The sequence below is a fragment of the Lygodium microphyllum genome, chromosome 21 (assembly GCF_053477565.2).
Source record: "Lygodium microphyllum isolate KBCC chromosome 21, Lygodium_microphyllum_v1.1.10, whole genome shotgun sequence".
NCBI lineage: Eukaryota > Viridiplantae > Streptophyta > Polypodiopsida > Schizaeales > Lygodiaceae > Lygodium > Lygodium microphyllum.
In genome coordinates, this window is record NC_141155.1 from 25,543,863 (window position 1) to 25,688,041 (window position 144,179).

Here is a 144,179-nt window from a genome sequence, read left to right on the forward strand (position 1 = left end):
ATATCTATTGTGATGTTTAATCTTATATAGTATCAAAGTCCAAGGGGCTCCAAGGATCAAAGATTACAGGAGAGACAAGGGCTTCAATAGCAAAAGATGAGTGATGTATACACCAAGAAGTAGGAAGTTGTTCTAATGGATCAAGAATTGTATATGGTCATACTTGTAATTCAAACATTCAAGATTCATCCAATATTTATGGAACACAAGATATATGGTATGAACTACATATATTGAGGTTTAAAGTTACTACTTTCTTGATTCTTATGAGCTTCTAGAGATGGTGCTTAGGACTACCACATAATCACAACCTACCCTCAGCCCATCAAACAAATCCATGTGTAATGCTTTCTCCAAATGTTGATCTACTATGAGCCTAGAGACATAGGAACGCAAATGCTCTATGTGCCTTAATCAAGTGATTTTTATGATTTTTTAATCTCAACTATAACATACAATCAAGGCATTAGAGGCTTGGAATGTATTGAGAAGTCAATATAAGACTCAAAACTAACAAGGATCCACAACCTAGAACCTCAACTAGTAATAGATAAGACTCAACAGAGATATTTCCAACCAGAACCAAGATTTTGTATGACCAAATGGCTGGCACTAGGATAGAGAAGGCTAGCAATGAGCTTTTTAAGATGATTAATGATGTGGATGTCTCCACCATGGACAAAAATGCTTGAAAGGACTTTCAAATGCTTGAATTACTCACCTTTTTTTATTTAAGCAAAGCCTTGAAAGGACTTTGAAATGCTTGAATTACTCACCTTTTTTTCTTTAAGCAAAGCCTTGAAGCAAACCTATGTATGGATGTACAAGCTTCTCAATAATTCTACACACACCATCCAATATACATATGTGAGCATTACAAAGGAAAAATAAGTATACTTTTGAAGTTGAAATGCACGTTGTTCCAAATGGTCCCTCTTTTTCACCATTTGGGATCAAGGACTGATGCAAGCCCTTTGTAGTATAGGTAAGGGGAATGTGAAACTCTAAGAGAAGGCCATATAGAATAGCTTTGTTCTTACAATGTAGAATACATTTACAAGGTTGGATAAACTAGTAGCTTTACATTTGGTCAACAAATGTATTCTCAATCAACTTTAGTGCCAACTATAGGTTGGTAGAATAGTATGCACCATTGATTGTGGATTAGCACAAAACAAAACAAAAACACATTTTGGATGGCCATGCACACAAAATTTGTTGTTGATATAGAAGCAAAAATATTGCCCTTTGTGATCCACCTTGTTCTCTTTCTTTATTTTAGCTTTATGCAAGCCATGGTACTCATGTCACTCTTTGTTTTTCATAGCACTAGATGGTTTTGGGGGGGGGGGGGGGGGGGGGGGGGGGGTGGGGGGGGGGTGGGAGAGGGATATGCATGCCTTGAGGTGTCCTTCCTAGTCAAGGAATGTGAGATCTCATGCTCCTTGATGCTCCATCAAGATAGTTGGTGGAGGGGTAAACATTTTCAGGAATGAGGGAAGGAGCAAACATGTTTGGCAACAAGAGAATGATTCTTAAGGATAATCAAGGAACCTAATAAAGGTCTTATACTTTGCAAAAAACTAACCAAAAGGTATATTAGAATTGATTTATGCATTCCCATTGGTAGCATGATAACTAAAACACCTCGCTTGGGAGAGTATTCTTAGATGTGGAAAGGTTAAAGATATGGAGGGAAAACAATCAAGAGATGCCTCTTATGTGTCACCATGAGAGTTATATTTTGTATCTTGATGTTTTCTCCCACAAAGGATCAATTAAAGCTCAAGAAGGGTTGTATCGACACAAACAAAATACATAATCTGAATCTCACTCTTGTTTTCCACAATCTACCATTTTCTTGATCCCAAGTTATAAGAATTACATCTCAAAATCCTTGAATTCGAAGGGATTTTCAAGGGTCCTACACCATCCTAGGATAGTTTGTAGTCGCTTTGCTAGCCATATATAAACACTTCACCTTGCTGCTCCCATCTACAATCTCACACATGTGGAGGACTCTATCTTCCTGGAAACATCTAATAATGTGGTAACCTTTCAAAATGTAATGTATAGGCCAATAGTGGGTCTAGGTATGTATGAGATATGAGATGAGAGTGACAACTAGTCATAATGAACGATAATCTAAAGGTCACAAACTTGTTACTTCTTTCATAGCTAGCCAATGTGCTACTTTACAACTTTTAGACACTTATGTTCTCCTTTGTGTTTTCACAACTCTATCGTACTCTTACTCTTCTATTGTGCCTAGACTAAATAATATATTTGTGTTTTTTCATCCTCTTCTTAAGCATTTCGCTCAACGTCAATGTCTACAAATGTATTTGTGAATCGAAGGGATGTAGGCAATATGTGGCACTCCTTTACACCATTACCAAATTCCTACAAATCCGACTCTCACCACCAAGGTTTGCAAAGCCCAATCTTGTATTCATTGGTGAATCATGGATAGCTTTGCTACAAACATAGGATGTTGACTATAATGAATGTGTGCAACATGTGGTACTCCTTTACATCATTGCCAAATTCCTACCAATGAATCATGGGAGCAATGATCTTTTACATCAATCAACGATTATAATGTCCTTGTCTTTGACAATGATAGTTCCTCAACAGACAAGAATTAGGGAGCTGGCCAAGCTAGCAAAAGGATTTCAATTCACAATTTTGGAGAGTTTTTAATCTTGCTAATTGAAAGAAGGTTACATCATGGCAAAAAGTGAAAGCTTGCTCATATTGGAAAGCAACACACCATGTACTCAAGGCAAGACTTCAATCCATCAAGAAGAGGGCTCTTCAAGAATTTATTTATGGTATTGGTATGGAGGCAACAATGAGCAAGTCTCCCTTATTAAACAAGTTCCCAAGGTCTACTAGAGCACTCCGACTTGATCATAAGTATGATAGCACCACGTTTTCCAATTTAGTTTTGTAGCATTGATCTATTGGAAACATGAGCATGCTATGGTTAGAGAAGAACTAATAACTAGAGAGGTGGAAATAAAAGCAAGGTTGGGAGAACACAGTGACAAGGTACCTAGAAAGAGAGGCACTAATGTGTCACATGTAGAGTAATACAAAAGGTCGTCCGCTGTGTTGAGAAACGACCACCATTTTCCCTTGAGAGGAGTGAAACATTTACTTGTTGAAGCACATGGGGGTTTTTTTAACTTGCACCCCGCCAAATCACATTCTCATGGGTATTTTAAAATTATTGGCTTTGCAATTTCTTTTAAATTTAAAATGTCTATTCAGACCGTGTGAAAACGGGACCCCGTTGTGGACGTCGGCCTAGAGGCTCATACTCGGGCAAGGCCAGAAAAACAAGGAAAGAAATATGCCGAAGCCAAAGCACAAACAAGCAAAAGCGAGTGGAAGCTATGGCGAAACAGAGATGGCCAGCAGAGGACTAAACCGACAGACAAGAAGGAGAGATGGGGGAGAGAGACACACCCACACAGAAAGTATAACAAAAACACAAAAGGTTGATTCAGCTATTATAGCGGCCTTCTGATGGGTCTCGAATGCTTGGTCGATGGCACTTGACATAAATGGGTGAATGATGGATTTGCTCCAAGGCTAGAGCCATTACGCCTACGGCATATGCTTGGGCAGGACACAGATCAAGCAAACCGCATGTTGTACTCATTGTATTTGCAGAATATGATATAACTCGAAATGCAGAAGCAAGAACAAACTGGCAATAGCAAGATACGCTGTCACTTCTGTACCTTCAACTGACAAGTATCGCCCATGGAGTAGTAATTAGACCTTTCACAATTTCTTTTTGCAGTCATATGAGCTTTAGGCCAACAAAACGGAGAGTGTACTTACAGATCATCAGTATAGCTAAACGCTGCTTATTACAACTATATCCACCTTCAAGGTGAATGTAACAAATGTATGTACAAATTAAGAGGCCCTCCAAATTAATGCAAGTAAGAAGCCCGAAAGTGTGCAGAACATCACACAAAGGAGAATCCCTCCCTGTCTAGCTTCGTAGGATTCTAACAGACTGTATTTACACGCTTTACTCCTGTACAATTACAACTGTTGGTTCAACTTGAAAGATACTCTTGAGAGCTGAATTTGAGAGTGCCGCATGCAGTGACTTACTATTCGACAGGAGGGGCAGGTAGCCAAACCTCTAGTCGTGTGCCACCTATGCCACTTGGTGCCTTTGGCAAATAAGGAGATGTGATTCGTAGTACACCGCCGTACTGCTCAAGAATATCTTGTGCAACTGTTAACTCTGCACCAAAATTAAGAATCATTCCTGGATCTCTTCTCTCCTCTGCACCAACTTGCAATCCTGAACCCAACGGAGCAAGAGCTTGTGCCTGCGACTGCATAAATGAATACCGGCCTCAAAACACGGACATGCAGCATCAACAACCAGCATGTGAAGTGCATGCTATGCTTGCAAGGCCAACATTAACTACACCTCACCATCAATATGCAAAACAATGATAACAAAGCTTGCCGGTTAAGATTCATTTGCTACATGCCCATCATAATGTTGCCTGACAAGTATATTCCCACATATAAAGCAAGGTAGATTGGTTTTGACAACTTTACATTATCAGATCACCATAAGGGCAACAAACTACAGGACTGCTGCATCTTGTGCAAATACCAGCTGCTCTTGCTTCGGGACAACCTTATATTTAATTCCTTTTCTCTTTGTTATAGCAGCTGTGTCATGAGTGGATAAAAAAGGTGTGTGCCCTTCAAGCAGACAAAAATAACTTTAAAGTCTTAAGTGAAAGAAACAGTGTCACAGAAAGACTTACCATCAAGGTCAGGTCTGGTCCATTATCATCAATCACTACAAGTACACCACCTCCAGGTGCTTGCATCACCCCCACCTTCACCCATCCACCTGGTAAGGTATGCTGCAAAGAACTATCAAGCAAGTTGCTGAATGCTTGGCGCAGAGAAGCCTCGTCAATTGCAGCTAAAAATGGAGCACCACGAGGACTCTCCTTAAGCTCCAAAGCCTGTCCCCTTCTATGAGCTAGGATTGCACCGGTACCAACCAAGTCAATGAGAAGCTTTGATACATCACATGATCTGCCAAAACAAAATCATGGTGACTCAACCTATCTTTACACTTCAAAGAGACCAAAGCAAGCACAACCATGAATGTTTCTTACACAGTCTTTGAATGCATCAAAGGTGCAAGTGCAACTGGAGGCATAGGTGCCTCTTTATCCCCATTGCTTGAATGGCCTACTGATATCATTGAATTCAACTGAATTTGCTCAGCATGCAGAGGTGTACTGCCACTCACAACCAAATCCAGTTCTTGCTGTACATTTGCTTCTGCAGTTTTCGACGAATCAATTCCCCTATCATTTACCTCATTGTCCCTGTATTTCAAAATATTGGAGGGGGCCTGCTAAACACAACATCCTGAAATAAGGACAATGGCAATAAGAAAGCTCACTTGCTTAGTGATGATGATGAGGATTAGCATGAAGATAATAGAGCAAAGGTGTCTGCAGAGCATTGTGATACAAAATAAATGTTTTAGCACCATACATGTATGAAAACTGAATAATTCACAGTGACAGACAAGTTATGACGGCCAAAGTTGATACTAAATTTACCAGTATAATTCCTCCATGTGCCACCTAAGCATGCCTTTAATATGCATTTCTATCCAAATCCATACGAGCCTGTTATATCATAAACATTGCTGAGTACATCAATCAGGGCCAAAGCCAATTGGACTGTTGGAAAATGACAGCCAGCTATGGAGGAGAGAGAGAGACAATGAGAGTGTGCTGAAGCAAAAGAGTAGAGTGTACTTCCTAAACTGAAAGAATGAGAATGAAAGGTACAAGATAGGTCTAAGATAGACCTAGCTCTAACTCAACTAGAGTTAACTGACTCTTAACTCTAATTGTGGTGACACAACTTATAACTTTAGTTGTGTTCACACTAAGAACTGAAAAAGAGCTAACGACTAAAACCTTGGGCACTGCCCATAGAATTGGCAAATTCTAACACCCCCTTGTAGTGCCAATGTGGTAAAGTACAAGAATGATCAATCACCAAAGGGTAGCAAGTTTATGGACTTGTGAAAAGCCTCAAACTTCTCATGAAGTAGTGCCTTGGTGAGAATGTCTACAGCATTTTCCTGAGTAGGAACATACATCAAGCTGATCTCTCCTGCAAAGCATCTCTCTCCGATATGATGGTAATGCACCTCAATATTTTTCGTGTGAGTATGAAACACATGATTTTGTGCCACTACAATAGCACTCTGACTGTCAGAAAGAATGGGTGTAGGACCCTCCAATGGTAAACGTAGATCAGCCAACAATCTACACAACCATACACATTCCACTGTTGCCGTAAAGGCTGCCCTGTACTCAGCCTCAGAGGACGAGGTAGCCATTGTAGGTTGTTTCTTGCTTAGCCATGAAATACATGAACGGCCCAAAAAGAGACATTGTCCACTAGTAGACCGCCTAGTGTCTGCATCACCAACCCAATTCAAATCCATGTAAGCTTGTAATTGCAAGTCTCCCCCCCAGGAAATAATAATGCATGTGATTGAGTACCTTGCAAGTATCTGAAGATCCACTTAACAGCTTGCCAATGTGTAGTCCATGAGCTATACATATACCTACTCACTTGAGATATTGCATACTAAATGTTAGGGCATGTGTTGCAAAGATAAATAAGACAGCCAATAGCATGGCTGTAAATTGCAACATCAGGCATCTCTTCACCATCATGCATAGAGAGCTTTAAGCTTGGCTCCATAGAAGTGCACATAGGTTTGCAATCTTGCATATTAAACCTACGTAACAGCTTATCCACATACTGTGACTGTGACATGATGATACTGTTAGCCTGTCTTGGCCAGTCGATCAGCTCCTAGGTGTAGGCAGTCGGCCCATTTTATGGGCAGGTTGGCCAGTTTTAGGCCAGGCCAGCCAGTTTTGAGGTTGGGGGGCTATATATAGCAGCCCCCCATTAATCCCACACATTCTGTCTTGCAGATTTCAGCACACTCTCCCTCCCTTCCCACTCCCGCATTGGTACTGCCACTGTTTCCAGCCTGATCTATTGCCCTCACTAATGCTCCAGGCTGCGTACAAGGACCTAGTCCACAGTTTTGTATTCAGCATTCATTTCAGTCAGTGCAGATTTTCTTCCTTCATTTCTGCTTTCTCTCTCTCTCTCCCTCTGTGTTCGTGTTTCTTCTTCCGTTGCGCACTCTCACATGGTATCATCGCCTAACTAAGAGCACGGAGGAGAGCTTCCATAGAGAGACACCCTACCCTTCTTCTGCTGCTGCCATACCCTCACCATCAGCAAGGCGGCCATTCCTAAAGGTCTCCCACATTGCGTTTGCTGCAAGCGACCCCTTCTGTGGCTGCCACGTCACCATCCTCTCCTTCCTGTTTGCGTTTCCAGCAAGGCGGTCTCCTCTATAGCTGGGCGACACTCCTACTGGCGTTTTGCTATTCTGGCGGTGTTCTCGACCACTGGCAGCCCTTTTCTTGCTGCCGACTGCGTCTCAGCCTGCATTTTGGTGTCTGGCAACTGCTCCTCAGGCGTTCGCATCATCAACAGTTGCGTTTACAGCTTCTGGTGCTGGGCGACCTCAGTTTGTTGTGTTCGGCGGTTTGATTGGTGACTGGTGACCCGTTTCGATAGTTATCTCTCGGCATCAGCAACCTTTGTTTTGTGTTTGCAAATTTGGAAAATGTCTTACCAATTTTCAGGCTTTGATGACTTAGAGGATGAGCTCCTTTCTCATCATTCCTCTGAGCGGAGATGGGATTATCAGGAGTTTCGTGATCGACGGCAGGAGGAGTCTCCTTGTACCCATCCTTCTTCAGTCCACGCATCTCAGAGGGTTCCATCTACCGTGAAGGTTCCATCGGCAAAGACTACTTCAGATGTCCATATACCTTCCTTGATTTCCTCGATTCAAGTGCCCATACCCCATTCCTTTCCGAAGGAAGATAAGTTGGATGGTTCCAACTTCTCCCTCTGGTCGTGCAAAGTGGAGTGCATCCTCGACACATTCGACCTATGGGAGCTTGTTTCTTCACCCATCGATCGTCCCCCAATGGATTCTTCCGATGGGGCCTCTATGGACCATGCAGCCTTGTGGGATCGGCTCAACTCTCGAGCCCATTTCTTTCTCTTTATGAGTCTTCACAATTCTGTTCTTGTTCATGTTCACAGGTTGAAGACCGCGACGGAAGTGTGGAAGAAGCTTGCGTCTTTGTACCAGCATAAGACATTCGCCCACAAGATCTCTCTGGAGAAGAAATTGCAGATACTCAGTCTTGATGATTCTTCTTCCATGAAGGAGCACATCAAGAAGTTGGAGGATATGCGAGACGAGCTCGCCTCTCTTAGTCGGATGATCTCTTCCGAGGATATGGCAATGATTCTCTTGACTCAGCTGCCATCACCCCATTTTGATGTTTTCTATACTAGCCTCATCACCTCGAGGACCCACGAGAAACTCCTATGGGAGGAACCTTCCCCGCTTGTCTTGGAGCATGACGAGCATCTCAAAGAGGTGGGTGCCAATGGCTCCACCAAGGCTTTTACTGCAAGTACCGGCGGAGGCAAGAAGATGCAGCAACAGAAGGAGAAGGCCAAGGACAAGAAAGAGGAGGACACGAAGGATGCGAAGGAGAAGAAGCCCAAGTGCCCACATTGTGGGAAGAGCACTCATCCCGAGGAGAAGTGTTGGCAAAAGTACCCCCATTCGAAGCCCAAGGAGAAGGACTCAAAGGCGGCCCCAGCCACGACAGAGTCTGCTTTTGTGCATGTCTTTGTTGAGGAGGATACAACCCTAGCTTCTACCACTCAGGAGAAGCCTTGGCTCGTGGACAGCGGAGCTCTTCTCATATGACCTTCAGGAAGAATTGGCTTCAGGACATTCGTTCGAGAGGGTGCAGTGTCACCATTGGTGATAACTCTACAGTTCCTATTCGAGGCGTGGGAACTTTGCCTGTGTTTTCAGACAGGTAGTCTTCTTCTACCAAAGTACTTTATGTACCTAATTTGGGCTTTAACCTATTATTTGTGCACGGTCTTACTCAGCCAGGTACCCAAGTCACTTTTACCCAGGATGCATTCACAGTGGAGGATGCTTCTATCGGTGATGCTCTTTGGACAGGTGCATAGGAGGGTGGGCTCTACAAGCTCACAACCTTGGCTCCGAGGGCTTCCCATGAGCTTGGGCTACTTTGGCATACTCGTTACGGGCATTTGAACATTGATGCGATTCGGCAAGCTTCCAGGAGGAAGATGGTGGAGGGACTTCCAGATTTTCCTCTTCACACTTTTTGCCCCAGCTACTTGAGGGGCAAGCAACATAGGTAGCCTCATCCATATGTTGCCTCCCGGAGGGGTTCTTCACCGCTCGAGTTGGTTTACACCGACCTTTGCGGATCTATGGGCACGGCCTCCCTTGGGAAGGCCAAGTATCTGATGTTGATTGTGGACGACTTTAGTCGTTGTGTGTGGCCTTATTTCTTGGAGTACAAGAGCAAGGCGTACTCCCGATTCTGCGAATGGACAGTGTTTGTGGAGACACTGACTCCTTCCAAAGTTCATGGCGTTCGAGTTGATCACGGTGGTGAGTTCACTTCTCACATTTTCTCTCAGTTTTGCCGCGAACATGGCATTCGGGTGGAGTATTCCCATCCGAACACACCATCGGAGAATGGTGTGGTGGACCGTGCGAATCGGACCATGGTGGAAATGGCCCGATCCATGCTGGAGCATAGGAGTCTTTCTCATTCCCTTTGGGGTGAGGCGGTGGCTACGGCGGTGCATATTCACAATCGCTCTCTGACTTCGGCATTGCAGGACATGATTCCCTTTAAGGCTTTCTTTGGGAGGAAGCCTTCCGTGTCTCACTTTCGCATCTTTGGATGTGATGCATTTGTCCACGTGGACAAGAAGAAGAGGAAGACGGAAGCTTGACTCTAAGTCAATACAGCTTCTCTTCGTGGGCTATAGCATGACCACAAAGGGATATCGGCTCTACGACTTGACGGCACGGAAGATTGAGGTGAGCAAGGATGTGATCTTCGATGAGGCTTCAACCTCCGAGAATCTCATTGATGGTTCTCTTACAGGTACTTCTTCATCATTGACGAACCCTTCCCGACCTTCTCTCCCTTCTCTTCCTTCCAGGATGCCTCTTCACACCCCTCCTTCTACTTTGGCTTTCCCTCCCCGTGTGGCGGATGTTACTCCTTCTTCATCGAGTCCACCCCTTCCACCTCCCTTCAGGAGAGTTGTAGGATTCAGGTGTTACTCACTTTCCTGCTTCTTCTACAGGTCCACGCAGATCCGCCCGATTACAAGTGCAGCGGAATAGTTCACTCTGTGAGAACTATGCTCTTATGTCACAGATTCTTCAGGCTTTCGAGTCTTTCACAGTTGAGGAGGCTCTTGCACAAGATGTTTGGAGACAGGCTATGCAAGCAGAGCTCGATTCCATCAAGCGAAATCAAACTTGGGAGCTTGTACCGTGTCCCACGAAACGGAAGGTGATAGGTGTGAAATGGGTCTTTAAGACCAAGTATCTTGCTGATGGTTCCTTGGACAAGTATAAAGCTAGGCTTGTTGCCTAGGGTTTTGCACAACGGGTCGGTTTGGATTACTTTGAGGCCTTTGCTCCTACAACTTGGATGTCCACCATTCGAGTTATTTTGGCTCTTGTAGCTCACCACCGTTGCCCTATTTACTACATGGACGTCAAGTAAGCCTTCCTGAATGGCGTCCTTGAGGACGAGATCTATGTTTCACAACCTCCAGGTTTTCTTGTGCAAGGGAAGGATGATTATGTCTATAGGTTGCGGAAGGCCCTTTATGGCCTGAAACACGCTCCTCGTGCTTGGTACAAGAGGATTGACCGCTTCTTTCTACAGAGTGGTTTTCAGGGCTCCGATCATGACCCCAACCTCTACTTTCGGATTGTGGGTGACCTTTGTGTTTTGCTAATCTTGTATATGGATGATCTTATTCTTACAGGGAGCAACACTCAACAGGTGGAGCACACTTGGTCTATTCTATGGCAAGAGTTTGACATGACGGATCTAGGGATCCTTCACTTCTTTCTTGGATTGGAGATCTATTAGATGGCACAGGGTATCTTTGTCTGGCAGCATAGGTACATCTCCGAGCTTCTTTCGGAGTTTGGTATGGCCGAGTGTCGGCCTATTTCATGTCCCATGGACCCAGAGTCCAAGATTTTGGCAAATGGAGTTTCCCTTACATATCCCACCCGTTACAGGTGCCTTGTTGGCTCACTTATTTAGCTTCTTCACACTCGGCCGGATATCTCTTTTGTGGTGGCTCTGTTGTCTTCTTTCATGAAGACTCCTACACAAGATCACTGGCAGGCAGCTTTGCATGTCTCTCGGTATTTGCAAGGGACTCGATCCTACGGGATCATGTATGAAGATGGGACCACTCTTTCTAGATGGAGTGATTCTGATTGGGCAAGTGATGTGGATTCGAGACGATCCACTACAGGTTATGCTTTCACCCTTGGATCCGGTGCTGTCTCTTGGAGCAGGAAGAAGCAGCCTACTATGGCACTTTCTTCTACAGAGGCTGAGTATCGGGCCTTATGTTCGGCCACTATGGAGGCCATTTGGCTCCGTCATATGATTGCAGAGATTGGCTTTCCACAGCCAGGACCTACGGAGCTACGCATGGACAACCAGAGTGCTCTTGCTTTGGCGAACAACCCGGTGTTTCATGCTCGCATAAAGCACATTGAGGTTGAGTACCACTATGTTTGAGAGCAGATCGTGGCTTCGGAGCTAGCAGTGGCCTATTGTCCCACGGCGGACAATGCAGTTGATCTCAGGCTTTGCCTCAGGCTTCTTTGCTTCATCACATGCCGATGTTAGGTCTTCAGACTCTCCCAGGATCTGAGAGGGGGTGTTAGCCTATCTTGGCAAGTCGGTCAGCTCCTGGTGTAGGCAGTCGGCCCATTTTATGGGCAAGTTGGCCAGTTTTAGGCCAATCGGCCAGTTTTAGACCACGTCGGCCAGTTTTGAGGCTGGGGGGCTATATATAGCAGTCCCACACATTCTGTCTTGCAAATTTCAGCACACTCTCCCTCCGTTCCCACTCCCGCATTGGTGCTGCCACTGTTTCCAGCCTGATCTAGTGCCCTCACTGATGCTCCAGGCTGCATGCAGGGACTGATCAGTCCACAGTTTTGTATTCAGCATTCATTTCAGTCAGTGCAGATTTTCTTCCTTCATTTTCTACTTTCTCTCTCTCTCCCCCTCTGTGTTCGTGTTTCTTCTTCTGTTGCGCACTCTCACAAATACCATGCTGATTTTGAGTGAACTGAATCCCTAAATAATAGTGTAGACAACCCATATTTGACATAGCACAAGCAGGTCTTAATTCAGCTTGAAATCTGTAATTTTTGCTTCTGAAGTCCACTGAGCAACATGTCATCTACATAAAGAATGATCATCAACAAGTCCCCCCCTTCATTCTTAATGTATAGTGTAGGATGAGTTGGACTGTTTTTGAATCCTTTGTTGGTCAAATATGCATCAAATATAGAGTATCATGCATGAGGAGCTTGTTTTGAGACCATAAAGAGCTTCATTTAGCTTGCATATCATGTGCTCTTTTCCCTTAACCACAAACCCTAGAGGTTGTGACACAAACATTCTCATGTAAATCCCCATTCAAAAATGTTGTCTTGATGTCCAACTCATGTACCTTCCAACCATAATTGCCAGCCATAGTAATTACACATCTCACCGTACTTACATGGGATGTAGGAGCAAAAGTCTCTTCATAATCTATGCCCTTCTTCTGTGCATAGCCTTTCGCTACCAACTGTGCTTTGTACCTATCAATGGTTCCATCAGCCTTGCATTTGAGTTTGAAAACCCATTTTGTGCCGATGGCCTTCTTGCCAAGTGGTAAATCCACAAGACCCCATGTAGAGTTAGTGGCAATAGAGTCTAGCTTATCTTGCATAGCCTGCATCCAATGTACATCTTGCTGAGCTTTGTCCAAGGAAGTAGACTCATCATTATCCAACAGTGAGCTCGTAAATACATGCTCATCGCAATCAACCACTTCTATAAAATCAGCCAAATGGGCTCCCCTTACATCATCTGCTACATCTCTAGATGAGCATCCATTGTACTCTCTTGGAGAGTTTGTAACAGCCATCTCAAGACTATTTTTGCTACATTTATAACAGCACTTTCATGCTGTACTGCATCTTCCACTACATGTGGCAAACCATCATCAATACCCTACAGTTCAGGCGCATATGGTGCAACAATAGCTTGTTGTATTATGTCTGTCCAGCCATTTACAGCAGGTACAGACTCTAAAGATAGTGCAAGAGACCCTCAAAGACATCACCAATGTCATGGGTGGCTGGCATTTGAAACTGATCGTGTGAAAATGCAGCATTTTCAGCAAATATAGCATCCTTACTGACAAAAACTTTGTTTGTATGTGGATCATACAAGTGATAACCCTTGCTTTCCCAACTATAGCCAATAAATATGCATTTTACAGCCTTGGCATCAAGCTTTCTACAAAGCTCTTTCAGAACATGTGCATATGCTATGCTATGCAACTAAATATCCGAAAGTAGTCAACCTTGGGTTTCTTGCCATACCAAGCTTCAAACGGGTGATCGTCTTTAGTACCTTAGTGGGTGCATGATTTAACACATGATTTGCACACTAAAGGCCTTCTAACCAAAATTTATGAGGCAGCCCCTTGCTTTTGAGCATACAATGAGTCATATCCATTAAAGTGTGATTCTTCCTTTCAACAACACCATTCTGCTGAGGAGTCATTCTAACAGTGGCTTGATGCGTAATGCCATGATCAAGCAAATATGTCTTAAAAGCACAAGACATATACTCTTCCCCCCCCCCCCCCCCCCAAAATCCGTGTGAAGTGTCTGTACTTTCAAGTCAGTTTTAGCTTAAGCTTTGCAACAAGATGTTTAAAATGCATAAACACATCAGATTTTTATTTTAGTCCATACACCCATGTATACCAAGAGTTGTCACCAATAAATGTGACAAAGTAAATATGACCTCCAAGTGCACCTGTCCTCATGGGACCACAAACATTAGAGTGAATAAACTACAATTTCCCGATAGCACGCACTGCACCATCCTTTTTTAAGGAAAATCTATGCATCTTGCCCAAAATAAAACCCTCACATGCATGAGGAGATGGAGTCTCCACTAGAAGCAATGCATCTACCACATGACACCCCTAAAGGGTCATCATGCTCCCAAAACTCATATGTCCATAGCGGCCATGCCATAGCTCCACATTCTGCATAGAGAGCGATGAGTAGTGACTGCCAGAGCATCACAAAAAAGTACAAGCTTACCCAACTAGTCGAGAATGTTGATGACGAGGGAAAGATAAAGAAGTAACATGGGAAGAAGGATGATGGTGTAATCCGTCAATGCAAACAGCTTAAAATCCCTCTAGTGGTGCTCTACACAATGGGATGCATAGTATGCTCTTGCTGAACCTCGAATTCAAAATCTTGTTGAATATTCAAATCAGCTATAGGCTGAGTTTCTGTATTTCTCAATGGAGTAGCTGGCTAAACATGTGTTCATTTACTGAAACTCTAGCTATAACACCAAAAGAAATGGGTAGCAGCCCTTCAAACACATCAGTATCAAAACCAGCAAGGGATAATTCTAATTTTTCATAAAAAACCACATCCCTACTACTGACAAAGACTTTCTTGGAAACGGGATCATGTAGTCTATACCCTATAAAAATGCATTTGACAACCTTTTTGTCCATTCTTTCTTAGTACATTGGAAATATGAGTATATGTAAGATATCCAAAAGTACGAAAATGACCGAATGGAGGTTTCCGACTGTTTCAAGCCTCAAAAGACGTAACATTTTTTAATGCCTTAGTAGGACACCTATTAAAAACATGACAAAAACACATAACTACTTCCATCCAAAAGCCATGTGTTAGACTCTTAGCTTTCAGCATACATCTGGCCATCTCCATGAGTGACCGATTCTTTAGTTCTGCAACCCCATTCTGCTGTGGAGTATATGCAGTCATATACTGATGGACAATGCCTTTTTGCTTCAAAATTTTATTTAGCAAGGAAGACATGTATTCCCCACCTAAGTCCAAATGGAGAGTCTTAATGTTGCAACCAGATTGATTTTCAACAAGTGCAACAAAAGCCAAAAATGCATCATACACCTCTAACTTTTTCACTAATGAGTACATCCAACAAAAAGGAGTAAAGTCATCAATAAAGGTAGCAAAATAATAACATCCACCCAATGACTTTGTCTGCATAGGTCCACATACATCCGAATGCACAATCTGTCTATAATCTAGCAGTTGCCTTAAAAGAAACATCACGAGGAAATGAGAATCAATGCATTTTCCCCAAAATGCATCCCTCACCAATATGCTCAGGAGGTCTCTCCAAGAGAGGTAAGCCATCTAGTATCTAAGTACACTGCATAAGCATCAAACTACCATAGTTGACATGGCCCATGCGAGCATGGCATAACTCTACCTATGACATTGCAGAAGTGTTGGAAAATGGTAGCCAGGTAAGGAGAGAGAGAGGAGAGACAATGACAACAAGAGAGTGAGCTCAAGCAAAAAGAGAAGAGTGTACTTTCTAGAATGAAAGATAGAGTGAAAGTACAACTTATGTTTAGGTCAAGGGTTGACCTAACTAGTCTTCCACCAACTAACTAGAGTTAGGTTTATTTCACACCTTCTTGCCAGGTGGTAAATCCACAAGATCCCATGTAGAGTTTGTAGCAATAGAGTCTAACTCATCCTGCATGGCCTACATCCAATGTACATCTTCCAAGGAAGTAGGCTCATCATCATCCAATAGTGAGCTCATAAATACATGCTCATCACAATCATCTACTTCCGTAATATCAATCAAATGTGTCTCCCCTTGCATCATTTACTGCATTTCTGGCAGCCCTTCTAGTGTGTTGAGGTATAGGAGCATCCATTTTACTCTCCTAGAGAGTCTGTAACAGCCATCTTGGGACTGTTTTGGCTGCATTTACAACAGCCCTTTTATGCTGTACTACTTCTTCCATTGCATGTGGCAAACCATCATCGATACCTTGCTGTTCAGGAGCATATGGTGCAGCAACAGCTTGCTCTATTAAGTCTGTCCTACCATTTACAGCAGGCATAGACTCCAAAGTAAGTGGCAAAAGACCCTCAAAGACATCACCAATGTCCAAGGTGTCTAGCATTTGAAAGTGATCGTGTGAAAATGCAGCATTTTAGGCAAATAGGATATCCCTATTGACAAAGACTTTCTTCGTGCGTGGGTCATACAAGCGATAGCCCTTGCTCTCCAAACTGCAGCCAATAAATATGCATTTTACAGCCTTGTCATCAAGCTTCCCACAAAGCTCTTTCGGAAATGTGCATAGGCTATGCAACCAAACACCCAAAAGTAGTCTACTTTGGGTTTCTTGCCATGCCATTGAATGGTGTGATTGTCTTCAGTGCCTTAGTGGATGCATGATTCAACACATGATTTGCACACTGAAGGCCTTCTAGCCAAAATTTATGAGGTAGCCCCTTGCTTTTTAGCATACAACGAGTCATCTCCATAAGAGTCTAATCCTTCCTTTCAACAACACCATTTTGCTGAGTCATTCTAGCAGTGGCTTGATGTGTAATGCCATGATCAAGCAAATATATCTCAAAAGCACGAGGTTTGTACTCCCCCCCTCTATCTCTGCGAAGTGTCTGCACTTTTAAGTTAGTTTCAGCTACCATCCTTTTGAAGGCAAACCTATGCATCTTGCCCAAAATACATCCCTCACAAGCATGAGGAGGTGGAGTCTCCACTGGAGGCAATGCATCTACCATATGACACCTCTGAAGGGTCATCAAACTCCCAACGCTCATGTGCCCATAGCGGGCATACCATAGCTCTGCATTTTGCATAGCGGATGAAAGAGTAGTGACTGCTAAAGCATCATGAGATTGTCTATTATATGCACCCAACAAAAATAGACCCTTATGCAGGGTGCTGGATAGCCTAAGTACATAATCCATCTCTCTGTCTCTAACAATGCATTTGTCATCCTCAAAGATGACCTAAAAGCCATGCTTATTAAAAGCAGAGATAGACAACAAGTTCTTTATAATGCCAAGTACAAACAAGACATCTAGAAGCATGAAATCGCAACCATCTGCAGCAGTAATAGTGACTGTCCATGTGAGAAATGCATAGTCCTCCTCTACAAAGTTGACTGAAGTATCATCATTAGTAGATTTGTTGGCTGATGTTTCTTGGACAGCCAAACCGGAGTTCTTTTTCTTCTCTTTGGCCAATCTCTTTCTGTATTCATTGATATAGTGACCGGGCTTCTTACAATAATGGCATTTCCCCTTCTTTTTAGTCTTTTCTATGTCTTGGACAACCTTATTTGATGGTTGTCCAGCATCACCCTTTTGCTTATTTTTTACATTTTGCTTGACTTTTCCTTTGCCTTTGAACTTGGAAAGCATAGACACATCACCTGAACACAATGCCACGTTCTTCCGAGTCTGTTCCTCTTGCAGCAAGAGACCTTCCAACTCCATAAATGTAAAGGGCTGCTGCCTCCCCCTCAAAGACTACATCAAAGAGGTGTGGAAACCAAGCTATGACTCTGGAAGAGAGTTTAATGTGATGTTTACCAATTCAGCATCCTGAATGACCTCATCAACATTGAGTAGCTGCTCACGTAAATCCTGTATGTGAGTAAGATGCTCTGTCATGCTATCACCTTTATCCATGGTCAGATTGGCCAACTCTCTGCAGAGATAGGATATCCTGGCCTCATTGCGTGCTGCAAGCATACGCTCAAGTACATCCCATGCTGATTTTGAGGTCTTAAAAGACTGAATGTGCGAAATAATTGCCATTTTCACTGACAAGGCAATCAAAGAGAGTGCCTCTACATCTTTTAAGTCCCATTTCCTCTGATTCTCGGTAGGAGGGAGAAGAGAGGCAACAGCACTAGCAATACCAATACCACCACCACCAGCACTAGCAACTTGTTCTCGAGCGTTACGCTGAGGTGCAAGACCTCCTGGTCGCTGCAAATCACCTGTAACATAGTCCCACAAGTCCTTCACCACAAGAAGGTTACGGACCATAAAACTCCACAGTGGGTAGTTTGAGCCATCAAGTTTGTCCTCCTAAGTGAGGACACCAAGGATGTTGCTCTGATCATTATTCCCCTGACGTGCCATGCTATCAATGATAGACGAAAATTTGTAGCCAAATACTTCAATGTTGAAGTATAGAGTATACTCCTCAAAGTACCAAAATCCCTCACGGGATTAAGAAACAAGTATCAAACTGTCACTCAAATGCCAAAGTGTGCACATTGCCACCCAAATCAGCACTCAACTAGTAAATTACAACACTATACTGACGTACCATACCCACCTCGAAATGTGTGTCTACAAAAGTACAAAATATAGCAACTTAATGCTGATTCTTATCAAAATTTACTGAATTTTCTCAAAATTCTCTACCCAATCTGACTATAACAGCAATTAAATGATGTTGCACTGCTTGTTGCTTGCCTTGGAGTGTGTGTCAAACAAAAGCCCCAAATTTGTTTCTAAATTTTCAAAGAAATTGAAAAATTTTGTACCACTATCCAAGAGGCAGATAGCCTAACTTTTGAAGAGGAACCCCTTTGGCTCTATCGATGCCTAACGATTCAAAGCCAGCCGCTCAAAGGATCAACATCAACCCAAGAAGAATTCCTATACCAGTAGGACCTATAGAGACCCATCCACCAAGCAATACTCTAGTGCACTTTGTAGAGAAACCACTGTAGGGAGAATCATACATGAACCCTTATGTCTCTTATGACAAGGAGGGTAATCCCATACTAATCGAGTTTAGGCATGTGCTAGTCATGGCTTTAGGTAGAGGGAGTGTTAGAGGCCTAGGAGGAGGTCATAACCATAAGCCCATAACATGTTGTATGTGTGGCCATCCAAGGTATATCTCATCCCGCTATCCTAAAAATGAGCAAGCAAATGGAGAGAAGGCTGACTTAAGGTGTCCCAAATGTAGATTCACACACCTATTTTCCGATTGCCCTAGGTTACAGCTAGAATTTCTGCAGAAATGTCGCCTCGGGATGCGTGTCAGCAGTGAACAGCAACTGAAATCTTCCTCATGATGCGTGCCAGATCCAAAAAACTGAAAAGCCCCAAATTTTTTTGAGCCAATGTGGAAGAAATTGCACAATGTCTATGAGTTTGGTAGCAATTTGCACAAAGGGCCTCCAATCAGAGAAAAGCCCCAAATTTTTGGTGGGAATGTCCAAGAAATTGAGAAAATTCTTCGACTTGGTTGTCAATTTGAACTCCAAGAGCAAAAATTAGCAAAAGCCCCAAATTTTTGGGCAGCGCAAGCTGAGATTCGAGAAGAGATGGCTGAAATAGATTAGAAATTTCTAGAAAACCCCAAATCTTAAAATTAGGATTTCTGCACTTTTTAGGGTTTGCAGAAATTGACGGGCAGGACTGAGAAAATTGCAAGTAGAGCTGAGAAAATGGCAGGCAGAGCTGAAAACAGCAGCAGCTCTTCCAAAACAGTAGCTCCTCGGGCTGCGTGCAAGGCTGCATGTGGGGCTGCGCATTGGACTGCGTGCAGGGCTGCGTGCAAGCTGAAAACAATAGATCTAGAGCAGATGACTGAGCTGGACAGATCTGGAGCAAATGGACAGATTTGGAGCTGATGGCTGACCTGGACAGATCTAGAGTAGACAAGAGACGGCTCGGTTACAGCTCCTCCTCCACTTCAGTAGCACCTCACAGTAGGTGAAAACTCTTTCTTGAGTTGAGAACCAAGCTGGCAGCAGTAGGACCTTGGGCGGGATGGCACCGGTTGACAGTGGCTGAACGGAATCCGCGCATACATACCAAATGTTGGAAAATGGCAGCCAGCTATGGAGAGAGAGAGAGAGAGAGAGAGAGAGAGAGAGACTTTTACGGGGGGGAAAAAAAAGAGAGAGAGGAGAGACAATGTCAGCAAGAGAGTGAGCTAAAGCAAAAAGAGAAGAGTGTACTTGCTAGAATGAAAGATAGAGTGAAAGTACAACTTATGTTTAGGTCAAGGGTTGAACTAACCAACCTTCCACCGACTAACTAGAGTTAGGTTTATTTTACTCTAGAGCCTAGTGTCACTACTTTAAGTTTCTAATACACTAGGTGTACACACCTTACATTGACACTTTAATAAGTGTCCACACCACACAAATTACATTGGGCGCTGTCCATGGAATCGGCAAATTCTAACGAGTCAAGTAGATTAAAAAAAACTGACTGATCAATCGAATAGACATGTAACTCATAGAGTCCATGACATAATGTGCCAATTAAAACCAAGAAAAGAATTCTTTATGCCTTACCATGCATTTGTCATCATCGAATGTGACATGCATACCACACTTTGCTAAAGAAGAAATGGACAACAAATTATTCTTTATCCCTAGGACATAAAAAGCATCCTATAAACGGAGAGTAGAGCCATCAATGGCTTTCAAGACAATCTCCCCCACACCTCTAACAAGGTAAGATGCATTGTTCACACATTGTACAGACTTGCCAACAGCAGCTACAATAACAGAGAAAAACAAATCCCTATGGGATGTAATGTACTTAGAAGCATCACTATCAAAGAACCAAGTGCTAGCATCCTCAATAGAGCTAAATGCTCTATCAGCCCAAAAGGAGTCATAACCACAAGTGTAAAAACAGTACTCACGGTCCACAACAAAAGACGTGGCTTTTGTAGCAATAGAAGATATATCAGAAATAGACATCCTTGATGACTCCTTGGCAATGTACTTCTTACATTCTGTGATATGATGACTTGGCTTCTTGCGATAGCAGCACTTGCCTCTCTTGGCTTGCGTGCTGCCTGTTTCTTGTTGCTCTCTGAAGTACCTAAACTTCCAGAACTCTACGGAGCATTTTTTGATTGGCTATCCTTGCCCTTCTGCCTCGCCATAAAAGCCTGTTCAAAGGCTATTACATCCACCCCACTGTTCTTTCTTATTTACTCTTCTTCTAGAAGTAAACTAACCAACTGAAGAAAGATAAGTGGTTGCGAAGAAATTCCCATGGTCAAATTTAGGACCATATGAAAGGCCAAATAAGAGGGCGGCAAAGAATTCATAGTAGAGATTAACTGTGCATCCGAATAATACTCATCTACATTCATTAAATTCTCATGCAAATCCTGAATTTTGTTAAGATGATCCTACATGGAATCACCTTCATCCATCTTCACATTCTCAAGTTGCGTGTCTCATTTTTTCCAGCAAACATCTACTCAAGTGTGAGCCATGCTTCTCATGAATCTCAAGCTCTCTCTTTAAGAAAGAGATGCGTGTCTCATTTTTTCCAGCAAACATCTACTCAAGTGTGAGCCATGCTTCTCACGAAGAAGTTGCAAACCGTATATGCAGGATTATAGATCGTTGAACCGCAAATGCAATCAATGACAATGCTTGAGCATTCTATGTGTCCCAAGCCTTTTGTGCTGTTGACCTTTAGGGAAGTGGTTGAGCTAGAGTGGACCTTTGACAATGTCCTCCTAGAGGAGGTATTGCATGAGCCACAATTCCAAGACGAACTTCTTCACCACTTACATAATCCCAATGATTTTTTGCAATTAGCACATTCTTCATCATGAAAGACCATAGAGAATAATTATTGCCATCCAATCTATCCTCCTTGGATACATATGTGAATGCATCACTCTGTCCCTGATTGGCCATAGTAAATGTCACTGCTTCAAAGAGCACAAGAGCAAGAGCTAAAGCGGGAACAACCTGAAAATCTGGAAATTTCCAAAAATTACAACATGCACCACATTTTAATCGCCAAATCTATGTCACACTTTGTCAAAACTATCCAATGGACACACTGTCCAATGCACAAACAGTGCTCAGCAAAACAACCAATGCAAAAGCCCCAAAATTTTGTTGTCCAAAATGCACAATTTCAGTTTATTTCAGACTAAACCTGTAGTACATGTGCCAATGTCTGCATTAAAACCAAAAGCCACAAGTTTTCCTGGCCCACTTCCCAAGAAATCTCTACAATAAGTGTGTCCAAGACACAAAACTGCCGAGGCAAAAAAAAAAGCCCTTTGCTGAAATTCAAAATTTTGAATTTAAAAAAAGGTTTCTCTATTACCTTCTATGTGAACCAAGGTTGAGACAGGAGGATGTTAGCGGCCTGGTGGAGCTGTGTAGAGCTCAGAAGATGGCACGCAGGGACAACCTTACGGAGGTGGTGGCAAGCCTGGACACTAACGGCACATCTATCAGGTGAAGGCACTGGCTGTGCACTGGACCAGGCAAAGCTGGTGCAGGCTGGCAGCCAGGGGGCAGTGGTCCAGACAAAGGGACAGTTGTGCAAGTGGGCAAGCGCAAGTGGTACATGCGAGCTTGCTGCAGGTACTAGCCACCTTTGCAATCGAGTTGGAGTAGGTGGCGTCAGTGCTGGCACTCGACAAACAAAGGCAGGAGTGCTGGTGATGCTGGCTACTGGCAGACCTGGCGAGCCTTCAGTTAGCAATTGGAGTTGGCAACAGCAAGAGAGCTGACGAGCTTGGAGAGACTAGCTGGACCGGGCTGAATCTGAGCTAAAACCCAATTCTGATACCAAATTGAGGTATGGAGGATCGAAGCTCAGCTGAGAGTACATAGTTGATAGTGAAGAGAGAGAGTGAAGACACAGCACGACTCCCAATACAATTACCAAAGAATGCAATGCAAGTAAAAAGTACAACCCGTAAACCTTACGGTTGTTAATATGTGTTCACACCCGAAAGATGTAAAACACAATAAGTGTCTAAACTATGTAATATAAAAACATAAAATAGAAGATAATATAGCTGGGGGGGAACCTCTCGTAAGGAGAGTAAAAAGTGCCCCAGTGTCCTACCGCAAATCATTGATACTCCTTTGTGAGCGTAGGCATGAGTCAAACCCAACAAATTTGGGGTTTCTTCATTAAAACAGTCCGTGCACAACCTTGGCACTAAACATTGGCAAGCAATCAAATGTGTTGCTCAGTATGTCAAAGGCATTCAATCATTGGGCCTCTTCTAACCTCAAGGCACTTTTTCCTCATTACATGCATTTACAAATAGTGATTGGGTTGGTGGTTTTGGCACCTTGTGTCCACTAGTAGCAATCATTTCATGTTTGGTGATTCATGCATCTCTTGGCCACGCAAGAAGCAACCTACAAGTGCCACCTCCAATTGTGAGACTGAATACATAGCAACATTTACAGCTACATTAGAATGTGTATGATTGAGATGCCCTTTTTCAAATCTCAATGTGGGACCACAATCACCCACTCCTACTTATATTTAGACAATCAAAGTACCATAGCAATTGTGAGGAACCCACCATTTCATGCTTGCACTAAGCACATTGGAGTGCATTATCATGATGTCAAAGAGAAGCTCCATGCAGGGGGGGATTGACTTGGTATATATCTCTACACAAGACAACTTGGCAAACGTATTACTCAAGCTTTTACAAGAGAAAAGTTTCAAGCCTTTTGCAAGGCTTTAGGCTCACTGCCATTTGGGGACTAGTCTGGCATTTCCTATATATGTTCACAGCATTCACTCCAAGGGGGATTGTTGCACTTATTGCCTTCCTTCGGTTAATCTAGTATGAATACTCCATATGTATAGGCACTTTTTACCTTCACATTGAACAATGGTGTTTTCCCCATGCAAACAACCGTTAGGATATGGTACTATAATAGCTCAAGGTTGTACTTTCATTCTATCATTCTCATATAATGGATGTGGCATTCCAACTCTCTCTCTCTCTCTCTCTCTCTCTCTCTCTCTCTCTCTCTCTCTCCACGATTGATGTCTGACGCAAATGTACTTATCTCAACGACTCATGTCTGACGATTGATGTACTTGTCTCTAACAACTAATGTCTGACGTGAACGTACCTGATGTGATTGTACGAAAGTGTGAATACAGATGTGAATGTACCTAATGTGATTGATGCATCGACGCGTGAATGCTAACATGGATGTACAGATACGACAGTGATGGCTCTAACTAACGAGGGAGTACTCATAGTGACAGCTCTGATTGACAATGATGCGTCGGATTGACGTGGAGGCTCTAACTGACATGAATGTGCTGATGTGACAGTGATTGCTCTGGGGATATTGACACAAATACCTATCATGATCAATACATAGACTGATAGATAGTGAGTCTGGTCCTAGCACAATAGTGAGATTGTTCCCAACAAGGGATTGTTCATCAGTCAAACAAGTAGAAGAGCCTACTTTCTTGGCATTGAGTGGATGTCTTAGATTGTTAGATGGCAAAGACTACTAAAAGAGAAACCATTGGGCATGAAATTGAACTTGACACACAACCAATTGGGTTGAGCACAAGAGGCACTGCATCAGAGGGGCGGTACAAGACTCCAACTGAAGATGAAAAGTTCTACTATAGACAAAACAGAAGGAGAGCTCGTGAAAATGCCACTCCCACAAGTGCCAAGCGATGGACAAAGATGAAAAGGCTGATTGCAACAAATGGTTTGGATGACGTGAAAGCCCGCATAAGAGCTAACATTGCAGTAATATATATACCAATGATTGACAAGGTAACAAGTGACATGAATACAATGCAAGAAACATGGGGAAAGGAATTAAATGCTAAAATGGATGCAAACTTGAAAGCATGTATGAAGGTGTGGGGCAGCATGCAACAAAAAGTGATGAATGGCATGGATACAAAGCAAAAAGACATATATGACAAATTGCAGGAGACATTCAAAAGGAAGCTAAGTGCTGCTATAGATGCAAATAGGAAATCATGCATTAATGACTGGGATGATGCAAAATACAAAGAAATCAAGGCTGGCTTGCAGGTTGATATGACAGATAACTTGAACAAAGTAAGTGATGCATGGAAAGTAGATATGGATGCATTGAAATCTGATACAAATGCACGCATAGCTTCCAAGGATATGGATATTGCTGAATTGAAAAGGCGGTTAGAGGCATCTAAGAAAGAATTAGCAGCAAACAAGTCAATGACGGATGCACAAACAGCAATGCCAGCTGCATCGAAATTAAAGAAAGAGGTGGAAGGTTTAAAAAAGGACATGCACACATGGGTAAAAAGGTTGTTAGAGGCATGTAAGAAAGAATTAGCAACACACAAGTCAATGATGGATGCTCAAATAACAATGCCAGTTGCATCAGAATTAAAGAAAGAGGTGGAAAGTTTAAAAAAGGACATGCACACATGGGTGAATGTGGTAGAGGGAGCTTAGAAGAAAGTAGAAAATGTCAAGCATACAATGAAAGAAAATGCACAGTGGATTGAGGTAGTCAAAAGAAACAAAGGGATGCCTTAGAACAAAGTAGAAATGATGAATGCAACACTAGAAGAGGAAGCAAAAAGGAAACTTTATGCATTATGTGTTCGTGTGGTGGAATGGGCTGAAAAAGAAACCCCTCTAGAGGATGCTAAAACACTTTGTGCTAAAATGGGTGTGAATGAGACATGCATTATGGATGCATGGAGGGTAGGTGATCCAAGTGACAAAAGAGGTCGGATCCTCATGCTGAAATTTGAGGATGTGGATAATAAGAGGGCCTTCCTTTCAAAAAGAAAGACTTTGGAAGGCGAAAAGGTTTATCTCGATGAGGATCTCACACCCGCACAGTTAGAGGATAGAAGGGCTAGCATGCCAACAGTGTTGGAGGCACGAAAGAAGGCAAGTATGTTGTTTATAGAGATGGCATAGTAATCATAGCAGAGCGAAGGTCACAATGATAGTACACGGCCTATGAGACATTAAGGATGTCCCTTTGGAATTGTAATGGTTCTATGAGACTTGATGCATGTTATTTTGAGGATACTTTTTGTGGGACTGATATAGCTATGTAGACAGAAACACATCAATATATAAGTTCTAGATTACCAAATGTTCTAGGATACAAATGGGAGTGTTTACAGACCTCATCCTCATAGGCCAAGAGGAAATAGAGGGTAAGGCGGGGTTGCTATTCTTTATCGTGAGAACCTCCAATACATGATTCATGTGGTGTCATGAGATGTGCAAGCTAGATATATGTGGGTAAGACTAAGGATAGGACCCCCAAGGGATCTATATGTTGCAGTATGTTACTTCCCACTTGCCAATTCAACATTTGCCCTTGGGGAGGGATCACCATTTGAAGTACTACACAAGGACATTATGAGGTATACAAGCATTGGGGACATACTACTAATGGGAGACTTTAATGCTCGAACAGGAAGTGAGTAGTTAGCCTTTTATGATACTGAACATGAGATGTTTAAGGAATTGGCATTGGACAAACTTGACAAGACATCTCAAGATAAGAAGATGACATCATATGGATCCCATTTGCTAACATTAGGAAGTGCTCATGGATTAGCTATATTCAATGGCTTATCAAGATGGTCGGGAGCGGATGCTTTCACTTGTTGGAACAGCAAGAAGGGAGCTAGCATTGTGGACTATGTAATGGGGTCACCAGCATTAATTCCAGAAATTAAGCATTTTAAGATATCTGACAAGCCGATCGTATAGTAGCCAACCATGCAATCCTAAAATTCACCCTAGCATGTGGTCAAATACAAGAAACATGCATACACGTACACACATTTCCGCACTATGAGTTTCTAGAGCAAATTTCACATATCTATAGTGATGCAGTACGAGATGGCTTAAGCCAGCTAGACCAACATGAACCACTGGAGGATGTCACTAAATCTCTAGGGAAGATTTTACACAGAGTAGCTATAGAGGCATTCCCATGTAAGATGGGCTCTACTGCACCACACAGATGCACTGCTCCTCAAAATACTTCATATGATGATGAGTGTAGACAGACTAGGACTCGCCTACAGAGGGATATTACACTAGAGACATGCACACACATTACCTATGGTATGGTATGAACATGCTAGTGCACTGTAAGATGTTCCATCACAAGAGCAAATTCCCTATCCATCAAACTCTAAGCCAACACAATGTGGATTCTTTATGGAATAAAATGGTGAGATATGCCATTTGGAGGTTAAAGAATGGGAGAGCACATGATCAAGATGGCCTTGTAGCAAAACATTTTGCACATGCATATTATGCACTAGCCCCTATCTTGTCAAATATCTTCAATAGAGCTATATGTGAGGGGTTTCCAACTAGTTGGTGTGACCACACAATAGTGCCGATTTTTAAGAGCAAAGATCTATTGGTCGCTAACAATTACCGCACTATTATGATTGGCCATATGCTAGCGAACATACATGCCTCTATTGTGGAGCATGAGTTGAGTTGGTGGGCTGAAACAAAGGGGATATGGTTGGCAGGACAAGCTGGCTTCTGCCGAGGATACAATACATTAGACCATATATTCATGCTGAGGGTCTTGATTGAGGATAGATGATCATGAAGGCAAAAAATTTGTTGGTGTTTCATGCTAAGGGTCTTGATTGAGGATAGATGATCATGAAGACAAAAAATCTGTTGGTGTTTCATGAATTTCCGCAAAGCTTTTGATACGATACCATGTGCAAGACTCATGCAGAGGTTGCAAACCATTGGGGTCCAAGTGAATATGCAGTGGTGTATTTATACATTATATGAGGCAGTGACAGGTAGAGTATGAGTGCCTGGAGGCACAACAGACTCAGTGTCTAGCATAGTAGGTGTAAAGCAAGATTTTCCACTCTCTCCTTTGCTGTTTGGATTGTACATTGACAAGATTTCAGATTACATACAGAGATGGGGTGGTATGGTGGAATCCAGTTTGGTAGGGGTGTTGATACCAATTTTGCTATATGCATACGATATTGTGCTCATCTCAAATTCACTTGAGAGGCTTCAGCAACATCTAGATGCATTGCATGTGTTTTGTGAAGAGAAAGGCCTCAAGATTAATCTTGGAAACACTAAAATTATGGTCTTTATCACCTCAACAACTTGGGTGACATGCTCATAGCATCACTTTATGTATGATGGTCAGCCTACGGAAATGGTTAGACAATATGTATACCTTGGGGTCACTTTCAAAGGGCCACAGTTTTCATGGAAGGAGACTTCAAAGGCTAGCCTTGCATGGGCATACATAGCTTTGGGCACTCTAGAGCGACAATGTGCACACATACAGTTCCAGGAGCCCCGTACCAAATTGTAGCTCTTTGACACTTTAGTTATGCCCACACTACTCTATGGAGCAACCATTTGGGACCCAAGCCTTTATCATACTAGACAGATGCCTCTCATGGAATGTAACGGACCTGAAGCACAACACTATGATGGCTGGGAATATATGGAGAGACTGTTGGTCACGATGATAGCATGTATGATAAGGGCAAAAGCCTCACTACCACAAGAGATCATCCGAGCAGAGTTGGGTGCAGCACCCATAGTGGTGGAGGCACCATTCCAAGCAATCACTTTCCTCCAAAGGATATGGCAGCTACCTAAAGACCGATACCCTAGGCTAGCTTTGAAGTCTTCAAGACAGCTTGCAGCAAAGGGAGAGAGACAGTGTTGGTACGCACATATAAACACATGGCTGAACTTGCACTGCATGAATATAGACAAATCGCCACCATTCGATTACAACCTTGATTGGCCCACTTTGAGTCTCAACCTTTCAAAGTTGAATAGAGTGATCAGAGCAGACATCACTAAAGTGGAGACACAGAGGACTTGGTCCAAGCCCCCTTTCCCATTAGGCATTGTTAACCCTCAAACGAATAAGGTGGGAAAGCCAGAAAATCTAAAGCAGAAGACAAGTCCAAGGCAAAAGTGAAAAAGAAAATGAAGGCGCGCCAAGAAGAATCTGGAAACACAAGAAGTGCGGAAAAGTCCTAAATCAAGGAGAAAGACGCACGAGAAAAAGCGCAAGTCCATACTTTTGTAAAAAAGGCGTAGGCGCACCATGATTTATTTTAAGAGTGCCGGGCTCTCACCCGGTGCAAATTGTAAAGGTAGATGGGCGGTAGGAAGGAAGCTAGGAAGATAGAAGGACAATGGGAAAAATGGCTTAGGCCACAGCCGTCCATATAAAAAAGGGGATAAGGGGATGACCGCCCAAAAGAAAATTTAGGGTTTTGTATATAAAGTTGAAAAGTGAATGAGAAGCTCATTCTTGTGTGTGGCCAAAAGTGGCTCTCCTCTTCTTCTTCTTCTTTTTCTTCTTGCTTGCTTGAGCTTGTGCTTGAGAGAGGAAGTGTGAGAGTGTGAGGGAGTGAGGGAGTGAGGGAGTGAGTGTGTGAGGGTGAGAGACCGGGGAGGAGAAGCTCTCCATCTTCTCCTCTCTTCTTTTCTTCTCTTCTCTTCTCTTGTCTTCTCTTGTCTTGCTCGCGGCAATGGAGCTTGGAGCGTGGAGCTTGAGGATGGAGCTTACTTGAAGCTTGCACTTGGATCAAGGAGCTACCGGAGTGCTCGGAAGAGAAGGTAACTTGATCAGACATGGAGGTAAGCTCACTACAGCCATAGAAATGGATGGCGCATCGACTATGTGAGAGGTAGCCATTAGTGCTCGGCTTGAAACGCTTGAAACAATAAATGGTCTGTGGGTCTTGGCGGTTGAGTGAGAGCTCCCACATTTTGGTTCCGTTACCGAGACCAATGGATTCAAGCCTTGAGCGCTTGCGCACTTCCAATCGAGCATTGCAGTAGGGTTTTTCCTAAACCGGTGCTTAAGGTAGATAGGTAGGAAGCAAGGGAGTTTGAAGAGGTATTCAATCTCCTTAGCAAGTAGGTTTTTGGTTTTTGGACTTGGAAAAGCATGTTGGAGTAGTGTAGGTATTTCCCTTATGATTTTTTCTTGCATTTAGGAAGGATAGGAGCAAAACATTGGAGCACGCAGTAGGGTTTTCTGTTGTTGTATAACAAGCTGAAACAAGGAAAAGAATGGCAAAAAATGAAATTTTGGATTAAATATTGGTGAGGAGAGCAAGACTAAGGTGAATACAGGCCTAGACACGATGATAAGGGGCCAGGAGTGGCAAGGAAGACTACATTTTGCATTGCAGGGTTTCAGGAGAGCTGGAGAGAGAGAGAGAAAGCTTCATTGCGTGGACCTACTTCGATCTTGCCATTGAGTTCTTTGCCCACCACAAGTGATTCCACACCTTCCCCTGCATAAGTAGCTTGGATCTGAAGGTGCTTGAGCAGTAGGAAGGCCTCGATTGCTTAGCGCGACAAATTCTGTGGAGTCCAGCGAAAAACACGTCGCGCTTGGCCCATTCGAGTGACAGCGATTCTGGGCCGAGTCCCAGAATCGGCTCTTGGCTCCATCCTGTATTCGGCCCTCGGCCCACTCGACTCGGACACCCACCTCTTGGCCCATCCGAATCCACCACTCGAACGAGCTTAATATTTGGCCCAACTTGGCACTCGGCCCTCAACCCACTCGGCCCTCAGAACACATCGCCCATCCAACAGACCGATCAAATTCACCCTTCAGACCGCTTGCATTCGGCCCACCTAACTCGGCCCTTGGCCCTTGGATGGGCTGAATCGGACATTCGGCCCCTACAATTCGGACGTGCTAGGCCAAATTTGAATTTTTTCAAAATTCTAATCTGTAGATTCTGAAACTGACCAGAGACCACATAGAGCCAAAAGCACATCGTAGATCTATTACTAGACCGAAATCTAGAGCAAGTAGTTCAAAACTTGGACAGAGACCCTAAAACCTCAATGGGCCAATCTAGCCAACAAGGGCACAAAAGCCATACCACAAAAACATGTATAGATTGTGTCCGGACTACATCTGGTCAAAGCGAAATGGAACAACATCAAGCTACAACTACAAGAATGACTAGACATGCTAGTCCTGACAATAGATGCATCTTGAGCAGCACTGCACAGACGATCCAAGACATCAGTGGAGAATCCACATCTGGTCATGCAGTTGGGGACTCAAAGGTATGCATCAAAAGGCTGAAATTTATAAGCCAAGACCCAGAAGATGAAGACATAGTACCACCTGCTTATCTTAGAGTCAAACTCACCGCAAAAAGAGAGCACACTGTCGATGCCCTCATTGATGAAGAAGTTGATTTTAATATCTTGATCTATGACACATGGACCCTACTAGGCCAACCAGAGCTCACACCAACTAATGCAACTCTTAGTCCTTATGGGATACACTCACAAGCACTTATAGGGAAGTGCAAAATCCTTGTAACTATTGAAACTGAAAGCTTGCCTATCCTATTCCATGTTCCTCCAAATAGTGCTAGTTGTGGAAAGGAAACCCTCCTCAAACGACCTTTCAAAAGGGCGACAAAGTGTGAGATTGATTACGTAGCACAGAGGATACACTTGACACTACCAAGTGTGAGGACAGTCACAACCTTTAGCAAGGGTAACCTCATCGAACCTCGAGGGAAAGGCAAGGAAGGTGCTGACATAACAAGCAAGCCTAGTAATGAGAGCAAGGACCCGTTGAAAGAGTTGATACACGCACAGGTTGAACAACGAGAACCAGTGAGTAAGGCCGTGCTTGAAACCACAAGGTCAGGAAACAATGCCAAGGACGGGCTTTGGACTTACAAATATCGTAGAAGACCCCAAAAGAAGTCCAAGCCTTATAGACGCAGGTATCGATGGAGAGCGAGCACAACACCGCGATGGACATCCACAGCATTGCTACGTACACAAGGGTATTATGCAGATAACCGATGGATTTGGGTACCAAAACCCCCTGCTAAACCTCCTCTGTCAGCCGAAGGCCAGGATGTATCAAGAGCGAAGAAGCGCAGGAGAAAATCTAAATGAAAGACCAAGTCTCAAGTCAAAAACATTGGAGTGACCGAGCCCCTCACGATTGAAAGCAAGAAACCAAACGAGACTATTCAAAGGGTAGATCCTCAGCCGCCTAGCGTGCTTGACAAGCAAAAATTAGATATAATCGTTGAGGGTATGCAAAAGCCACTAGTGTCCAAGGAGCCTTTGATTTCTCAAGAGGATAACACGCATCATAGGCACAACATTGCTCATGGCAAGGTTAAATGCTCAACAAAGCAAATGGCAAAATCATCTAATAGTCACGAGCAAATCTTCTAGCCAGTGCCAAAGCCACTTAGGAGTCCCAAATCTCCTACACCCTCTTTCCCTAACCGAACACAGAAAGCACAACAGCAGTCGTCAAGTGCCGTTGCTCAATCCCAATCTCTATCTCCATCTAAGCTTCCAAATGTCCAAGAGGTGGGACATGACACCATCCGTAGCTCTCAGCCCAAGGATATGCATGTGCAATCTATTGTGACTAGATCAACTGAGGCTCAATCTGCACAAGTGAATGCTCAAAGGGCAACAAAAGACACGACCACTTTTGATCTGCCTAAGGACTTGACACCACAGTCTATCAACATTAGCCAGTCCAGTAAACTAGCCATTACTACTTCCAATCAGGGATCACAGCAATCACAGCCTTTGGCACAGCAGTCACAGCCTTTGGCTGTAATGACACCCCTTGCGGAATATGTCCTTAGCAATTCACCTATGGAAGAGGTATCACAACCAACATCCTTGACACCTCCAGCACTTCCAAAGCACCTAAAGCCTAGGCTTGAGGAGAAATCTCTTAAAGAGGTGGCCGAAGAGAGGGCGCATCTGACCAATCAACCTAGCAAGGCTATTCAGCAGGCTGCAGCTATATCCCATGAGGACACACTAGAGAAAGTGAATGCTGAGGCCCAGCCAAGCACATCAACAACTGACCTAGTTCAAGGTCCCGAGTCTTCAAGGGATACACCTCGATTGCCTAAGAAAAAAAAGAGAAAAGAACGAAAACAACAACGGCAATTGCAAGTGGTTGTAAACCCCAAGAAGACTAAGACTAAGAGCACTTAAGAGCTGAGGAATAAAACATCAAGCCCATCCACCAATAAATCCATTGCCATCTCTCCTAACAGCAGTGAAACCTCAGACGCATCCATGTGTTCTGATAAGTCAGAGCAACCATTACCATCAACGGTTGCTTGCAACACTCAATCCACCGACAACAGAACTCGCATTGACCAATCAAGAGGAGTAGTCCTAGCACAGTGGTCAGGGATTAGCGGTACTACTACTCGATTTCGAAAAAGCCTATGACAGAGTCGATTGGGACTTCTTAGAGGGCACCCTGGTGAGGTTGGGCTTCCCCCAGGCATGGATCCGCGGGGTCTCTGCACTTTACAGATCGGCTACCAGCAAGGTTCTCATAGGTGGCAAGCGAGGGGAGGAGTTTCGGCTGGAAAGATCAGTTCGGTAGGGCTGTCCTCGGGCCGCATATCTATTCCCACTCTTTGCAGAGGTGATGTCTCACTTCCTCAGGTCATGTGTGAGCGGGTTACGAGGCCTTTGACTTCCGGTGAGAGAGGAGACGGAGCTGTTAGACTCGAGTATGCAGATGATACAACACTCTACATAGAAGACGCCGCCCAGGACGCACACCAAAAACTCCCCAAGCCAAGAGGACGAAGACTCAAGGGAGCACCTGAGGTGTAGCGACACCGGCCGTACAGGCCCTCACCAGACGCTCGGGCACCAGGTGCTCGAAAGAGGAGAAAGGAAGTTAGAAACAAGAGAGAATTTGATAAATTATTTAAAAGCATTCTTGAAACAGATGCGGCCAGGGATTACACCATTCGGGTCACAGCCGATATCTTCCCTGCCCGGCCTAACGGGAGCCCTTCACGGGCATAGCCCTAGTCGCCCGACCACCAAAACTCACCCCACCTCATACAAATAGAATAGCCCCTATGTTGTATAAGCTACTTAACAAAGGCCATCTAGCCATAACTTTTTGCCCTTAAGTGGTTAAAGGGGCAAGCTCTCCAACTGTACAAACCTCCCTTACCTACTACTAATACATGTCACGTCTTTAAGAAGTGCCGATGATATGCATCGCAGTCAGCACCATAGGATTTTGATAAAGTAATATCTTTTTGTGTTGCATCTGTTCATTATAATCGATGTATGTGACTTGCATATACTCTCACGAAGTGTCAAGTGGATGCAGGACGACACAGGTCGTTGTACGAAAGTGTTCAATGCCCGAGTCACCGCAAGACCAGCAACCTCACAAACAGCCATGACGAAGCCTCACCGCCAAAAGCGAAAATCACCCTTGCCGATCACCCATATCGCATGGCCCAAAGCATGATCAGTGGTGGCCACTCTCTCTTTCAGGGTCAAACTCTACACCTGGCACTCACGGCAACTGTTACTTTAATTGTACCAACATCGCATGTTACAAAGAAGTGTGCAAAATCTCCAATGTATCTCCCTATCTCAACAACTATTTCTCTAGCAACGAGGCTAGGGCACAATCATCGCTGTAATATCCATTTCCTGAGCCTTCGAATCTCGACATTTCCCAACCCATTGAAAGGCTGATAGCCTCAACATATTGCAATGGTTGTACTCAGGCAAATCTTTTTATAATTTTAAAATAAGAAGAAAAAAGAAAAGAAATAAAAGAAGCACCCACGATCACAGCACAGCACCTAGGGGTCCTCAAATTAGGTACATCCAGTGACCTTGGTCGACTCGCTCCGTCCCTAGTCCCCTAGCCCTTTAACATCACTCATAATTGTTCAGGGCACATCAACGATAGGACATACCTAGGGAGGTTGTCTCGCCTATGGTTAGACCTGTTACCCTGACCCATTTGCACATTCCTTTTTGCACTCCGCCTTAATATCATTGCAATCGATCATAGTAAGCACTGCACAAATGGCCATGATAAGTACACCGTACTAGTCGAGCAAGCCCAGTAGCTACCAGCTACCGAAAGTTCAAATCAATTTGTTCAATTATGCTATATCATGCTGTCACAACGCAAAGGATGTCTCATACACCTTCCTGTGCACTTCTCAAGCTGGACGATTTTGCTTCATCCACACATTGTTACGAGGAACCAGACCTGCGGTCTTCTAACTATGTAATATCTTAGTATGCACGAGCACTCACATAATATTTGCACCGAAATATATACACAATTTGGATCCTCAAGTGCAAGACAATACTGTCAACTTGCCTAGAGTTCAACCTGTCTCCCAAACTAATCGAACTACGTCTTGTGCACAATAAAAAGACTAGCACTACCTCGAGGAAGAGACCACATATGAGAGGTTTTCAATTGCACGTATTGAAGACTCCAACGAAAGTGTCGTTTCCTCTTCATCGACACTCAACTCTGAATTCTTATCCTTTATCATTCTACAAGCCTGCCAAGAATCGTCATATGCAGAATTCCCAAAAACCAATACTTGTGCCAGCCATCAGTGCAATCCCCAACAAAGAACAGCCCTATCACCAACTCCAACAACCCTACCACCAACCACCCAGGCCAACAACGTACCCCCAATGACCTTCCTCCGCAACACCACCACCACACCTCCACAGCAACCATAGATGTCCCAAGTCTTCAATGCATGCCAAAGCCTGCTACCTACGACGGTGAGTGCCATGGGACTGGCACTCGTCTAGGAGAGGGGTAATGTTAACCCTCAAACGAATAAGGTGGAAAAGCCGGAAAATCTAAAGCAGGAGACAAGGCCAAGGCAAAAGTGAAACAGAAGACGAAGGCGCGCCAAGAGGAATCTGAAAACACAAGAAGTGCAGAAAAGTCCTAAATCAAGAAAAAGGCGCACGAGAAAAAGCGCAAGTCAATACTTTTGTAAAAAAGACGCAGGCGCACCATGATTTATTTTAAGAGTGTCGAGCTCTCACCCGTGCAATTTGTAAAGGTAGATGGGCGGTAGGAAGGAAGCTATGTCAGAGTGCAGCGATGCAGAAACGTAGGACAAAGACTGAGAGAGAGAGAGAACACAGAGAGAAGAGAGAGAGAGAAAAGGAGACAGTGTAAACGCAGAAAATCTGCGGTGTAGTATGATGTATAAAAGTGCAGAAATACACAAGGGGGCAGAGGAAATATCTGCGTATATCTCCGACTTGATGACCTCGATCTCCGTCAGCCCGAGCACAATCTGTCTCAGCCAACAGATCTCAAGATTAGAATCTGAATAATGAATGCTGAAGTGTGCCACAAAACCGGCTATAAATAGCCGAAAAATAGGAAATAATTGCAGCTGGTCGGCTGCAGTAAATACTGTCCGACTCCAGGTGCTGACGTGGCACTGATGTCCGCACTGTCCAGGAAATGACTAGCTAACACCCCCTCTCAAATCCTGGACAGGTGAAAAGACTGAGGGATCTGGAATGCTGCCGAAAAAGAGCCTGGGGAAGCGCCTTCGTGAACAAATCTGCAAGATTATTCTCCATCTTGCAATACTCCACATCAATGGTCCCATCCAGAAGCTTCTCCTGAATGAAGTGATACTGGATCTCAATGTGCTTCGTCCGGGCATGGAATACTGGATTCCGTACCAAGGCAATGCAACTCTCATTGTCGCATCGCAGAAGAGTAGGACGAGTCTGGGGGCGGCCAAGCTCCTCCAACAATCTCCGAAGCCACACAATCTCACATGTGGTGGAAGATGTAGCTCGATACTCCGCCTCAATAGAAGAAAGGGCTACCGTGGGTGCTTCTTGCTACTCCAAGGGATAACACCTGTACCCAAGATAAAACAGTAGCCTGTAGTAGACCGTTGGTGGTCCACATCTCCAGCCCAATCCGAGTCACTCCAACCTACAAGAACCAAATCTGTAGCATCTGTACCTGCGGGATAAGAAATCCCTTAGTCAGAGGTCCCCCTCAAATACCAAAGAATCCTCAGGGCAGCCTGCCAATGCACCTGTTGGGTTCCGTCATGAACCCTACCAAAAGACCTAGAGCAAAACAAATATCAACGCGAGTGTTGAGAAGCCAAATCAAGGATCCAATCAACTGGTGGTAGCATGAAGCATCCATCAAGGGAGAATCTAAGTGTGAAGTGGCCTTCCAATTCGGATCCATAGGAGTAGTAATGGGCCGACAAGTCTCCATCTCGAAAGTCACCAAGAGCTCCTGAATGTACCTCTGCTGAGAGATGAAAAACCCCCTCTAAGACTAATAAATCTCGTGACCCAAGAAGAAATGAAGAAGCCCCAAATCCGTCATCTCGAATGCCTGATGTAAAGCTGTCCTGGTCTCTCGGACCTTCTGTGCATGATCCCCTGTCAAAATCAAATCATCAACATATAACACGAACAACAGACGACCAACTTCAGAAGTGTGCACATAAAGCTGCGGATCGGCCTTGGAGCACCGATATCCCAACTTTAACTGAAGAAACGAGTCAATCTTCTCGTTCCATGCACGCGGAGCCTGCTTAAGGCCATACAAGGCCTTCTTCAACCTATAAACTTTGCCATGCGAGGATCCAAAGCCAGGAGGCTACTCAACATAGATCTTCTCCTGCAAGTCACCATTCAGAAAGGCCAACTTCACATCCAACTGATAAACAGGCCATCTCCTATGGCCAGCCAAGGCAAGAACAGCTCCAATAGTCGCCATACGAGCAGTGGGGCCAAAAGTATCATGGAAATCAATGCTTGGGCGCTGAGCAAAACCTTTAGCAACAAGGCGAGCCTTGTGCTTGTCCAAAGAACCATCACTAAGGTACTTGGTCTTGAAGGCCCACTTGACACCAATCACCTTCTTGTGAGAGGGGCGAGGCACAAGAGACCAAGTGCCATTCCTCTCAATAGCCTCCAACTCGGCTTCCATGGCCTTCTACCAATGATCAGATAGCAAAGCCTCCTTCACTGAAGTGGGCTCTTGATCCTACATAACACGGGTCAGTAAACAATAGTTGGAGCAAACAAGCTCCGAAGAATGTACTTGGTTCCTCTGTGACCTCTGCGGTCCATCCTGCGATTCCCACTCCTTAGGGACCCCCTCGATCCTTGAATCTCGGAGGGTGTCACGGGCCCAACAAGGAGGACGAACCTCTCCCCATCGTTCTCCATCTGCTGAAGACTCAGGAACATCCACCGGCGGAAGCTCCTCGGGGGTGGCCGATGGAAGAGAAGACTCTGAATCCGAAGAAGAATCTCCATCAAGAGGCTCTGGCTCCAAAGGAACTGTCTCGGGAGCCCAACTCTCCCTTGGATCTCCAAGGATGGGGTGCTCCTCACCCCCCTCTGTGGCCGGTACTTCCACGAACCGCACATCTCGGCTCCTATAAACGGGATCAAACAAACAATAGCCTTGGGATTAGGACCTATAGCCAACAAAAACCTGTCATCGGGAAGCCGCCTCGAACTTATCACGCTACGTCTTCGGAATGTGCACATAAGCGTCACACCCAAAGATCCTAAAATAAGAGACATCAGGCTTAGTCCCGAAGTAAGCCTCAAAAGGTATCATCCTATCGACGGTCGAAGTGCGAGATCGATTAAGGATGTGAACTGCGGTAGCCACTGCCTCGGCCCACAGAAACTGAGGTGTCTTGCGGTGCTCCATCATGGTGCATGCCATCTCGATCACACTTCGGTTCTTCCGCTCCAAAATGCCATTCTCTTGAGGAGTGCTGGTGTTAGCAAACTCCTAGTGAATGCCCCTATCTGCACAAAAACGAGCAAACTCATTAGATATAAATTCTCCTCCCTTGTCTGAACGCAAGGTCTTCAGTCTCGCTAGCCAAAACGGTTCATCTCAAAGAGAAGCCAATCCTTGAAATGAGAGAAAGCCTCCGACTTCAAAGTCAAGAAATAGGCCCAAGTCATCCTGTTGTAGTCATCTACGATCAACATAAAGTACAAGCTCCCCTTCAGGGACTTGGTCCTCATCGGGCCACGAAGATCCGTAGATACAAGCTCCATAGGTGAAGTAGACCGCCTAGAAGCTTTGTTGGGAATCGCATCCCAATGTAGTTTCCCACGAATGAAGGAGACACATGGCTGATGGCTCACCACTATGTCCGGCAAGCCTCGAACAAAGGACCCTCGCCATGCCTTCCGAAGATACTCGTAGTTCAGGTGGCCAAACCGAGCATGCCATAGCTCGGACTGTATCTGAGAAGTAAGAAGAAGAGAAGTAAGAGCTGAAGAAGACTTCAATGTGTAGACTCCATTCTCCTCATACCCTGAAAGAGAACCTTCCTCGATCCACAATCAAGGACTCGAACAATATCACTGTCAAACTCCACCAAGAGGCCTAGAGCACAAATCTTATGAACCGAAAGTAAATGATACCCCAATCCTGGCACATGCAACACCTCAAAGGTGTGGGTATCACCACGTCCATCTGGAATAAGCTGCATCTCACCCTGCGCAGCAATAGACATAGAAGAGCTGTCTCCAATGAGAATCTGCCCACGCGAAGGTTGCAAATGGGCAACACCAACAGAAGGAGTCATGTACTGTGAGGCACCGCTATCCACAATCCACTCTCGAGCCTGGGGGGCTGTCATCGCAGCATTAGAAGTTGTCAGTGTAGAGTCCTCAATGACTGCTAAGTGTAAAAAAGCAGCTGATAAGGGTGCAGCCACCGCTCCAGAGTCCTTCGTGTCCTTCTTCTTGGTATCCTTCTTGTCTTTGTCGGGGCAATCCTTCTTCCAGTGACCCGTCTTGCCACAAATATGGCAAGTTGATTCCTTCTCCTTGTCCTTCTTGGATTTGTTATCCTCCTTCTTCTTCTTCTTTTAGTCCTTTCCCTTCTTCTGAGAGGCTTGACCAACCAATACCTCCGATTTGGAAGCATTCTGTCCCTTCAATTGTTCCTCCTAGTCCAAGACCATAAGAACCAACTCTTTCCACCGAAGAAGTCCACTCCTACCGTGAAGCAATAAGAGCGGAATAAAAAGTACCGAATCGTGGCGGCAACTAGGATAGTAAAGTGATCACCATGTCTTCGGAAGAAATAGGCTTCCCCGCATTTTAAACCTGCATCTAAAGCTGCCGAAGCTTGTTGATGTGTTCCCGAAGCGAAGAAGACTTATTCACAGACAAAGTCTGCATCTGCACCTCCAAAGAAACCCTCTTCATCAGGGTCATCCGGTTGTACATCTGGTCGAGCTCCAGCCATATCTCACGAGCCACTGTCAAGTGCTCAATGTGAGCTATCACGACTGTGGTGCAAGACAGAAACAGAAAAGATCAAATCCTAGCATTTGGTTTGTCCCAATGAGACTGGGCCTTGGTCAACTCCGCACGAGCATTGAAAGAGAGTTTGGACTCATCCCTCACCGAGGGCTTGTTAATCTCCTCCATCACCAGTTCCGCCAAATCATAAGACTCTAAAATGGCCAACATCATCACCCGCCAAATGCGGTAATTGTCACCATCAAGCTTTTGATCCATTGGAAGAGCCGGTAGGACATGCACCTTCCTGTCCATGATCGCCTAGAACTCCAAATCAGTCTCTGAAGACATGCTAACCTGCAATACCTGCACAAACGCAAAAGCAACCCCCTCTGACTCTGAAAACGCAGCCTTCTAGGACTGATTCCTCCTCTGCCCAAACCTTCTTCACCCGCCGGAGGCAATGAAAAGGTAAAATCTGCAATGGAAAGCCTCAAACGCAGCCTTTCTCCCCTTCGAACAACAATAACCTGTAGCAAATTCACCGATTGGAATCCTTTCCCGCACGCCCACGCTCGCTTCAGCCCTGATCTGATGCGCAGCCCTCCCATTCGCCCTCGAAACCTGGAAACGCAGCCTTGTGTCACGCTGAAATCTCCGCTTCAGATAGGTTCAGCCCTCAATCAGTCCATCTTCACCGCTCTGATACCATGTCAGAGTGCAGTGATGCGGAAGCATAGGACAAAGACCGAGAGAGAGAGAACACAGAGAGGAGAGAGAGAGAAAAGGAGACAGTGTAAACGCAGAAAATCTACGGTGTAGTATGCTGTATAAGAGTGCAGAAATATACAAGGGGGCAGAGAAAATATCTGCATATGTCTCCGACTTGATGACCTCGATCTCCGTCAGCCCCTGTCTCAGCCAACAGATCTCAAGATCAGAATCTGAATAATGAATGCTGAAGTGTGCCACAAAACCGGCTATAAATAGCCAAAAAATAGAAAATAATTACAGCGGGTCGGTTGCATTAAGTGCAGTCGACTACAGTAAATACTGTCCGACTACAGCAACCTGTCCGACTACAGGTGCTGACGTGGCACTAATGTCCGCACTGTCTAGGAAATGACTGGCTAACAAGCTAGGCTCTCCTCTTCTTCTTCTTCTTCTTTCTTGCTTGAGCTTGTGCTTGAGAGAGGAAGTATGAGAGTGTGAGGGAGTGAGGGAGTGGGTGTGTAAGGGTGAGGGACCGAGGAGGAGAAGCTCTCCATCTTCTCCTCTCTTCTTCTCTTCTCTTCTCTTCTCTTCTCTTGTCTTGCTCGTGACAATGGAGCTTGGAGCGTGGAGCTTGCTTGAAGCTTGCACTTGGATCGTGGAGCTATCGGAGTACTCGGGAGAGAAGGTAACTCGATCGGGCATGGAGGTAAGCTCACTACACCCATAGAGATGGATGGCGTGTCGGCTATGTGAGAGGTAGCCATTAGTGCTCGGCTTGGAACGCTTGAAACAATAAGCGGTCCGTGGGTTTTGGCGGTTGAGCGAGAGCTCCCACAGGCTCGAAGATGGCACAATACCAGTGTCACTTCTTGCAGCTTTCCCATGATGGTCTCATAGTGAGGGCGAGATATACGGATGTTTAACTCTCTCATGGGCTTCGAGTTGCTATTGGACACATCCGCACCTCATCACATCAGCTAATGATTGAGACAGGTTGATGGAGTCATATTGCAACAAATGAGAGGATATGCCATCTTTGCAAATGGGGGCCAAAGACAGAGGAACACTACATTTGTAGATGTATTGTATACTATGATATCCGAGGCCGCTACCATTGCCTCTTTAAGGAGGGCTTCAGACCATTGAGACAGGTGACGGACTATGAGGACCAAAGATGTCTGGTTCTTTTCTTATTGAAGCTCCAACGGTGCAGAGTAGCATTGTTACGAGATCGGAGCCAATCCCAACCACGTTCGCCCCTCCATAGAGTAGTTACAAAATTTTTCAGTATAGTTAACCCCCCGGGCCACTGCCACCTTAGACACTACATCTCCTACTGACAGGTGCCATCGAGGGACATCATCACGTGGCATCACAATAGACAAAGCTACAACGTTATACAAAGCACGACGCCCTAGAGTACCTGCTCGGCAATGTAGGCATGCTCATATGCGACACATTCGCACCACGATTGTTCGCTACAGACGAATATTTCCACGTTGACTTAGTCGAGATAGCTGGCAAAGTTTTGGTGGATTCCAGAGACTAAGAGGGAGATACTCTATACTCTTTCCTTATTTTCATTTCCCATTTCAGATTATCGTGTAGATCTGGACATAATTTTGTTTTTCTTCTCTAATGAGAGATGATGATACCAATTGTATTGGTTATGGTCTCATAGGCCATCCTGGCCTTCTAGAGACATTAATAGATCTTTCTTTCTTTCTTTCTTTCTTTCTCACATGGTTCAATGTTATTGTGTGTGTGTGTGTGTGTGTGTACGCGCGCACATGTAGCTGAGCATTGATTCAACAATAGTGAAAATTTCTCAAAGGTCAAAGGTCTCGACTATATGGGTTAATTTGGCCCATCCACCTTCAAGTCAAGGGTGAGGCTGGGAAGGATATACATCACCCTACGGGGCCATCAAAGAGAGACAAGGCATGGATGTCTCTGATGAAGATGAGGGAGAGGAAACATGAATAGGATGGGGAGAGCACCTATTGCTTAACCATGCTTATGTCCTCTGCGTGTCAAGTTCCAATCACTTGAACCAGTTAAAATCCATACACATGAATCAAACCCGCTATCAAAACCATAAGGAATGTATCCACATGCCAAAATCCAACACTATTCTCACCACCAAGGCATTGTAATGCATAAACTAAGCATAATCAGTGCCTCATTGCAATGATGTACTACATGATACTCATGCCAGCTAAACATCAACTGCAAAACACATAACTAATGCAATTATATTTCTCTTGCATCACCTACAAATGTACACTACATACCATCCATGTATCCCATACATGGCTTGCAAATGTGCATCACATCAAAATGTACATTCCATGTATTCTATGCATATCAATAACCTTGCAAATGTATAGTTTCAAAGCCTAAATGCAAACCATACACATCTACATACAAACTCACAGTGACTAGTACACTAAATAGTGATCCCAATGGCAAAAATATTGTCAGTTATAGTACCCTAGATGCAAACCAAGTACATCCAAGATCCACTACATAACCAAGCTGTCCATCACTAGGGGAGTGCAGATGTAACCTCTTCCTTCAGTATCAAGCAATACTTTAAACCTTTTATACTCTCGTGAGCCTAAAAGAGCCCAATCCGAAATTGGCTCTAACAGAAACACATCAAGGTAAAGTGCATCATTGAGAATGATTTGCAAGGGCATCCTCCTCCATCCAGTTGCGTTCTTTCATAGGTGAAACAATGTTGAAGCTTCACCAAGAAGTACATGAAAACTTTACCTCTAACATTACTTGCCTTGAAACCTCCACTAGAGTCTAAGCCTTTTTCCCTCTTAAATATTGCGATGCTTTATACTTTCACATTGCTGCAATTTCCACTTAACCAACATGAAACCTCGCACTTGGTTGACTAGCCACTCATGTGCATCTAATATGCTAGGAGCACCAAATGCATTAACAAAAACACTTTTGTTTGCATACTTTGGACCATCGCAAGGTGACTGTGCATGGAAATTTGCATACCAGTAACCATACTAAGATACATTTTAATGCCTATCAATTTTCTCTTGCTGATCATTAGCTTCAAGAGGCATAGAAGGATCCACATTTTGATCTAAACCAACATTGTTAGCTTACTTCCCATGTTGTCTGTCTTGTCCAAGTTCAAACATTGCATTTTCACCAACACTTCGTGAATTTTCAGATTGAGAGGCATCATACCTGCTTAATCTCATCTCACTATCTGAAGACATTCTTGCTATAACGCTCAACTGAATACAATTTCAGCACTAGAGGAAATCTTTTGGCCTTCAATTAGGTGCCTCGGTCCACCAATTCAAGGGAATTGATAGCATCCTGACTATGGAACCTTGAAACCAGCCTTTCTTCTTGGAGAGGGTGGTGAAACCTGATTATGCACTTAATTACAGCAATTAACAAATTCACTAAACTAAATAGCACACTTTACCATACAATATTGGACATTGAACACCCTATTGGCCCCGAAATTGACGCCTCTTTCGGTATTTTTTTATCTTATATTGCAATTGGATGGAGTACAACTGAGATTTCTTAATCTCCTCCGCTGATCCAAATGTCCCTTGCTATCACAAATGATTAGCAAGCCTTCCAACCAATTTTCCCCTTGGTTTGCTTAGAGATTGGCTTTCACCTTGCTCCTTGAAAGACAAATTAATCCCCAAATTTGATATTGGTTGGCTGGCCTCTTGAATCTCCTTGAAAGTCCTCAATTTCAGTTGTTGGAATTCAAGTCCTAAGCTCAATTCTAAGCATGCATCTTGAGATGGTTGTCAAACCTTGATTTTTTCTATAAATAAGGGTTTACAGTAGAGATTTTCAAATATCTTCACCTTTGATTACTCAAATGGTTGCATTCTACTCAGATAACTTGAGAAATAGCTAAGAGATGAAAGAGAATACTGCAGAGAAAGAAGTTTCAAAGTTTCATCATGAGAAATGCTAAAAATTTGTTGTTGCCCTACTCAAACAACCATGGAAGCTATCATCTACAGCTTAGGACCACCAGAAAGGCTATTGCCCTCTCCTGTATATTGTCACCTATACCAAAAGGAACTTGAAATGTTGTCAACTACTCCTAGAGGACTCCACACTACTCTTACTTGCTATAGGAATGGTCCTTGGTAGCTGCAAATCACATCAGCAGCATCTCCTTGCTCTCTAACAACCTCCTCTCTCACAATGGTTGGAATAGACTTCAACCACTCCCAAAAAACGTTTTTTCTACTTACATGGGCAAGTTTTGTCAAGTGGCAGCCTTCTAGTCCCATTTTCTAACATTATCTAGCTTATTGATTTAATTTTCAAAAGATTTTTAAAAGTAATTTAATAATTTTTCTAATGCTTAAAAATTTAATTTCACCAACCAATAATTAAATTGACTAGGCCAATTTGTCTTGCAAGTGTCCCTGAGCAATTATTAATCTTTATACTGACATTAATCAATCAATTAATTAATTAATGCCTAGTCTCTAATGTCACCACTGACATTAGTGGCCAATAAATTGGTCTAGGTCCAAATTTAACACTGGTTACCACTTAGTACCCATCGCGAATAACTTATTACAGCTTTTGCCCTTGGCACCAACTCATATCTCGAGGTCCTAGGTCACACACCATGAAATAATTAACTTGCACCTCATATGTGCAAGTCAAATTAGCACATTTGATTAACTTTTGATAAAATGCTAAGCAAATCAATAAAGTTTGGCGTCCTTGTGACAATCGCAATCTGCTAATACATGAGCCTGCACTCAATCTCTATACTCCTTCCTCCCTCCCTCCCTATCTTTCATATACATGGAGATAGATCTTCTACTTTTACTAGCTTGTCTCTCTTTGTTTATCATGGAGAGATAAGATGTCTTTGATTGTCATCTGACATGTCCAATAGTATGCTATATGACACTAAAAGATTACTAGCAAGAGCCAATGATGGAAGAAACAGGCGCCAGCACTGGTTCACTCTGCAGATATGTGCCCTTCTACTTCTTGGAGATGCAATCCCCTTGCAGGTGTGGGACTGTAGAAACCAATGTCCATCTTCAATGAGAAGTCAGGTATTCATCAACAAAATTTGTTTTCTAAGTCGCATTGCACTTCCTGCAACTGCTCATGTTGGCATGCAGACAAAAGTGTTCTTCTAACAGGATATCCAGCCATGCCCTTTAAGCTTTTATTTTATTGCCTCCTTTATGAAAGCAATAGGTAGAAATAATATTTTAATGTGTTCTAAAAAAATGGCATACCTGATTAAAATAGATAACCTCTTGAAACTGTTGTATAACTTCTTTCATTCTCTCACCTTGCACTATAATATCATCGAGAACATCACTTGATATCTGTATGAACATATGCACTCTTAATAAAAATTAGCAACCACACCAGATAGAACAAAAGTGAAACTTTTTTTTTTAAATTTATCTTCTATAATTGCAACAATGTCAATATTCATAAGGCAGCATGTTCGGCAACCTCGCCTCTTTTTAATTGGGGCTGCAGCATCTTGCCAAGAGTTCTAATTGCTGCAAGTGGCCCACGAACCTGCACATTTCAATCTGGATGTCAAACTTTCCACGACAATAATAAATGTAAAGCTGATATTCAACACAATACAGAGCTTTATGAAGCAAATAGAAACTCTGCTGCACTACTTGAGGACCAAGACACACTATTTCACTTATTTACCACTGTCAACAACAATCTATCTACATCCTTCCCACATAATTTTATCCAGTTTAACACCTATCCTCAGACAATGCCCCACATTCAGCAAACATAGAAACACTGCAGCATAGGTCTCGAAGTTCTGAGAACGTCTAGCACACCTGCTGCATACAGTACATACAACTGAAAATAATTCAATTACCATTGCACAAATAAAACTTTGATCCTGAAATGCAATGTTGAAAAAAAAAACAAATCAAGGAATATGCAACTGTCAAATCAGTCTTCTCTGTCAGGATAAGGCAGTACTCTAGAATCGGTTTTCTCATAGACAACCTCTTCCAAATACCTGAACGTCATAGCACAACTCTTAGTCAACGGAATTCCACACCAGCAAAATGCCCACAGGTACTTCAATTTTGTGACAAACAAAGGATGTTGTTGGCCTAGGTGTGAAGTAATTTTGTGTATGAGAGAGAGAGAGAGAGAGAGAGAGAGATGGGCCAGACTGGATAGGATCTATGTTTGTCAAAGTGATTATTTTCTCCCTGCAGTCCTTGATATGTGGATAGAGTGAAAGCATGTCTTGTCCTTTGATCTTGGAAATGACACATCGACCTGTTCATGCCTATAAGGCTCTCCTGGCTCGCTTGCCTATTCGTTTCAATCAATCCTTTCTCCTGCCAAATCAGTTTCCGGAATGTATTCAGGAATAATTGACTCCTTTCGTTCCAGGGTCCTATCAAAAGGATTGGAAGCATGGGCTGTTTTTAGGGATAATGCGCGTATGTTATCCCGACAATTTGGTATTCAGCATGCTTCCATTTTACGCGCTGAATTGCTGCATGCGCAATCTTTGTTGGCCCGTTCATTGTCTTTATGTCAGTTGGGAGATACTACAGATGACTTGCTGATAGGCATTGAAAGGTTGAAAGGCCGAGTTCAATCTTTACAGGAACAGGAATATGCTAAATTTAAATTGATGTCTAGAGCAGAGGCTTTGCATGATAACAACTGTCAATCTCACCAGTTCTTTGCTCGATTACATCAGAAATATGCCCAGGAAAATATTGTGCGTCTCAAGAATGAACAAGGTGTTATAGTGATAGAACCTGCATCCATCATTCACATGTGTGTAGATTTTTACAAATCATTGTTGGGCCCTCAAGAGATTCTGTCAGACGTAGTTCACTTTGCTCGCAGATACATTTGTGATCAAGTTAGTGATGGAATTTTCTTCTACGCCCCTTGGCTTGATGGGACCAAACCCCCCGCGCCTTGCTCACTCATGGTCCTTTCATTGGACTCCTCTTGTTTCTACTAAGCTCACGGTTGAACTCCCTTCTTTCTTGAGGCTCACTCTACCTTCTCTTTCTGTGGCTTGCTCGCTTCTTTGTTTTCCACCTTTCTTGCTTTCAGAGATGTTGATGGGCTTTGTGGGACTCGGGAGAGATGCTACTCTTGGATGGGAGATCTCTCCGGAGTCTCCCCTACTTCCTCTTCCCTTCCCATCTCTCCCATGACTTCTTGGATAATGGCGGTTAGCACCCCTCCAAACCCTATTAGGGATGCTTTTGACACATCCATTTTTTGGTTTGATTCAGCAATGGTGGCTGGTTACTCCCCACCTACAAGTCTCTAGCTCAATGGCAATGCCTTGGATGATGATTCAATCATCTTGCGGACATAGGCATTTAAGTTTACTTCATCTAGGGCCTCCTATTGCAATACTTTCAAGCATCAAATAGCCAGAATGGGTAACCTTAATGGAGGCGGATATCTCAGAAGATGAAGTGGAAGAGGTACTGTCCCATTTTCCTAAAAGAAAAAGCCCTGGTTGGGATGGCCTTCCTAATAAATTATTTTCAACCAATGTTGCGCAACTTAAGGACCCATTGACTCACCTGTGTCAGCAAGTTTGGAATTCCGGTATCATGCCTTCAAATTGGAAGATTCCAGTCATTCAGTTATTGCCCAAGGTTCCCTCTCCTACTTCTTTGAAACAATGGAGACCCATTTCTATTATGGGCTCTTTATACAAAATCTTTTCAAAAATCATTGCCAACAGATTGCAAAAAGTATTTCCGCATTTGGTTCATCCTTGCCAATACCGTTTCATTAAGGGTTGGAATATAATGCATAACATTTTGAATGTTCAGACTTTGCAAAAGCTTCAAGCCAACAGGTGGTCATGCTTCAACTTAATATAAAAAAGGCATTTGATTATGTAAGCTAATCTTTTTTGAGGCAGCTAATGTTCACCATGGGTTTTGGGCCACATATGGTTTCTCTTATGGATACTATTGGTCAGGGCACAACGGCCCGTATTGCACTTAATGGAGGCATCACTAATGAAATTACCTTATCCTCCTCTCTCCGTCAAGGCCGCCCTCTCAGTCCTTTGTTGTTTGCATTAGTTACTCACCCGATGCTTTCTTTGTTGGATAAGTTGGCCAATCAAGGTGAGATTGTGGGTTTGTCTCTTCCCAGTGGCACCCAACTTGTGGATCAATCTTTGGCAAATGATTCCTGATCGCTCCAATGTTGATCGGGCAATGGTCGCATGGAAACTTTTTGCTATGGCATCAAGGCTCCATATTAATGCTCAAAAATCCACTCTACTCTCTTCTACTATAGAAAATGATTTGCAAGCTTTGGGTTGCGATGGTATTGTGATTCCCAAGGGGAATATAACTAGACACTTGGGTTATCCTATTGGGATGGAGGTGGCTCTTCGTGCCTTGTTGGATTGGATGGCATCTTGTATTCATGATCGGTTTATGCACTCGAAGTCACAAGGTTGGCCTCTCCATGTGAGACTTAAAGTTGCACAATGCATTATGCTCAGCATGATTTCATTTTTCTTGCCTTTGGTTCCTTGGATTAAGAAGGCCCTATTGAAATTGGTCCAACCTATCCGATTCATGTTATGGAAGAAGAAAAGAAATCGCTTGGGTCAGGTGTGGATTTCATGGCAACACGTGACTACTCCTAAAAGGATTGGGGGGAGCAGATCTATTGGATGTTAATTTTCATATGGCTGCTTTGAGGTTAGCTCTTCTGCGGGCTCTTTGTGTACAAACTCATCCCTGGACAGATGTAGCAAATATTTTTATAGAAAAGAATGGCATTTCTCACGGTAGCATGGTTATTCATGCTTCTTGGTGGCATGTGCTTAACTCCCCAAGATCTATTAAGATCTCCCGGTTTTTTCTCCTTTCCCATATGATCGCATCTTGGCAGGCGATTTTACAGTTTTCGGTTTGGCGCCCCTCAGATTCTCACAAGGAGGAGAATTCTCTACCTAAGCGAAGTACTAGCCTCTTCCAGGTTGTTGGACTGGCCTGACAAAGATCTACAGAGAGACAGGTTTAACCACATGGCTCGGTTGGGGTTGCAATCTGTCTAGGATGGTGTCATTCTTGGACAGGCCCGTCTTTATTCATTTAGGCGTATTCGCCAACACTTTCGAGTGCCTAGAGGGTATTGTGTTATTTGGACGGCCATACAGGACAGAATTACAAGCTACTATCCTTTGCCTACATTACAGCTCTTGTATCCCTGGCGCAATTGGATGTTTGTGATTGCTAATGATTTCGAGAAAAGGTCGGCCAAATGAGATATATCATCAGATGGTAGAGGCCAAGAGATGGGTCACGGATAAGGCAAATAAAGTATGGTGCATTCGGGAAAGCAAAAAGAAGTGGCAGGACAAATTCATCCATCTCCAACTTTTCTGTGTTGCTCCAACTTTATTTCTTGTATTTGCAGAGCTGGAGCTCTGCTATTTGTTCATCTTTCTTGGTTACTTCTTGCTTAACATTGAAATCATGTATAATGTTGATCGTCACTAGACGTCAAAATGTGACATACTAGAAAATGGTCAATGATATACTATAAAAGAAGCCAATATGGTGTACAAGACAAAATGGTGCTCATATAGGGATGCAATGAGAGGATGAGATAGTACGTGTCTAGTTGTGTGGCTGAATGATACTCATATATCTAGTTCCACCCAGTCAAGATATGTCGGTAGAGTATGTCATACATCCCAAATGAAATAATATGAGGGTAGCATCAAGATTGGGCCCTCAACTCTATCAACTATTACTCATGCCACTAGAGGATCGCCCTCATCTCTCCCTCATGTAGCATCTATGCCTAGTACCCCCCTATTCGCGAGTGGCATGTTGCTTTGATCTCCTCGACTCTCTGGACTAGCACCCCTCTGTGTAAGTGCCATGTGTGTGGTCACTATCTGGAAGAATCAGTAAGCTATGATTGATGTGCCCCCCTCTATGTAATGCTAGCCTGTAGTAGTGATGTGAGAAGCCGCTTGATCTCCACTAGAAACTAGCCCAAGTGGCGCAAGTATGGGGACTCCATAACTAGTCTGAGTGAGGTGTCTCCAAATAGCATGGTGTATCTAGCTTGGATTGCGATGTAGGTTCTGCATCTACAAATATAGTGCTTCTCACTCTCTATCTCCTCCTAGCAGAATCCGCAAATCCGCTCAGCTCTAGGGATGTAGGCTACTCTCCTGACCTCAATCTCAAGCTTGTGAGAGGATACCCTAAGATGGCCAATGGCTACCTGCCTCTCATGCGGCATTATACATCTAGGTATCGAGGTCTCTCAATGAAGCCATCCATGGTAGTCTTCATAAAGTTCTCTCTGTAGTAAGACATCTTTGGGGGAAGTGACTGCCCGAGTGATAGCCATGTATGTTGTATGTACAACTAGCACAGAGAGAGAGAGAGAGAGAGAGAGAGAGAGAGAGAGAGAGAGATGAAATGAAAAGAAATTATATGATACGTTAACATCTACAGAAAGGCCAAAATGACCTATGAGACCATGAGTTACAATCATCTATCTGATGATGCAACAGCCTAAAAAGAACAATAAATGGAAATGTAATAAAGTGTACAAGGAGACTAAGAGCTATAAGTAAGGAGAAATCTAGCTAACAACTAAAGATCTCTAGCTTATACAATCTCACGGTGATGTAGAGAACCTGGCTCTAGTTTGGGCAATAGTCTCCCATATCTGCCTATGGAAATATCATCGATGCTTGTGTCAAGGCCTGGTTTGTCTGGATCAACTAAGCTGGACAACTTGATCGATCAATAACCCTCGTGTCTGTGCAGATGACTAAGGTTGTGACTGTGTTGAGACCTCCTAGGTCTCTCTCGCGAAGAACTCTGAAAGCTATCTCTGACTGGACCCCTATGCTATACTCTTGAGGAGCAAGTCTCAAAGTCGTCATATCTCCAAGACGAAAAGACCAAGGCATCGTTCGTCAGTGAAATCTATGGCTCTAGATAGTAACCCAAACCCATCTCTGAATAAACAATGGAAATAGCCTCGGATCTCATAGTATGATGAGCAACGGCAAATATAGTGCTCCGCAATCTCTAGCTCTAGTTGGCATAAGTGGCATATGAGCTCTTTTGGCGGTATGGATATGTATCCGCCAATCTCAATCTCTAACTGGTGTGAAGAGCTACGCAACTAACCAATAGCACATTTGATCCTATGTGAGAGGTAGGTGTCCATGTATCTCGTGCAGACAATAAATATATAATTTCTAGTATGAAGAAGATGCTCCCTATAGAAAGCCATCTTCAACCCTAGCTCATGTACTAATGCAAGCCATGTTCTCTTGATGTCTAGCTAGGTAAGATCCATCCTGATAACCCTATCAATCTTTGGGCAGCTCAAGGTAAGTGATGGTGCGTCAAGTGGGTACTAGAAGGGGTGTAGCCTATCCATATAACTCAAACCAAGCTAACATCTATGCATACCAACACAAAGTGTCACCCTCCCTAGAAAGCTATCAAGAGGACTCAAGTACCAGCCATTCAAATCTATGTTTGGGGAGATCCCATAAACTATATACATATGTGGCTTAGGTCCCATACCTATACTCCATAAAGTAATATAGACATGACCAGTGTATCAAAAAGCCACATCTTGGTGCCGAGTTCTTGAAATTGCACCTATGAATACATCCTCTCCAAGCCACCTAGTGTTGCATATCCTCGGTGCATACAGTCTCCCCTTTCTCAAGTTTGGACTAGGGATGATTTGGTTCTCTCACATGCTACCATCTCTTCAATCACTTTGTGTAATACATAGTAGTCACGTCTCTTGTACACTCTTCTTAATAAATACAATTACACACCGAGAAAGAGAGAGACAAAGAGAGAATTGTACCTTTTCGGTATTAACAGAATTACCTCTTGAGAGAGAGAGAGAGAGAGAGAGAGCGCAATGATAAACCACAATGATGAATGTACTCAATGAATGAATGGAAGTACAATGATTAAGTGTACACATCGAATAATGACCACATGTTATTCTAAAATGCACAAAATGACTTTAAATAGAAAACTTTGGAGCTAAGTACCTTAAGGCTCCTAGCAAACCCTTGCTCTAACAATGCTAGGTGTCCTAATTGTCCTAAGTGACAATTTTGACTAGCAAGGAGGCCCAAACCAAGAGACAAAGGGCATCAACGAGTAGCCCATGAGAAGCCCAACAAAACCCCTCTCCAAGGTACGGGCTGACAAATCTAGGAAAATAACAAAACCTATATTGTCATGCTTGCACAAGTTCATCCAAAGGGATGCATCAACCTATGATTGTTCAAAAAATGACAGGTCATGTTTTAAAAGGTATCGCACTCATAGCTTGCCTAAAAGCTTGGAATGTTGGTCAAGGAAAAGTCTTCATAAAAAGATTTGTCAATTTGTCTTCTAAGCAACTAGCCCAATCACGGTTCATAAATCCATGCATAGTAAGTAAAGCATTAGGCTTGTAGAAAGGCTTAAGTCTTGGGTGCCTTTGAGGTATCTAGAGACACATCTCACACCTTGCCAATGATGAACAATAGCATTGTCCATAGACCTGCTTGACTAGAAAACTGCAAACTGAGATGGCGATATGAGTTCCCCCCAATGATGGCAAATTAAAGGCCCAAAGAATTAAGAAGTACACTAAATTCTGTCATACCACACATGGCTGTTGTAAGTCATACTGAAAGGCTGCAATTTGATCAGCATTGGTCCAAATAATAAATAGATCACCAATGTAAGGAATAGAAATCTGAATGTTGATGCCATAAACGAGTGCGTCATAAGAGAATCACTCTTTGAAGAAGTATGATCAATATAACTTCCAGCAATATGCTGGTCATCAGAATCAAGATGTAAATGCCTTATAGCCAATGTACCAATCAATATGAAAGAAGAAGTCATGGCACATCAATGGCCATCAACAACTCCTTGAAAGCCCAAAGTAGCAATGGCCGAGATAGATATTTAAATTATTTTTGATATCTCACACATAGAGAACATCATACATGTTAGAACAAGGGTGGGGTCTTAAGCACACACCGTCCATAGGATAGCTCGACTATAATGCTAATAGCAAGTAATGGACCACTATGCTAAGGCATTGATGGGGTTAAGGGGTCACGAGATAGTCCACTATGGACCAAAGGATCAATGGATATGCAATTGATGTGAACGAACTTACTAAAAGTCGGTCTAAAAATAGTCCATGGATCTACCTAAAGATACTAGTGCAGTGCTAAAACAGGCTATCATCTTGAGTGGCTGGGAGGTTAACTGAGCCTTTCCTAACTTCTATTTTGCTGAAGGCAAGGCACCTATATGTGCATGACACTAGTATTAGAGTGAGGCTGCAGCAAAAGATCGAGGAGTTTGTAACACCATTCCACAACAAGGCGCAATGGCCCCGTAACCGCACAACTGTCACACCGCAAACTATGTGGCAACGTCCTCTTGCAGCTTACAACTAAGGCAACAACCAAGGTATAGACTTTGTCATACTTTGACGATGAGGCTATGAAGGCTTCGTTGGCACCATTGCCTGCATGTGAGGTGGAAGCATTCACAAACTTCTTGAGAGGTCACCCATTCCACTATTATCTACACCCAATCATGCTTGACTACAAGGCAACTAACCATCAAGTTAAGCCGTGGAGTTGCTCCAAACAACAAATAAAGTTTTCAAAATCCTCTTTGGGAGGAGATAAAGAGCTTTTCAAGGACCTTTCAATTACCTCTTGGTATTCAATGCCTCTGAAGTTCTACCACATTCCTCTTGTAGTTTTGTGAATTGTTTCACTATAAAGACATTAAGGATAAGTGGTAATTTTTCCCTCTCAATTTCAAGCATCACATCATGTCCTCATCTTCGCATCATAGCATGATAAGCCTATAGAGATGCATGACGATAAAACCCTTAATAATTTAGATGATTTAGATAAATTTGAACTAATGGACAAGGGAGACTTTGATGCTTTAGTGGCTCATGCAACAATACTAGAGAAAAATTTTACTGCTCTCAATGAAAATGTTACACAGATCTTGAAACTTTTAAAGAAATTGATACGACAACAAGCTTCAAGCGGCCTGAGTATACCTCTTGAATATGAGATTGCTTCTAGAGCTACTCCATCAATAGGGCTACCCCAAAGGCCCTAAGGCCTCTAGCTCTCTCCGTACATGTGAGGTTAATAATATATTAAAGAACATGAAACACCTATGTTTCAAGGAAAGAAACAAGATCATAACAAGAATGCAGTCAATGCTTTTTTACAAAAGTGGAGTGACTTGCATCAATTACATCGCACACCAGATTCAGTTTGAGCCCTTGAGGCAAGCCTCACACTTGAGGGCAAGGCCTACAAGTGGTGGATGAGTCTTGATGCCACTACTCATCCTACAATGTGGACCAAGTTTGAGAAAATGTTCCAAAAGGAATTTCTTCTTGAGAATGAAAAGAATCAAAATTGGACTGCCTAGGATAATACATCTCCAAATATAAAGAAATCATTGTCAAACTTGATGGCTTTAGATGATTTTCAAAAGATTAGAGGACTCATTTGAAGCTTGGACAACGAGTACAAGGCCAAGGTGAAAACTCAATATCCTAAAACATTAGAAGAACCCATCAAGAGTGCACAATTTTTTTACTATATGTAAGATAGGAAAAAATCTGCTATGCATCTGCACGTTCAAAAACTACATCAGCATTAGTAGGGAAGAGAAAGTTCAATGATGCATCCAAAGAGAATGCTAAGAAGGCCAAAGGGGCTAGAGGGCTATTCTCAAGCAAAGAGCTTGCAAGAGTACATAAGGAGAAGTTATGATTCAATTGCTTAGGCCCTCGTGAAAAAAAGGAATGAACCTAATAAGAACAAGAACAAAGAAAAAGCAGTGCACATGGTGTAAAAGCTTCTTTTGGAAGCTTATTCTAAATATTTGGTTGTACAAATTAGCCATCAAACTGATGACCATGAGTGTTGCTTGATTGTTGCACGATGGAAACCCACCTTTGGCCCCCAAAAATAGCAATCATTGGTAGCAAGAATACCATTTTAGATGGCCACATCACATGTCAGGTGTTGACCTGAATGTCCAATAGCACCAAACCTCTAAGAATGCATTTGATGATGTTGACTGTGTGCATAATATCCTTTTCCCACAGTCTATGTGATTTGAGCTCCCTGATCACAAGTGGAGGCTCTTGTCAGCCTATCAATGTTCCCTGTCTCTATCTTCCTTTGAGAAAGCACTATAGCAGCTTCAATGACTTGGCAAAACACAAAGAGCACTTCATGAAAAGGAGGACAGCTTGAGATTGGGATGGAAGCTACATGAGGGAGACTTAGGAGTGAAGAAGAAGGGTAGGTGGCTCTGATATCATGAGGAAATGCATGGTTCTGCTCAGAAGCACAAGAGCTCAAGAGGGTGGGAGGGGAAGCTATGGGTGATGAAGAAGGGTAGGTGGCTCTGATATCATGAGGAAATACATGGTTCTGTTCAGAAATACAAGCTCAAGGAGGGTGGGAGGGGAAGCTATGGGTGATGAAGGAGAAACCTCAAGGTGGAGGGAAGATATAAGGAGAGTACAGCACTTGAAGGATAGCAAAAGGTTAAGGGGTAAAATACCCAACTTTGCACAAAAGAAAATTCACACATATTCCATATAGCTAGGTGCCCCTTACATAGGCAAAGCAAGTACATCTCATGTAGAACATGGCTTATGGTTACAGCCCTCTCTCTGACATTATACACTATGTCACCATATTTCTTAATAGAAGGCACAATCACAATCATTTAACGCAAGCTGAAGAAGTAGCATGATAAATGAAATGCAACAAGTAAAAGACAAACACAAGAAGCGTTGTGATTGTGGAATGCAAGGTGAATAAGTAGAATGGTCTGCCACCTCTAACAGATAAAGCATGTGAACTAAGCAAGAACATGCAAAATTCCAATCACCCTTCAACACAGCCACATGGAAGAGAAGTAATATAAAAGATAGGCACAACTGACAACGCATGTCAGACCAAGATGTGCAGCAGGTCTAAGGTGGATCCAAACATGGCACTATCAAACTGATGTTATCTTCTTGCATACATTCTCCTTCCTGTCCTTCCTCCTTTGTGCCTCTGTTTCCATCAATTAAAAGAAATACAACATGCCCACATATTTAGCAGGGGGGACAACACATTCTTGAGTAAGTGTGTTCAACAAAGAGTCTTGTTTTGAGGTTAGAAATGGATTCCCTGGTGGCTGTTTTTCTCTATCCATTTGAGTTGGGCTTCAAAAACCATTGTTGCAGTTTTCACATAAGTAGGGTGCTTGTTTTGCAAACCCAAAAAACTTCTATGCACTAAGCAAGAAATCACTAAATGGGTAGACACTCACTAACCACTACACTCCACTGCTAGTACATAAGCTTATTGAGAGATATTACTCGGGCTCAATTTTGCACAAAATCAAGTTAGCAAAGGCATGATTATGAAGTTTGAAGCTTCCAGCAAGTGAAAAGAGACGTTTTTTCAAGCTATGTCTTCAAACTCCCAAGAAGGGAAAGAAAAATTTTTTGGATGGTGACAAGGAACCTACTTTCTCTAGAAGATCTCCTATTCGTACTCCCCGCTGCCATGAAGATTGTTGTAGCAGTAAGGTCCTCTGCATGAAAATATAAGCAAGAAGCATCAGTCGTGAAGAACTTTGGTTTTAAAAGTTTATCATCTCAATATGAAGGCTTGGCAGAATTTTATACACCCCCTAAAACATTATAATCTTTAAACTTCCAAGCTTGCACCAAAATTTCTAACAAGTAGAATAAAAACGTATTATTTTATCACATTTAGAGAGGAAGATAACTTAAAATCCAAGTTTATGCAGCTTGTTGCAACTATCTTGCCTATAATAAAAACTGTACACTAACAATTTGAGTTTGTATCTACATATCATTCCCAAGACATTTATGTAGCTTGTTCTAACTGTTTTTCCCTACATCAGACATGTTCACTAAAATTATTGAGCTTGCCTCTACCCATCATACATAAGATTATTATGTAAAAAGAACATGGCAAAACAAGAAGTCAATAAATATGAACAATTTGCAAGATAAAACCATAATGTAGCTGTAAAGATGAAAACCCAAGCAGAAGGATACAAAGGATATTGCTAGTCAACTGCGTTCCCTTACAACGGACCTGAGGTGGCACCATTAGTCAATCTTTGAGTCTTGTCCTTTGAGACTTTATACTTCTAATTTCTTTCATTCCTAGTTGATATCCTCCTAACTTTTACAATGGAAACATTTTTTCATCCTTCATATGGCTATCATAACATGTGCCAGAAATTCAAACTATTGTAGAAACAAGAAAAAAAAACCATAATTTGACTCCATGTATATCCTAGAGGATGCTGAAGCAGTGCAGCCCTTCCTTCTCCTGCAGTTTCCTGCTAATAGAGCAATTTAACACTCTTTTATTCCATGTCATCTTTGCAAGTTTATGATGCAACTATTACATTTATCGTGTTCCTCCTAAGTTTTGGTGTGAACACTCCCTTATCCACGCACACTTTTTACCTTCTAGCTGGAGAAGGGTTTTTTCCTTGTGTGAACACCCGACACTAGGTGTGGTACTTAGTACCTTAGGGATTGTACTTTCACATCATTCTCACATAGTGGATGCGACCTTCCAGCAGTCTCATTCTCTCTTGCTGTTCACTTGTTCACAGTGGGTGTGTGTGTGCACGCGCATGCTGCTGAGCCCTAACCTAACAATGGTATCACAACCATACCTTCGAACCATCGTCACCATCACCACCTAAGCCACCCTTGAACCTTGCACTGGGCTTTTCTCCCCCTTGTCGACAGTCCTTGAAACTGCCTGCATTGATCAGCTCATCCTCACACCTACTGCAGCAACTGTCCCATCCTGCACACTGGCAGCTGTGAGAGTGCGCAACGGAAGAAGAACACGAACACGGAGGAGAGGAGAGAGAAAGCAGAGAATGAAGGAAGAAAATCTGCACTGACTGAAATGAATGCTGAATACACTGAAATGGACTGATCAGTCCCTGCACGCAGCCCAAAGCGTCAGTGAGGGCACCAGATCAGGCTGATGATGACGGCAGCACCGAAGACGGAGGAAGATGACGGAGTCGGAGTGTGCACCTGCCAAAGAAGGAGGGAAGTTGATAATACAACTGACTGCCAAGTGGGAAATGGCTATAAATAGCCAAAAAACCCACAAACTAGCCGACCTGAAATTTGAGGCCATAAATATGTCCGACCAGCATTTAATGCTGGTAAAAATGCCAGGAATGCTCAGAAAAGTCCCGGAAAGGGTGGACAATGTCCGGCAGGTGAGGCAGGCTGAAGAATGCAGAAAACTGCCCCGGGAAATGCACATCTGAGTGCTCTAGAATGAGCTACCTCCTCCGTCGAAACAAGTGATAGACAAGTCAGAGCTCCTAAAGTCCTCGTCTGACTCAGACTGAGGCTCACAGGCAGGAGATGACAAGGCATGACAAACATGACTGCTAACACCCCCTCTCAGATCCTGGATGTGGCTAAAGGCCAAGGGAGAAACGGATCCTGGGGTGGCAAGAGGAATGCCAAGGTCGATGAAGTCCGTCGATGTAGACTGCTGCTGAAGGAGCTCCTCACGATCCTGGAAATCCCCCTCTAAAACACTAGGGGCCAGGGAATCCACAGCCGCATCACCGAGATCGTCCCCCTCTGAAAGGGATGGGAGGTACGAGGGAACCACCGGAGGAGAGGGTGGGGGATGGGAAGGAACCTGTGGAATAGAAGGTGCACAAGCGGGAATGGGTGTAGCAATAGACTGCCTCGGAGGACCCTGCATCAAAGAAGGGGAATGGAGCCTGTAAAGCCAGCTCTCCTGCCAACCTCTAGATAGAACAGCTCCTGTAAAAGAATCCTCAATAACAACGGCATGCTCGGTGAAGATCACTCGTGTGCCAAGCCTCGTAAGGCCATAAACTGAGAGGAGGGGAAGGCCCAAATCCGGAACATGTAGGGCCTAGGAAAAGGAGCTCGAAGGTCGGTCGGTAAACAAAGGCAGTGTGCCAACACCACTAATAGGCACCGATAAAATGTCACCAACAGTGACTGAACCCTCTGATGGACAGAGATCCTGTAACAAATCACCTCGGGGAGTCATATGACTCAAAGCACCACTGTCCACTAACCAAGTCTGCGCAGAAGACACTGCAGCCACGGAAGAAGGATCCTCCTCCAAAGCATGGATATGAAGGAACACTGACTCATGGGTAACAGCTGGTGTAGAGGTAGAAGAAGGCTCCGATGTAGATCCACCCTTCGCTCCCGGACGAAGGTGAGGGTACTTCTTCCAACATTTCTCCTCTGGATGTGTCCCTTTCCCACAGTGTGGGCACTTCGGTCTCTCTGAATCTGAGTCAGAGCCTGAAGAACTGTCCTTCTTCGTAGCCTTTGACTTCTTCTTCTTCTGTTCTCCCGAACCTACAACAAAGGCTCTAGTGGAGTCGGATCCACTAGCACTGACCTCGCTGAGTCGCTCGTCATGCTCCAAGACAAGCGGGGATAGCTCCTCCCATAGAAGCTTCTCACGGGTCCTCGATGTAAGTAGGCTGGTATAGAAGACATCAAACCGAGGCGATGGCAGCTGAGTCAACAGAATCATAGCCATGTCTTCAGAAGATATCGTCCGACCGAGGGATGCAAGCTCATCCCTCATATCCTGTAATCTGTTGATGTGGTCCTTCATGGAAGGACTATCATCAATAGCGAGCATCCGCAACTTCTTTTCAAGAGATATCTGGTGGGCAAACGTCTTCTGTTGATAGAGAGACGCGAGCTTTCTCCACACGACTGCTGCAGTCTTCAACCTGTGAACATGAACAAGGACAGAATCCTGCAAACTCAGAAAGAGGAAAGATCTGGCTCTAGAATTAAGCCGATCCCATAAGGCTGCACGATCCATAGATGTCCCATCTGCGGGATCCACCTTAGGCCGGGGAATAGGAACAGAAACAAGCTCCCAAAGATCAAAGGAGTCCAAGATACACTCCACCTTGCAGGACCATAGAGAAAAGTTGGAACCATCCAACCGGTCCTCTTTGGGCAGCTGAGGAAGTACGGGTACCTGTACAGGGGGTACCAAAGGCTGCATCGTCGGCCCACTGGAAGGGGATCGCCGAGATACATGAAAAGAAGGGGGACGGGAAAGAGGAATAGACTCCGGACGACGGTCCTCGTGATAGAAATCACGCCTCCGTTCAGATGAATGTCGAGACAAAAGCTCGTCATCTGAATCATCAGAACCTGTAGACTGATGATAAGACATCTTCTAAATCTGCAAAACACCAAACACCAATAGAAAACTGTGCTGATGCCGAAGAATGACCACCAGAAGGGTCACCAACCACCAGAAGAACCACTAAACTCCAGGAAATCAGGTCGCCTATCACCAGGAGGTGAAAACGCAGCTGTGTAGGGCACAAAATCCGGAGGGAAAATTGCCAGGCACCAAAGCGCAGCCCAAAAAAGAAGCGCCAGCTGGAGAGGAGCTGCCAGGAGGGAAAACGACCACCTGGGATGCAAAACGCAGCCTGTAGTGGAGTCGCCCAGCTGAAGAGAAGGCCGCCCAGCTGAAAACGCAGGTAGCAGGAGCTGGTTGATGACGTGGCAGCCTTTGGAAGGGGCTGATGCAGCAAACGCAAATGTATGGACCACCTGGAGGGGCCGCCTGGCTGTTGGAGAGAAGGGGGGCAGCAACAGATGATAGGTGTGGTCTCTCTCCAATCGATGAAGACCTCCGTGCTCTCAATTTGGCTCTGATACCGTGTGAGAGTGCGCAACGGAAGAAGAACACGAACACGGAGGAGAGGAGAGAGAAAGCAGAGAATGAAGGAAGAAAATCTGCACTGACTGAAATGAATGCTGAATACACTGAAATGGACTGATCAGTCCCTGCACGCAGCCCAAAGCGTCAGTGAGGGCACCAGATCAGGCTGATGATGACGGCAGCACCGAAGACGGAGGAAGATGACGGAGTCGGAGTGTGCACCTACCAAAGAAGGAGGGAAGTTGATAATACAACTGACTGCCAAGTGGGAAATGGCTATAAATAGCCAAAAAACCCACAAGCTGGCCGACCTGAAATTTGAGGCCATAAATATGTCCGACCAGCATTTAATGCTGATCTGACCAGCATTTAATGCTGGTAAAAATGCCAGGAATGCTCAGAAAAATCCCGGAAAGGGTGGACAATGTCCGGCAGGTGAGGCAGGCTGAAGAATGCAGAAACTGCCTCGGGAAATGCACATCTGAGTGCTCTAAAATGAGCTACCTCCTCCGTCAAAACAAGTGATAGACAAGTCAGAGCTCCTAAAGTCCTCGTCTGACTCAGACTGAGGCTCACAGGCAGGAGATGACAAGGCATGACAAACATGACTGCTAACAGCAGCCTGCGTAAGCTGTGTCGGGTTCAACTATGTTGAAAAAGACTAGTCGCCAGCTTTGTGTGAACCAGCAGCCACTCGACATCTACATTTGACTTCGGCACCTATCGCATCCAGCCTAACACACATGGCAACAACCCCGTCCATCATACACATCGTCTTTGCCCTGACAGCCTTGGCATTGACCTACCAAACACGACAGCCTGCGTTCTTTTCTCGCCACATCCACTTCAACTGGTGCACCCCCGACAGCTCGCACGCTCATTGCCAAGCCTGCCGCCAATTCGCTGCGCACATGGTCTCATCATCTGCCTGACAATCAACATATTTAAATATTATTTTTCTCCAGCCTTAATCAAAATTAAGTCATGTAAAACAGTTGCTGTTTGCCCATAGTGCCCCTAATAAATATAAATTTGGGGATTTTACAGCAGAATTTCCCCAAATTTCTTCAAGAATTTTGGGGCTTTTGCTAGAAAATCCCAAATCTCACCAAATTTTTGGGGATTTTGCATGCATTTGGTGCTTCAAAATTGCTCGATTTCGCGCCCAAATTTGGGGCTTTTCACATTTCAGCACAAATTTCACCAAATTTCAACAATTAAATTTGGGTCTTTTGTCAAATTTACCCAAATTCATCAACATTCAAGCCAATTACACCTTCTACATCGACATTTGCGCACACCGGATCCCTTTTAGCTACAACTTTTGTGAGAGCACACAACAGAAGAGAAACATGAACACAAAGAGAAGCACAGAGAGAGAGAGAGAGAGATAACGTCTACATAAGGCCAATGTGGCCTGTGAAACAAAATCCAGAGTACATTCATGTCTAATGTCATCTCATCAGTAAGGTAAAGATAACATTACAAATAAGTGGGTGGCCTATGAAGCAATACTGAAAATAACTAAATGCAATGGGACTATACTAGGGTTGAACCATGTGTAGTGTTGTTCCATCGATAGAAAAGAAAGAGAGAGAGAAAGAAAGAAAGATCTATTAACATCTCTAAAAGGCCATAGTGGCCTATGAGACCATAACCAATACAACTGGTATCATCATCTCTCATTAGAGAAGAAGAGATAAAAGTTATGTGTAGGTCTACATGGTAGATTGGAATGAGAAGTATGGAAACTCAAAAAGCTGGAAAAACCAAGTTTAAAAAGATTAAAAAGAGTGTAGAGTATCTCTCCCTCAGTTTATGGAATCCACCGAGCCTTCGCAAACTACCTCCGATTGAGTCAGCGCACCGATCTGCCTCTGTAATGAGCAATCATGATGCGAATGTGATGCATATGGGCATCCCTATGTTGCCGAGAAGGTACTCTGGGACATTGTGCTCTGCGTAACGATGTGGCTCTATCAACTATGATGCTGCCTGATGTTGTACCTCAATAACGCCTATTAGTAGGAGATGTATTGTCTCGGGTGGTAGCGGCTAGGGGTTCAGCTATGCTCAAGAAGTCTGTAACTGCTCTCTGGAGGGTGGATGACACTAGGGTTGCCTCCTATCCCGTAACAATAATGCTCTATGTCACTGGAGCTCCAATAAGAAAAGGCCCAAACATCTTTGGTCCTCATAGTCCATCACCCATCTTAGTGGTCCAAAGCCCTCCTTAAAGGGGCAATGATAGCGGCCTCAGATGTCATAGTATACAATACATCTACAAATGTAGTGCTCCTCCGTTTCTTGCTCCCATCTGTAATGCTGGCACATCCTCTCATTGGCTGCAATATGGCTCCATCGACCTGTCTCAATCATTAGTTGATGTGATGAGGTGTGAATCTGACCAATAGCAACTCAGAGTCCATGGGAAAGTTGAGCATCCATGTATCTCAGCCTCACTATGAAACCGTCATGAGAAAGTTGCAAAAAGTGGCATTGGTATTGTGTCATTTTTGTACCTAATTGGAAAGGGGGCTTGGACCAAGTCCTTTCTGTCTCCACTCTAATGATGTCTGCTCTAATCACACTATTCAGCTCTACATGACTGAGGCTCAAAGTAGGGCAGTTGAGGCTGTAATCGAATGGTGGCAGTCTATTTGTACTCATGCCATGTAAGTTCAACTACGTGCTCATATACGCATACCAACACTGTCTATCTCCCTCTATTGCAAGCTCTCTTGAAGACTCCACAGTCACTCTCTTTTTTTCGTGAAGATAATTGAATTAAATAGTGAATATTTACATCAAACCATCAGGTCAACATTCTCTCTGTGTCTCTTACTTTCTATTACATCAAACCATCAAGTCAACATACTCTGTCTCTCTCACTGTCTGTGTAACTAATATTTACATGAGGCCTACAGGCTCACAGAACAAGCAGAACAACCTATTACATAAACAGTACTAATAGATCACACAGAAGGAACAACTGGAGTAGAATGAACAATTGCCAGCCAGGGAGCAACAATATCCGGAAGAACCAAGTCCATTGACATCATAGAGGAGATTTGCCATAACACTATTCCACGCATGCGGGCCACATGCCCATGGATGCCCGAAGTTGAATCAAAAATAAAGACATTGCGAGTTGTTGGGAATAAAGGCCTCGTGCCTTTAAATGTGCTCGGGTGTGAACACACCCTTAGCACTTGTACTTACACATATATATCTATCTAAAAACCTAAAGATACACACTCGTCATTGTACCTACAAACGTGCACACTCTCTGCTCTGCTCTCTCTCACACTCTCTATCTCTCCGCGTGCAACGAACACCTACTGTCTCAATCTTCATGCCTGACCCGTCACTGCAAACTATATCAGAGCCCAGGTGTTCAATACTCCATAAGTTGTGCAGGAGTCAACGGCAGAGTCAAAGTTGCAGGTTGGGCTGCAGGCATTGTGGGCGATAGGACTGACGAAGTCCAAGTCAACAAACTGTTGGACGGCGTGCGATAGGTCGTGAATAGGTGACAGTCGCTATAGACATTGCGCCAATCGGACGGAGCAAGCGACGGCAACTGACGAGATGGTGGCGACGACCAACGGGGACTAACGGGCGTCTGCGTCACGCGATCAGCAATCATCTGTCCTGCACGACAAGATTGCGTGGTGTGCATGGCGAGTCGACAAGGCTAATGACGAACGCAGCAGCTGACTGGCGCAACAGGGCGTTGTCATCCCTGACTGCTATCATCCAACATTTTTTTCCTTCAAAAATTTTTTTAATTCTTCTTCCCGTTACCGAGTGTTCACACTTGCAAGCACAGAAGACAAATCTGTGTCTTGAAATTTGGGGGGTTTTCCAAATTTGTGCCTAACACACATTGCAGTGTTCTCTGGACAAGAAATTGCAGCCATTGAATGCGCAAGCCTCAGAAATATTTTGGGGATTCTCAAATACAAATGAGATTTTTCTTGGATGAGTCAATTTCACTGAAATTTGTGCAATCTTAACCAAAAAATTTGGGGCTTTTCCCAGATTTAGGGAATGTGATGCAGGACAAGAAAATTTGTCTCAGAAATTGCAGGAATTTGTGAAATCTTGCCCTCGACATTTGGGGATTTTCATGTACATCCACAAATTGGGCTGAAATTTACTCAATTTCTCGACATTGACCACATTGGACCCCGTGCAATTTGGGGCTTTTGCAATTTGGGCAAAATCTGTGCAGCATTTGGTCATTGAATGTACATGCAGCTTGAATTCCACGCAATTTGGATATCAACACTTGGTAAAATTTGGGGTTTTTGCTGAAATTGCTCTATTTTGGCAGAATTGGCTTGTTGACATCAACACTTGGTAAAATTTGGGGTTTTTGCTGAAATTGCTCTATTTTGGCAGAATTGGCTTGTTCTATGCATGACAAAGAAAATGCAGATGTGTGGTTGATGCTTTGAGCACAAAAATCTTGGGGCTTTTGACCGTTCGTGTTAAATTTCATGCCCATGGGTACATGTACAACAGAAATTGCAGCTAAAATCTAGGATTTCTCATGTAATGTGATGCATATGCCCTTGGAACAGCTGTAATCAATTGTGGAACGCTGTAGCATATGGTTTGGTGCTTCTGAAAATTTAATTACAGATCTGAAATCTGTGCTTCTAAGTGGTCATTTATTGCTAGTTGGTACTTGTTTGTACCTTGATCACTTGGGTGACAGTTTGGGCCTGCATTTGCTGATTTTTTTGTCATATTTGGGCTGAAAATCATGGTTGGCAGCAGTGACAGCAGTAATCTCATGAACATAAAGAAACCTAAACATTCTCTTTCTTTGAAATATTCTCAAAATGTATGTTAGTACATAAAAAGTCTCTTTCTTTGAAATCTTCTCCTCTAGAGTTAGTACATTCAAATGTATGTTAGATACCAAGATTATCTTTAGGGGGAAAGAAATATTTTGTCACCTTTGTCGATGATGCTACACGAAAGGTAAGGGTTTATCCTATTCGTAGCAAGGATGAAGTGCTTGACAAGTTCAAAAAATTCTTGGCATTGGTTGAAAATCTAACTGATAAGACACTTAAGTGTCTTCGCTCTGACAATGGTCGGGAATATGTGTCCAAGGCCTTTCAGGCATTTTGTGAGAGCAAAGGGATAAAGAGGGAGCTCACTGCCCCTCATAATCCACCCCAAAATAGAGTTGCAGAGCGTATGAATCAAACCATACAAGATAAGGTCCGTACGATACTATCTCATGCTGCACTACCCCATGGTTTTTGGGCAGAGGCTGTTATGACAGCCATTCACTTGATTAATAGGTCACCAAACAAGTCTTTGGGGAGGGGAGTTCCCTAAGAAGCGTGGTCAGGCAAGCCACCTTCATATGCTCATCTGAAAGTGTTTGGCTGCGAGGCTTTTGTGCACATTCGTAAAGAAAAATGCAGCAAACTTGAGCCAAAGTCTTGTAAATGCAATTTCCTAGGATATGGTGACAAGAGTGAAATGGGTTATAAATTGTGGGATCCCGAGAAAAGGAAAGTAGTACGCAGCAATGATGTTATCTTCCGGGAAGATCGCATGCATAAACAGCACGAAAAGACTGAGGAGGTCCGTAGGGTTGTATTCTGGGAAGAAATACCTTTTGGACAGCAAAATGTGCCCGCTGTACAACAGCAAATACCTACTGTAAATGAACCTGTAAATGCAAAAAATAATGCTAGAAATGATCACCCAACTATTGCCTATGATAATGAGCCACTACATGTGCAGGAACAGCCAGGACAACAAGCTGTTAATGCTGATTTGCAAGCTGAAATGCCAAGACAGCATACTGAAAATGGAAATTTGCGGGAACAGCCACAACAAACAATGATCATTGGGTTAGGAGATTGTCTAGGGCTACCAAACAACCTGACAGATTTGTTCCTGGTGCAAACAATGTGGCTGATTATGTCATGTTGACAGACTGTGGTGAACCATCTTGCTTCAAGGAAGAAATGGACAGACAGGACAGCAAGAAATGGTATAAAGCCATGTTGTCAGAGATGGAATCTCTTGAGAAAAATGGCACTTGAAACTTGGTGCAGTTGCCTAAAGGGCAAAAAACACTTCTATGCAAATGGGTTTACAAGATGAAAGTCACTTCTGGTTCCTCATCAAAGTACAAAGCAAGATTGCAAAGGAATTGACTTTAATGAGATCTTCTCTCCTGTAGTCAAGATGACTACATTGAGAACCATTTTGGACTTGGTTGCAGCTGAAGATATGAAGCTCATATAGATGGATGTAAAGATTGCATTCTTACATGGTGACCTACATAAAGACATATATATGCAGCAGCCTGGAGGGTTTGTGGAAAAAGGGAAAGAGAATATGGTATGTAAACTCAAAAGGAGTTTGTATGGGCTGAAACAAGCACCAAGAGAATGGTATCATAAGTTTGATACATTTATGCAGTCTCAAGGTTTTCATAGAAGTCAAGTGGATCACTGCTTGTACACCAAGAAGGCAGCAGATGGCAGCTTGATTATCTTGGTTCTGTATGTTGATGACATGCTAATTGCTAGCAGGGATATTCATGCCTTGGACTCACTAAAGCAAAGTCTTCATGGCAGCTTTGACATGAAGAATCTTGGTGATGCAAATCACATTCTTGGCATGCGAATACTCAGAGATAGATCAAAAGTCTTACTCTATCTATCTCAGCAGGAGTATATCTCCAAGGTTTTGCAGCGTTTCAATATGGAGGGGGGGAAAACGATTGGGGTTCCATTGCCTCCATATATAAAACTCAGTGCAAAAGGCTTACTCTATCTCAACAGGCTTACTCTATCTCAACAGGAGTATATCTCCAAGGTTTTGCAGCGTTTCAATATGGAGGGGGGGAAAACGATTGCGGTTCCATTGCCTCCATATGTGAAACTCAGTGCAAAGGACAGCCCTACATCTGATGATGAGAAGGCTGAAATGGCCAAGATACCATATACTTTAGTTGTTGGCAGTTTGATGTATGCTATGGTTGCTACACGTCCTGACATTGCCTTTGTAGTGAGAGTGGTTAGCAGATACATGGCAACCCCTGGCAAGAAGCATTGGGATGCAATGAAATGTATTATGAGATACCTCAAAGGCACAAAGGAGTTATGCATCTGCTTTGGAAAGCAGAAGGCATCTGTTGTTGGCTTTACAGATGCAGACTATGCTGGTCATGCGGACTGCAGAAAGTCCACTTCTAGGTATGTGTTTACTTTCACAAGAGGAGCAGTCCCTTGAATCTCCATGCTATAAAAGTGTGTTGCACTGTCTACTACAGAGGTAGAGTATGTGGCTACCACTGAGGCATACAAGAAAGCTTTATGGCTTTCACGACTGGTGGGAGAGCTTGGCATCACAGAGTTACTTGTTCTCCATTGTGATAGTCAGAGTGCTATCATGCTAGCACGGAATCCTATCTTTCATGCAAAGATAAAGCACATACAGGTAAAGTACCACTTCATTAGAGATGTACTTGACAGCAAGAGCATTGAGCTTGTCAAAGTGCATATAGATGATAATCCTGCAAACCTTCTCACGAAGGGTCTTCCAGCAGAGCAATTTGCTCATTGCCGACAGATAATGGAAGTTGGATACATATATGTATTTCAACTTTGTACATACCTAGACTTAGCTGATTCTTTTTTCTCCTCTTAAGACACATTGCCTTTTGGTGGGAGGTTGTTGGGAATAAAGGCCTCGTGCCTTTAAACGTGCTCGGGTGTGAACACACCCTTAGCACTTGTACTTACACATATATATCTATCTAAAAACTTAAAGGTACACACTCGTCATTGTACCTACAAACGTGCACACTCTCTGCTCTGCTCTCTCTCACACTCTCTATCTCTCCGCACGCAACGAACACCTACTGTCTCGATCTTCGTGCCTAACCCGTCACTACACGAGTACACCATATATGCCACAAGGCTGTCCATCTAAGGAAATGGAATAGGTAGGAACAATCTGAACTCAAAGAGCACATAGAGGACATATTTCCCATAATCCATGAACATACTAATAGGCAGTGTTGAGTCACCGAGGACCACACACGAGATGAAATTCCAAATCTATTGCGCAACAAGGCAAAAGACAAAGAGGTGAAGCAATGTCTCATCACACATAGTGCAGAAAACACGATGCCCAGCAAAGATCTTTCGGGCACGGAGCACTTCTTCCATTGGAAGACCCCCAATGAGCAGCCACCACATGAAAACTTTTCCCTAATACAGGACCTTAGACTTCCAAAGCTGGATAAATCTTTCCCACCACTTCTTTTTACTATCCCTACAATGCCAAGACCTATTCACTTTCCCCATGAACCATCTCTTGGCTTCCACCATCTAATGTTATATCCGATTAGTTGACCTTTTCCCAAAATCATTAGGAAGCACAAACATCCGGTCACGCCAAGGATCCAATGATTGTAACGTAAGCAAAGGAAAGAACCTCTAAAGACTGTCTTGTATGGACGACCAAATGTCCCTGTATCCACGAGGCACCCTAAAGTACTGACGAATACGCCTAAAGGAATAAAGACAGGGCTGCCCAAGAATAACACCATCACGGACTGTCTTCAACCCCAACCTAGCCATCCGATTGAACTTGTCTCGCTGCAAATCTTTTTGTGGCCAATCCAACAACCTTGAGGAAGCCAGTATTTCTCCTTGCATTGAATTTTCCTCTTTACGAATATCCAGGGGACGCCAAACTGCAAAAGCATCTCCTGCCAGGAAGCTATCAAATGAGAAAGGAGAAAAGACTAGGAGACCTTTAAAGGCCTCGTAGAATTAAGCGCATGTCACCAAGAAGCATGAATAACCGTGCTACCATGAGAGATGCCAAGCTTTTCTATGAAGAATTTGGCAATGTCTGGCCAAGGATGACACTGAATTCATAGACTCTGCAATAGGGATAGCCTCAAAGCGACCATATGCAAATTGACATCTAGCAAAGCTGCAACCCCCATCCTTTTCGGAGTGGTCACATGCTGCCAGGAGATCCATACCTGCCCCAAACGATTGCCTTTCTTTTTCCAGAGTATAAATCTGATAGGTTGAACCAAATCCAAAATCGACTTCTTAGTCCAAGGAAGCAATGGCAAAAAGAATGAGATCATACTAATCAAAATGCATTGAGCCACTTTTAGGCTAACATGTAGTGGCCAACTCTGGGATTTCCAATACATGAACCTGTCATGAATTCGGGAGGCCATCCAATCCAACAAGGCTCAAGGAGCAACCTCAATACCAATAGGATATCCCAAGTGTCTGGTTATATTACCCCTTGTAATCAAAATTCCATTCTAGCCCAAGGCCTGCAGATCATTCTCCGTACATGTAACGTGTCCACTAGAATCATCCAGGACACGTCTTAGCAGTCCATCGGAAAGGATGTCTAGAAAACTCCGCCCGGCACTCCCATGGAATGTTACGGGTTTTGCAATCTAGGTCTTCCCGTGTCTGCCACGTAGCGGAAGTATCCTGGCCGTTCCCACTTAGGATCGACCTGAATTTGGGTTTTCTTGTTTGGTCATTAGCTAGCAGCAACTAGCGTCAGACCCGAGCGAACTACTTTACGCAGAAACGCCAGGTCCGAAGCGGATTCACGCTGCACTTGGTTCAAGGAGAATAGGAACGAGAGGGATGCAAAACTCAACCTCTCTGCCATAAGGCATAGTCCCATTCCGTTCCCCTAAAACAACGTAAATTGGGTAAAACATAATTCTAGGTCATTGCTTTCGATGAACCTCCCGCTGCTCTTCGAGATTTTTGAGAAAAGTTCCCAGCTAACCGGGACCACCCAACCGTAGGACGGACCCATGGCCCATCCTCCGCACTTTCCTCAGTTTGTTTTAGTTATGTAATTATCTAACACATTAATTTGACATATAACAACCAGCTTCTTTAATTAACCCTGTTAAGCACTGGTTCCTTCACGTAATCTTATCACGTGACATAGAAAAACAATATCAAACAACTTCTTTATTATCATTTCATCATTTTATCTTTGAAATACAAGGAGTTCCGCCCGTAGGCTTGTCCATAATCCGCCCGAAGGCTTATCCAGTAATCCGCTAGGGATCACTATTCCAAGCTTTTGCCCGTAGACTAGTATGCGGGCCTCGAGATCCAATCCCGAGTCACGTTAGCCTCTTGTGCAGGACCCGGAAGGCGAGGGATTTACAGCCAGAGCCCCCCCTGGCACCCAAGCGTCGTCCTGCTCCAAGTAGAGCTCAATGGAAAGACCTCTCGCGGCGGGTTCGGTCCACATTCCCGGCGCGGTCAACAACCCCCTTGGTTAGGGTCAGGCAGGCAGTCGGGGGTAACTGAAGCTGCCTCTTCCTTCAGGCCTTCAACCTGAAGCTTTAGATATCTTTTCATCCTTTAGTTCCTTGAGCAAACAATGCAAACAGTGCTTTCTAAACTGTTACAAGCACAATCAATTCCAGGGGTCATTTATTTGGCCAACTGTTAAGGAGTGAATACTTCTCTCCGAATGCATCCAGCATTCGATCTGGGATCAATTGCGACTTGGCAAGATCCCCAAGGGTTTGTTCGTTCACCCTTTTGTCCTTGAGTTAGGGCCATACCCTGTTAACCCAACTTAACCAATACCTTAGGTTTTATTAATAGTAAATCCTGGCGACCATGTCGCTCCAATTTATTGATTGATCATTTTCTTCCAAGAAAATACCTAACTTCCTTTAACTTGGCAATTTTTCCCAATAAGGGTGATGTAACAGGATGACTACTCATCCTCTTGCAAGTTAAACTTGCGCAAAAACCTGCCAACCTCATTCCAAGGAATGGCAAAACTCTCTTGTGATCAAACCACAAGGCTATGCGACGTTGCAACTTGTTGCACAAGTGTCGCCTCTATTCCAAGGGATCATTTCACCCATTGAACGGTGTTTTCTGGTCAAGGAATTATGATTAGACAAGAAGTAGGGTTTAGGGTGTCTTCTTACCCAACCCAATCCTAACTGCACTAGGCCGACAACGTTCGGTCCTAGGGATTCCAACTCAATCCAAGTTCTAGCATTAGGTCGAATGATCCTTAGGGTAGAAACCCTAGATCATTATTTGCATGAGCATCCAATTGACTCAACATTTTGGGAATGTGGGTAGGACCATTGGGTATGAGGGTTTCGACTTAGCAACAAGTGGAAAACTTGGCCGAATCCTTAACGTGCTAAGCCCTAGTTAGTGCTTGGGGTATTTGTCGTATCGACTGAACCATGCCTATACGAATCCCTTGCGGGTTAGGTGATTTAGATAATTCAATATGCTTGTCTCGCGACAAGGACGAGCCATTCCTAGAGATGATAAACTTGATCTAAAGGAGATAACTAGTTGCAACATGTCACAATACACGTAAAAATGCGATTCATTACTTCTATATGTACCACTAGATTCGCAATAACCCTAACATTTCTTGTTAAAAACAAAGGCATGATAATTTGCAGAATAACTTTATAGAGCCTACTAGGACTTACATTCAAGAATCATGCCTATAACCTTTTTCTAAGCTTTAGGATTTCACGCTTTAATAAACCATGCAACCTTTCCCAAATGCAACTCTTGATTAATGAATTTTATGCACGATGAAAGTGCAACATGCAACCCTTTCGTAACTACAACGTAGTTAAATGAGGTTTATACAAAGTGAATATTGTAGGATTAGTGTTGGTATATTCTTTCTTGCAAGCACATGCCACATGCCAATCCATAGATTCATTTTTGATACTCTACAATTACTTTTCGGATAACCTCCTACGGGTGTTAACGACTTTTTCCCATGAACCATTACAATAAAGATTTTTCCTAAAATGCGACATATGCTTATTCTTTCCATGTCTAGTCAAAAGTGCACTTAATAACTTCAACCTTATAATGATAGGCAATAGGTGTTCTAGGCTCGTCACTTTGAAATGCATGACAAGGCAACTTGCTGGTAAGGTCCTAAAAATGCATAGACACCTTATGCTCTTTTCATTCATTCCATTGAACGTACCAATGACCAATTTTTATATCTTGAGCTAATTCAAGTAAATGTTCAAATAGCCAATTCATTTTTCAATTGCATTTAACTTGACTAGGTGAATTTGAACATGCATGGGTGCTTCCTAATCCATGAAGTTATCGTGACTAACTCAATACTTCTAGATAAATCAAAAATAGGAAGAAAACCTGGACTTGTGCTCTCGGTTAAATATCCACATGAACATTAGGAGATGATCCTCCTACAGGTGCGCCTTGCAACTTTTTAGGGCCATCATGATTTCGACCTCTGGTTTGCCTTCAGAGATTCAAATTGCTTGCCTTGGTTCGGAGCCTTATCATCTTTGGCCGTCTCCTTCGTACGCGGAGATTCCCTTTGAATTACGGCTCCTTGAGAGAAGTACTGACTTGCGGAGTTTGGTTTTTGAAGGCCGTAGGGTTCGGAGCTTGGGCCTTCTTTCTTTCGGGAAAAGAGGGATTTTGTGAAGGGATCTTATGAGGGCCTTGCGGAAACGAATGCCTATGAACTTCATCTTCCTCCCCTAAAATCAAGAGGGAAAAGGGGTAGGAATGGATTTATGTGGAATCCAGTGGGGAGGGGGTCTAAGGAAGCCCTCTTCTTTTCCACAAAGACCCGAGGGTTAAGGATGGGCTTATTGGGGAATCTAATGAGAAGGGGTTTTATAGGCTTCCACCTCTTCTTTTCAAATCTCGAACTAGGGACGATTGGTGGGAAGGAGCTTTATAGCTTCCTCTCCTTCAAAGTCCCGGGATGGGCTTATTGAGTGATTTGGTAAGAAGGACCTTATAGGCTTCTCTTCAAAGCAGGGTATGGAAATTTGGGCTTTTGGAGAATTCAATGGGAAGGGGGCTTAGGGAAGCCCTTAGAAGCTTCCTAAAGAAGCTTCTATGAAGCTTCTGAAACGCAAACGTGGAAAGAGGGAGATTAATGGCTACGTGGATTATGAGGATTTGGAAGGCCTTGATGGTGGCGACCGTTAGGTGGGATGGCGACAGCGACTTTAGCTGGCAGCTAGTGGTGTTTCGGCGATGGCAGCGGCGGCCTCTAGTCTCGCAGATGGTTGCCCTTCTTTCTCCTCCCACATAGCACTCAGCTACAACGTCTTCAGTGTGATTATGCAGCCTCTCTCTCTTCTCACACCTTCGCCACAGCTCTACGGCAGTGAACACGATGCGTTCTCCTCTCCAGCGGCAACGTTAGCAGTCCGTCTCTCCTTCTCTCTCCACGCCAACACTCCCCTTCTCAGCTGATGGTGATGTGGGCTTCTCCCAACTCAGGGCAATGCAGCGTCTTGGCCCTCCCTCTTGACGGCCAGCATCAACCCTCTTGCTCCACAGCAGCGACCAATTACGGCAGCGTCCAGAGTTCTCCATTCCTTCCCTCACTCATCAACAATAGTATCAATGTATTAGCTTCTCGACCACCCCCCTTTCCTTACCCCTTAGAGGGGGTATTTATAGGAAGGGGAGGTAAGGTCTCCCTTCCCCACGTGGTGCATGCATGGCTCTTCTTCCTCCACCTCTCCTATTTCCCAACATAGCCCCCATCCTCTTCCCTCTCGGCTGGGGAAAAGAGGGAAAAACAATTTGCACTAAATCCAAAATTATCCTCTTGACCTCCTCCCAAGAGGAGGTTCATACGAGGATATGCAGGTTTCTTTAAACCATTAGTCTCGTTTTTTCCAACATCGTATACAATTTGCACCGTCCGAGAACATAATGCTGGCATTATCATTTGCCCAAGACTTCACACGGCCTCGTAATATTTTCAACAGGAATATTACAGTACAGGAGAGAAGGGTGGATTTCTGAGTATTAATGTGAAGACCTGATGCCAAAGCAAAAAGATTCCAAGCCACCATTGCCCGATTAACACTAATACGATCCGCCTTAAGGAACATAAAAGAGTCATCTGCCAAAGATTGACCCACAAGCTGGTCACCACCGGAAAGAGTTAAGCCAGAATCTCACCTTGAGCTGCCAACTTATCCGATAATGAGAGCATGGGGTGAGTTACCAAAGCAAACAGCAAAGGGTTGAGAGGACAGCCTTGTTGAAGGGACCAAGATAATACAATTTCCTCCGTAATCCCTTCATTAAGAGCAATACGGGCCACAACACCCTGATTGATGGTATCAACTAGAGAAATCATACAGGGCCCAAAACCCATTGTAGACATTAATTGCCACAAGAAAAACCAGTTGACATGATCAAATGCCTTCTCAATATCCAACTAGAGCATAACAACCTGCGGGCTAGAAGCTTTAGTATAGTCAATTCCGAGCTGAACAATCAAAATGTTGTGCATTATATTCCGACCTTTAATAAAACCGTATTGACATGGATGAATGAGGTGCGAAAAAACTTTCTGCAATCTGTTGGCAATAATTTTGGAGAAGATTTTATATAACGATCCCATAACAAAAAGGGATCTCCATTGTTTCAAAGAGGTCGGAGAGCGAACCTTGGGCAACAACCTGATGACAGCAATCTTCCAATCCGAAGGCATCATACCAGAGTTCCACACCTACTGACACAAGTGAGTTAATGGGTCCTTAAGCAGTTGCACATGGGCTGAAAACAGCTCATTAGGAAGCCCATCCCAGACTCGACTTTTCCTTCCAGAGTCACTCACACACACACACACACACACATACACACACACACACACACACACACTCTCTCTCTCTCTCTCTCTCTCTCTCTCTCTCTCTCTCTCTCTCTCTCTCTCTCTCTACCCACATGAGATTGTACCATTTGGAGTTCATTGTTACTAGATAGAGATCTATGTTTTACACATAGCCATAGTTAGTTTCCTTTCTTATTTTGCTTTGTGCTACATATTTTGCCCAGACAATTGTACCATCATACACATGGCTGTAACTCATGGTCTCATAGGTCATTTTAGCCTTTTGTAGACGTTAATATATCATTTCATTTGTGTGTGTGTGTGTGTGTGTGTGTGTGTGTGTGTGTGTGTGTGTGTGTGTTTCCCTTCCATTGCGCACTCTCACATGGTATCATCGCCTAAGTAAGCACATAGTCTAGAGATTTCTTGCAAAAGAGCAGGTTTTCATGGTAGAGGAGCAGCCTAAATTTATCAAACGCAGATTTTCAGGCTGTGCTTGCTGCATTTACTGCCCATACAAGTGGTCCAAAGCCCAGTCAACCCTGGGGGATACTAGCAGGCAACATCATCTAGGACCATGCGACCTTGTCCAGTCATTAAGCAGCTTCAGTTCTCTGCATTTTGCAAATTGGTGTTTTGCAGGCGCTAGCCTTCTAGCTCAGGCAAAACCTTTCTGCAAGGTGACAACTTCCCGGTGTAAGTGACCCCCTTCTGGTGGCAAGCGACAACATTTCCCTAAGAGATGACACATCTTAAGTTCGTGTAGTTGACTGCCTTTTGTCTCCCATGCTATCTCCATCAGAGCGCAACTTTCTGGGTAATTGCAAGATCGAAGACATCTTACCAATTCAAGAACTTTGATAACTCATTAGAGAAGCTCCTTTCAAGACACTTCTGAGAGGAGAAGAGATTATCGCCATTGTCGTGCTGCTGCACATCCGAGGTGTGGAATCCACCAAAAAGTTTGTGTGTGTGACATTTGTTACTTTGTGCATACTTAGACATTGTGCTTTGCTTTGCCTGAACGTTTTGCCTTCAGTTGGTTCATGTTCAATTTCACAGAAGAGACAAGTGCTGTTTGGGAGTGAATCTGGTATTTGTTACAAACAATTCAGAAGGAGAATGGGCTCTAGATTTGCAAAATGAGTATGGTTTTCCCGAGCTTCTCAAGCTGTTTGCTTATGCTGAAGATACAAAAGGTGATGAGGTTTACACGGTCTATACTGTGGATACAAAGACTGGATGATCTCCATCGTCCTTTCAAGGTATGACGACACAAGCTTGATAAAGAACAGTCCGAAGATGTTTTGCTGTATCATGAAAAGGATGAGGAGTTCTACCTTGATCTTTCCACATCAGAAAGCAAACAATACCTATTTGTGACTTCAGGCAGCAAGACTACACAATTTGTCCTCTATCTCAATGTTGATGATTCTACTCAAGAGTTCAGATCTTTGACTCCTCGCATCACAGGAGTTGATACCTCAGTGAGTCATAGGGGTGGACATTTTTTTATCACACGAAGGAGTGAAGAAGTTTACAATTCAGAATTGTTGGTCTGCCCTGTGGAATCGGTTTTTAGTTTGACTCTCTTACTTCCCTATAGGCCAAGTGTAAAGTTACAAGAGGTACAGGCTTTTCAGGATCACCTTGTTGTGTTTGAACGGAGGGAGTCGTGATGTAGATCGGGTCTATTTCAGACATTGTGTTGGCAACAATAGGGGGAGAAAAGCAGTGACGGCGACTGGAGGGAAAAGGCATAATGCTTGCTGGAGACAACTGCGTGTTGTATGCTAAAAAGCCAGACCAGAAAAACTCTGCCGAGAAGAAAAGCTCCAACACCATATTACATGTAAGAATGACTACAGTAGGGGAAGGCAAAGTAGGAAGAAGAACTCCCTTATTATGACACAGCACTCAATTTGCTGAACCAGCAGCAGGGCCCCAGAATACATCAGATGGGAAATTTAAGATTTGAGGTGACGATGGAGATGTATCAGTTATTGTTTGTTCACTGAGACCAAAAGCATGAACGCCATTAACACTAAGAAGCTCATTCAGCACTGATGACAGGTGCTTAAGTCACTGCAATCACTGAAATTAGGCCATCTGATCAATCTGGGAGGAGATCGAGGACCCAAAAAACCTACGCAGGGAATAGCCAGAGAAGGAGAAGAAGGTTGACGAGTTGATATAGCTACGGAAGAACATGTATTTCATGACCGTGAGATAACAAGCATGTGAAAGCCTATTCAGTCGGAGTGCTACTGATTCAAGAGTCTTCTGAGATGTGTTGCTAAACTGCTCCAGCTGACAATTTCTTTCGTGGAGATGTTGTTGTGTGAAGGTCACCTGAAGATCCCAATCAGTGGATGGTTAATCGGCTTCTAGCATTGCAAGGGGAAGGATAGTTGTCTTTTTTATGCAGCGAACAATAGGGCAGCAGGGCATTCTGCGTGTGGATGTTCAAGTGATGCTGTGAGGGCAGTGGTTGATTTCTTATTTTAACAGAAGGAGAGGATTTGCTTTGCTCATCATCAGTGGAGGGCACAAACAGGGAGAAATTGCTCGATCCTGCTCTACAAATACACAGTGCCTCTATTGCAAAGAAGGGTGACAAAACATGTTTGGGCTTTCACTGTGTATGGACCATCAGAACTCAGCTACTGAAAGAGACAAGCAAAGGAGACAAGTGTTCTGAACAGGTGGAGGTTATTAGAGCCTACCTCCCAATGGTTAGGACAAAGGGACTGCTTTTGCTGAACAGACACAATCCACTGAAAAGCAGGCGGTAGATGCAGCATAGTAGCGGATTGCCAGTGTTTCTTCCCCATTCAGTACAGCCAAGGAGTCAGTAGCCAACTCTGGCTTGTTTCTCACACGAGCTCAGCTGGATACTTGTAGAACTAAGATCTCCTATGTTGTGCCTCCATCATCACAGGGTAGCTTAGGAGAAAGCTTGTGCCTTTGTATTTCTGGCTTTCTGCACAAGAAGCCTAACATGTAAGAAGGAGCTTCAAAGATCCATATGAACATTATAGCAGAAGGTCATTAAAGCTTGTGCCTTTGTATTTCTGGCTTCCTGCACAAGAAGCCTTTTATGGTCTCACTAGACAGCCTGAATCCAAGAAGATCACGATAGTGTTGTATCTTTGAATTCCTGATTTCTGCACACAGTGTTTGAGGTCAAGGTGTTAATGCTTGAGTTTATCGTTTTGGCTAAAAAACGCTTACAAGAAGCTGCCTTTCCAGAAACCACGGAAGTGGATTGCAGTCAGCAAAGTATTCAGTCTGACCATGGACAGTTTGATGTAGGATCTACAAATGCAGCAGAATTAAATCGGGTGGCCTAAAACCAGTGGACTGATCAGATTTGAAGTCATCTTGTATTTTGTAAACATCTTGGCAGTAATACAATTGTTACTTGGCATCATTTTCTCATCTTGCTTATTCGCTTGATTGATCTTCTATCTTGAAATTCGTCAAGGTCCTCTGTGGTCGCGACTTTGCTTTCGAAAACCCTTCGACACCGTTATAGTTGGCCAGAGGAGTTCCCCCTTCGCACCTATCCCCCTTCTATCCATCTATCACAGAAGGCTCTGTCCGAAGCGAAGATGACATCCTTGACACCCCCGATGCATGTGCCTGTCTTACCTTTCTTACCCAAAGAAGACAAATTCAATGGTTCCAACTATTCATTGTGGTCGTGTAAGGTGAAATGCATACTCGACACCATTGATCTTTGGCCTTTTGTTTCAAATTCCATCCCCCATCCTAAGGAGGATCCAACAAATGGAACTTCTATGGACCAAGCAACTTTGTGAGATCAACTCAACTCTCGTGCTTGCTCCTTTCTCTTTATGAGTTTATAGGATTCTATCCTTGTGCATATTCGCAAGTTGAAGACCACGGCACAAGTGTGGAAGAAGCTTGTGTCTTTGTATCAACACAATATGTTTGCCCATAAGATTCCCCTAAGAAGAAGCACCGCCTCCCTTGGGAAGGCCAAGTATTTGATCCTGACTATAGACAACTTCAATTATTATGTATGGCCTTATTTTCTAGAGTACAAGAGTAAGGCGTAATCCCATTTCTGCAAAGTGGAAGGTGTTTGTGGAGACACAAACTACTTCCAAAGTTCCTGGCGTACAAGCAAATCATGGTAAAGAGTTTACTTCTAACCTCAATTCTCAGTTTTGCAAGGATCACAATATTCAAGAAGAGTATACCCATTGAAACACATTGTCACAGAATGGCGTGGTGGAGCATGCGAATTGGGCCATGCTAGAGATGGCCCGTGAAGCATCTAGAACTTCCTCATACCCTTTGGAGTGAGGCAGTGGTTACTACTATTCACATTTGAAACTGCTCCTCGCCTTCTATGTTACAAGATATGAATCCCTACGAGGGTTTCTTTGGTCAAAAGCATTCCATGTCTCACTTCCACATCTTTGGATGTGGTGCATTTTTCCATGTGGACAAGAAAAAGAGGAAGAGGAAGCTTGATACAAAGTCTAGAAAGCTCATTTTCATGGGCTACAGCACTACTACAAAGGGCTATCAACTCTAAGACCTCACAACACAAAAGCTTAAGGTGAGTAAGGATGTTATTATCCACAAGGGTGCAACCTCCAAGGATCCTATTGATGGTTCACTTACAAGTGATTCTTCGTCATTGACTGAACCTCCCCCACCCTTAGTTCCACTTCTCCCTTCCAAAAGGCCTCTTAGCACCCCTTCTCCATCTTCGGCTCCTCACTCTCTTCCTCCACCCTCTACCCTGGCTTCCCTACTACCTTTGACATGCAACTACTTTTTCTTCTTCACTGAGTACTACCCCTTCAACCACCCCTGCAAGGTCTTTTAGGTATGCTTAACCATGAAAGGGGAAGCCTTCTTCTGATGAGGAGGATTCACCATTCCTTAGTAAGGGGAAGTCCCTACCACAAACACGTGCATTGCACGTACCAGAGACTAAATCTCCCTTGCAACAAGATGAGCCTATTCGGATTCCTTGTTGGTACTAACAGCTTATGCACGATTCATGTCTCTCCTACAGGTCCACACAAATCAGCTCGCTTACACGCGCATCAGAATAGTTCGCTTAGTGTAACCTATCCTCTTATATCACAGATTCTTCATGAAAATGAGCCTACTACACTTTGAGGAGACTCTTGCACAAGATATTTGGTGTCACACCATGCAGAGGGAGCTTGATTCCTTCAAGCATAATCACTCTTGGGAGTTGGTTTTGCATCCCCCAAAGCGAAAGGTGATAGGTGATAAGTGTAAAGTGGGCCTTTAAGACAAAGTACCTTGCATATGGTTTATTGGGCAAGCACAAAGCTGGGCTTGTTGCCAATGGTTTTGCTTAGAAAGAAAGTTTGGACTATTTTGATACTTTTGCACCTATGGCTCGAATGTCTACTATTCACGCTATCTTGGCTCTTGCAACCCACCATTGCTGGCCTGTTTATCAAATGGACATAAAGTCTACCTTCTTGAATGGTGTCCTTAAGGAGGAGATTTATGTTTCACAACCTCCACGTTTTCTTGTACAGGGGAAGGAGGACCATATCTACAGATTGCAAAAGGCCCTCTATGGCCTGAAACAGGCTCCTTGCACTTGATACCAGAGGATTGATCGATTCTATCTACGGAGTGGCTTCCATCGATTAGCTCATGACCCCAACCGATACTTCAAGGTTAAGGGGGACACGTGTGTTTTGCTCATCTTGTATCTGGATGATCTTATCATTACAAGGAGCTATATTCAAGAGGTTGATCCTACTCAGAAGATTTTGTGGCATGAGTTTGGCATGACTAATCTAGGGATTCAAAGTTTGACATGACGAATCTATGAGAGTGCCCAATGGAAGAGAAACACGAACTCAAAGAGAAGGGAGGGGGGGGGAGGAGAGAGAGAGAGAGAGAGAGAGAGAGAGAGCAAAAGATGAGAGAAGAATACTGCACTGGCTAAAGAAGAATGTTGATACAATGATGATGGACTGATCAATCTATGCATGCATCCCACAATGTCAATGAGGGCACCAAATCAAGCTCATGATGACAACAACACCGGAGATGGAGGAAGATGACGGAGTCGAAGTGTGCACTTGCCAAGGAAGAAGGAAGATATGAATGACTGTCAAGTGGAAAATGGCTATAAATAGCCACAAACCCCCTAAACTAGCCAACTGAAATCAGGAAATGCCATAAATGCTGGCTGACCAGCATTTAATGCTGATCATGGCATAATAAATGCCTAGAAAATGCCGGATGGCCACCAAAACATCTGGCTAGCAAGGACCATGTCCAACAAATGTGGAAAGCCTAGGAAATGCTGAAATTGCTAATGGAAAACACACTAGAACCCAACAAACAAAACAAATGCACCCAAATGGTCACTCTAGAATGAGTAGCCTCCCCCATCAAAACACATAACAAACCTGTCGAAGCTCCAAAAGTCCTCATCTTTGACTCAAACTGAGGCTCATAGGCAAGAGATGACAAGGCATGACAAACATGATTGCTAACACCCCCTTTCAGATCATGCATATGGTGGAAAGCCAAGGAAGTAATAGAGCTGAGAATGGAAACAGGAATGCCAAGGTCGATGAAGTCCATTGATGAAGACTACCGATGAAGAAGCTCCTCACGATCTTCTGAAACACTAGAGGCCAGGAAATCCAGAGCCGCATCACCTAGCCCCCGCTAAAAGGGATGGGGGGTATGAGGGAACCACCGAAGGAGAGGATAGGGGATGGAAAGGAACCTGTGGTGCACAAGTGGGAATGGGTGTAGCAATAGACAATTGCCCTAGAGGATCCTACATAAGAGAAGGGGAATGGAGCCTGTAAAGCCCGCTCTCCTACCAACTTGTCACAATAACAACCCCTATAGTAGAATCCTCAATAAAACAGCCTGCTTGGTGAAGAAAACTCGAGTATCAAGCCTAATAAGGCCATAAACTGAGAGGAGAGGAAAGCACAAGTCCAGAACATAAAGGACGTGTGAAAGAGAGCTCACGACATGGTCCAAAAATAAAGGCAAAGTGCCAACACCACTAATAGATACCAAAACAAGGTCATCCACAATGATAAAACTATCAAAAGGGCATAGATCCTACAACAAATCACCTCGTGAAGTCATATGACTAGAAGCTCCACTATCAACCAACCAAGGCCTCTCAGAAGACGAGGCAACCATCGAAGAAGGCCCCTCCAATTCAACAATATGAAGGGACATTGACTCATGGGCAACCGCTAGAGTAGAGATACAAGGCTCGAACATCTTAGCTCCATCCTTCGTTCCTCGACAATGGTGATGGTACTTCTTCCAACATTTCTCCTCTAGATATGTCTCCTTGCCACAATATGGGCATTTAGGCTTCTACTAATCAGAGTCAGAGCCTAAAGAACTCTCGTCTTTTAGCCTCTTGATCTTGCAACAAAAGCTTTAGTGGAGGTGGATCCACTAGCTACCTCTTTGGCGCACTCGGCATGCTCCAAAACAAGCGAGACAAGCTCCTCCCGTAGAAGCTTCTCACAGGTCCTTAATATAAGAAGATTGGTATAGAAGACATCAAACCAAGGAGATGACAGCTAAATCAAAAGAATCATAGCCATATCCTCTGAAGAGATCATCCTAGCAAGGGACACAAGCTCATCCCTCATGTCCTCCAACCTATTGATATGATCCCTCATGGAAGAAGAATCACCAACATCAAGCATCCGTAATTTCTTCTCGAGAGTAATCCAATGGGCAAATGTCTTCCGATGGTACAAAGAAGCAAAGCTTTGTCCACACTTCTGCTACTTTAGCAACCCACACACATGCACTAGGACACGATCCTGTAACCTCATAAAGAGGAAATATCAAGCTCTAGAGTTGAGCCAATCCCATAAGGTCGCACGGGGACTCCTACCGACGATAGTCGCATCTCCGCTTAGAAGAGTGTCTAGAAAGAAGTTCCTCCTCTTAGTTATCAAAGCTCATAAACTAGTAAGACATCTTCAATTCTAAAATCACCCAAAAAGCTACAAAGGGATGAAGACAGCACGGAAAACAGAAGGCAATCAACTACACGAATTGTAAATATGTCTTCTCTTAGAAGAAAGCTATTGCCTACCACCAAAGGGAGTTGCCTACACCAAGAAGTTGTTGCCTCCACCAAAAAGTTGTCGCCTATGCCAAAGAGCAATCACCTACAAAACGCAAAAATCAAGGGCCACTTGATGCCTGGAGAGAGTCACCTTACCCTGAATGATGCCATATGGTCTCTAGGAGGGTCGGTTGGGCACTAGACCCAGCTGTACAGGCAATGATGCAATAAATGCACTGAAAATCTGCATTTGGAAGATCTAGGATGCTCCTCCGCTATGAACACCTTCTCCTCTACGATAAATCTCAAGACTACATCCTCACTTGGGTAATGATACTATGTGAGACTATGCAACGGAAGAGAAACACGAACACAGAGAGCAGCACACACACACACACACACACACACACACACAGAGGAAGCAGATGATGAAGGGAGAATACTGCACTAACAAAAGAAAGTGCTGATACAATGGGGATGGACTGATCAATCCTTATACACAACCCAAAAAGTCAATGAGGGCACCAGATCTAGTTGATGACAATGGCAGCATCAAGCACGGAATATCAAAGTGTCGGAGTGTAGAAGTGTGCACATGTAAATGGAAGATTAAAGACTAGAGAGCGGCTATAAATAACCAACACCACCAAAATCTGGTTGACTTGCACCAATAGTTACCATAAATGCTGGTTGATCATCATTAAATGCTGGTCACTCTTCGAAAGATGTTAAGAAAAAAGGGAAGGCCCCCGGAAAAATCCCAGATGACAATGACAATCTCCGACAAGCGTAGGCAAACCGTGGAAAGCAAAAACTGGACTAGGAATGCACATAAGAAGGGGACAACTGAAGAATATGCACCTAAACTGCCTGAGCTCCTATGTCTCCATCAAACTCTGACTCGACCTCACAGCCGGTAGATGACAGATTGACATGACTAACATAGGCACGCTAATAAGTTTTTCATTGACGCCATCAATTTTTCAAAAAATTGTGTGTTTTTTGTCTTTTCTTTACTTTTTTTTATTGCACCTACATTTGTACTTTCGACACAACAGCTAGTTACAAAAAAACAAAAATTTCAACAAGCAATGGTAGGGCAAAATGATTTGCTCAACATGTTTGGGGACTCATACAAATTGGATGGCACTAAATATCCCATGTGGGCCTACCTAATGAAGCATATTCTTGTTTCCAAGTAGCTTTAAGGTTATGTACGTGATTCAAAGGTTAGTCCTGCACGCCCAAGAACACAGAATGCTACACGTTCTTCTAGCTCATCCACTATCACCAGTGGACCTTCCACTCCAGCTCCTGCACCTCCCATAGTACATCAGTTGAGATGGGATGGGCGTGATACCCAACCTCATGCTTTGATTGCACTTTCGTGCAAGAGATAAGTTATCCCGCATGTTTGGTCATACACAACAGCCATAGATGATTGGGATAAGCTTGCTTCATTGTATCACATACGTAATAAGGCTCATGTAGCCTAATTGTGAAAGCAGCTTGAGATGGAGCACATGCCAGGGGGCGATTCTATGGATCACACATTACTCGTGTCAGGGACATTACAAAGCAACTTGCTAATATTCATGAAATAATTCCCAATGCCTCTCTTGTATCGATGTTATTAGTAGCTAGTCTACTTGCAAAAGGAGATGCTAATACATACACATTTGATGTGATAGTATGACTACTATTGCAAGAACAGCAATCAAGGTTGAATTGCTCTAACATAAGTATGGACAATCAAGCATTTGCAACCAGCCATCGAAACAAAGGGAAGTCACGGCAGCACTTTGTTGAGCTAAAAATGCATTAGTCTAACTTAAACAGCCCCAAAACACACTTAATTAATGAAGAAACCTTCTTCTTCTTTTTTCATGCGATTCCTAGAGAGTTATTATGTCCCACATGCAAAACCGTAATTTGGGTGCCCAAACTTTCTATAAATAGGCATGCAGCTCACCACCTCCTTTAATCTCGTTTTTGTAGGTTTTAGGAGCTGTATCTCTACTGCCCACACCCGTTCTCGGAGGACGTCACGATCAAAGCTTCCCCCAACCATCTACTACCATCTAGCGCATGATTTCAACTTTCGTCACTTGTCTGCAGTTGTCACCTAGCTGCGTTTACAGTTTCTGACTGCCGTTGTGATCTTCTCTCCTCCACAAGCTACATTTGCAGCTAACAACTATTGCCCAGTTTTTCTCTCTTCGAGATACTTGAGTTTTTAGTCTTTCTCTCTCATGCACTACCGTCTACATCAGATCCAATCTTCATTGGCTGAATTTGCTAGTGTTTGATACTCGAAGGCTGCCTTTGGCTGCGATTTGAGATCCGTTTGGAGTACAACACACTCTATAGTTCATAACCTCTACCTTGATCCCAGAGATATGAGAGTTCAAGGTTTAATATTCACTGCATAGTGTGTTTGCTGCATGCGCACTATATATTCATTATTCATTCACTTTATTATTCCTTGTGTTCACTGTTTGTAAGTTACCCTAACCCTAACCCTAATTGTGTTCTGTATTTATCACTCTATGCTTTGTCATACGATTGGTTTTGTGTTTTTTGCATTTAGAGCAATTCTTCACATGGTATCAGAGCTAATTACTCTCTGAGAAACCTTGGCCTTTGATCGGAAAGCTCACTTGCGAAAGCAGGAAAAACAACAAAAGGGTCAGATGACTTCAAACGCATTCACAACACCGCTCTAGTCTCCATGGCCAAACATGGACAAAAACAATCAGGAGTGGGTCTCTCAACTTGCTACTACCCGATCTAACGTGGCCGAAAAACCATTGGACTACCATCGAGTCCACAGACCATATCAAATTTTTGCCACTAAGTATGATCTCATTCTTATGCATAGGGATCAACAGAAGATTGAAGGTAAGCCTGAGTTTTCTCCTTTAAATTTGGTGCACATAACTAATGATCTTGTAGGACCTTCTGAATCTCCACTACAACTAGCCATCCACAAGTGAAACCTAGCTCGGATTACACATCACTTTAACGATACTTATTTTCTCCAATGCCAGGTATGAATCCTATTATTCCATATTCTATGCCAACTCATTCTGTATTTTTTGCTAGATTGGGGGATGCTCATCAAGAAGGGACTCTTCAAAGCAAGCTTTTGTTTGTAAGTAATGAGAAAAACCTTTCTTTATGAACTCAAAACTAGGTAAGAAGCTAAAAGAAGAACTTGTAACTATTTCTTCCCTTCCTTTTCCTTCAAATGATTTTATTTCACATAGTCAATAAGGAGTATGTGCATCTTCATCTAATGCATTTAATGGACAAAAGGAACCAACCATGTTTCCTACAACAACATCCATCACAAACCATTTGGGCTCCCACCCATCCCTCCCTCATCTTTCGTTTCATGTTCCTTTCCACTTCCATTAAGGTACACCACATTATCCACCACACACCACACCGGGGGGTTCTGCACATTTAGGCATAGCCTTTAGAACCTCTATATATCAGTTTTCAAGTGGTATACCACTGTCAGAGGTTTGACCTCCCACACTCACACTTTCAAGTTATCCCTCCGGGAGTGCATCCCAAATATACTTAAGTGTGGATCACTTGGTATTGCAATTTGCCTCTATGCATTACCTAATGGACCATCCAATCATTATATTGTCCCCTAGCTAACATTTGGACAAGGCTATCATGTTCCAATGCCTCCACCAACACCTACGGTATCATATGGACCTATGTCCATTTCGGTACCTCCATAGCAATCGGCACTCGTTAGACATCAACAGCCTATTTCTACCTATCTACCTTTATCCCCTCCTTCTTATCCACCCCCACCAGTACCATCTTATTCTCCATTTCATCCTATCTATCCATCTTCATAGACAGCTCATGGTTCTAGTTCCTCATCCGCCAAGCATGCTTTTCATAATAAGACTTGTTTCAACAGGTCAAACTTGATGAGGCATGTCTTAGACTCTTAGAACCTATGGGATTTAGTGTAGGGGTTGGAACCCAACCTAATCTCGCACTTGTTCCATTACGAGGTCATCCGCTCATGGAAAGCTCGCAACGCCTCTGTTATCGCTGAGCTTATGCAAGGCTTATTACTTGAGTTTCACTCGCAGCTTCAACATTTCAACTTAGCATCCTAGCGTCGGGCACACTTGATTGACTGCTACGCAGCTCGAGATAGAACCTTAACAATTAGGTTACCCTATTCCTTAACAAGCTACCAAGAAAATATTTTCACTTTGTGCAGCAAGTGATTTCACAGCCTCAGATACCTACATTTTATGAGTCTAAGTGTCAGTTGTTGCATTATGCACAGTTGTTTGATCAATTTCATAGCACGTCCTCGATAGAGGGGGCTCTAGTTGCAACTTCTCATTGGGGGCAACAAGGCAAGGGCAAGCAAAACTCAAATCAAAATCAAAATCAAAACAAGGCTAGTGAATCCCAAGGAAACACTCAATCTACACTTAAACCTCGATATGGCAAAATGTACCTAAAAAGAATAGATATTGTCAACATGTCAAAAGGTTGGCCATTATGATGGCAAGTGTCGATCTAAGGCAAAAGGCACACACCCAAAATCCAAGAATCGGACCCCCACACCCCAGTCAGGTAACCCCCGACCGGGGAAGCAGGGTGGTGACAACCCTCAACAGGAGCATTGGCGAGACCAGACCCACATTGCCACCAATCAGTCATCACAGTCAACGAACTACTCAACTCCAGAGGGTTTGTCTGACTAGTCTACAAAGGCCCATATCGTCTCCTTAAAGACATTGGATGCGAATCTTGTTCACATCTACGAGTTGCCTCCTGATGAGATGCCTACAAAGGCCCACTCATCACAGTCAAGCACGTCAACATATGTTTGGCTTCTAGAAGATGAAGCTACCTATCACATGAATCCTAGAGTGAACATTTTCATTTCCCAAGCCCCTGCACAGCCAGGAGTATTCACGTAGGAAATAACTCCTCGATCAAGATTGAAACCCAAGGTCGCGTTAGTTTTCCCACAATCCTCGATCCAGATCTCACTTCACAGGATAATGTCTATCATGTCCCAGTGTTCAACGAGCAATTTTCTTCACAACAACCACAGTCGAGATCCTAGACTCTCAAATTGGTTTCGTGATTGCTCGCAGCAAGGCACAACCTAATGGCCTTTACCACATGGCACACTTCCTTACCGAGCTGACTGTGGATGATTCAGAGTTCCATCGCTTCCACGCCTTGGCCACCACATGGAAGCCCACTAACTCTGAGCGTCTTTGGCATTTTTGCTTGGAACAATCTTAGGTACGACTCTCTTTATGAACTGTCGCGTCAGGAGATAGTTGAGGACTTTCTATGCCTAAAACTATCTCAAGAGGTCTGTAAAGCATGTTAGCTAGGTAAGCAGCATCATACACCCTTTTCTTAGCAGTCCATCACTCATGCCGCAGAACCCCTTAGGCTTATTCATGTGAATCTTTGTGGTCCCATATCCATTGCCCCCTTAACTGACACACTGTACTTCTTTATTATAGTGAATGATTTCTCTAGATACATGTGGGTATATTTTCTCAAGCGTAAATCCGATACTTTCACTTACATTGTATGTGCAAGAAGTACTTCATATGTAATCCAAGGCATTGGTCAGATTCCCATTATTGCAACACATGGAAAAACTTATCATGCTTGAAAAAATCTTGTATGTATCAAACATAAAGAAAAATTTGCTTTCAATTTTAGCCATTGCATATGCTAGTCTTGTGATTAGATTCCACATGGATCGATACAATGTCTATGACTGTGGTGATGGGGATGCCCTCATTGTCAATGGTACATTGTACAATGGACTCTATTAGCTTGATTTATATGAGAGAAGAGCATCAAAGGATGCATTACAGGTTGATGCCACCATTATGGATGACACTAGGTTATGGCATACCCGGTTTGGTCATCTTAATTATGGAGTTTGCTTTGTCTAAAAAGCAAAAATACGATGCTTTATCTCCCTCCATTGAAAGCACCTACTCAAAATGTATGTGAAAGTTGTGTACTTAACAAAATGCATCGTGTTTCATTTCCCAAAGGTGGAGCTATGCATGCTAGTCAAAAATTACAACTTGTGCATAGTGATATTTGTGGGTCTATGCATGTCAAAGCCATCGAATATACTTTGTTACCTTTATTGATGACATGACTCGTCATTGTTGGGCATGTTCTTTCATGCATAAATCTGAAGTGTTTGCATGCTTTAAAACCTTCTTGGCCTTGGCTGAAAATGGCAATGGATGCAAGCGGATTACACTACGTACTGATCGGGGGGGATAATATATGTCACAAGAGTTCAACTCTTTTTTGGCTAAAAGGGGCATTATCCATCAGTGTGCTACACCTGACAGACCTCAACAAAATGGTGTGGCTGAAAGAAAAAATCACACTTTGATGGAAATGGCACATTGTATGTTGTCATACAATAAGTTACCCCCAAAGTTTTGGCCTTGATACTATTATGTGTGTGGTGTATATGTTGAATCGCAACCCAACTAAAGCATTAGCTGAATGTACACCTTGTAAGGCTTGGAATGGCTGAAAACCACCAGTGTCACATATTTATATCTTTGGTTCTTTGGCATATGCTTTGGTGCCACAACCACAAATGCATAAACTGCGAGACAATGCTGTCAAATGCATTTTTATTGGTTGAAGTATAGAAAGTAAAGGGTACCACTTGTACCAACCCTCCACCAACAAGATTTTTATTAGTAGAGATGTGGTATTTGCTGAACATGTTGGTCATGGACTACAAAAATCAGCCCAATGTGGGGCCTATGGACATGTTTGACAGTTTGTTGCCTTTGGTTCAGCAAAGTGCACCTAATTTGGGTCAATTTCAGCAATCTATTGAGGGTTTACATTAGCAAAATCAGCAACAAACACATGCTGAACAACAGCTTGATTTTCAATCCATTGATCAAGGCATTGTTGATTATGAAGTGGCTAATGAGAGGGCTGCTATTTGGGAAGCTAAAACAATCCCTATGTCATGGGGACATGAAATTTTGAGATGCTTTAATCTTATCGATAACATTTGATTAAGTTATTAATCAAATGTGCAAGGTTGTTCAGCACATGTGATGCACATGGTAGTTACTTCATAGTAACAATGCCAAGGACCTTGAGGGTGCAATGGGTGTCAAAGATAAAAGTTCTAGTAAGTTATATCTGACATGTACTAGGTGGTACCCAATGTCACATTTGGACCTAGACCAATATATTTGCCACTTATGTCAGTGGTAGTGACATTAGAGACTAGGCATTGATTAATTAATTAATACCAGTCTAAGGGTAAATAATTACTCAGGGATACTTGGAAGAAAATTGGCCTAGCCAATTTAATTATTGGGTGATGAAATTAATTTTTTTAGAACTAAAATAATTATTAAACTATCAAAATTAATATTTTGAAAATTAATTTAATAGGCTGGATAATGCTACTAAATGGGATTAGAAGGCTATCACTTGGCAAAACATGCCTATGCAAGTGGAAAAAACGTTTTTAGGGGCTAGTGAAAGTCTACTCTAGGCATTGTGAGAGACTGTTTGAGAGCAAGAAGAGGCTGCTGATGTGATTTGCAACTACCAAGGATCAATTCTACAGCATGTGACAGCAGTTTAGAGCCCTCCAATAGCAGGTGACAACAGCCCAAGGTCCTTTTGGCACAAATGAAAGCATACACGAGGGAGCAGTAATCTTTTTTGTGATCCTAAAGTGTAGGTAACAGCTTCCATGGCTATTTGAGCAAGGCAACAACATTTTTCAACATTTCTCGTGATGAAACTTTGAAATTTCTCTCTACAACATTCTCTCTCATCCCCCTTCCATCTCTCAAGTTATCTTAGCATTTTCCAGCAAGCTGAGCCATCAAAGGAAGATATTTTAATCAATCTCTGGTATAAACCCTAATTTACAACAGAAATTAGGGTTTTAACAGCTGCCTTGGAACGTGTGCTCAAAATTGCGGGGCTATGACTTGAATTCCAACAACTGAAATTGAGGAATTTCAGGAAGATTCAAGAGGCCATCCAACTAATATCAAATTTGGGGCTAAATTTGCCTTTCCAGGAGCAAGATGAAGACCAATTCCATTGCAAACCAAAGGGCTAATTGATTTGAAGGCTTGCCGATCAATTTTGACAGCAAGAGGTACTTGGATTAGCGGAGAAGATCAGAGGATCTCAATTGTACTCCTTGCATTTGCAATATAAGATAAAGAAATTTTGGGGCCAACAAGGTGTCCAATGTCCAAGATTAAAGTAGTAAAGTGTGCATTTTCACTTTATGTGAATTTTGATTCTTGCTGTAATTAGTACTTTATCAGGTTATTTACCACTCTATCTAAGGAGGAAGGCTGGTTTCACCCTAGGCTGTTAGATACATTATGGGATAGCAAACAATCAATTCCACTTCCAGATAGAACTAGAGCAACCACTCCCCATACACAAGGTAACTTGGTTACACGGGCACTTGTAGCTACTGCATGCAATGAGGAACCTATTTCTTTACATGATACTGTTAGCAGTCATGTTTATCATGCCTTGTCATCTCCTGCCTATGAGCCTCAGTCTAAGTCAAATGAGGACTTTAGGAGCTTTGAACTGTCTGTCACTTGCTTTGATAGAGAAGATAGCTCATTCTAGAGCACTCAGTTTTGTGTACATTTCCTGGGCAATTACTCCTTTTCACGAACTGCCTACACCTACCAAACATTATCCACCCTTTTCGAGTTTTTTTTTTAGCATTTTTGGCATTTTTACCAAATGTTGGTCAACTATATTTTTTGCCCTACATTTAGGTCGGCCAAATTTGGGATGTTTGGCTATTTATAACCTCCCCCACTCAGTTGGCACATTCATTTATCTCATCTTCTTCCTTCCCTAGCAGGTGCATACTCCAACTCCGTCATCTTTCTCCATCTCTTGCGCTACTGTCATCATTAGCCTAATCCGATGCCCTCATTGATGTTGTGGGCTGCATGCAGAGACTCATCAATATCCTTCCCCTTTTTTGTTTGTATCAGCATTCTTTCTTGTTCAATGAAATTTTCGTTCTTTTCTTGTAGTCTCTCTTTGTTCCTTTGTCTTTGTGTTTCCCTTCGTTTCTGTTGCGCACTCTCACATGGTATCAAAGCATAGTATCATTGTCTGAAAAGGACACAAAGTACCTGATTCTTGCAAAGGAGGACATCCACATCTGTGTTTCGCGGCTTTCTTCTTAAAGGTAATGGCTTCTTTGTGCAAGCGACAGTATCTCCGCCAAGCAGACCCTCTACATCCACTTCCTTGTGATCCTGTAGCAGTTTCCTCCTATTTCAGAGCTATCTACCACCAAAACCCAAATTTCTTGTGGATGCCTTGGAGGATTTTGAAGATGTCTTACCACCAATTTCTCAGCACTCCTCCAAATGACGCTTAGAATATCGCACGGATAGTGAAGAATGAAGGTCATCTAGCCCATTTGTTCGAGAACCCTGTCTTCCCCATTCTCTCCATGTCTCATAGAAGGCCCATTCTATTGGTCTCCATATACCATCCATGGCACCCTGTATTCAACTGCACGTACTTCCCTTTACCCAAAGAAGACCGACTTGATGGTCCAAACTACTCGCTTTGGTTGTGTAAGGTGTAGTATATCCTTGATACATATAATCTTTGGGAGTTTATTAACCACAGTATTCCCCGTACTATGGAGGATCCCACCATTGGATCGTGTGGCCTTCTGGGATTGGCTCAGCTCTAGAGCTAGATCTTTCCTCTTTATGAGCTTACAAGAGTCTATCCTAGTGCATATGTGCAAGTTGCGGAAAGCATGGGAAGTGTGGACAAAGCTTGCTTCTTTGTACAAAAGACCTTTGCCCACGGGATTATCCTCGAGAAGAAATTATGGATACTCATTGTTGATGATTCTCCTTCTATGAAGGATCATATTAACAAGTTGGAGGATATGAGAAATGAGCTTGCATCCCTTGGCACGATGATCTCTTTAGAGGATATGGCTATGATTTTTTTAACTCAACTATCATCTCTCCCATTTAATGTCTTCTACACCAGTCTTCTTACATCAAGGACCCATGAGAAGCTTCTATGGGAGGAGCTTGCCCTGCTTGTTTTGGAGCATGATGAGCGCGCCAAAAAGGTTGCCAGTGGTTCCACCTCCACCAAAGCTTTTGTTGCGGGTTCAAGAGGGGGGAAGAAGAAGAAAGGGAAGTCAACACCTACAAGACAAGAGAGTTCTTCAAGCTTTGACTCCGATTCCTAGCAACCTAAATGCCCATATTGTGACAAGGGGACACATCCAGAGGAGAAATGTTGGAAGAAGTACCCTCACCTTCATCTAGAAGCGAAGGATGGAGCTCAAACATTCGAGCCTTCTACCTCTACTCTATTGGTTACCCATGAGTCAGTGTTCCTTCAAATTGTTGAGTTGGAGGAGCCTTCTTCACTGGTTACTTCATCTTCTGAGAGGCCTTGGATGGTTGATAGTGGAGCTCCTAGTCATACAACTCCACAAGGTGATTTGTTGTAGGATCTATGCCATTCTGAGGGTTACTGTTGGTGACATTGTATTAGTGCCTATTTGTGTTGGCACTATGTCCCAAAAAGTGGATTTCATGCAAGAATAATTCACTTTTCTTATCATTGATAACCAACCTATGCTCACGTAGTTCATTGAACACAATGTCCAAGTGTTTGCTATGCTCTGTCTCATTCTTTGAATAAACAATCATGTCATCAAAGAAAATGTCCACAAATCCTCTATGTAACCTGAAGATATGATCCATCATCCAATTAAAAGTGGCAGGAGCATTCGTAAGTCCAAAAGGCATAACAAGAAACTCATATAACCCAAAAGATATCCTAAAAGCTGTCTTAGGCACATCTTTTGGTCTAATGCATATCTGATGATACCCACTTTTCAAATCTGTACGGCTAAATATGGCTGTCCCTTCCAATCTATCCATAACATCATCGATCCGAAGAATCGGAAAGCGATTCTTTATTGTGATCTTGTTTAGAGCACGATAATCAATGCACATACACCATGAACCATCCTTTTTTTACACCAAAAGTAGTGGAGAACAAAAAGGAGATGAGCTGGGCTAAATTAGCCCTTTTTCTAACAACTCATTTACCTGACTCATAATCTCCTCCTATTGCGCTGCACTGACTCTGTAGGGTGGCTTATTAGGTGAGCTACTTCCAGGCATAAGATCTATGCCATGATCTTTTGGTCTTTCAAGCAGTAACTACCCTCGAAGTAACTGAGATAAGCAATCAGCATATGTTTTCAAAAATGACATGCGATCCTTCTCTAACTTAGACATGTTCCCAACATTCTCATTATCATCTTTATCCTTAGTAAAAACCAAATACGCTAAAAGATGATTTTTCATTACTTTAGAAATGGCAGCTGCAAATACAACAAGGACAGATTCACCTTTCAACTTTACATCAAGTGTGAGTACCTATCCCTTATGTTGAATAGTAATCTTTTTGCACGAGAATCAATCACTGCATGCATACGGTGACACCATGGCATACCAAGCAATACATCACAACCCTCAAGTGGAGCAATGAAGAGCTCTTCGTAGTCCACATATCCTTGTATATGCAACCGAAGCTTTCCAATGAGTAGTGTGACCAACTCTGCATGGCCTTGACATACCATTCCAACTTCCCCCATGGGTCCCACCTCATCCTCTCTGATGCCTAAACGGGTGGCCATGTCAACAGAGATGAAGTTGACTCGTACACCATCATCAAAGAAAATCAATATATGCTAATCCCTAATTTTGCCCGTGCTCTATACAACTCAATAGCATCATCATTGGGCTGATCACTAACACCATTGGGCACTAATCCCACTAATGTTTTAGGCTTCTTTCCTTTAGAATCTCCTTGATTTTTTGATTTTGCAGCTTGTTGCCTATTGGGACAATCCCTTGCAATGTAACCCTCCTGTTCACAAATAAAACATTTATTTGCAGTCATCAATTCCCGATGTTGTGCCAATGTTTTTGGGCCTTTTATTTGTTGTCTTGACCTCTTTTCAGGCTAATTTTCAGATCTGCCTCTTTTCTCAACCTTAAACAACTTTTTATTCAGCTTCTCCCCACTCTCTAAGAAGCCCGAATCCTTCCCACACAGCAAAGCATCGGCTGTAGCAACAGTCTCTATGAGTTGAGACATGCTAGACACGGTGGATTTAATGCAAAAATCCCTGATTCCTTTGGGCAGCCCACAAACATATTTTTCCACTTGCTCATGAAGCGGTACAAGGCAAGAAGAAGTAATAGAAAGCAATGCATCCCAAAACTTCTTATTATATTGCTCCAAATTCTTACATTCCTTAGCATCCAGCTTATTCCAAGCTGTCATGATGTCCATCTCAAAGGTACTTGTCAACCAATTCGATGCAAACATTTACTTGAATTGTACCCACATTGACAGTGCTCTACCTTGCATCAAAAGAGTGGACCACCAATGTAATGCATTCCCTTTCAAGAAAGTGGCTGCCTTTCAAATCTTTGAGGACTCCATGAAGTTCCCTCCTGAATAGGTTGCATCAAATTGTTGAATGAAAGTCAAAGCTTTCAACCTATTTTGTACACGGCTGAAGGACTCAAACTTCACTGCTCTTCCACCCTCATTAGTCTTTTACTGCCCCTTTGGGTGTCAAGTTATCATACACTAGCTACTGCAAAAAGGGTGCATTTACCGAATGTACATCAAAACCAACACCAAACAAAGCATTTGCATGACTAACATTCATTCCTTGAGCTCCGTAAGCATTCGCAGGTGCAGATACAATACCAAATATGCTACTTTTTGTGCCCAAGCATCAAGCCAATACTGCCATACATAGGGTTTTGCATATTTCCAGTCATACCCAAATACACTGGGCCTTGTACACAATGCATTGGTTGCTGCATACCATAGGGATTTGTCTTATACATTCCCGTATGCGGTCCTTGTCCAACCATAGCATGAAAAACCGTGCTTCCATCCAAAATATCCTGGCTACCCCATCATAGCATGCATACCCGACTATCCAAAATCCATTGGATTAGCACTTCCGTGATGGCCTTGCATTTGCATTCCTTGCCCCATAGGTACCAACTATTTTACTTCATTAGAATCTTTGGGAGCTTCAAATGAAGGGTCTGGCATTATCTTCAGTGCATCTTACTGTCCCGAAGGTGTAGAAGATGTATTCTTCTTCTTGCCTTTGCTATCCTTCTTTGGAGCATTCAAAAATCGGGTAAATTGAGAATCCTTTGCCAATTCTCCAAAGAGATTTGCTACTGTCCTCATCTGATTTTTGAACTCGTCATCAAATTCCTCTTCACTTTGAAGGTCATCAGCCTCCTTATGCCCTGAAGGCCGTGCATCTTGTCCAACAGCAACATTTTCAGCTTGTTGTTCATGGTCTGAGCCTTGTCCAATGTCAGAAATTGCATTTTCTTCATTCCCATGTAAATGTTCATACTGAGAAGCATCATCACTGCTTGAGTCCATCTCACTCTATGAAGACATATTGCTGTAATTTCTCAACTGAGATTAAAAATCAGCACTAGCACAAAGCTTTGGCTTGCAATCAGGTGTCTTGAACCAACCAAACCAAGGGATTGAGTAGTAATCTTAGCAATGGAACCATGAAACCAGTCTTCCTCCTTGGATAGGGTGGTAAATAACTTGATTAACCACTATCTACAACAATTAACAAATTCACAAAACTGAAATGCACACTTTACTATATAATCTTAGACATTAGATACCTTGTTGGCCCCAAAATTGGCGCCCCTTTCAATATTTATTTAACTTAATTGAAGAAGAAGTTTATGTACAATGGGATTCTCCCAATCCCTTTCGCTATTCCAACTCCCCTTGCTATCCAAAATGACCAGCAAGTCTTCAATTTGATTTGGCCTTTAATTCGAGTAATCAATTGACCTTCACTCGCTTTGATGGAGATGGAAAATGCCCCAAATTCAATTATTTGCTGGTCTCTCCACTTGAATAGACTAAAAACAGCTTCAGGCTTGTTGAATCCAAGTCTTGGAGCTTCCAATTTCTGGCACGCTTTCTAAAGGCTACTGCTTACAGTAGAGAAATCTGAAATTTCTCAATCTCTAGTGATCTCAATGCTGAAATCTTCGGAGCAAGGCTGTAGAAAAGCTGGGAAATGAGAAAGAATGCTGAGGAGAGAGAAAATTCAGACTTTCTTCGTGAAGAACTAAATAAAATCTATCATTTACTATTGTTGCCTTGTCTCAACAACTTGTAGATGTAAAGAACTAAGGAAAATCAGTCATTTACTGCTGGTTGCCTTGTCTTAACTACATGTAGATGCTGTCATTTGCTATTGATTGGTCTTTTCCTGTCCCTAGCTGCCTCAGAAGGTCTTCCAATGGCCGCAAATCAAACCAGCAACATCTCCTCACTCTTTCTTGCAAGCTGAATATCCTAAAATGCCTCTCTCCAACCTCTAAAGACGTTTTTTGATCTTACATGGGTATTTTTGACAAGTAGCAGCGTTTCCAAATGGTCTTTCTAGCATTATCCATAATTCAATATTAATTTTCAATCTTCAAATACTGAAAACTAATCTAATAATTATTTTGGTACCCTGAAAAATAATCCGACTTGCCAATATTTTTATTGGTTAGGCAACTTCCAGTCCTGAGTATCTCTGCGCCATCTTTAACCACCAGATTAGTGTTAGATACCATTAAACGTCACTTCCCTAGCATCACCAACTGACACTCATGGCCAAATGAATGACCTAGGCCAACAACTGACACCAAATATCACCAAGTACCTGTGCGACATAACTTATAGCAACTTTTGCCTTTGACATCCCGTGATTTCCTCAAGTCTTGGACTCGTAAATCTACTCTAATCCCAATTACACCTCACATATGCAACATTTACTTAGCCATGTGATTAAAAATTAATCCACATGTTAAGCGAGGTTTCAAAAGTACATGTCCTCGTGACAACTAGTATGACCAACAGCAATCCAAGCTCTTTAAGAGCAAGTATCAGCTATAGACAATAGGTTCTTGTCAAATTAATTTGATTGAGCAGCCAATGAAAGTAATGAATCTGCTAAATTGCATCAATAGAGTAATAAATCGGATTTGTAGCTTTTGACTCTAATTTGTGATAAATGCAGGTGTGGACTGCAAGGCTCCCACGAACAGCAAGCGATCACCTCCCACAAAGCTTTAATGGCTAGGAAAGGCATTGTGCTCTAATATTATGATGAAAACAGAGGTACATAAAAAAGTGGACAGCAAAGAGAATATGAACACAATCAAGATGGGGGCAGAACAAATCCAAGCTACCTCCAAGGCAAAAACGATGAATGTGTATCGAATGTGACAACTGAGTGGACACTTATAAACAAGCAATGATGACAAAATTGACTGACCTGCTGTAGCCAAATCTGGATGACCTAAAGCACCCATAAATAACCTTTAAAAAGGGCCCAAGACAGGGATCAGATCACCCCTATGAGAAGCTGGACAAACTCCTAAATCGATCCTCAACACTTCAACTCGCATAACTTTTCTGGTTTCATGAATCCTTGAGATCAATTCAACAAGTCAAGATTTCCACTTCTTCAAAATCCATTAATCTAGGTGAGACAATTCAATATATTTGACCTTATGATCCATAAACTCAAGTGAAACAATTCAAGATCCTCAAGCCAAGGAATAGCTTACCAAGGTTCTTCATAAGTATATTCATGAACTGAGATTTCACTACTTAAGACATGAGCAATCACACTGCCACCCACATAGAATGCAGTTCTGGACTTTTTGTAATGGAGTTTGTTCAAAAAATGTGCTACACAATTCTTAGGTGTTCAAATTACAAATTTGAACAAAGGGACTGTGTGTGATTGACAACTCACTAAGTGTGTGTGACACTATAGCCCTAACATCGAGCAATTGTCCATGTGTCACACTATAACCAGTGTGCCTGTGGCATGCTCTCTTGCTACTCTGGCAAATTTGCACAAAAGGAATCTGTACAACTGACAGACAACCAACTTAACTGTAGCAGTGAGCACTATAGTCCTAACAAATGTCCATATCACAGACTAACTAGTGTGCACGAGGCATGCCTTCTTGCCAAACTTTTTGCTGAGCCTAATGCTTGCATTTGCTCCTGGAACTGGAAGTCAACGTGGTGAAAATATGCAAGACAGTACCTACCAAGCACAAACTCCATAGTGCCTCACCATCAATAAACCCAAGAACAGCCCTCATACTTGCCAACATACCCCATGTAAGCTCTGGGACGACCTGCCCCATTTTGGAGAATCTCCTGAGGCTGCCACTATGACTCGACATACTGCCAGATGAAGATCGGTTAACTAAGTGATGCACCACTATGTTGACAACTATCTCCTGTGAAGCTGCTGAATTGAGATGCTGCTGGCCATCCTTTGAACTGAGTGGGAAAATGATACCCATAATTGAATGAACACAACCATCAACTTTAAATAGGCACAGCAAAGAATAATTTCAACAGCATCCTTCTGTTTTGCTTATGTCGTAAGAAAGGCAAGTTGTCACACTCAAAATGCGATGCAACTTATATCCCTTATAGTTTTATCGAAAACACAGAGTCAACTTATAACCTTGTAACCAAATCAGACCTGATCCATCACACAAGCTATTGCAAGAGACCGAGCAACTTTTTTGCTCTCTGCCAGTTGTTCTTGCGTAAAGGTTCTGATCTGTTTCATATTCGTCCTTTTCTCCATACATGTCCTCTGTTCTTCACCTTGCAAGTCAGTAATCTTATGGCGTGGTGGCCATTCAGGCCGCACTGCCTTTAGCTTTGTGTATCTTAAATCACTTTGCCCTTCACAAGCTATCCACTCTATTACCAAGACACCAACCAAGAAAAAGTCTTTGACCATAGGTAAAACAAGGGCCTCTTTATCTGGCAACTCTACTGCCTGTAAGCATAAATGTGCAACATAATCAAAGTACGAAAGAAAACTGACAACAAGATGGCTTTGATTCATCAGTAACCAACCTCTTTCTCCAAGAGAGCAGCCTCAGCAGAATGAAGCTGGCCATGAGTTTCAAAGTCACAAACCAAAATTGAAGTATCACTGCACTCCTCCATCAACCATTTTGGGTGCGCTGCCACCTGTCTAAGCTCTAGAAGCTGTGTCCCATAACTCTCAGCTGATCGAACACAGACCTTCATTCCACACACAAATCATCAGGGACAATGCCATAAAGAACACTATATCTAATTTTTTTACTGTCTTTGAACAACTTGGCACGTTGTAAATAAACGATTGGACGTTGAAGTATATGCAGAACAAACAAATCTTACTGCTCAGTGCTCTAGGTTGTTGACCAATGATCATGCCAAATGACCGTCAAATATTCAATGAAACAGTTTGATCTTAATAAGCAACCATTCTCTTATGAGCTCAGTCTTTGTATGGCAAACAATCACAGTGCATATTACAGAATTGTGACACTCTACGCATTTAGAAATGTAGGAAATCACTAAACCGTTAATGCTAGATGGAATCAATAGTGCAAGACTCTGATCATGCAAAGTACTTAAAAAGTGGCAAGCAGCTCATTACACCAGATGGGAAGTGAGAAAGAGCTAATCAATACCATTCGAGCATTTTCATTGATTGCACTACCTGCAAAAAACACTATTACTATTACTATAAGGGAACTAAGCAATGCACCGTGAACTTGGCCTCTTCTCCAAATAATGTGTGGCAAATTGCAAGCTGTTCCTGGCAGAGCTCTAGGAAGTCTATGCTTGGCCCAGAGAAGAGCCCTTTGGTTTGGTTGTCGGCTCTCTGCGTGACCTCGACTGCACCCAAAGCAGCTACCTTGAGTGCGGCCGAAATTGCCAAAGCAGATGAGCTCAAATGAACTTCATTCTGCGGGTGCGGCTGCGGCTGCTGCAAGGTGGGTTGAGGGGAGGCCCAGGCCGAAGCACAAGCAAGGTGCCGTCTTCTGAAGAACGGAGAAGCCTTCTGAAGCCTTAGACGCGAGCCATGGCCGTATTCCCACAGGCTAAATCGAAAGACCAAGACATTGGAGATGGACGAGGAGAATCCATGGACGTGGGATCGGGGGTGAGGAATCGAAGAAACCGAACGGAGGCACAGGGAATGTGCCATGGTTTAAGCAAAGCGGGCTCATCTCTACTGCGCGGAGCCTCGCGTGGCCGGGCAAGCGTAAAGCCGGTCTGAATTCTGCGCCATGGCTGCAGCTGCACGGGCTTGAATTGGCTGAGAGAGGAGCTGGGAAATGCTTCACGCTTCACATCAACTTCGCCTGTGCTGGACGACGTTAGGCCAACCGGTGTGGTCTATCTCGAGTGCGCCCAGCAAAAACTTTTGTGGTTATTTCTTTTGTTGTTTTACGCAAATCACATATAAATTTTATCTGCCATTTTCATCGCTAAAGAATTCTCTACATTTTTTAAAGCGTTCTTTTTTAATTTGATAGTAGTTGGGCCCAGGCCTCCATTGTTGGCCAGACCCCCTAACTGCGTGGTTGTCACCATTGCGAAGCTCGCAAGGCTATGTCCCACTCGCTTCGTATCTTTGTGTGCAAATGGAACGAACTATGCTATTGCACAATTGCTTCCCTTTGCCTACAAAGAAAACTAATGACATGTTCCACAGTTAATGATGGATGGTCGATTGCTCCATAATTCAACAATGGCCTTACATAAGTAGACCTGCTTTGCTTGTATCTCATTATGAAGAGGTGCACACAATAGAATACAACACGAACGTTGTGGTTCACTTGAAAAGTGAGATTGCTATATGCTATGTGATACACCTTGCATTCTCTAGATGCTACTATGGTGCAATATGCGCATTGTCTCATATGGGTTTGGAAACTTGAAGTTACCATGCAAAGATGAGTTCACAATATTATTTCATGTTTACATAAAGTCATAAAATCTATGGCCTCGTTTCTAAACTTCACAAAGTTATGAAAGCTCGCATATGCTCGATAAAGATTAGGGTCAAGGGGACATAAAGAAAGAGCCCATATCCGAGAAGAGATGGCTTAAGTGAAGGGCATTGCTTGATACTGTGTAGACAAAAAGGAGCCCATGTCCAAGTACTATCCCTCCATACTTGGCTATCATTATAGGGATAATTCTAAGAGTTGCTCCTTGGAGAACAATACTTAGTTGCTAACGTGTAGACAAAAAGGAGCCCATGTCCAAGTACTATCCCTCCATACTTGGTTATCATTATAGGGATAATTCTAAGAGTTGCTCCTTGGAGAACAATACTTAGTTGCTAAAACGCACGAGAGAGAGAGAGAGAGAGAGAGAGAGAGAGAGAGAGAGAGAGAGAGAGAGAGAGATTGTAACCAAGTAGTGCAATCAAGATTCTCTCTCTCACTCTTGCTCTCTCATACCCACAAACACATATATACATGCATGCACACACATTTTTTGTACATACTACCTTGTTTTTGCAAAAATTCGGCAAGCAAACATAAAGTCTATCTTAAATTATTGTATCTAAAATGAATATAATGGACTACTAAGATTGTTAAACGTATGGATGCAAGTATAAATTTGGTGTAAACATGTATACATTTTATGACTCATGTTTCTAGGTCTAAAAGGACTCGTGAGTATATAACTTAATTTAATCTAATACATAGTCTCTCTCTCTCTCTCTCTCTCTCTCTCTCTCTCTCTCTCTCTCTCTCTCTCTCTCTCTCTCTCTCTCTCTCTCTCTCTCTCATGTATGGACATTGATGGAGAGACCTCAGGTGATCATGATATCTAGATTGATTCGTAGCAAGGCCTCAGTCCCACATGACATTGTGTGAGCAGAGCTTGCCACACCGCCCATGCTAGTCGAGGCATTATTTCAGACAGTCTGCTTCCTACACAGATTTCAGGATATGGACAGAGATCGCATTGCGTACAGAGCATATATGGCATCTCAGGAGATGGCTCGAGCGGGGGATACCACATCATGGTATGCACAGACTAGAGCTTGGTTTGACAGAGATGGGCTGGACATTGATAGACTCCCACCTCTTCTATATGATACTCAGGCTCCCACTTACACCCTCTCTCTCTCTGAGAGGAACAGAGTTATCAGACAGGAGATATGGCATATTTATATACAGAGGACATGGGTCAGCCCTGCACAGCCACTGCCATCGAAGATGGCACATTATTATACACAGTTCTTGAGCATATCAGAGCAGGGATTCATAGAGATTCCGAGATATATGCAGATCTATATGCCACATCGATTGAGAGTTCTTATTGGACAGCTCAGGGTATCATCACATCAGCTTATGATTGAGAGTGGTAGAGCCAGTGGCATCCCACGGGAGGAGAGGATATGCCCCCTTTGCAGATCAGAGGTGGAGAGTGAGGAGCATTTTGTTCTCAGATGCCCGGCATACTCAGAGTTGAGATCTAGATACACATTGAGCAGCTCACTTTAGGGATGTATGACTGATATGGATCAGAGATCATTTGGCCGTTTTCTGGGAGAGGCATGGCACATCAGAGAGCAGAGCACACATCAGGTCCCAGTCAGAGAGGGGCCCACCCAGACGACTATTACACAGTTCTTTCAGACAGACAGAGTGAGAGCTACTGTACCAGCCTCCAGCCAGACCTCCGGGCTCACACTACAGCAGGCTGAGGACCAGCGTACCCGACGCCGCACGAGGATCCGTGGGTTTCGGACCCCACAGCCACACCGACAGGAGATCCGGAGGATTCTTGATCTACATCGACAGCAGACTGAGATCCGACGACACTCGACACATTGGATCTCAGATCTCCAGTTTGCTCTTTCTCCACCGCCGATGTACCACATCCTGCATCCAGGAGGGATCACCTGCTATTAGCGACTTCGTCGCGACTGCTACTACATCCCAGGATAGTATATCTCCCTGCATCTGTTACATATACACATCGCACCACTTTATCACAGCCGACAGTTGTTCCCCTATCACAGCCGACATTTGTTCCCCTCTTGTAGCCATTATCTGGAGTACCAGAGCTACATATGCACATACACATACACGACACTTATCACACTCACAGCACCATATTTTCAGTTTCCAGTTTTTAGCTTTTCATTCAGCACTTTTATTTTGGATAGCTGGACCTCATCAATTGTATCACAGTTTGTCTCATAGGCCAGTTTTGGTCTTTAGAAGATGTTAATATAACTTTCTTTCTTTCTTTCTCTCTCTCGATGTTTTGAATTCTATTTCCTTTTTTTTTGTTTTCTCTCTCTCTAAATTTCCTCTCTCTCCCCCCTCTTTTTTCTTCTCTCTTAATTTTTTGATTTCCCTCTCTAAACGTTTTTAATTCTTTAAATAAATAAATATCTAATTTATTTTACTTCTCTCTCTCTCTCTCTCTAGTACTACCATTGCCACCAACCAACTAAGTCTACCCCTTATCATTTGCTCTATGTGAGCTCAAAGAGAGAGATAAGGGGTAGACTTAGTTGGTTGGTGGCAATGGTAGTACTAGAGAGAGAGGGGGGAGAGAGAGAGAGAGAGAGAGAGAGAGAGAGAGAGAGAGTGTGTGTGTGTGTGTGTGTGTGTGTGTGTCTACGTGTGAGTGTGTGAGAGATTGAAAAAGAGAGCACGACAATGTGCTAATAGAGAGATGTAGACACACGAAGCTCTCTCTCTCTCTCTCTCTCTCTCTCTCTCTCTCTCTCTCTCTCTCTCTCGTTCAATGTAAAAAATCACACACTTGCTCTGTATCATACTTAGAAGCAGCTCTATATATAATGTTTGAGTATTATAATTAGAAACAACATTACTATGCTGAAATGGACCATAAACAAGAGTCTCTTGTAAAAATATACACATACCAAGAAAGTACATTAAAGAAAAGGAGAGTGGATATCTCTATGACATGCTAGAATCACAATATATCAAACTATTAGATCTCTACCAAAAGTTTTTTGGCATTTGCAAATCCACCTTTATTCATTGGAGCTATATTAAAGCATGCATCAATGCTACAAATAAAAGATAAAAGGAAACAAATTATAGTATTTATAGCTCCCAAGCCTTTGGACTCTGCTTAGGCGATAAAGGTAAGACAGGGTACACCAGCTTAGACATGGCAGAGTGGGCAAACTTTGCTTGACTAAAAGATCTCTTCATTAAGAGATTCTCAAAAGTGGGATACTCTGATAACCTCATAATCCGATTGATGAATGTTAACCAAAAGGACAAAGAGGACATAAGAGACTATGTCACTCATGTGTGCAACCTCTTCAAGAGACTCCCCGTGAATGAGCGACCAAATGAAAGAGTAGTCTCCACCGTGTTCATGAACGGAATTTGCAGTGAGGAGTTGTACAAGGCTTTGGTAGGTAACTCTAGCTTGCAGCAAGATGTGTTAGCTAGGGTCTTTGACAAAGCAATTAGGGTGGATGACCAGTTGAGAGAGAGAAGCTCTTGAAGTTCAAATTGTGACAACTCTAATTAGAGGACCACAACCTCTAGTGAGGGATCAACCCCTAGCACGCAGGATGACAGGGGGAAGAGTTTAGATCAAGGCCAGGAGCTCTAGCCGAGGTGAGAATGGAGTTAGCACGACTGCAGGAATTGGTGAGGAAACCAATGTGACCGCACGTCCAATGCGTGCATTGTGGTGGCAACCACCTCCCGACCGAGTGCTAGGATCCTAGATCTAGGCCTTGCGCAAATTGTGGTAGATTCGGCCACAATGCCATGCATTGTAGGTTGCCTAGGAGATTCCCCTATGTCCAATAGTACGACTCGCAGTACTTGGGAATAGGCCGCCAAATTTCCTTGGAAGAGGAGCCCAGCTAGCACTTCCAGCACCAAACGATGCAAAGCCCATCATACCTAGGATGGAGATCAACCTAATGGGCATACCCAGGCCACTAGGACCCTATGTGACCCATCCACCGAGTGATGCTCCAATCCATTACATGGAGGAGCCTAACAAAGAAGAAGCCTACGTAAACCCTTACGTCTCGTACGACGAAGAGGGCAATCTAGTCTTGATGGACTATCCAGCAGTATCGGTGATGGCATTAGGTAGAGGTAGGGGAAGAGGATTCGCAGGGTCGACCCAAGATCCAATCTTGTGTTGGACTTGCGGTCACCCGGGCCACATTTCATCACGTTGTCCAGAGAGAGGACAAGCGAATAAGGAAAAAACCGACCTCAGATGTGTCAAGTGCAGCATCACTTACCTCTTTGCTAATTGCCCTAAACAGAAGCCATCCCCTAGCTCGGCAATCGTGCCCTCAAATGCCCTTGAGGCTGTTCGAAGTCGAGACATTCGACAATGAGGACACACCCATCCCGTTGCATGTCATGACCAGAGCACAGACGAAGCAAACATGAATATCATTGCCAAGACCCAACAATTTAGATGCAGCCTCAGTAGGAAAGAAGAGTCGAAGGAGAAGGAAAAAAAGGACTGACGCAAAGATCACACTTAAGAGTGAGGATGCGACAATGCTCTTGACTGGAAAGAAGGTCACGGATGCAGAGGCAGAACCACCGCTCCAAGGACGTCAGAGAAAGGGAGTGCAAAGGTAGGGGAGTATCCCCACCCTAGATGCCAACTCAAAGCAATAGCCAAAGTAAAAGAATGGGTAAAGGAAGCCCAGGAGCACCTCAAGGACACTGAGCCTATCTTAGAGGATGAGGACAAGGATCTCTCTAGTGTGAGCATGCCAGTATTGCCTACACGACCGAGGTCGAGAGACGCACCCATACCACAGGCAGTGCCACCTGGGCAAAGTCTAGATGCCACAAGCCAGTCAGTCGGTCAAGATCAATGGCCAAGGAGCACAAAACTAGGAGAGAGACAAACAACCAGCAATCTCCTTGCAACATTAGTGACCACCCCAATAACCTTGAGTTTAGAAGACCTGCTCAGACAACACCCCACGCTATGGCAGGAGTTGAAATACTAGGTAGAAGGACCGATGGAGCATGCTGCCACTAACAAGCGGTAAAGGTCGAGATGGACACTTGGAAGATGACCCTGTCGACTTGGATGCCATCTCTGTCATGCTTAGGGGTGATGCATCAATAAGGAAGTCTCATGGACCTTTAACCAAATACATCCCTTGGCTTGAGGATGAGCGAGATTGGATGCACGTCCTAGCGACCATCGATCTCCCATTCTCAAATGAGGAGGAGACCAACAAACAGGCTACAAAAACCACAATCGTGTCAAAGAGGGAGCTCATAGTGCCATTCCATATGATGGCCAGGAGCTCAAGGAGTCGATCTAGACCAATCTCTTCCCATGTTCCTAGCAATAGCCTAGAATTACACAAGATCCTCGAGTATCTAGCATGCAAATTGATTGGCAATCCTGCTGCTAATCTCAAGCCCCTCAGAGACCTCTTGGACGATCCTAAGTGGAAATGGAATAAGGTGCATGACCTGAACTTAATGTACAATTAGGCCTTAGTCACCAACGAAGGACAGGCTAGAGACAAGATTCTAGGGGATGATGAGCAGACAGGAGGAGCCGATTCCGATGATGAGTATGAGGATTGCAACTCCAGTAGTGAGGAAACTGGGGAAGAAGTAGATACTGTAGAATAAGACACTGAAGAAGGGTGATAGAATAGCTCAAAGCAGACTCCAAGCCCCAAAAAGGGAGTAGTTACAAGATCGAGAGAGGAATCATGTGGATGGAATGCAATCGCTCCTGGCTAGAGCATGTGGAAGCAATAGATTACGAACAAGCAAGGATAGCCCAACCACCGGCAACACCCTTGCTTATGACAAACGCACCCACCAAGATCTGACTACCAGGGGAAACTCTCTCTAGTGAGGATTGCGAGTTTAATTTTGAATCAGAGGTTAGTACAGAGAGCGACTCGTCGGAGTTACCACGACCTCCTAGGACCAAATGCACCAAGGGCGACCTACTAGTCCACCTAAGGTGTAGGTGATTGAAGGAAAAAAAGAGAGGATGGACAAACAAGGCGTAGGTGGAGCAGCAGAAGAAACCACAAGACCTACTGAGATGCTTTATGAAGTTTAAGAAAGATGACAGAGTAGTGGTCCTATTGGGAGCAAAAAGACAAGGACAAACAAGTGAGTCGATTGAGGGACCCGCCAAGGTCAAGGAGGTCAACTTGGCAGGGGAAGGCAAGAATCCTCGACCGATGTTTATCGTTGATGCCTTGACCGAGGAGGAAGAGGCTAGTCTCATTGTGCTCTTACAAGAGTACCTGGATGTGTTTGCCTAGTCCTTGGATGAGCTCAAAGGCATGGATCCTAGAGTGGTGACACATAACATACCAATGGCCCTTGATGCGGTGCCAGGAAAACAACGACTGTACTCTATGAATCCAAAACATGCCCAAGCCATGAGGGAGGAAATCGATAAGCTAATGAGGGCATGATTCATCTAGGAAATTGAGCACACAGACTAGGTATCACTGATTGTGATAGTCATGAAGAAGAATGGGAAGATACGAGTGTGTGTGAACTATAAGAAAGTTAACACCATGACAAAAAGGGATAATTATCTATTACCATACATAGAGCATGTGCTCGAAAGGCTAGTAGGCAAAGAAGCCTATAGCTTTTTGGACAGCTTCTCTGAATACAACCAGGTGCAAGTACATCACAATGATAGACACAAAACCGCATTTGCTACTGAGTGGGGTGTTTTTGCTTACGTTGTAATACCCTTTGGGTTGATGAACGCACATGCAACCTTTTAGCCGGCTAATGTGTACCATCTTCAAAGATATGCTTAGACGAGAGCTAGAGGTGTTTGTAGATGACCTATGCGTGCACTCTAGTTGGACGGAACACTTGGAGAAGCTGCGAATAGTTTTTGAACAATATAGGCTTTAAAACTTGTCGTTGAACCCTTTGAAATGCTAGTTCTAGGTTAATCATGGCTGCATCCTAGGGCACGTGGTGTCCAAGAATGGCATAGCCGCTGACTCTTCGAAGGTCAAGGTCATTGTCGACTTGCCGCCACCAAAGGACTATGAGGGAGTTCAATGTTTCTTATTTCACACTGGATACTATCGGCACTTTGTGTCGAATTACACATTGATTGCAAGACCATTGTATAAGCTGCTAATCGCATTCAAGTGGATTGATGAGTGCCAATGAGCCTATGAGGAGTTGAAGAAGGCTCTTACAGCTGCACCAATCTTACGAGCCCCAAACTGGAACATCACCTTTCATGTGCATATAGATGCGTCTAAGTGTGCTATTGGAGCTGTCCTTCCTTGGGAGCATAATTTGGATTACCCTATGAGTTTTGTTAGCAAACAACTCACCGACATGGAGATGAACTACTCCACCACAGAAAGGGAAGGGTTGGCCATGGTGTTCGCTGTAAAGAAGTTTCAACACTATCTCCTGGCCACACCTTTCACCTTCTTCATAGACCATCATGCATTGCTCTATCTTGTAAATAAGCCATGTGCTACTGGATGCATTGCTAGATGGTTGCTTCTTCTTCTAGAATTTGATTTCTCTATGTTGGTACACAAGGGCAAGAAGCACTACATGGCTGATCACATGTCCTGAATACCTACAGGAGAAGTTGTTGGGCAGCAAGGCATTGCTAATGATTTATCGAATGCCCACCTTTTCAACTTGTCTAGCAAGAAAGATTTACCAATCTAATGCCGTACTGGGTGGATGATATAGTCCAAGTACTAGAGCACGGTCTACCCGATAGACCTATTGAGAAGGTCAGGCTTTGGTGACTTATTCTAAGAATTCAACCTTACCAGTTGATGGCTGGTCAACTCTATAGCCTAGGGCAAGACAGGTTGCTATGGTGATGTGTGTGCGAGCATGAAATGCACGACATGTTGAGCGAAGCACATGGAGGGATTGTTGGAGGGCACTTCAGTGGGGATATGACACCCCACAAGGTGTTGCAATCTCAATTGTGGTGGCCCACCCTATTCCATGATGTTGCTAAGCTCATAAAACATTGCGACGAGTGCCAAAGGACTAAAGTTTCTGCTCGAAAGGATAAGATGGAGTTGATCCCTATCATTGCACGACAAGCCTTTGAGAAATGGGGAATCGACTTCATTGGACCTATCAGTCCTGCAGCACAATACTCACACTCTAGATACATCATAGTAGCAACTGACTATCTTACAAAATGGGCCGAGGCACGAGCCATTAGGAAGAACAACACTAGGACCACATCGAAGTTCTTGTGGGAGCAAATCATCTCACGATTTGGTTGCCCTCTTGAACTAGTAAGTGACCAGGCACGCACTTCATCAATGAGGTGATTGCTCACCTGCTCTCAACCTTCTTAGTCATCCACATGAAATCCTCACCCTTGGTGTTACACAAGTAGATGAGGTTGTCAAACCAACCTCCTCCACCTCCCAATGTCTAGTAGTGCTAATGTATCCTCAATGGACCTCCATAGGTGTAGCTATCTCCTTACACTTGGTCATGCCAAATGCTTTTAAGATCTCCCATGCATACTTCTTTTGAGAGAAAATCCCCAAACAATAGTGCAACAGGCCCAAGTCTTTCATTTCAAACTCAAAGCTCAAAGCCTTTTGAGTGTGACTTATGGCAACATTATGGGGTTATCGGACAGCCTATAAAACAACTATGGGATAGAGGCCCTTTAGGATGATCTATGGGACTGAGGCAAATTTTCCACTAGAATCCTTTGTCCCTAGCTTGAGGATAGCAGTATAGGAGAGGTGGGAAGGGAAGGAAGCTTGGACCAACCGCCTCGTGGAATTGGAATGACTCATTGATACTCGACTCTTAGCCACCCATGCCCTAATTTGCGAGAAAGTGCGACGGAAGATGTGGTTCGACAAGCATGTCAAACAATGCGACTTTGAGCAGGAAGACCTTGTTTTTGCTCTATTCGGTAAAGGGCCACAAGCAGAAAATGAAATTTCGAGGGTTGGGACCTTTTCGAGTGTGCAGCATTAGTAGGATAGGCAACGTAGAACTTGAAACCCTTGAAGGTGAGGGCAAAGGCTTCTTTAATGGCAGTTGCATAAAGAAGTACTACCCTCCCACACACCCACTGCATGAGCCACCTATGCTAGAAGCCCGTGTCAATGTCTGCATAGCCACCATCACTGAACTAGAGGATGAGGATGAAGAGGTAGTAGCATCAGCATACATACGCATCACGGCCACCACTCGACGCACGCATGCTTTTGATGTCTTGATTGACAAAGGAGCTGACTGCAATGTCTTGACTCATACTCACCCTCATTGGTCAACCACAGTTACAACCCACCAATGCTAAACTTATCCCATTCGGGGGCAAATCGTATGCACTCCTGGGGAAGTGCAAGATCGCAGTCTCTATCGAGTCTAAGAGCTTATCACTCATCTTCTATGTATTGCCAAATACAAAGGATGCAGGTCAAAAATCATTATTAGGACGCACTTTTAAGAAGCAAGCACAGTGTAATGTAGATTATGATCTGCAACATATTCACCTTACCATTGGCAACGTTCGAATCATGACAGCTTTCAGCAAGGGCAGCGAGGCTCCACCCAAGCCTGCCATGCCATCGATAGAGCTACCTAGGACCAAGCCTAGGGAGGGGGGTCGTGATTCATCACAACACCCACCTAGACTACAAAACCACTGCCAACTAAGGCCATCCCCAAAGCCACAGATCCCATGCTTAAATGGGTGCCAAAGCACCAAAAATGACCTACTTGTAGCCAGCAAACATAGCCCCACAAGGCTCATTCAAAACCTAAGCGACCGATTCGACGCTATTGACATAGGTGCACAATCAAGCTGCAATGGATCCCCAAAGATCTGTTGCGAGCCCAAGGATACTACGAAGGCAACACCTAGATATGGGTGCCCTATCCTAGAAGCATAGTCCAACCACAACCATCACTTGCCACCCCATCTCCAGGAAGCCACACTCCTGCTAAGGCAGTGAACACCAAGAAAGCCCAAGCGACCAAGAATATAGAACCCGCGACGGTTGCGGTAAAAAAACCCTAACAAATCTATTAACCCAAACAACCGTGTGATACCCCAGAATCATCTAAGTCCAGAGAGCTTGGCACCCTAATGGCTATGCAAGAAGAGGGGAATGCACCATTTGTGCCATTGGACCCACCCTCAGTACCCCAAAGCAGTACTAGACACACGGATTAGACTACGGAGCTACCCTTAGAAACACCGATTTCAAGTCCGCCACCCCTCGAACCATTAGTCTCTAGATCAATTCCACCACAACCACTAGCAGGTCTTAGCCCTTCCTACGAGCGACATTTATTTCTATTGGTCACCAAGGACCTTGCTGAGAATACGGGAGATGACTTGGTGACTTGCATCAAGCTCTTGGGTAACACCTTTACCACATTTGCTAGGAGCTACGAAAGACTTGACCTTGGCTTGCTTGACGAACCCCTTGCTGTCTGCTGAGGTTTGTTCCTTATCCTACACTTGGGAAGATTACGAGTTAATGACCGTAACGTCCCCCAAAGTCTCAAAGGAGTTGATCGATAATGGTGAAATCTCAAAAGAGCACGCGTTCATCAGACGACTAATAACATCATACCGCAAGCCCCAAAGGCCTGCATCAACCATTGAGCTTGAGGAACTCACTCATCTCGCTGACTTTGACTCCTCATTCCTACAAAAATGGTGTAAATTATGTCTCCAATGGGAGAAACGGGGTTGCCAAATAATGACTAATTCTGAGCAGCGACATGCCATCAAAACAATTGAGTATGACCCGACTCACATAGCACCAACCTCTTTCAGGGTCTTGTCCATCACTCGACACAAACACCTAGTTGACCAGGTCTTGGCCCATCCATACATTGATCGCATCCTTACAAAAGAGGAGCTACATGTAGCTAGCCGCATCAACTCGAGTGATTTTCTAATCAATGTCCTAACTTACATTACCCAAGTATGCATTAGTCCTTATAATCTCGATCATCATGCCCACTTGAAATACAACCCTAATTTCTACGATTGGTTTTTGCCAAAGTAGATAGCACCATACTATGCTCAAATGTCTAATCCTAGGAAGGATTCTTCTCATTCCCAAGGGGGGAGAGGGTAAGGTGAAGCAAGGTGAAATCAAGGAAAAGTGTCATAAAATCCTAGAAATGAATAGAATTGCTTGAAGGAAAATTCTATTTTTATGCCTAAAGCATGTTTTTCTTTCCATAAAAGCATGATTAATCCCTCTTTATCTTCCAGCAAGAAAATGTCTTAATAATACTAATGGTAAACCATGATATATGATAGGAATCCAAAATGACAGGGCAAGATAAAGGTAGCAAGCTTCCATTCACTGAGGAAGAGCAAGCTAGGTATGGCTTGATGGCAAAAACGAGGGGCTACAACCAATTTACATTCAAGCATGCCATAAACCTAGAAGACGCTATCATGGAAGAGTCACCCATAAAACAACTTGCGGACTAGTGCAGCCTAGAGAAGTATGAAATGTGGCATGGTGACAATCAGGAAAGGGGAAGAAGCCCACCAAGTGGAGGTGGAATTGAGCCCTACGATGGTGGAGAAGACCCTAGGTTTGACTAGCAGAACAAAGCGATGCCCAAAGAGGGACGTGTATAGGATGATAGGGATGAACAAGGTTGCCATATGCATAGTGGATGGGATAAGCTTAGCGGAGATCCCAAATCCTGAGATCAAGCTGTAGGCAAAGATGGTCCATGCTCTCTTTTCCAGTCAAAGGTACAATGCCCTTATGAACAGAATCGGGGTGCCATTGTTGGAGAGCATCGCAATAGGATCCCTAGATAAAATAGATCGGAACGCGTTCGTACGAAAAACTATTGAAAGCTCAGCAAAAGCTTCGACCACCGGCAGAGTAGTGGGCAAGAGGGGAATCCCTGGCCTCCACAGCAAGATCAGCTCGAAAGAAGTCCTCCTCCAAGGCATCCACATCAGGTTCGGTGGAATCCTAATGGACATCATCCAAGGACGCAGTGGAAGGTGGACAGGGAGTAGGGGAAACCCTTGACTGATTGCCTCACCACAAACAAGTATAGTCAAGTGAAAGGACTATAAGTGATAAGGAAGAGCAGGAGATGCAGTCTGCCGACCATGGAGAGCCGAAGGCATAGACAAAGAGAACCCCATCAAAGCTACAGAAGGAGACAAAAGAAACAATGACAAGGGAGAAATGGACCGAGTTGAGGAAGGCCCAAAAAGAGTCCAAGAGGGCTGAAGATGAGAGAAAGAGAAGAGCCGAGAAAGAGGCAAAAGAGCTAAGGAGAAAGGAAGATGAAGCCATGGCAGAGGCCATGCACAGGTCTGTGAAGGAGACCCACGGTGCCAAAGAAATGGCCACCTTGAGCCCATGGCACAAAGGCGAACCAAGCGACAATGCTGAAGTAGTCCTAGTCGTTGCGGGGAAGGGCAAGGCCCCGTTGCATCTCCTCCCTTCAACTCTCACACCTCAAACCGCCACCACCACCTCCACCATGCAGGAGTCAACATCTACCATGGACACCACTTAGCTCATGTCCATGATGTAGTTACTGGTCACGAAAGTACAAGAAATGGCGCTAGGGGCAGGAGCCAAAAGGTTGGTTGCGGTGGATGCCAAATCCAGGCAAGACCCAAAGTGACAAAGGTTGGAAGCATCCACCACCACAGCACTACCAACGATGCCCCCAATTGCGGACTATGATGCATATGTGGCTAAACTCCTAGCCTAGCTCGAGAAGGATAAGGAAGAGAAGAAGGCCGTGGTTGTGGAACTAGAGGCCAAAAGAGAAGAAGTCGTGGCCCTATGGCTAGAGATGACACGGCAAGTGGTTGAGCATCAGAAAGAAATTTGAAACCTAAAGGAGCAACTCATTGCCAAAGAAAAGGAGGCACAAGAGAACAAAGATTGCCTGAGGAAAAGACTAGAGGATGAAGCCCAAGACGTGGTGGTGGAGCAGTAGGACCACAAGTTGCTCATCCAACAATAAGCTGAGCTCCAGCAACGAATGGCATGGGTGGAAGCTATGCATGCAAAACTACGTGAGCGACCGCAACAAGGAGATCAGGCATTAGGAGAACAATGCCAAGAACAGGAGGATGCCCTGGTATTCTAGTTGTGTCGGCAATGGAAGAGCAAGGAAGGTTGGAGAGAGAAATAGGAGCCATTTCGGGAATGAAGAAAGAGGTCATAGACAAAGTCACAAGAATCCTGCAAGACAACTTGGAGAACGCCCGGGAGGAGGTGGAGGCACTAATGGCCATGGCCATGACCGAAAGAATGCTGCACCGAGCGGAGCTAGAAAGCTGCATGCAAACTACTAAAGATCTATCGGAAACGATCGCGTAAGCCTACCACCAGTGCTCCATGGTTGAGCAAGGTAGGAGGATAGCAAAAAAGCAGCTGAACCGCCAGGATAAAGAGAAGACCCAAATGATGGAAGTGTGGAATGAGCAGCAATAGGCGGTAATGATGCTGTCTCAGGAGATGGAGGGGGGTAAGGAAAATATAGAAGAAAAGGCATAGCAGTGGGAGAGGCGCACATATACCCTTACGTCTCGCATGACGACGGGGGAAACGTAGTCCTTATGGATTATCGACCAGTACTGGTGATGGCGTTGGAAAGAGGGCGAGGTAGAGGCCTAGGAGGGCAGATGCAGGATCCAATCATTTGTTGGACTTGTGGTCATCCAAGACATGTCTCGTCACGCTGCCCTAAAAGAGAGCAGCAAAACAGAGACAAGGCTGACCAAAGATGTGCAGAGTGTGGAATCACTCATCTCTTTGTTGATTGCCCAAAGCGAAAGCCATCTTCGAGTTCAGCCAACGTGCCATCTATCCCATTGGGGCTGTTTGGTATCGAGAACCTCGATGGGGAGGCCACGCCTATCCCATTGTGGATCATGACCCGTGCCCAAACAAAGCAGGCCGGCATCTCTCTGCCAGGACCTAGCAATCTTGATGTTGCCTTGATAGGAAAGAAGGGCCGTAGACGGAGGAGGAAGAGGTCAGAAGCTAAAATTGCACTAAAAACGGAGAGTGCTACAACTCTGCTTGCTGGAAAGAAGGTCTCTGACGTAGAGGCAGAGACTTCAGCCCCCCTAAGATGGCCGCAAAGGGAAGTGCTAAGGTAGGGGAATGCCCACACTCGAAGCGACAGTTAGAGGCCATAGAAAAAGTAAAGGAATGGGTGAAGGAGGATCAAGAGCATCTAAAAGACGTTGAGCCCATCCTAGAGGATGAAATCGATGACCTCTCCAGCATAAGCGCGCCAACCTCATCTCCTCAACCAAGGTCGGGTGAAGCAACTGCACCACAAGCAGTGCCGCTAAGGCCAAGCCTTGATGCTATAGGGCCGCAAATCAGTCATGACCATTGTCCAGGACAATCCAGGTTAGGAGAGAGATGAGCACCCAACGATCTCCTGACCACGTTGGTGACTACCCCTATAACACTTAGCCTGGGAGATCTGCTTAGGCAGCATCCCACCCTATGGCAAGATCTTAAGCATTGGGTTGAAGGGTCATGAGAGCAGGTCACGGCAGACTCTCATGACCATGACACAGAGACATAAATACCGAGTTTGATGCTGCACTCTATGTCTAAATCCTTACACATCAATGCCTTCTGGGAAGGTTCCGGGATGCATGCGGTCTTACCGATTGTAGCCCTAGGTGACACAACGAGAAAGGGAATCGTAGACACGGGAGCTGGGGTTAGTGTGCTTAGCCACGTAGTGCTTCAAACTTGGGGAAACCCACCTATTGAGACTGCTAGATTTAATGTCACACTAGCAAACGGTATGAGAGTCAAGCCATTCGAGGTGCTTAAGAATTTTCCAGTGAAGATCGCATGTGTCCAGTTCTCAGTTGACTTTATAGTCATGAAGGGAGTGGACTACGACATCCTATTAGGCCGACCCTGGATGCGCAATGCTAGAGTCATCGAAGATTGGGGTAACGGCTTGATCTTCCTTGGCAATAGGACGGACGCCGTGAGAGTAGAGATGGACACCTGGAAGACCTCACCAGTCGACTTAGATGCCATCTCCGCTATGCTCAAGGGTAATGCTCAGGTCAAGAAGTCCTATGGCCCTTGACCAAGTATATCCCATGCCCAGAGGATGAGCGGGATTGGATGCACGTCCTCGCTACAATCGACCTGCCGTTCTCAGATCATGAGGCGTATGAGCAAGCCATTAAAACAATTGACAAGGCTAACAAAACACCCTCCGTACTAGTCTGCATGATGGCAGGAAGCCTTCATGGGAAATCGAAGCCCGTCGACTTCCAAGTCCCAACCAACAAAAGGGAACTCCAGGAGATACTGGAATACCTAACGGACAAGCTAGCTGGCAATCCAGCTGCAAATTTCAAACCACTCCAGGATCTCTTAGATGAATCCAAGTGGCAATGGACCAGAGTGCATGACTTAAACCTCATGTATAACTGGGCCCTGGTTCCTGACCAACAACCAACGATATACCAAGCCCTAGGAGATGATGAGCACTCTGATGAAGAGAATTCTAATCATGAATACGAAGACTACCAATCCTTCAGTGATGAAAGTGAGGGTGAGGTAGATACCGTGGAATATGACACTGAAGGACAAAAAATAGAGCAAATAAGAGCAGACTCCAAGCCGCAGAAAAAGAGTATATTTAGGATGGAGCGAGGAGTCATGCGCATGGAATGTGATCGCGCCTGGCTGGAACACGTAGGAGCCATAGACCTTGAGCAAGCAGGCCTAGCCCAGCCAGGAACGACATCAGTACTTAGGACTGAATCACCATCTGAACTGCGCCCACCAGGGGAGACCACCTCTTCTAGCGAAGACGGAGGGTTCGACTCTGAATCGAAGGTTAGTTCGAATAGTGATCTAGAAATCCCTAGGCCACCTACAACCAGATGCACCAAGGGGGACCTACCCGTCCACTTGAGGCGCAGACGATTAAGGCAGGAAAAGGCAAAACAACCCAGGGATACACGAACGGAAGAATAGTGAAAACCGCAGGACCTCCCTAAACGATTTACAAAATTCAAAAAAGGGGATAGGGTGGTAGTTTTGTTAGGTACCAAACGTCAAGCACAGATGATCGAACCAATCGAGGGACCAGCCAAGGTCAAGGAGGTGGACCTAGCCCAGAAAGGGGAAACACCCCGATCAGTCTCCATTGTCGATGACTTGACTAATGAAGAAGAAACGAGTCTTGTCGCTCCCTTGCGAGAGTACATAGACATGTTCGCCTGGTCCTTAGAAGAGCTTAAGGGGGTAGATCCAAGTGTCGTGACTCACAACATACCCATGATACCAGACGCAATGCCGGTCAAGCAGTGACTGTACCCTATGAATCCAAAACACGCTCATGCTATCAAAGAAGAGATTGATAAGCTGATGAGAGCAGGATTCATCTACAAAATTGAGCTTACAGACTAGATATCGCCCATAGGCATCATGATGAAGAAGAATGGAAAAATTCGAGTGTGCATCAATTACAAGAAGGTGAATGCTGCTACCAAGAGGGACAACTATCCGTTGCTGTACACCGAGCACATGCTTGAGAGAGTGGCAGGCAAGGAACCCTATAGTTTTCTCGACGGCTTCTCAAGGTACAATGAGGTGCAAGTGCATCCCCTGCGGACAGGCATAAGACTGCCTTCGCCACTGAGTGGGGCGTCTTTGCTTACATAGTCATGCCCTTCGGGTTGACTAATGCCCCTGCCACTTTCCAATGCCTCATGTGCACCATCTTTAAGGACATGCTTCGCAAGGAGTTAGAAGTCTTTGTCGACGACCTCTGTGTCCACTCGACCTAGATCGAACACCTAGACAAACTCTGAGCAGTCTTCGAGCGGTGTCACTTATATCATCTCTCCTTGAACCCCTTAAAGTGCCAGTTTTGGGTGAAGCATGGATGCATCCTAGGGCATGTGGTGTCGAAGAGCTGCATAGCCTCTGACTTCTCGAAGGTCAGGGTTATTGTTGACCTTCCACCCCCAAACAACTATAAGGGAGTTCAAATCTTCCTAGGCCATACTGGATACTATGGGCGGTTTGTACGGAATTATGCGTTGATCAATAGACCCTTGTACAAGGTGCTTATTGTCTTCGAATGGACCAAAGCATGCCAATGGGCATATGAAGAGTTGAAGAAGGCTCTAATCACAGCACCAATCCTACGAGCCCCAGATTGGACCATTACTTTCCATGTGCATATCGATGCTTCTAAGTTTGTCGTGGGGGCAGTGTTGTGCCAACCTGGCGAACACAATTTAGACTATCCAATGAGCTTTGCTAGCAGACAACTCACTCAGACGGAAATGAACTACTCGATGATGGAAAGAGAGGGATTAGCTGTGGTATTCACTGTGAAGAAATTCCAGCATTATCTTTTGGCCATGCCCTTTACCTTCTTCATGGACCATCAAGCCTTGCTCTATCTAGTAAACAAACCTTGTGCTACAGGATGCATAGCTCGATGGCTCCTTCTGCTTTTAGAGTTCGATTTCTCAGTGGTGGTACGGAAGGGAAAACAGCATTACATGGCTGCTCACATGTCACGCATTCCCACTGGAGAAGCCGTTGGACAAGGTATTATTGATGAATTACCCGACGCCCATTTGTTTAACCTTTCCAGCGAGAGAGATCTATTTAAGGCTGATCTAACGCCATATTGGGCAGACGACATAGTCCAAGTGCTTCAGCACGGACTGCCCGACCGACTGATAGAAAAGGCCCGACTTAGGCGATTAATCCTTAAGATCCAGCCCTATCAGCCGATTGCAGGCCAACTCTATAGGCTGGGGCAAGATGGGTTGCTGCGTAGATGTGTTTGCGAGCATGAGATGCACGATGTGCTCTTAGAGGCACACAACGGCATTGCTGGAGGGCACTTTAGCGGGGATACAACAACACGAAAGGTGTTGCAGTCTCAACTGTGGTGGCCCACGCTTTTCCACGACGTAGCACGATTTGTCAACCACTATGACGAGTGCCAGCGGGACAAAGGTTCTGATTCGCAAGGATCAAATGGAATTAACCCCAGTTATTGCTCGACAACCCTTCAAAAAATGGAAAATTAACTTCATTGGACCCATCAGTCCTGCGCCACAGTATTCCTAGGCCAAGTACATCATTGTGGCCACTGAGTACCTCACGAAATGGGCAGAAGTGAGAGCAACATGAAAAAACGACGCTAGAATGACTGCTAAGTTCTTATGGGAGCAAGTGATTTCATGATTCGGCTGCCCCATCGAACTGGTCAGTGTGACCAAGGCACGCACTTCATCAATGAAGTGATCGCGCATCTCTTGTCCACCTTCCTCATCATCCATCGCAAATCCTTGCCATACTATCCTTAGGCAAACGGCCAGGTCAAATCGAATAAGATTCTTGTCAATGTCCTAACCAAGGTTATCTTCGCTTCATGCAGTGACTTGGACAACAAGCTGATGGCAGCTTTGTGGGCTTACCACACAGCTTATAAAACGGGTGTCGGTCAAACCCCCTTTAGGCTGACATATGGAACATAATCGATCCTACCATTAGAATTCTTTGTTCCTAGCCTGAGAATAGCACTTCAAGAATGATGGGAAGGGATGGAGGCATGGACATGATGCCTAGTTGAACTCGAATGCCTCTCAGAGACTCGTCTTCTAGCCACCCATGCGCGCTGATCTGTGAGAAAGCCAATGCAAGAGCTGGTTTGACCAGCACATCAAGCAGCAAGAGTTTGAACAGGGTGACTTAGTGCTCCTCTACTCAGTTAAGGGGCATAAGCAAAAAATGAAATTTAGAGGTCTTGAACCCTTCAAAGTTTGTGCGATCAGCCGAACAGGCAATGTCAAACTTGAGACCCTAGACAGTGAAGGAATAGGCTTCTTCAATGGCAGTCGTGCCAAGAAGTACTACCCTCCTACGCATCCTTTGCATGAGCCACCGATGTTAGAACGGCTTGTCAAAGTACGAGTAGCCACAATCACTGAAATCGATGATGAGGATGAGGAAGCCGTAGAGACCACATACCTCCATATCACGGTCACTGCCAACCAAACATGTGCTTTTAATGCCCTGATCGACGAGGGAGCAGACTGCAATGTCTTAACTTATGATCATTGGACCCAACTTGGCAAACCACGACTTGAACCCACCACTGCCAAATTAAGCCCATATGGGGCCCACTCATACGCACTTCTGGGCAAGTGCAGAGCCACCGTCTCTATCGAGTTTGTGACTGTACCACTGATTTTTTACGTGTTGCCAGACACTGAAGACGCGGGCACGGAGTCGTTGCTGGGGCGAACTTTCAAAAAGCAGGATCACTGCAATGTTGATTACGAGTCGCAGCGCATCCACCTCGCAATAGACAATGTTCACATTGTTACAACTTTCAGCAAGGGCTGCGCGACCTCATCCTAGGCCACAAAGCCACCGATAGAAACATATGTAGTCAAGTTTAAGGAGGGGGTAGTGCGTGGCCGCCACTTCCCAAATTTCATAAACCGCAACCCATAGCAGCAAAAGCTAAGGCCCAACAGCCTCGCCTTCATCAATGGATGCCTAAACAGCTGCAACAGCTGCCTAGGAGTCGACACTCCTACCCTCATAAGGCCAGAAACTCTCAATCCAGGAGGCCCAAACGTAGTTACAGCAATACACCCGTAATCAATCAAAGATGGGTCCCCAAAGCCCTCTTGCACGCATAAGGCTACTATGAGGGCAATGCTTGGATATGGATACCTAAGGCCCACACGGCCAAAGGCACCACTCGTATACCAGCCTCAAGCTTGATCATCCCAAAAATCGTAAAACCTCCAAACCACAAGCCGCAGAGCTCCCCTGACCCGCAACCATCAAGTTCATCCACGGGTGAACCCAAGAGAGTCGCCCAAGCCTATCGACCCAAGCGACAGCCAACCTCACAAGAGTCATCACCTGTCAAAGTCGATCTGACTTCCCAGATCCATCCTGAAAGCCACATGCCGTCACTTAAGGCTGCTGCTAACCCAGCCATAGTCCCAGCAACCCAATCGCAAGCTCAAGAACACTCACAACCGTAACTTTTCATCGCCAAAGGCTCAAGTTCTACCAAACCCCAACCACCCGCAGGCCTTAGACCCTCTTACGAGAGGAAATCCTTTTTCACACTAGCAGCTGATTTAGCTAAAGAAACAGGGGACGATGTGATGGATTGCATTAAGTGACTGGACGCCACTTTTGTATCGCTAGCTCTGAGCTACGATCGCCTGGACTTAGGCCTATTGGACGAATCCTTCGCAACCGAAGTTCAAACAATGCCTTGTTCTTGGAAAACGTTTGAATTCGTGTTCGCAAAAGCCGCTACCTTCGCTCTGCTGAATTGCTCGGTAGTGAGATCTCCAAAGAGCGAGCAATCAAACAACGCCTCATCACGTCGTATGATTAGCGAACCACTGCTGCCATCACTAACCAAGAAGTTGCATAGCTGTCAAGACTTGATGAGACGGAATCCTAGTTCTCAAAGCATTGGTATACTCTTAGGTTGCAATGGGAAGTTGAAGGATGCCGAATAATGATCAATGCTGAGCAGCGCCGTGCTATCAAAACAGCAGAGTGCAACCCCACATATGTCGCGCCAACCTCATATCGAGTGTTAACCACTCTTCGGGGCCGTCCTATAGAAGAACACATCAAATGACACCCCTACCTCGACCGCTTGTTGACCGAGGAAGAGTTACACATTGCTAGCCGAGTCAACTCCGGTGACTTCCTAACAGATGTTCTCACATACATCACCCAAGTGGGGATTAAACTCTTTGATCTGGACCACAAACTCATTTGGAATATAATCCCAATTTCTATACTTGGCTCCTTCACAAGTAACCCCTACACCTCCATGCCGAAAGCCCTTAACCTTCTGACCCCAAATCCTAGGAAGGATTCTTCTCATGCTGGAAGGGGAGGGGGTAAGGTGAATCAAATCAGAATCAGTAAATCAAATCAAAGTCGGTGAAGCACATAGACATATATTATGAAAAACGGATGGGGTAGGAAGAGGGCATGAAAATTTTAAAGTAAAGGGCAAAAAGTCAAAGTCTGAAAAGGAGAATCTACATTGGATCTTAATGAATTCATCCAAAAGCATAGAGTTTTTCTTTTTCAGCAAATTATCATGTCGCAAGCACTAATGAAAATTATGGTTTATGACAGGAACAAAAGATGTCGCAGTAAGACCGCGCCCACCGACTCCCGTTCACAGACGAGGAAAGAGAGTAATATTGCATCTACCTAGAAAACCGTGCCTTCAGCCAGCTTAAGTTTTGAACTGTCCGCAACATAGAAGTTGTGGTGGCTAGGGAGGAAGCAGCTAAGAGGGTGGTCGAGCAATGTAACCTCAGCAAGTACCTTGAAAAATTCTCACAAGAGTCGGACCACTTGAAGTGTATGGAGTTCCTCAGATCATACGACCCAGACCAAGAATGCGGCACAGTGATGGTGGGTAGAGGAGAAAGTGCCAAGCAGGTGCAAGTCCGTCTAGATCTAGCCTTGGTGGAGAAGGCATTGGGATTGGAGCCAAAGACAGAGAGAAAACAGAAGAAGGATGTCTATGCTATGCTGAAAATGAAAAAGGAGGAGGTGCTCACCAATGACGGCATCAGCATCCAAGACATTCCCGACGCAAAATCTAGGCTGCAAGCAAAGCTAGTACATGTGCTCTTCTCCAGCCAGTGCTACAACTCCCTGATGCATCGAATCAGCATGCCTGTGCTGGAAAACATAGCGGCCCACACTCTGGATGAAGTTGACTAGAACGGGTATGTATGAAAAACTATCAACCAGGCAGCTAAAGCATTGGCTTTAGGAAGTGTGCCAGCAAGTGGAGGGTCTCCAGCCTTCAAGGCTACAAAAAGGAAGAAAGCTTCATCCAAGGCCTCTTACATCGGGTATGGAGGTGTCTTGATAGCGCTCATCCAAGAGTCAGTAAGAGAGATGTAGAATGCAAAGGAGGGAGAAGGAGAAATGCCCGATAGGACACCCCCTCACCACGACAGAGAAGAATCTATCGATAGAACTGAAACAGATGAAGAAGGGGAAGAACAGGAAAGTAGGAAGGCGACCAAGAAACCCGAAAAGAAGACAACTCAAAGGAAGAAAAAGGATGACGAGGGCCGTAGGAAAGAGAAAGAGGACTTAGAGAAGGCCAAGAGAGAGTCCCTTAGGGAAGCCAAGGAGAGGGAGAAGAAGAAAAAACAGGAAGAAGAAAAGGAAAAGAAAGAATTACAGAAGGCTAAGAAGGCATCAAAACAGGAGGCGGAGGAGAGAAAAAGAAAGAAAAATGAAGAAAAAGAGAAAAAGAAGGAAGAGCAGAGAAAAGCAGAAGAGGAAAGGTGAAGAAAGGCTGATGAAGAAGAGGAAGAACTAAGAAGGAAGGAGGAAGAGGACCTGGCTAAAGCTACACGCCGGTCCATCAAACAACAAAGTAGAGCAGATGAACTGGGGAGTTTGAGCCCACATAGAGAAGAAAGGCCTGGGTCAAGCACACAAGTGCCAGAGATTATGCCGCCCGCTGTCTCACTGAGGGCAAGGGCAAGGCCCTGATCCACCCAATTCCTACTCTATTGGTGCCTCCCACCGAGCCAACCACCATCACCCCCAGCATCCCCACCAGTGCAGACGTATCAAATCTTGCGGCATGGATGCAGTACTTCATTAACAAGCAGATAGCCCAGGGGAAGAGCACCGAAACTACGGCTACATGGAAAAAGCAGCCGACCACAGACGCAAAGTCTAAGCAAGATCCTAAACGACAAAAGGTGGAGGCCTCAATAACACCCATCCAAACAACAACGACGCCGCCAGCTAATTACGACGATTACGTCGCCGAGCTACTCTCTCAGTTGGAGAAAGCTAAGGAGGAACGAAAGATAGCTGTGGCTGAGTTGGTAGCTGAGAAGGAATCAATAGCCACCTTCCAGCTTGACAAAACAAGGATGATAGCCATTCAGCAAAGGGAGATCGCGGATCTCAAGCAGGAAATAAAGGCTAAGGATGACAGAGAAGAGCACTGGAGGCAACAGCTCGAGAATGAAACACAGGTGCTGGTGAAGATGCAAAGAGAACATAAGCTCCTGATAATGCAATGTCAGGAGCTCATTGCAAAAACTGCTAAAGTTGAAGAGCTCATGGCTGAGCTCAATACCAGGGATGAGAAAAGAAAGCAGGACATGGAGGAACAGCAAGAAGATATTGAGCACCTAACCAATCAGTTGAACTCGGAAAGAGAAGAACATGAGAGGCTAATCAGGGAATTGGAGGACCAAGAGCAAAGGCTCATGATACTGACCCTGAAGCAAGGGGAGAGCATGGAGGAAATGAACAAGAGAGCAGAGGAGTGGACGGTGCATAATGAAAAGAGGGTGAAGACACTGGCACGGCGCCTTGCTCTGGTAGAAAAGGAAAAGATCATTGCAGAGAGCAAAGCAGAAGCCGCCCAAGTGGCCTTTGGTGCCCAACAAAAAGCCTTCCTCGACACCATCATGGACACTACCCACCCAGAGGAGGGAGAGTTGTTGGAGGTGGCACAAAGGAAGCTCAGTATTGCATGCAGAGCCCTACATGCAGGACTGCAAATGCCACCCTAACCTGTGGAGGTTAGGATGAGCCTGGATGAGCAACGGAAATACCTATTGCTGGCCGGCCTAACCCCCCAGGAAGTGGATGCCCTAGGATTTGAAGAGAGAATACCACAGGGAAATCGGCAAGGGGAGGAAGCCGAACTCGAATTCGACATGGGCAGATTCAGAGAAGATGTGATCCCACAACCCCCCTCGCCGCACATTCATGAACAACAACCACTTGACCCGCACCTAGACAGACAAGCCACGCTAAGGAGCGACGAAAAAAATTGGTGAAAGAAGCCAGAAGGCGACTGCAGGCCAAGCCAGTCGTGCGGCCATCCACATCCCTCCCACCATGCCCCGATGACCTCCCAACGCATTTCCATGCAGAGCTAGTGGTCTGGGAACGGCAAGAAATAAAAAAGGACCCTTTCTCTTTCAACTTCCTTGTGCCTAACAGCCTGAGAAGGGGCCTGCCGATCAAAGTAATGGAGGAGGTGATCGCAGTTGGTAGCCGACTGGGCCAAAAATGGCTGGACGACAGGGCAAAGATCCCCACTCTGTGGGGCACGGAGGAAGCAAAATTTTGGAAAGACAAAGTATTCAAAGTACCACACACCGTAAGGGGCTACAACTGCCAACCCCTCTAGAGAAGGCGAATCTGCGATGTTAACATGCTCGCCTAGATGGCATTTTGCAACACCCTACACCTATGAGAGGAACGACCCCACATTCATGGCGTATCCTCGTAGGGTAGGCGTGGATTTTGTCGCCACCCTCCATGGGAGGCATGACTTCCCCATCATCTACAATTCCAATGCCACCTCCTTTGAGGATGCCCTCCTTTTTTATTTAGGAAGCCTAACCGACTCCATGACATGCTTCCTCACAGAATTCTCCTCCTATCCCGATTCCGCTTTTATAACTATGTGTAATTACCTTAGGCTTCTTAAGCTCCTACTCAAGCAAGATTCGGTACCGCAGGACAATGGCTTGCCTCCCCTCTTTTTTGATCCTAGTGCTATTGATAGCTACACTATGGCATGCTTAATGATGAGAGCTAGCCTACTACATTCCTTTTGCCTAGCTCTCCTAGAGGATATGAGTAACAACCAATTCACTAGGTGTAATCACCCCTTCCTTTCTACCACCTCTCTCCACGTCTGTATGAACCTGAAGGGTACATGCAAAGCCACCAATTTTTGTGCAAATCCATCCGCCCTCCTTCCCCCCCTCGTTCAGACGAAGAGGATGAGCCTAGCTGTCATTCATTCCACTAAAAAAAAAAAAATTGACTGGTCAACATCACCCACTTGTAGAAGTACTTATCACCACAAACAGTACGATCACTGCACCTAGGGGTCCTTAAGTTAGGCATCTTCGATGGCTTCGATCGGCCGGCTCCACTCCCAACCCCCTAGTCCTTTTTGGTCCCCCACTTCATGCTTAGGGCCCATCAAGGGCAGGACACACCTAGGGAGGTAACACTCACCTCTAGTTAGACCTGGCACCCTAAGCCACTGGCACCACACCCCCCTTGGTACAAATGGGGTCCTCAAGTGTGGGACATCACCCAGGTTCGCCTGGGTTAGACCCACCTCCCCATTCCACTAGCAGGAGCACAATGCACCAACATGCTGAGGAAAGCACCCCCCTTAGGTAGAGCACCGCACCTTCTCCTTTAGGCACCCCAAAAGTGCCAAACCACCAACTTTGAAGGCCCTCGTCAACCCATGACATCCAGTTAGCTGCTCCGACAAACATCATTCTTAAGCTTCCACAAGCACCTGAGTTTACATGTGCCCCTTACCCTTATACCAACCCAACACCAAAGTGCCATGGGACTGGCACCCGTCTAGGAGGGGGGTAATGTTAACCCCAAGTCGAGATGGCAGAAAAATGAAGGAAAAAGAAAAAGGAAGATGGAAAAAGAGCAAAGACACGCAGGCGGCCTCTAAAGATGAACCAGGGCAAAAAGCGCAACTTTAAATGAAAAGGCGCCAAAAAAAACTCAGAAAACTCTTGTAAAAGAGCGCCAGGCTCCCTCCTATGCCAATTGTAAAGTATTAGATGGGTGTAGGCTAGAGGCACAAGGCTAGAAGAGGGAAATGGAAAAAGGACCTTGCCACAATGGCCGGTCATGTAAAAAAGGGATGGGTGCCCATGGGATTTTAGGGCTTGTATATAAAGTTCAAAAAGTGAATGAAAGCTCATTCTTTTGGTGTGTGGCAACAAGAGTCTTCTTCTTCTTCTCTCCTTCTCATCTTCTTGCTTGTGTGTGCTCTTGAGAGAGGGAGTGTGAGAGTGTGAGGAAGTGAGTGTGTGAGAGTGAGGGATCAAGAGGGTGAAGCTCTTCACCATCTCCTCTTCTCTTCTTCTCTTCTCTTCTCTCTTCTTGTGCGCGCGGCTATGGAGGATGGAGCTTGGGGGTGGAGGAGGCTTGAGGACTCTTGAGCTTGCATCTAGGATTGTGGAGTTACCGGTGTGTGAGAGAAAGGAGGCAACTCATATCAGCACCAAGGTAAGCACACTACACTCGTAGGATCGACAACGCATCAACTAGGTGAGAGATAGCCATTAGAGCTTGCTTGGAACGCTTGAAACAATAAGCGGTTCGTGGGTCTTGATGGTAGAGCGAAAGCTCCCACACCAAACACTTAATGCTTCAAGTTAATAGCCTGGAGGGAGAGGCAGGTTTAGTTACCTCCGACTGTCTGCCTGACCCTATCCAAGGGGGTTGTTAGCTGCACCGGGTACATGGACCGAACCCATCGCAAGAGGTCTCTCCGTGGGTGCTGCTTGGAGCAGGAGGACACTTGGGTGCCAGGGGAGGCTCTGGCCATAAATTCCTTGCTTTCGGAACCCGCACAAGAGGCCGAGCGAAACTTGGAGCAGCAATCTTGTTGATTGTTGGGATAGCCTTCGGGCATGATACTTGATGTATTCCATGACTATGATAAATAAAGATCAGATATTTGAAAAAGGAACTTGCTTGACATTGTTTTTGTATCAGTGCCTAAGTTACGTGAAGGAAACTGTGTTTAAATTGGTTAATTAAGGAAGCTGCTTTTGTATGTCAAACATAATGTGGTAGGTAATTAGATAACTAAGCAACCCGAGGAAAGTGCGGTGGACGCGACTTGGGTTCGTCCTACGGAAGGGTGGTCTCGGTTAGTTGGGAACTTTTCTCAAAAGAACGAAATTGTGAAGACCTAGGGTTAGTAGAGCTAGAATCTCGATTTATGTTGTTTTAGGGGAGCGGAATGGGACTATGCCTTGTGGGCAGAGAGGTTGAGCTTCGCATCCCTCTCATTTCCCATTCTCCGTGAACCAACTGTAGCATAAATCCGCTTCGACTCTATTGTTCCTATGCAAAGTGGTTCATCTGGAGCTCGATGCACTAGCTACTTCCTAGAGACTTGGCTGATAAGAAAGAAACCCTGACTTTAGGTCGGTCCTAAGTGAGAATGGCCGGACACTTCCGCTTCGGGGCAGACTCCGGAAGACCTAGATCGCAAACCCTGTGACATTCATTGTGAGTGCCAGGTGGCGCATTCTAGACTCTCTTCCCGATGGTCTACTAAGATGTGTCCCATAGGTGGACAAGCGGACATGTTACAGTTGGTATCAGTGCAAACCAACGAGATCTAAAGATTACAAGGGAACTTAATGGAGGAAAGTAAAGGGAATAAGGGGATGAACAGGGGAAGGTGAGCATAATAGAGTAGTGTTTTCTATTGAAAACATTTCTTTACTCATGGATGCTGGGTTGCAGAGTCACGAAGCATGGAGCAAGTTCTTGGTGTTCTAGGTCATATTTATGACTGCAATGCATGCTTCGAATTATCATTAGAGGCTTGGCATAATGAATATTTTGGACCGCATCTATAATCCTTCGCCCCTGTATGCGGAGCAGAGATGGATGGGAGACTCAAGAATATACTACATAGCAGCTCACCGACTCGCGTACCTTTAGACCAACTTGAAGAGAATCAAGTGGATGGAGGAATTAAAGATCGTGAAGCTATTCATCTTTGTCAAAGCTCACGTAAACGCAACTCTGTACGTTAGCGATCGGCAAGTCAAGTAGAACAAGTATGTCTATGAAGAAGTAACCTCGGTGATCTTTGCTGAGACAGAATCAAAAGTGTTAGGGCGCTATGAGAAGAACGAGTATCAAAGGAAGGAATACCCCAAGCTTCCTACGACTTACCGTTTTTCCTGAAAATCCATGACCCCACTCCATATTATTATTCCGTCTCTGTAGACGATTGTAACATAATTCTATTTTTCCCAAACTGATGTATCAATCAGCCTATCCTACTTATCCAAATAAATGTGCTCAAAGGGTTATGCCCTCATGAATAAATAAGACTTTTTACAATTATCTACCTTGATCATAAATGTTAACTAAGGTGTTAAGTGATTAAATCACTTAGCTAAAAAGCTGTGCTACTCATATTAACGTAATATGGGAACATATGATAAGATGTTAACATAAAGAATCTTATTGTTCAGACGCAACCCCAAGCGCAGGTTCCAAATCCGACTCCTGCACTAAGTCCAGCTGTGGTTCAAGAGAAGAAATTCCTTCTCAAACAAATTAAGCCACCCGAGTTTGATGGCAAGGGAAGGACTGTTTAAGCCGACACCGAGATTTGGATTGAGTCCATGGAGGACTATTTTGAGGCAGCGGGAATTGCACGTGCTAACCAAGCCATGCTCGCCAAACTTAAGCTTACAGGCAAAGCGAGACTTTGGTGGAAACAATGGTGCAAAGATCAAGTGATCTCGGAGGGGATAGTCACTTGGGATAAGCTTAAGTAAGCTGTGCCAAGGAGGTATCTGCCACCTGCCTACCGCACACAAAAGATGAATGAATTCTATGACTTGAAGTAGCTAGGATTATCCCTTGAAGCATATTATTCGAAGTTCGTTTCACTCCTAAAGTATGCAGCTCCAATGGATATGACACAACAGGTGTCAAAAATTCTGTGTTGGGTTGAATCCACCCATAAACACTCAATTGGAATCAATGCGCCCAACGGACCTACAAGACGCACTCATTCGAGTTGCTTCAATAATATAGGAGGTACAAACCAAACCAAGGAACAATAGGATTTGGCCTTACAAAGATCAGAATAAGGGCATGTTTAAGGCTCAGACTAAGAGAACATAGGGTCAGAATCACGGCCAAAGAAAGAAAGTAGGGTCAATGCTGTCAACAACTTTGTTCCAACACAAAGCAATGATCGCAACCCACGTTGCTTTCATTGCAATGAGCCCGGACACTTCAAGAGGGAATGTCCCAAGCTTGGTAGAGAGCATCGCCAAGGGAAATTCCAAGGTCAAAACAAAGCCACTCATGGCCAAGGAACCACCGTTATGGCCAGAGGGAGAACCTCCAGTGCTTCCACCAAGGAGCTGGACAATGAAGAAGATCCATCCATGGATGCTGACATTGAGAGGGCAACGGTTCATGCCACTCTTCACAAGAAGGGTCCAAATCGCCAATTCTCGGTGATTCAAACTCCATCAGAATATCAAGGTAAAAGCTTCAAAACCCTGATTGACTGTGGCAGTACACATTCCTTCATCTCACCAATCTGTGCAAAAAGCTTAGGGATAGCCACAATAGATGCACCTACCTTACTTGTGGAATTAGCAAATGGTCGTGAGGTCACTTGTACTAGGCAAACTGCTAAGGTGAAATTCCTACTAGGAGCCAACTTCTGTAAGATTCAGGGTAATGAACCTAGGTGTCCACAAATGTTTACTCGGAATGGATTGGCTAATACCCAATGATGCCCACATCCACTGTGGGAAGGGCCAAGTCTCCTTCCGAAATTCTCAAGGGAAACTAGTCACGACTTAAGGTGAGGCTGGTAAGCCAAAAATACAGTTGGCAAAAGCAACACTGATAATAAAAGGTGTTCAAAAGGGTCTACCTGTCTATCTGATTAAATTGAATAAGCTAGATTAGAATCAGGAATTCGGATAAAAACCTTCATGGTTAAAGGAATACGCAGGCATATTCTCTGAAGATCTGATGGAACTTCCTCCCCAAAGGGAAGTCGACCACGAAATTAAACTTGTGCCAGGAGCTGCACCAGTCGCAAAGAGGCCGTATAAGATGTCCATTCCGGAAGCTATCAAACTGAAAGAGCAACTCAAACAACTATTAGATCAAGGCTACATCCGTCCTAGCAGTTCACCATGGGGAGCTCCAGTGTTGTTCCAAAAGAAGAAAGATGGAATGCTTCGCCTATGCATTGACTACAAAGGGTTGAATCAAGCAACCATCAAGAAAAAATACTCGATTCCAAGAATAGATGAATTACTTGACCGTCTTCAAGGGGTGAAGATCTTCTCAAAGATAGATCTCAGATCTGAGATAAGGATCAAAGAAGAAGATATCCCGAAGACTACATTCAGTACCAGGTATGGACACTTCGAATTCCTAGTGATGTCATTTGGGCTGAGGAATGCTCCTGCTACCTTCAATAGGTTAATGCAAGATATCTTTAGGCCCTATCTTGATGACTTCCTACTCGTCTTTTTTGACGATACCCTAGTCTACTCAAAACAGGGAAAGGATCATGAACCCCAGCTTCACATTGTTCTTGAAACAATGAGAGCACACAAGCTTTATGCCAAGAAGAAGAAGTGCGCATTTTTCAAGCGACAGATTGAATATCTAGGATTCATTGTATCAGTAGAAGGAATTTCAGTGGATCCATCTAAGGTTAGAGACATTCTAGAATGGCCAACACCAACTTCTGTCAAAGAAATACGAAGTTTTCTTGGGTTGATAGGGTGGTACAGAATTTTCATCAAATATTACTCTTTGATTGCAGCACCTTTGACTGATCTACTAAAGAAGTAAGTAGCAATTGTATGGTCACCAGCTGAACAGACTAGCTTTGATAAACTAAAGCAAAGCTTAGTATCAGCACCCATCCTGAAACTTCCTGATCTTAGTAAGGAGTTTGAAGTGGTAAACTGATGCTAGCGCACTTGCTTTAGGATGTGTACTTATGCAAGAAGGTCATCCCGTAGCATATTCTTCAAGAAAATTGAAGAGCCATGAAAGGAATTATGCTACCCATGACCTGAAGCTGTTGGCTGTCATCCATGCTCTCAAACTTTGGAGACATTACTTGCTAGGTAACAAATTTTCCTTAATAACGGACCACAAGAGTCTTAAATGGATTTTCACCCAGAATGAGCTCAATATGAGGCAACGTCGATGGATCGAAGTGCTGGAAGAATATGATTTTGAAATCAAATATAGGCCTGGAAAAGAGAATGTAGTTGCCGATACACTTAGTCGCAAGCCATTTCTAAATTCTCTCATTTTGCAAGATCGATCAACAGCAAGGTCTCTAGCCACAAAGATATCAATGCCAAACAACCCCGATTCTTGAGCTAGCAAAAGAAGAGGCATATCATGACCCAGTCTATCAGAAAATGCTAAGGGAGATCCCCATCAAGGATCAAGACCCGAAACTAAAGATGAAGTATCAAGAATTCTCCATCAGTAGTGGACTTGTCTACTTTAGGACAAGATTATGTATCCCTACAAGACAAACTCTCAAGCAGAAGATACTTTGGGAAGCCCATGACTCCCCTTTCTCAGGGCATCCTGGTTATGCCAAGACCCTTAATACGGTCAGAAAGAGCTGTTATTGGGAAAGGCTCAAGGGAGATGTACTCAACTATGTCACGGAATGTTTGTCTTGTCAATGCATTAAGGCATAGCATGTTAAAATGCCTAGGAAATTACAACCACTTGACATTCCACAAATGAAATGGGAGTTCATTAGTATGGACTTCATTATTGGCTTACCCCAAGTTCAGGGAGGATATAACTCTATTATGGATGTAGTAGATATGCTCACCAAGGTCACACATCTCATCCCTATCAATACGAACTATAAAGCCTCAAACATTGCAAGATTTTTCATCAAGGAAATATTCAAACTTCATGGGTTACCCAGAAGAATCATTAGTGAACATGACTCTCTTTTCACATCACACTTCTGGAGGGCTATCTTTGAGGCTATTGGAACTCAACTTTGTTTTAGCACAGCTTACCATCCCCAAACTGATGGACAAACAGAATGAGTCAATCAAGTCATTGAAGATATGCTTAGGGCATACTACTGTCACAAACCCAAAAAGTGGATTTAATACTTACCCCTGGTTGAGTTTGCCTACAATGCTTCTTACCAACAGAGTATTCAGATGACCCCTTTCCAAGCATTGTATGGGCATGATTGTCATACCCCTTTGAACTTCTCGGATCCAAATTTGAGGGTAGAAGCTTCAAGACAGATGCTAGAAGACATGGATGATCAAATCAAATCAATAAGACAAGACATTCAAGCTGCCAAGGATAGATAGAAGGCCTGCGCTGACTTGAAACGGCAAGACAGATCCTTCATCGAAGGTGATATGGTCTTCATCAGTGTATACCCTAAAAAGAGTTCACTGTCCTTGGGAGAGTACAAGAAGCTAACTCCGAGGTATTCTAGACCTTATAAGATCATAAAGTGCCTAGGGCCTAATGCTTACAGACTACAGCTGCCCGCAACTCTAAAGATTCATAATGTATTCCACATTAGCCTATTGAAAAAGTATCTACCTAATCTGAATCATGTACTTGACGATCAGCAATTTGTAATGCCTAGCCAAGGAGTCCTTGAGCTACGGGGCCTGATAGAATCCTAGATGTTAGGGAGAGGCATTTGAGATCAAGGACCTTGAGAGAATACCTCATCCAATGGAAAGCTTATCCCGAAGAGGATGCCACCTAGATGGGTGAAAATACTCTCAACCAACAATAACCCCAGATCTTCTCGAGATGAGGACATCTCGATTCCTCTAAGAGGGGGAGGATGTAGCGTTCCCCCCGGGCATAAGAACACCCCCCCTTTTTAAAAAATTTTAAATTAAATTCAAAATTTTTACTCTCTCTCTCTCTCCCTGCCGACAGCATGTCGGGGAGAGAGAGAGAAGGAGTAAAGAGAGAGAAAGGGGGGCCCCAGGTGGAGGGGTGGCGGCTGTTAAATGGCCGTCTCCCCCCCTCGTATACCACCCCTCCCCACTATAAAGGGGAGCCCTCCCTTGTGGCCCTGGAGGCAGCCCCCCCGGTGATTAGCAGGCAACACCCCCCCCCCCCCCCCCCCCCCCCCCCGTGATCTGCAACGCCACCCCCCCTCCACCTAATAGCAAACCCCCCTGCCCCGCCTGAATTGCCGCCTCCCTCATCATCATCATCATCACGTCTTCATCAGCACGCACCCCCGCCGCCCCCTATCAGAAACCAAAAAGGAAAAAAAAAGCTTCCAAGAAGCTTCTAGAAGCCCCCATAAAGAGCCTTCTTAAGGGTGCTTCACCTGCTGAATCATGTAAGGGATGCAATTCGTCTGCAAAGGGAGTTCCCTTGCGAGGGGGAAGGACTGCCAGTTGCAGGGAATTTTAGCACACCCTCCACCTACCCAAGCCCCAATTGCGATGGCCCCAAAGCGCCACGCGAGAGGAGCACACACGGAAGTAAGAGGGGCACATGTAGGAGTCCCCACCCGAAGCACGAAAGCTGATAATACCTCTCCTGTGGAAGTTCAGGTTCCATCAAATTCACCTTCTTCATTTTCGCATGATATGGGTACAATAAGTATAAACTCGCATAGGGTAGTCTTAATCGTATTGAAAATTTACTATGATTGAACGCTTTGTTTTAAAAATATCATAGGAATGTCCGAGAAAGTTTTAAATTGCATCACATGATACTTATAATGCCCGCACCCTCTATGTGAAAGGTTGTGTATTTAGAAATAGTTTGATGGCAGGAGTATTGATGGTTGTAGGGAAGGGTTTGAAAATGATAAAACCCTCCCTATTTGGCTAAATCACATAGAGTACATCTACATTGGTTGCTCTCACTTATATATATATATATATATATATATATATATATATATATATATATATATATATATATATATATATATATATATATATATATATATATATATATATATATATATATATAATTAATTGAAAGGGACTTTATACCTCCCCCTTCTATGTGGATAGATATGAAATCAATCCCCCCATATAAACTTGATTACTAGGCTTGAGATAAGCCTTTGATTTTATGAATGTAAAGGATGTTTGTTTGTCTTGGGAAGAGGAGTGCAATCCCGAGTTAAATATGAGAGAGAAGTTTGGAACCACAAAGTGAGGGATAAAGACTTGAATTGGTAGATAAAAGAAGGAATTTTTGATGATGATGATTCTTATGCATGTATGGAACCCATGGACTAGTAATGATGACTCCACCAATTAAACCTCTATTCTAATATCAATGTTGTTGAATAGATCCTTAAACCACAAATTGACGACCCAATTTCACAAATTAAAATTCCACACAAGAGGATAATAGAGAGGAGAGAGAGGAGAGGAGAAGAGTGAAGTAGTAGGCTAGTTGTTGCTCACACTAAAGGAGGAAAAGAAGACCTAGGAGGAGTCAATAACTAATTGAAGGGAGTTCATCTCTTCTGGGTACACAACCAACATGTATGCTCTCATATGATCTCTACTCATCCTTACCCATATTTGTTGGGACTATCTTGAAGGCACACTTTTTTGTGGTTCTTCTCACCATGTAGGCCTCTTGACTTGAAAGAGACTCCTCAATCAAGTAGGACACTATGGATTGTTTGCCCTTAGCTTAGAGTACTTGAGATCTTGAACTACCTACAAACCCTAACCCAAAGAAAAAGGGGAAACAAGCAACCTAGCTTGCCAAGCCCTTAGAATCTCTCCAAGTCACGAATGATCCAAGATCGAAAGCTGGGAGTATTCAAAAAGAAGGAATCACACCTTAGCAGTTGGTCGTACGAACGACCTCTGAAATGATCATGATTGTACACTTAGGTACATTTTGAACTTCCTTGCTTAAGGAACTAATTCAAGGCCAAACACTTAATGCTTCAGGTTAATAGCCTGGAGGGAGAGGCAGGTTTAGTTACCTGCGACTTTCTGCCTGGCCCTATCCAAGGGGGTTGTTAGCCATGCTGGGTGCATAGACCGAACCGCCGCGAGAGGTCTCTCCATGGGTGTTGCTTGGAAGAGGGGGAGGATGCATAGGTGCCAGGGGAGGCTCTGGCCGTAAATTCCTTGCCTCCGGATCCTGCATAAGAGGTTGGGCAAAACTTGGAGTAGCAATCTTGTTGATTGCTGGGATAGCCTTTGGGCATGATACTTGATGTATTCCAGGACTATGATAAATAAAGATCAGATATTTGAAAAAGGAACTTGCTTGACATTGTTTTTGTGTCAGTGCCTAAGTTACGTGAAGGAACCTATGTTTAAATTGGTTAATTAAGGAAGCTGCTTTTGCATGTCAAACATAATGTGGTAGGTAATTAGATAACTAAGCAACCCGAGGAAAGTGCGGTGGACGCGACTTGGGTCCGTCCTACGGAAGGGTGGTCCCGGTTAGCTGGGAACTTTTCTCAAAAGAATGGAACTGTGAAGACCTAGTGTCAGTAGAGCTAGAATCTTGATTTATGCTGTTTTAGGGGAGCGGAATGGGACTATGCCTTATGGGCAGAGAGGTTAGCTTCGCATCCCTCTCGTTTCCCATTCTCTGTGAACCAAGTGCAGCATAAATCCACTTCGACTTTGTTGTTCCTACGCAAAGTGGTTCATCTGGAGCTCGACGCTAGCTACTTCCTAGAGACTTGGATGATAGGAAAGAAACCCTGACTTTAGGTCCGTCCTAAGTGGGAATGGTCGGATACTTCTGCTTCGGGGCAGACTTGGGAAGACCTAGATCGCAAACCCTGTGACATTCCTTGCAAGTGCCAGGTGGCACTTTCTAGACTCTCTTCCGGATGGGCTGCTAAGACGTGTCCCACAAGTGGACAAGCAAACACGTGACAATGATGTCATCTTTAATGAGGATAAGATGCATAAGGAGCCTATCAACTATATGACAACCAAAGACCTAGTAAGGACACTTCTACCCCTTGAAAATCTTTTAGTAGAATAACATTTTCCTCTAGAATAGTACACAAGTCACACCCAAGGGATAGAACTTAGAATAAGAAAAGGATTAATTGTTCCAATCTTGCATTTTAGGACAAGGGACTAAAGAAACTTGGCAACTTTCCAAAGGAGCACTACATGGCTACTACACCTGGTTGCCCAAACGACATGTAAGACCATCTTTATCACACTATATATAAAAGCCTCCATAATGGAAGAAAAAAAAAAACCTAAATGCAAAAAAAAACTTGAAAAGAAACAAATAAGGGAGGCAACAGTGATCGAGATCCCCAAGTACACAAGCCATATACAATCAGATGGGATCAAGTCCCAACAAAGCCAGCACTAAGCAAGAGCATTCACCGACATCCATAGTTAATACATCTAATGAAGGAGAAACAATTGAAAAGTTGGACACTTCAAGCTGTATACAGTTAGATGGGATCAAGTCCCAACAAAGCTAGCACTAAGCAAGAGCATTCACCAACATCCATAGTTAATGCACCTAATGAAGGAGAAACAATTGAAAAGTTGGACAGTTCTCCTAAAAGTGCTAAATCTATGGATGATTTGCAAAGATCTAAGGATTGCAAATAGAAATGATCTCTAATAGCTATAGAAAAAATCAATCCACCAATAAAAAAGCACATGATGCCCGATCAAAAGTGGAGACAAAATAGTCACAACCATTAGTTGTGACTACACCTACCACATCCAACAAGGAACAAGACATGGTAGCCACAAAGCCTCATGATAAACAAAAAAACATCAAAACCACAAGTAAACATTCACCATCTAATCTTATTCATCTCATGCTTTGTGTTTCCTTTATTGGATAATATTCACCAATTAGCAAAAAGTTTATATATCGACAATTAATTTTTGAAATCTAAGTAGGTTGAGTTTTAACTTTGAGATTTTTTATCCAGCCACATTTCTAAGGTATAATGAGGTTATGAAGTCTCTTTTGCAATTCATATGAAAGAAAAAATTTAATAAATAGGTTAACTTTTCCCCAATATTTATAAGTTTTTGGTATATATAGCTCATATATAGAAATGTTCACCACATTGTCTTATACTTAAGGGTTATATAGATATTAATCAATAGTAGAAACATTCCAACATTTTAAGAGAAGATCACACCAAATATTAAGATAAGGATAGCTATATTTATAATAAGGAAGTGATAGTCAAGTATTCTTGTAGCAAGCACCTTAAGAGTAAGAACCCAAATTGGGAAAAGGACATAGCTCACATGCTATCTAGAAGTCTACCTAAGGTTGTAACTTATTATACATACACTAGCCATCATTGCTTATGTAAAGATTTTAAGATGTTCGTGCTTCAACTATATTATCCTATTATCTATTTCATTCCTTTATACCACAATTTAGTTCATGTATTGTTGCAAGTGAGGTCCAAAACACACATCTTAGGGAGATCACTATCTATAAAAATGTGAGGTGTCTGCCAGTCTCAATCCAAGGCATACATTTTAGTAGTCCATCAGTAGGTTTTCCAAAATGGCACCGCCTTGCACTCCCTTGGAGTATCACGGGGTTTGTCACTTAGGCCCTACTGAGTCTACATCGCAACGGAAGAGTTTCGACCAAACCCACTAGGATCGACCTGAATTTTTGGGTTCCTAAAATCAGACAGGTCTCCTAACAGTTAGATAGCGTTAGTAATTTCAAGTTCCCACTTCCTATAGCATTATTTGAACCGAAGCAAACTTGCTATTGCACTTCGTTCAAAGAGAATGGGAGACGGAGGGGAGTCCGGTACATCAACCCTCCTACCCATAAGGCAAAATACCATTCTGACCCCTTAAAACAATGCAAGTCGGTTTTACCTAATGACTAGTTGGACAATTTATCGTCTTCATATTTCTATTGTCGATTTAGAAAAGTTCCTAGCTAATCGGAACTACCCTACTGTTGGACGAACCTATCGAGGGTCACTGGTGCCCACCGGGGGATTTAAAAAAGCAAGCCCCCAATTTGAAGTTTTTTCACAAAATTTTCCAAAACTTGGAGTTTTTCAATGTATTTGCCAAAACTTGGAGTTTTTTCACAAAATTTGTAACTTTATGAGGGATAATCTTGTTACCCATATTGAAAATTTGTATTAAACAAGCTATTCAAGGGACCATTTTTTTCAAACTCTCAAAATATATCGAAGAGAGAAAAATGAACAAAATTGGGTTTCTACCACACATCTCAAAAAGTACCCTTATCAATCAGACTAATCTCTAAAATTATGAGTCAATCTAAACAAAACACAAAAAGAACTCAATATAGGAAAATATAATTATTTCTCTTGGAACTATTTAGGCAAATTATGAAAGCCACTTATATATAACTATTATATAGTATTGATATGTGGACTTGATAGCAACAAATGTCAATATCTTGCTCATCTTTTTTACTAATCACTCCAAAGCTTCTCATATATGCCATGGTTGTAGGGAGCTTTAACTCTAACATATCTACAAGGGATATATAATTTTCATCCTCTTGTTGAAAAATTTGGCCAAGTATTTGTTCAACCTTTCCAATGGCAAAGGTTGCATCATTTATTGACCACTTCTCATCATAGTTTGTAGCTTTTGACAACGAATCTAGTTTACCATTTGCGGTTCTGAAGGTCTTTCTCATGTCTAGCTCCTCCTGTGTAGGTTTAGGCATGATTTGACTCATGTAGAATTTAAAGAAAACCTTGTGCTAAAAATAAAAATTAGTAGAATTGACTATGGAAAGTGGAAGGAAGAGCAATATGCAAAAGAGAAGCAAAGAGTAGAGTTGTTGCATAAGGACGAGAAGCAACCATATCATGGTTTGGTTCAACATCAAACTTGGCCATGGTTTATATCAATAGCAGACTTGCCAATCAAAGGTTAGATGAAACATTGTTTAGATAAAAAATACCCAATTAACAAATGAAAATTAGAAATTAGAACATGGTTTAGATAAAAAACACCTTGATAACGTGATAAGGGGAAGCAAAGAATTGAGAAGGTGTAACATGGGAAGGAGAAGCAACCATAATATATATTAGAAATGTGACTAAAGTAGATGATACATGATTAGATTCTATGTAACCATGATTTCCATAATAGGAGTAAAGGACAAAGATCAAGATTACCTTAAGAAAAAATATCACAATCAACAAAAACGAACTTGGAACATCAATACCAGGAAAAATGAAAATGCTTTGCACACAAAACAAGAATGATTTATAAAGAGATATTTCACATATAAATAGAGAATCTTCTGAGGGAAATTAAAACGAAGTGATCAACAAGCTTTATGAAACAAAATCGAGATTACCTTGAGAAAAAAATTGTCACAACTAGCAAAAATGAACTTGGAGCATTAAAATTAAGAAAAATGAAATTTCTTTGCACACAAAAGAAGCATGATTTATAATGAGATCCATCACCTACAAATAGGTACCCCCCTCAGTGAATACCAAGCTTTATGGATGTATTCATCATAGCAAAAGGCAAACAATAAACTTGCATACTTTTCATAATAGGAGAAGAGGAGCAAGATCTAGATTACCTTGAAAAAAAATTGGCTCAACAAAAATGAAGTTGGAGCATCAAATCAGGAAAAATGAAATTACTTTGCATACTAAATAAGCATAGTTTATAAAGAGATCCCTAACTTATAAATAGATGGCCCCCTCAATGAATCAAAAAAGCATGATCAATAATTCCACTTTTAGATCCTCGTCCAATCATGTCCACAAATGGATAACTGGTCCATGATTAATAATGTCTACTTTTACTAGAGTTTTCATTATGCTCAAAAAGAAAAATACCAAATATGTGGTCCCTTCACATCATGTATCCAAAATGAATGTCCACCTCCACTTCTTCATATGCCCTTTAAATCTTTCATTCAGTACTACATGGTCCCCATCTCATTGAACAATGGCCAACATAAAACTCTCAAGTCTTTGATTTGCATTTTATGCGTCGCGGAAGGGCAAGCATAAAATTTAAATCAGTTTGCTTAAGGGAAGGTTGATGCATCATCATATGTTGATTTTTTTCCATCCCAAGCACACGAATGTAGACATAATACATGTGCTTCAGGCTAGGAAGGGTTTACTTTCCAAAACTCTCTTTTGAAAGTCAGGACACGTGCAGAAGGGCTCGGGATTGACATGCACCTCATACAAATGCTCTAACATAACATAAAATATGACTTTCTTATTTGCCACCACTACTTTCTCTTCGATGAAAACTACGTCCAATGCCTCAGTCAATGCAATTTTTCTTTCTACATCCAGAAATACCATGTCTCCATTTTTTTCTTCGCTTGCCACTTGAAGAGGTAAGTGGTTCTGTCCCATGGGTCGTAGTATTTTTGGGGGTAGGTGGAATGCCATCATGCTTGAATACAAAACCTCCTTTTATAAGAATTGAAATCTCCTCTGCAGAAGCATTGGTGCCCTTGTCAATAGACCAAATCCTTGGTCGCAAGGGCGCATGCTTAACTTGTTTATCAACATCCCATGTATGCTCCACATCATGACTGCAAAACCTGAACCATTGTGCAATAGGCTTACCTTGAAATTCCCTCTCTGACCAAAATGAAGGGCATAGTAACCCAGGTGATCTACTTTCTATCACGTTGCAGCACTTCTTTCTATTTATAATACCAAAACATTTTCGTTTGCAATGAACATGCATTCTCTGGATGGCCCACAAACTTCTGTGCATTTCCTCCTCTGAGACTATTAGTTGGGAGATCCATTTCAATCGGCACTGCATGCACCTCATGGTCCAAGCCCACTTCTATAGGTTGGTCATTTCTATTTTGAAAATTTATCTTGTGTGGTCGTCCTTTTTTTTTTCTATCCCTTGACTCCATTACATAGCCAGGTTTATGAGAGCTACAACCATCTAGAGT

At 43.7% G+C, this 144,179-nt stretch overlaps 1 protein-coding gene across 4 annotated transcripts; it reads right to left on the reverse strand.

The window, feature by feature from the left end:
• Positions 1–3,729: 3,729 nt before the first annotated feature.
• On the reverse strand, positions 3,730–102,977 carry CSK (chloroplast sensor kinase). Of its 4 annotated transcripts, none has more exons than XM_087661171.1 (9): positions 102,327–102,976; positions 101,645–101,815; positions 101,259–101,564; positions 57,488–57,553; positions 46,350–46,418; positions 46,124–46,216; positions 5,178–5,422; positions 4,815–5,094; positions 3,732–4,367 (listed from the first exon to the last, which is right to left on the reverse strand). In XM_087661171.1, the coding sequence occupies exons 1-9, from the start codon at positions 102,768–102,770 to the stop codon at positions 4,137–4,139; spliced, it is 1,905 nt and encodes a 634-aa protein (XP_087517297.1). In that variant the 5' UTR covers positions 102,771–102,976; the 3' UTR covers positions 3,732–4,136. The 4 variants fall into 4 exon arrangements, with proteins under 4 accessions (XP_087517300.1, XP_087517297.1, XP_087517299.1 ...); XM_087661172.1 differs by having other exon boundaries at positions 3,734–4,367; positions 5,178–5,419; XM_087661174.1 differs by lacking the exon at positions 101,259–101,564 and having other exon boundaries at positions 3,730–4,367; positions 102,327–102,977.
• Between the last annotated feature and the right edge of the window lie 41,202 nt (positions 102,978–144,179).

Bases quoted from the DNA above. Each gene is read 5' to 3' on its own strand.
- CSK (XM_087661171.1), bottom strand. From the start codon at position 102,770: ATGGCACATTCCCTGTGCCTCCGTTCGGTTTCTTCGATTCCTCACCCC. The intron at 5,423-46,123 runs GTATGCCATTTT...TGTTGTGTTTAG, and splicing joins AGGTTATCTATTTTAATCAG to CAGGCCCCCTCCAATATTTT. The intron at 5,095-5,177 runs GTAAGAAACATT...TTGTTTTGGCAG, and splicing joins TTGATGCATTCAAAGACTGT to ATCATGTGATGTATCAAAGC.